Genomic DNA, 120,580 nt, shown 5'->3' on the forward strand with positions numbered 1-120,580 from the left:
TTATTAATATTTGGGTAACACTTTACAATAAGGTTTTATTTGTTAACAATTGTTAATGCATTAGGTATCATGAACAAACAATTAACAATATATACTTTACATCATTTATTAATCTTAAGTTAATATTAGTTAATACAAATAATATTGTTCATTGTTATTTTATGTTAGTTTATAGCGTATATTAACTAATGTTAACAAATACAAAATTTGATTGTAAAAAATGTATTAATATATGTTGAAATTAACATTAAATAAGATTAATAAATGCTTAATAAGTATTGTTAATTGTTAGTTCAATAATGTTGTTCATTAATGTTAACAAATAGAAACTTATTGTAAAGTATTACCAATAGATAAAAACTTTGTCCACCAAATCAAAGTCAGGTGGTGTTACCAACAAACATGTAGCTATTCTGTTTTCATGTGACACACACAAACGCACACAGACACACACACAGACACAGACAACCAAATACACAGACACACACACACACAGACACAGACAACCAAACACACATACACATACACACACAGACACACACACACAAACACACAGACATAAACACACACAGAGATACACACAAGCACACATACACACAAACACACACAGAAACATGCACAAACACAGATACATTATCACATACAGAAATACACACACACACACACACACACACACACAAGCACACATAGAAATACACAAACACACATGTTGGTCTACCCATCATTATGAGGACTTTCCATAGACGTAATGAGTTTTTATACTGTACGATCTATAGATTCTATCCCCTAACACTACCCCTAACCCTCACAAAAAACGTTTACATTTTTAATAAAACATCGTTACTCTAAGTATGTTTTTTTAAGGATTTTAAATTATGGGGACACAAGAAATGTCATAGCATAATATCCTTGTAATTACCAGTCTGTAACCTAACAAAACCAGCCCACACACACACACAAACATAAAAAAGAAAGGACCCCTTAAGACCCTCATGACTGAGTGTGAATTAAAAACATATCAGGTATTTTTATATATTTTTTAAAAGGTGCATTTTGTTGACGTTAAATGTGCCCCAAGAAAAATCTGAAAAATATATATTTTACCTTGGAAAAACATGTTGGAAAACTTAAAATTAACGCTTACATTATGTACTCTGTATTCAAGGTGCAAGGGAAATATATGAATACCTTTTACTTGATGGTTACACGGTCCGTCTAACGTTTTACAATACATTTTTCAGACCAATACAAACCAAATGCAAAAACAGAAAACGTTTTGAAACTTTCATTTGTCATTTTTTCCTGGTTACTTTAAGAATGGATAATTGATCTTTTCTCTAATTTTCTTCCCTTGACTTTTTCTTAATTGTGAATTCAGAAATGAATTTTGGAATAATTTTCTCATAAACTATTTTATATTTGTAAAAAAAAATGTGTGCTTTGGGCTGTACCATTAGCATGTGGGTGACTCTTCATTGGTTAGTGAACGGACTGCATATTACTTGGCTACTGCATTGGCACTGAGGAGTTTAAAAGCCGAGCAGGAGTCACAATCTAATTCATATTATTATTATAAGTAGTAGTAATGATAATAATCTTTTCAAAGAGCATATATTGCAATTTAACAGGTCCATTTCTCCTTGTATGGTATTCACTGCTGCATGGTGGCTGGCAAAGTGAGGAAAATGATTCACAAGTAAATTCCCTATAAAGGTGTTAATATATAAGAATAAAGTTTTTGGAATGATAGCGTAAATTATGTGCTCTTTAACACAATAGCGGCTGGCTGGACTAACCAACGGGTAGGCCTACATAGCAGTTTTCTGCCATTTCAGTAATTTGACAACTCTAATGGCAAGTACATTCCGTAAAAAAGCATTAATGTATAGATCTATAAGAATCTAATAATGTATTCATAGGAATGAATATTGTACAATGATAGATGGAACTGGTAAATATAAATAAATAAAAACTCAGTATAAAGGCCTTAAATAACCCTAAATTTAAAAAAGAAAAAAAAGAAAAGAAATCCAGAGGTCACCATTGTTTTTTGCAAGTATGCTTTGTAAATAAACTTAGAGAAAAAAGTTATATAAGTGGCAGGAGGGCTGACATATCATGTGATCCGTCATTGCCAGTGTTATGTATACCTTGTCTTGTTTCACTGTTGCCCTTTTGTTTGCCATTTTTGTCACTTTTGCATTCCTTAGTTTTCACTTTTGTCCCTTGTGTAACTCCATAGTCTCTTTGTTAGCTTTTGTGTTCACCATTCATTGTTTGCACCTGCCCTCGTTAATTTGCCATTTTGCTTCTGTTAATCACCTTGTTATCTTTTTTTTATTTTTTTTTTTTTTATTGCAAATTAACAAAAGAGTAACACATACAAGGGAGCGAGACACATATACAATACAGAAGAGAGAAAAAGCACAAAAACAAAAACAACGAAATACAAAACAGCCCAACACAGTCATCGATAAAGTGGTGTATGTAGACAGATGAGATCCTTTCTGTGACGCAAGTATAGATAGGGGCAGTCCGGTAGTATCATTGTATTTTTAGTGAGGGTATTAATCACCCCAACAATCACAACAACAACAGCAATATATTAATATTAGTGGTGATAGTATCAATGATAATATTTATAATGATAATTTATGACAATAATAGGAGCATTAGCTCTAGCAATCTATAATAATAATAGTGACAATAGTACTAATAACAATACATTTAGGTCAGTCAATAATGTCACCGTACCTGCTCTAAACTCTAGGTCAGGGGGCTGATCCACAACTGCCAGTGAGCTCCACACAGATACCGACACCTCTCCTCTATTCAATATTCCGATTCCCCCTCACCACCGCCAGCGACACCCAACCCCCATAGTTAAGCTTCTAGGCTCCATTGAGGTGTCCTCTTTAAAAAAAAAAAAAAAGAAAAGCTCCCTTAGTCTGTTTGTGACCTGACGTAACCAAATGTTATGGGTGGTTGGCCCTCTTACCCCCTTCCCTTCCCTTTTTTTTTTTTTTTTTTTTTTCTTTTTTTCCTCTTTTTTTTCCTTCCTTCTCCTTTTCTCTTTTTTTTTCTTCTTCTCCTTTCCCCCCTTTCCTTTCCCCCTTTTTCTTTTTTCCCTTCCATGGCTTTGAGCAAGGTGTGCACTGGTTAGCTCCCCAGCCAGAGACACCACATCCAACCCAGGTATCAAATCAATGATTCTTTAATCATTCTTTTAATCATCTTGTTATCTTGTTTGAGTTCTGTTTGTTCATTGGCCCCCTTGTCCCATGTTTATGTATTTATACCCCAGTTCTTTGTTCAGTCCTTGTCTATCGTTGTATGTTGTTAGCCTGGTATGTATCATCCTGCCCGAGTTCTCTAGTTTATGTTTTGTTTCCCCATTGTGGGCTTTCCTTTGTGTTTTGCCCGTCTACTAGTCAATAAAGATAACTGCGTTTGGATCCTCAACCTTCGTCTGCCTTCGCTGCCTCATTCATTACAGCCAGCTTCTGCCCAGCCAGCAAGAGATGAAACCCCTATCAACCACTGGATGGAGCGAACAACGTAAAGCCAAACCCTTTATGCTTGCACGACCCACTTAAAATGTAGAGATAGCTTGGCACCAAGTTTGTCACCCGAATAGTTTGTCCACTCTCTTGCTATTGCACGTGTGCCAACACTTCCGTGTGGCAAAAGTGGCACGTGTGCCTTCGGTTTTTGATCCCTGGGCAAGCCTTGTAAACTACTCCTCATTGTAGGCCCTATATGCAGTCCATTCCCTATCCCACACCCCCCGCACTAATGGTACAGCCCACAGTGCAAATTGCAAGACAAAAAAACTAAACTAAATTTTATTGGCGACGAGTTAATTATTCCAAAAATAATTTATAATTTAGAAGTAATGCAATTTAAGAAAAGGAGAAAAAAGTGCATTTATTCATTCTTTATTTTTCTTTCCCAATTTGGAATTCCCAATGCGCTCTAAGTCCTTGTGGTGGTGTAGTGACCTCAATCTGGGTGGCGGAGGACGAAGCTCAGTTGCCTCCGCGTCTGAGACCGTCAATCCTCGCATCTTTATCACGTGGCTTGTTGAGGGCATTACCACAGAGACATATGCATGTGGAGGCTCACGCTATTCTCCACGGCATCCACCACAACTCACAACGCGTCCCACCGAGAACGAGAACCACATTATAGCGACCACGAGGAGGTTACCCCATGTGACTCTAGCCTCCCTAGCAACCGGTCCAATTTGGTTGCTTAGTAGACCTGGCCGGAGTCACTCAGCAGACATTTATTCATTATTGAAGGAAATGGTAAAAATTTAAAAATGAAAGTTTCAAACAGTTTTATTTTTACATTTGGATTTGTATGGTCTGAAAAAAAATTCTGTATAGCATTACACAGACCTTACACCACTTTTTCGGTGTATGGTCCGTGTCTGCACATTTTAATAGTTTTTTGTTTGTATGTTTTTTAGAAAATGCAATACATTTTTTTTTATATATATATATATATATATATTAATGTATGAAACAAACATGGACACAAATATAACATTTCTACAAACTTGATACATTTGTTTTGAACTAGATTTTTTTAAAGATTTCTATCATCTAAAACAACCTTATTTGTCAATGATCCATATATTCACTAAATTTCATGACTTATATGATTTTACTCATTTTCATGACTTCTCTAGGCATGTAAAACTCTATTTCAAAACTCCATATATTCAGGTTATTCATGACCTTGGGAACCCTGAAACACACACTCAAGCACACCTTCAGATTGAAGAGAACAAACAAAGAGGCAGTGCTCCCTAACTGCAGATCACTCATTCATTCGTTGGGTTTATTTTTAGTGCACTTCCTCTGTGTTTGATCGGGCTGGAGCATTAGACAAGCTTTGGGAACGTCTCTCTCATTAGTGTTTAACACATGACTCTTGCCTTCAAGGTCAACGGCACTCTCGTGCCTCGGCCTCTGTCGGGACAACCATGACGAGACTAATGATTTGAGCACTGGTGACAGAGAAGAACTTACTAATTGCACCTAAATGGGTTGTACCCCCTTAGACCTGTGGGCAGGGCCATAGTGGGGTGAAAGGTGGTAAAGTCTCTAGGGGCCCAAAGGTCCAGGGGGAGTCAAAACAAATTCTAAACTGTATTTTTTAATAGGCCCAGAGCAATGTACAGACAGTGGGCCCAGATTACCTTGCTATGGCACTGCTGGGGGTACAAGACCAACTTTTCTTCAGCATTTCTTCAACCTTAGCACAATGACCTTAATTCCAAAAGATTTGTTCAAAACACTTATCTAATTGACTTCACAAATTTGAAATAGCTTTATTAGCTAGTGTCATAAATTCATTCAAGTAATGTTGTTCGCCCATAAACCATATCTATTTGTATTTATACGGCATCCTATTGTTAGCATCTCGGACAGTCTAAAGCCAGTGCAATCATTTAAGAGCTAAGGCACCATTCAAATTAATTTCTCAGAAAAAAAAAGAAGCTCTCAGAAAATATATATATTTCTGCTGATGCTAACTGTAGTTGTTCTTTGTTAAATAAATAAACTATTCAAATAATAAATAAAAAAAAAGCAAACCATTCCCTAGCATGGAAATGCAGCTCTATTTCAACGCGTTTTGAAATTGTAACGCACTGCACTACAACTCACAAACAGTGCAATACTGCCCTCTAGAGGAATTCTCTGCATGGTAACCACGTCCTGCACTTGTGCTTATCCTGCTATATCAGTCACATTACATGATACCGATGTCAAATCTTTACTTTTACAAAAACAATAGGTTTTAAACTATTTAAAATAAAAAACAATAAAAAAAAAATCCAATCTAATTTCGTGCAGAAAGAGTCTTGTGAGTTAAAGCACATCAAAGCAGTTGTTGAACACACTTGTTGCATGTGTGAAACAGTTACAGAAGTGTCGGGTCGCGGGCAAACTCCTCCCATGCACCGCCCACAGCTCCTCACATCCGAGCGTTCTTGGTTATTTGTCTCACCAGATGCACACTAAGTTGACAAACAGGGTTGAGGATTGATGTTTTAACATTACGGCTATTGGACGTTAAAGTCGATGTTGTATTGGGCGTTAAAATGCATGAACAGTCTCGGTAGGCTATTACAATGTGGCCAATGCCAAAATAAGTTTAAATTAGGACTGAGAAGAACAATCCGGTAAGTAGCTACACATAACTCAACTGCAGCTTCTCGTCTTGTTGTTTCTCTTGAGGATGGCTTTCCAAACCTATGTAGGCTAATTGGCGTGTAACAATTGTCTGCGTCTCAAAACCTGGTGAGATGCCTTCCTAGGCAGATTTTGGGCTTCATATGCGCTTCTTTGGCTTAGTGGTGAAGATTGACTTATGACTGACTGAGCAGCATGTGTACCGTATGGGGCCGTTCACACCGAACGCGTCTTTCCCACGAACGCAGGTGTCTCGAGACAGTTTGAAGTTCTTTTTTTAATTTGACTCCTGTCTAAAAACGCTCAAATACCTCTGTCTAGCGGATGTTTTACATAAGGAAACCCATTTAATCTGCAATTTTGTGTTTACTTAACCAAGCAAGGCAGTACAAAGCTTTCTTTAAATCTCTTCAGCCTCAACATATTTAGTATGTCACAGAGGGCGAAAATCGGCCGATATTTGTTAATTGTTGAATTATCTGCATCAGCAGATGGGCAATTCGTTTCCCAAAACGGTGTAGAGTTTTACAGTTTGTTTTGATGTTATGTGCCATCCTGTTCCCAAAATAATAGGCATGTTATTTACTATTATATTAAATTATGTGATATTATAGGCTATGAACAGCCTAGGATTGACTTTATGTCGGCCTGTTGGCCACCCTGCTCTTTAGGAGGCTACAGTATAGGCATCGGTATTGGCCATTAAAAACCCATATTGGTCGACCTCTAAACATAAAAATAAATACAAATAAATTAAGACTCACTAAAAAGTTGTTGAGTGTCTGTAATAGGTTGTTGACAAAACATGTCTATGGGCTTTTTTTATCAACAACAAGATTTTTGTTTAAAATATATATTAATTTATAAAAGAAAATATCTAAGGTAAAGTTAATTTGTTTTTCACCATTTAAACAAATTTTGCCTTCCTCCTGTGGTCTGACAAATAAAATATTTTCTCAATTGGTCCCTCTGATGCGTGTATTATTAAATCACGCTGTGAAAAATGTGAATGTTAGTTTTGCTTTATAACAAGAATATAACTTTGTAATCTTTTTTTACCAGAATAATATATTTTGAGAGAGTTACACGTATGTCTATTACAATAGAAGGCAAGGTCAATTTTACAGATTTACTTGAGGATGTACACCACTTTTGTCGCCATGTTGAATTTATGTTGACAGTAAAAAACACTGTATATGGCATTTGTACGCCCTTGAATAGCTCTGCAGGAAGGGAATGCCACTTGAAGGGTAATTCCAAATTAAAGTAAGAAAATGTAACTTTTCAGGTCCCACGAGTCAGATCCATAGTCAATTGGAAGTAACATTACACCTTGAATTGTCAAAAATGGTTTTAGATGTCTGTCCACGATTCCACTGTAGTGAACCCTACCAAACGGTTAGCTATAAAAACTGCATGCACAATAAATATAATATAGTTAAAAATAGTTTTAGATGGAGTTTAGCATGTCACAGCACAGGACATGTTAACTTCCCCAAAGTATTTAATGTCAACTACTGTAATGTACTTAAGCCATGTGATCAGGTCAGCAGGTTGGACACTGATAATGAACAACGGTATTTGCACTCATGCAGTTATACTTTAAGATGCTGCAGTCTTAAATGCATTACCTAACTGGCCTGAGTAGTTGCTCATGTCTGTTATTAGCAGTTCACAAGCCTTCTACAGTCATCTCATTGGACAATCTAAAGCCCTAATTCACCAAAGCACTTTGAAAATAAATTACATGAGCTGAAAGAATTAGATTGTTCTCAAGGAACCAGGGTAGTAGAACTGTGATGTCTTGGTTAGGGTGATTTATGACCAAAGGCATCCTATAATCTCAATTCATGAAAATTATATATGCGAGTCCAGAGGCCCATAAACTGTAAATGAATCAACATGAGTGGGAGTATGCAGTGTGGCTTGTTTTGTCAGGCTTTTTGGCCTCATAATTAGCAGATGGTGAGTAAAGATGTATTCACTTTTTATTCATGTTCACTTAAAGGGATATTTCATGCAAAAATGAGAATTCTGTTATCATTTACTCACCCTCATGTCAATAAAAAGGTAATCTACTACAGTTTACTAATTCTCAAAAAATCATAATCAGATGACTTATTACTACATCTAAAAAAGTAGTCAAATTACTTATTACTTTTACGTTTAAAACTTTAACAAAGTTTTTGTTTTTTTAAGTCAAATTCAAAATTATGTTAATTGTTAATTGTTGCACGCAAGTCATACATTCAGCACCACGCGTTTCTCCCTTAAAATGACTTGTTAGGGGGTGTATGCCCTTCAGTTGTCTCAGACACGCAAACACACATATTACCATATGCCAATCACCTTTTAGATACAGACATCGCCTGTCAATCAAGATGAGAAACCATATACACATTAGCTATAGCCTGGAAAGTTTAGTTTTTTAGCATAATCTGAGGTATAGAAGCGCAATTTATGATTCCAGTGTTGTCAGATTTTACGGCTGATTTGGAATATGTTCTTTGATCGTAATATTGACCAACCGTTTTTGAGATTTCGGTGTTCCTCCATTCAAATAGATAGGAGCTGCACTTTCAGGACTGTAAATAGCTTCCCGAGAGCATTTCAAAGATGGCCGACAGTGATCTGACTTGCTAGAAAGATTTTGGAGGTGGTATAATGTACCTGTAAAGCAGTCCAATGGAAAGGAGGAGGCGAGAACCGGCTTGATAATATAAATAATATTTTAATGATAACTTAAAAAGACAACACAAACACACACACGACGGACATGTCCGTAAACTATCTCTCTCTCGTCGCACCACCGTCTGCCATCGGCCTTTATCCCTCTCGGAGGCTTAATTAACCTGATAAGCCCTGCCACAGTACCATAAACTGGATTGCCAACCGCCAATAAACATCAAAAGTAGAAGAAACTTTCATGCCTGGGTTAATCCATTTCAAGTGGTCCAACAAAGGTTGCTTGACCATTTTTCAATTTCTTAGATTTTGAGTAATTACCTCTATGTATTGGTATTGCAAAACAACCATTTTTTTTTTTTTTTTTTTTAACTTGGTTTAACCACATCTTTGTGTGATGGTGCACAAACATTGTTGGTTTTACAGATGTTTACGGAAACCTCAATATTTCGGCTCGGGATGGTCCTAGCTCCTTGGAATAAAAACTGATCTCTAGAGCTCATACAAGGTACATGTATTAACATTTTGCACATTCTTGTTCCTTAGACTTAGAACTTAAGTCCTAATGTAATGATCAAGGTCACTGAAAGTTCCACATTTAGGGTCAATTTATAAGGGTTTGATTCTCAGTTGTCATTTTTTTTAGGGCGTACCTAGGACATCATAGTGTGCATGCAGAAAATTTCAGGTTTGAGACTTCTCTTATTTAAATTTTTTAAAGAAAGTGCAATTTTTTTACATTTCCCCTCAATTTCAGTTTGATTATCTCTGGTGTGGGACCAGATAGGAACCTGAAATTTTCACAGATTTAAGTCCTCTATGGCATTCTGCTACCAGTTTGATATTCCACTGGTTACAGAGCTATGGCTAGTAGAAATCTGGGGAAAAGCCTACTTCATGCATTTTGAGAAATGAACAGATGTAATGTAAGCGTAACAAATAATAAAAATTAACAGTATTTTACAGTAATTATGTTTATGATTGGCATACCACAATTTCAAAATACATGTTTTATTAGAAGCTGTGAGATTTCCTCACTCAGTTTCTCGTAAATGTTGTGGGAGAGTCCGGTGACAGTAGTCAACTCAGCAGGTGTCAGTTTTCTGAGAACATTGTTCATGGGAACCCACACTTTGTCCTCAGTAGATACCTTGAATGATGTTCTTGGTCCAGGTGGGTGGAAGAATTTTACAAAAACATCACAGTTTTCCTCACTGATGTCCTCAACCAAGCACAACCACTGGTCATCATAGACACAAGCGACACCATTATTCCGTTTTGCAATATCAATACATAGAGGTAATCACACAAAATATTTTGGGAAAAGTAAAAATCAAGCAACCAACTTTACAATTATTGGACCACTTCAGATGGACTGACCCGCCTATGGCAGCACTATGGATCATGAAAAAAACGTTTAATCAAATGGTACATACATAAAGATTAATGGTGCTGTTGTGTTCAGTCGATAACTGTATTGCATTATTAGTGCTGTAACATGACAGTGATTAAACGATTACAGAATTTTCATTCTTGGATGAACTATTCCTTTAAGTATTGCTGTAAATCTTAGACTGTGAATTAACTCATTCACTTTCATTCAATGGCAAGATTTTTGGAACTGATTTGGTGTGGGTGACATGGATTTTTGGAACTGGATTGGTGTGCCATTTCATATGACATCATTGGCATCTTATTACTGGGTGGATAAAATACCAATTTAATGCAAAACAGCCTATAATTTTAGACACTGTTTGCCCTCTCAAGGAAATTTGTTACCATTGTGGATTGCTTTTGTTTATCAGAGTGGGAAGAGAGTTAGCCCAACTGCTTAAAAATAGGTTAAATATGTAATTTTACAGGTGGTATTTGGTATCAGATGTGTGGGGGATCGAGTTGTGATGTCGTCAGGGGTGCAGTCTGTGAGCAAGACAGCTTGAGTCAGAATTCTACAAAGCATCCGCACATAAGAAACCAACTGCCCATCTGTGCGTTCGAGAGGGTTGTAGTCTTCATCTTTGAACATGTCAGCATCTAATATAGACAAATGGTTAACATCATCCTTTTCTTAAAGGTATAGTTCACCCAAAAATGAACTACCCATGAAAATGAACATTTACTCACACTCATATTGTTCCAAACCCTAATTCATACTGGTTTGGAATAACATGGGGGTAAGTAAATGATAACAGAATTCGATTTCTGGATGAACTATCCCTTTAGTTGCTTCCTTTTCTCAAAGCTTGCACAACTGCTTTTTCTTATGCTTATCAGATGCCTCTAATTATGTGCTCTGCGCGACCATAGCACAGTTAGTACTGTACATACGCCTAGTTTACCAGGAAGTCTCAAGTGCACATCAAAGGAAGTGTGCTTGTTTGTATCGTTGATGTTCTGTGTGGCTTTCACTATGACACAGGCAATGATATAAATGAGTCACCATAGGTATCAACTGTAAACAACTTCATGGTTTCATGGTTTAGGTTTCATGCATTCACTTCGTCATTGACATCTCGGTGTACATTGTGGGGAATTTTGTAACTTGACTTCTTTATCTCACACTTTTGTTCTAGACTTGATCTGACATCTACCTGTCCCCACCCCAGCTGAACCATGGGGTCATTCCGAAGGCCCAGGCCCCGTTTTATGAGCTCCCCTGTGCTGTCAGACCTTGCCCGTTTTCATGCTAGCTCACCAACATTGCAGCTGTCCAATGCTAGCGTTTGGAACAGGTGGGTGGTTCCCTCTTCCCATGGATGAGCAGAAAGAAAAGCATACAGGTGAAACTCGAAAAATTAGAATATCGTGCAAAAGTTCATTAATTTCAGTAATTCAACTTAAAAGGTGAAACTAATATATTATATAGACTCATTACAAGCAAAGTAAGATATTTCAAGCCTTTATTTGATATAATTTTGATGATTATGGCTTACAGCTTATGAAAATCCCAAATTCAGAATCTCAGAAAATTAGAATATTACATGAAATCAATAAAAAAAAAGATTTTAAATACAGAAATGTCGGCCCTCTGAAAAGTATAATCATGCATATGTACTCAGTACTTGGTTTGGGCCCCTTTTGCATTAATTACTGCCTCAATGCGGCGTGGCATGGATGCTATCAGCCTGTGGCACTGCTGAGGTGTTATGGATGACCAAGATGCTTCAATAGCGGCCTTCAGCTCTTCTGCATTGTTTGGTCTCATGTCTCTCATCTTTCTCTTGGCAATGCCCCATAGATTCTCTATGGGATTCAGGTCAGGCGAGTTTGCTGGCCAATCAAGCACAGTAATACCATGGTCATTGAACCAGGTTTTGGTACTTTTGGCAGTGTGGGCAGGTGCCAAGTCCTGAAGTCATGTGAAAATGAAGTCAGCATCTCCATAAAGCTTGTCTGCTGAAGGAAGCATGAAGTGCTCTAAAATGTCCCGGTAGACGGCTGCGTTGACTCTGGACTTTATAAAGCACAGTGGACCAACACCAGCCGATGACATGGCTCCCCAAACCAACACAGACTGTGGAAACTTCACACTGGACTTCAAGCATCTTGGATTGTGTGCCTCTCCATTCTTCCTCCAGACTCTGGGACCTTGGTTTCCAAATGAGATGCAAAATTTGCTCTCATCAGAAAAGAGGACTTTGGACCACTGAGCAACAGACCAGTTCTTTTTTTCTTTAGCCCAGGTAAGACGTTTGACATTTGAAGCCCATGTCCAGGACCCGTCTGTGTGTGGTGGCTCTTGATGCAGTAACTCCAGCCTCAGTCCACTCCTTGTGAAGCTCCCCACACATTTGAATGGCCTTTTCCTGACAATCCTCTCCAGGCTACGGTCATCCCTGCTGCTTGTGCACCTTTTTCTTCCACACTTTTCCCTTCCACTTAACTTTCTATTAATGTGCTTTGATACAGCACTTTGAGAACATCCAACTTCTTTTGCAATTACCTTTTGAGGCTTTCCCTCCTTGTGGAGGGTGTCAATGATGGTTTTCTGCACAACTGTCAGGTCAGCAGTCTTCCCCATGATTGTGAATTCAACTGAACCAGACCGAGAGACCATTTAAAGGCTCAGGAACCCTTTGCAGGTGTTTAGCTGATTAGAGTGTGACACTTTGAGCCTACAATACTGAACCTTTTCACAATATTCTAATTTTCTGAGATTCTGAATTTGGGGTTTTCATAAGCTGTAAGCCATAATCATCAAAATTATATCAAATAAAGGCTTGAAATATCTTACTTTGCTTGTAATGAGTCTATATAATATATTAGTTTCACCTTTTAAGTTGAATTACTGAAATTAATGAACTTTTGCACGATATTCTAATTTTTCGAGTTTCACCTGTAATTTCATCAATGGCCATCAGAGTTTTGTGGATCTCCTAAAGAAATAATGCACTATACCTGTCAAATCTACCAGTGAAGTTAAATATGAAAATTACGATTCCATATTTGAGTCAGAGGTGCAGTGATTGTAACCATTGACATTTATGACTCAAGATTTAACGTTTCCTGATAGCAACTTATTTAGAGCCTTCAAATTTCAAAGCTAAGGACCCTTAGGACCTTTTATTAGTTTCCCTAATCTTGAGGAATAGTTTACCCATAGACTAATATTCTGTGATTATTTACTCACCTTCAAATATGGCAAAAGGTCTTGGCAGCTTTAACTTGCCAAGAACTGCCGACTTAGACAGGAAGAGCCGTCTTCATGACATGTAAAGCAATCGCTCACATTTGCTATTTGTTATTACTGTGCCCTTCAAGTGAAGTCAGAAATGTTGTAATTTCGAGTTCCAAGTAAATGAATGACCTAGCGAAGTCAGATTAACGAGTGGGAAAATCTGAATTCTGGAGTATACAAGAGTTTCCAAGATGGGACATTGGAAGGGGCGTGTTTACATGAAAAAACATAATTGTTTTGCAAAATTATTTAAACTTTTTTACTTTATTTCAAGCATATTAATTTGTTATATATGACAGTAAACAAATGAGTCACCCTTAGTGGTTAGTACAGACTATTGCACAGACATAATTAAGTAAACAAAGCAGAATATAAAGTTCTTCTCATGGATACTTGCTTTACTTGCTACTACAGGCCTTAAACGAATGCTGTCTGCCATTAATTATGTTAACGTGTTATTTTTGAGAAACGTGGTCACTAGCTTTTGAAAGTTCATGTACCCTAAAATCAACCCCATTACCCACGAGTGCCATCTCCTTAAGACAATTTTTGTATTAAGTCAAATGTAATACCTTTCCCTCTAGCGCTACTGATAGCGGGTTGCGCAACATCGGTTCTGATCCCATGGAACAGGAAGTTTCACTCTAAGATAACAACTTGTCTCCACTAATGGTCAGGTTTAGAGTTTGGATAGTTAGTATACTATGCATTCCTGTTGATCATTTATAAGTAAATATATAACTCTCTTTTGACACCACTCTGTGGACATTTTTGAAAACTGGGGCTCACACGTGCCTATACGCTCAAGAACACTTCCAGCTTTGGCTACTGGAGGCAGTGCTTTACATTTTGGAAAACACAGACTGATTTCAGCAGCGGAACATTCAACTTACTGTTGCCGAATTCACAGTGAGGTCAGCATGCAAGTTTGGAACAACATGAGGGTGAATCACCGAATTTTCAGTTATGTGTAAACTACTCCTTTAATGTTGAGAAAACAAATATAAAGTCCTTGACTTTGAAATGTGAAGGTTCTTGAGAAGTTGCTGAACTAGTTGCTTTCAGGAAGCCTGAATTTAAATCTTTGAGTCAGAAAGGTCAATGTTTACACTCAGTGAACCGCTGACTCTAAAATGAAATCTCACTTTTTCATGTACAACTTCACAGTTTGCCATATTTAGTCTTTTGGGAAAAGTACCCCATGTTGATAGGTGGTTGATAAGACATTCGAGGAGGAAGCAGACAGCAGCCTTTGCCTTCACCACTTCCTTATGGAAGCAGGACCTCCGTTGCCCCTCTCTCAGGAAGTGTGCGCAGCATGTTATTCAAAAGTAGTTGGTTGACTCACACCTTTGCGGACAGTGAAAGTTTGCTGGCAAGTTGTTTTATCAAAAAGAGACTTGCTGTTTATGTATAACACTGACTGTAAACAAATTAATACAGGGAGAATGTGCAGTGACACAGGTGGTATTACTTGATTCTGTCATGTTTTACAAACAGCAGTTCATTGTATTTAAAGAGATGCTTTGCATAGAATTTTCTTACCTTGCAAAATATTGGTCAGAGCACTTGAATGAAGCCTAGTTTCCTCTTCTTTACAGAAGCTGAGTCTGTTTTTTTTTTCAGTGTTCAAACGGCTGTAATTAAAGTGTTCCAAGGAGGGGGGCTACAGGCCAATGAGCTCTACACCCTGAATGAAAGCATAAGGTTGGAAATCACTTTCACTCTCTTACCTGCTTATCTGTTTAAAATAAAGTATGTTAACCTTACAGATCATTTTATTAGTGGTTCATGAAAAGGCAAACATTACTTTTACTTGATGATTTCAAGTACACAAATGATATTTCAAGTCATGTGGCTTGTTGTGTGCTATTACTTTTAAAAAGTATTTTAAAAATGGCATTATGCAAACAATCATAACACTCTAGCAACCATTTCAAACACCTTAGCAACCACATAGCAACACCCTTGCATTTTTACTAACTGAGATATTGAACTTGCTCAATAGGTGGCTTTTGAGGACAGAGTTGGGATCCTTTATCACAGAGTACTTTCAGGTAAACTCTATATTTCAGTCCTGAAGACATAATGACAGTGAATCCCAAATAACAAGACAGCAACTGCTTATGACAGATGTTAGTCAGGATATTCTTAGGATGCTCACAATAATGTAAGCATAGCTGAATATTCTGCACCAATGATCAGAAAGAAATTGTCCATGCAGATAGCATTCAAGAATACATTTACACTCAAACTCATAATGTGATGTAGGCAGGAATGAGAGTTTAAAATAATAAAGTCCATACATCATTCTATCCAGGATCAACTTTTGAATAAGGGTCTGATGTATATTTTGGAGAAGATTCAGCTTTATAATGGTGAGAAAGTATTTCTACATTAGAAAATTACACACTTCACCTTTGAGGTTTAATAAAGCACTGTACAGATGTGTTCAATTTAGCCACTCCCTGCATTCTACCATCTCTCAAATCCAGGTGAAGATCATCTCCAAGCTCTCGCTGATATGTGGGTGATGTTTTTCACAGAGATCCTGCCAACTCTTCAAGCTATTTTCTACCCCGTACAGGTATTAAAATGATCTCACTTACCATTCAAAGTAGCCAGTCAGTGTCAAATTACTGACACTATGGTGACTGGTCATTTTTGGCTCTGTTTGTAGGGTCAGGAGTTGACTGTGAGGCAAATGGCTCTTCTGGGCTTCAGGGATATGGTTCTGTTAAAGCTTCCTCTGGAGATCATGCTTCATTCCACTTCGTACCCTTCTCCAATCACACAGATGCTCCTTATCCTACAGGTGAGATTTCAGAGAGCTCCACACTGGACTTTACATTACATTATATTACATTGTTACATTACTTTTACTTCACTTCATGTTACTTTATGTTATGCTACATTATGTGAAATTACTTTACATTGTTAGTTTACATTACATAAATTTGCATAATGATGTTGAATAATTATTTAAGTAAATTAAAGGTGAGATCTTGGGGAATTGGGGGGTGGGGCATAAAGTACTTTAGCTTATGCTACATAATGTTACATTACTTTACATAATGTTGCATAATTAGTAAAGTAAAATACAGGTGAGATCTCTGGGGGGCTCCTTACTTGACTAGACTTTACTTTGTTACTTTATGTTATGCTACACTGTTTCGTTACTTTACTGTACATTACTTTGTTACATAATGTTGCATAATGAGCTAATTACATTCAAGGAGAGATCTTGTAAGGGGGGCTTCATACTGAACTTTACATTACTTTACATTGCTTTACATCATGCTATGTTACATTACATTACATTACATAACGTTTCATAATGCCTAAAGTTAAGTAAAGGTGAGATCTTGGGGGACTCCATACCATAATGTACTTTACATTTCAATGTATTTTACATTAATTTATTTTACTTTACGTATGCAACTGTATCTAGTCTCTTTCTGAGTGGTTGTTAAAATTTGAAATATATTTGAGAAATTTAAATAAAAGAATATTGTAAAATGCAGTAGAAGGTAAATGCATTGCAGTAGAAAATTATTTTATGTTTCAAACAGCAATTCAAAGATAGCTGCATGTTACTGTAAATGTATTATTAATTGATCAAAATAATGGACCCATTTTATATTAGGTGGCCTTAACTAATATATACTTGTGCGTTTGATACAATGTACTTATTATGTACATACATGTTGTTGCATTGTAATTACATTAAAAGTACTTGCATTTAATTACATTTGAAGTTACACTACTTTACCCCTAACCCAAACCCAACCCTTACCCTAAAACCTAACTCTAACTCCTAATCGATAGTCAAAATTACACACAGTAGCTATAACATGCAGGTGAGAAACGAAGCAGGCCCACCGAACATTTAGAAAGGGGTGGGAAATTTGAGTGTGGGAACATAAACATGTCTGCTTGACATGTAATTGATGATGATATTTAAAGCGACACTATGAAACCAAGCCCCCTGTCCCAAAATTCATTTTTAAAATATGGCTCTTACAACCACAAAAAAAGAATTGTCAGCTTTGTTCCTGAACAAGCTAATGCTGAGTACCACTGGGGTAGAATGTCTTGCTTGAAGGCATAATGTTGATGAAGCACAATGATGCAACATCCAGTTGCTGGATCACTCCCACTTCTCATCTGTCTCAGGAATGAACCAGATATATCAGCTCCCAGTTTTCCCCCATGTATCCCATATCCCATGCTCCCCATGTAGGGCTCAACAATACTTTTTTTTAAAACTGGTTCTACTTGCCCTGCCAACATTTTCTCTGGCCCCACCACAATAAAATAAGTAAATACAAAAGATATTTTATATGTAGATCAATACATTTTATTAATGTGTAATTTGTTTATATATTTAAGTGCACTGAATTGACCCATTAAATCAATAGCCTCTTTTTACATTTACTGAAACAAAGTACAATCCTTACATCGCGTGGTACATTCAGCTGCAAAAGGTGATTACTCAATCAAAAAAATTTATTGATGTTTCAAATGTAAATAAATCCATCAATCATTGTCATCAAAACAAAAGGTTCCTGTATCATTGCTTAGACCAAGACAGTCAAAATGCAAAGACATCTTGTCAAATGACAGTGTATTCTGAAAGTGTGAGTTACCCACTATGTAATTTTGTCCATTTGCTGACATTGTATATGTGGGCAGCTGAATAGTATTGATGTCAAAAAGTCATGGCACACATAATACTTTCAACAAAATATTATTCAAACATTTCTCATCATTGTATGTACACACTTTACAGCCAACCAAAAATACGTTAAGAAAACTTGTACAGAATAAAATATAAACAACAGCAAAATTCAGGAACTACAATATGTGCAAGAAAAAAGTTCATCAACCTCATGGATCTTCCCATCTCTCCTCTCTGTCTGGCCACAACATTTCATCTACATCCCACCTGATATCCTCCCTTGCAATGCAACGAGGGAAAAATATTTTGGCGTGACGCAGCCACCCCCTACCACAATCTGCTGTGATATCCTCACAACCAGCATGCATTGCACCCACTAAGGACAACTGGACATGAGGACAGTGATCATAGACCTTCCATCTAAATGCAGAAAATAACTCCTCAATGGGATTTAGGAATGGGGTGTATGGAGGGAGTAACTCCATCAAAAACGTGGGTGGGCAACAAACCATTCCCGGACTGTATTTGAACGATGGAAACTTACGTTGATGCAAACTATAACATACGTAGGCAAGTCATTTCTTACCAACCCCCTCTCATTCACAGGAATGGGATCCGTGTAAATAGTTTCCAGGATATTGAGGAGACGTTATGTGTTATAGGGACCAATGATGGGAATGTGGCTGAGTACACCATTCCCACATATGGCAGCACACATTGTAATGTTCCCTCCACTCTTACCTGGCGCATCAACAGTGGCTCGGTGACCAATAATATTATGGCCACGTCTCCTGATTTTGGTCAAGTTGAATCCTGCCTCATCAGCATACACAAAAATGTGTTGATGCATCAGCCTCCAGCTCCATCACTCTCTATAAAAGATAGTAAAGCAATTTAGGAAATAATACAGTAGGTATTGTAAATCATACAGTTACACATATCCCAGATTGTGTAACATAATCTGCATATAAAGGTTGAACTTGTCAATACTGAAAGACAAGAGATTACAGCACTGTGTATTGTACAATGATGAATTCTTTCCTGTACGTACATTGCTTTAAATTGTGAGGAACTTTGTTCCCCTTCTAGCCTAAGTATGTCCATCTGACAACTATTACAAAATACCACATAGCTATTATGTATCAAATATATGTGTGGCAGGTTATTGTTGGTTGTTCTATTTAGCATGTAGGGATTTACAAAATGTACATGTGTATAATTGCATTTGAGAGTAATATCATTCAATAGCAAATTAATGCAAACAATTTTTATCTGCAAGGCTTACTCAATGCAATTTGTGCTAAAGCAATTATAAATGACTATATTCGTGTGAACAAATTACCTATTTGTTCACACGAATATAGAACAAATAACTATATGAACAAATTATGTTCATATAGTTAGGCATATAGTTTGATGAAGTTTAATAGTCATTCGACGATTTTGCCAACGCGATTGAGAACAACTGTAATATTATATACAGTCAGGTCCATAAATATTAGGACATTGACACAATTCTAATCTTTTTGGCTCTATACACCACCACAATGGATTTGAAATGAAATGAACAAGATGTGCAACCAAGTATTAAAAAGTGAAAGTTTGATTTATGATTGTTAATCTGTCCCATTACTTTTGGTCCCTTAAAAAGTGGGAGGTACATATAAAAACTGTTGTAATTCCTACACCGTTCACCAGATTTGGATGTAAATACCCTCAAATTAAAGCTGAAAGTCTGCAGTTAAAGCACATCTTGTTCGTTTCATTTCAAATCCATTGTGGTGGTGTATAGAGCCAAAAAGATTAGAATTGTGTCGATGTCCCAGTATTTATGGACCTGACTGCATATAATTCATTGAAGTTATATACCCCCCAAAAAAGAAAAGATTTACAACAAAACATTTATAAGGTTCTTAATTTGCAATAACAGATGGAAAATACAGGTATAATGTAAATAAACACTAGAGAGGGCTGGCATTTTTATTGTTGTAACTAACTACTTTTTTGTATGTTTATTTTCATGTTTTCTCTGGGCAGGGCATTCATGAGCCTAACGGACCCACAAAAGAGTATTTCCTTCTCGAGAGACTTGTGGAAATGGTTATTTCCCCTACCTTGGTAACTACCTCTACATGAGCCAAAGTAATTCTTCAGCAGGTGGTCATTCATTTTAGACTTTTCCTTGAATCTGTTGGTTTATCTTCTTTAAAAACATTGTAATCAGGGTTTGAATCTAATCACTTTCTAAAATGTTTTCCTCCACAGAAGATAAATTTAAACACGTTAAACTAGTTAACAACACTCAACACTTTAGTCAACCTGAGATTATGGTGACGGATTTTGCCCATGAGTCCTTCCTGGCACCATTAGTCGAACATGAAGGTGAAGCCTATTTGGAGAGGACTGGTGGCCGACGCCACACAGTCGCTAATGTGCACTCCGACATCCAGCTTCTGTCCATGAAAAACAGGATGTGTCCAGGAAAGTTCGAGGTCAGCGAAGAGGCCAGGGTGACCAAGACAGGGAGCTAAATGACACCCAAGCCTTTCTCCAGAGAACCGGCCTTCTTTTATTACTGGCCAGATGGTGTGGTAATCCCAGCAGGGCAAAGCACTGCAGAGATCAAGTGTGGTCTAACCCGTTAAAAAGTTATAAATATTCTAAATGTGATAAGAATAAAATCTCAAAATGCCCACTGCAGCCCTTATGTAATAATACTGTGACAGGTTAGAATGTGTTCATTTAATACAATATGGAGGCAACTCAAAGCTGCTTTCATAGTACTCCACTTTTCATGGAAATATGTGGCTTTTCGTGTCCTGAATTCTGTTTGGACTGTCAATGTTTCTTAAAGTTTAAGCATGAATGTTCTTTCTGTGGCTAAAAAATACTTTGGTCCAGCCCTTTTTTGTACAGCTTGCAAAAAGTCACACTTTTTTTTTGCCATTGAGGTGTCAAGGTTGTGAGAAAATATGCCCTGGTGAGCGAACATATTTACAAAGGTACAGTAAGGTACAAGCAAAAACCATTATGGAGCCTTATAGAGGATTATGATTTTAATTGCCCTGCCTAAAATTCCTCTCTTTGACATTCTCTTTCTTAAGCAATCTTATGGTTTCGATATTTTCTTAGTAGGAGTGGAAACTAAACATGCAGACATGAAGAAAAATGTTATTGTAATTTTATGAATGTTTTATGTTTGGAATTACTATGTTATTGTATTTTTAATGTAAGAAAATGCATTCAATGTGCTTGTAAAATGTTTTTTATATATATTTTTGTAGAATAAACACCACCCATAAAAATTTATTGGATTTCTGTAGAGGTACATTTAATTAAGTCTTGCAGACAGTGTGCTAATCAGAGCTCTTAGAATAGATTAGCTGTTATGTAGCTTGGGTATGTGAGCCCTGCTGAAAATCTTTATACTGAGTGTATTAATCAATTACATTTGACCTCAAGGTGAAGGTAGGAGTGGCCAAAAAAGTATTTGCACCCTTAAGCCACACTTAAAGATGCATGAATGTAATTTTATTAGACATGCTGTTGAAAGCAATAACATACAGTGGCAAGAAAGAAGTATGTGAATCCTTTGTAGTTACCTCATTTATGTATAAATTTGTCTTAAAATCTGGTTTGATCTTCATCTAAGATACAATAATGATCTAACATAATCTGTTTTAAATAATAACACAAATTATTGTATCGTTCAAACATTCACAGTGTAGATTGGAAAAAGTATTTGTACCCCTAGGCTAATGACTTCAACAAAGCTAATTAGAATCAGGAGTTGGCAAACCTGGCATCCAATTCATTAAATGAGACTGAAGGTGTGGGTTAGAGCTACTTTGACTTATAAAAAGCACTCAAACATTTTGAGTTTGCTATTCACGAGAAGCATCTGTTGACGTGGACCTCACCTGGCAAAAAAAAGAGATCTCAGAAGACCTATAATCAGGATAGGGATAAAGCTGGAAAATGTTACAAAGTTATCTCAAAGAACTTAGATATTCATCTGTCCACAGTTAGACAAATTCTCTATAAATATAAATTATTTAGTTCTATGAATACTCTCCCTAGACGTGATATGAGCGTGAAGCGATCATTTGTGTTCCGCACCTGCTTTCGGGTCCTTGAATAACGTATAACGTGCGAGTAAGGGCATGCCGGTGGACATTCAGGTGCCCTCCTAGGGAGATCTCCCCTAGGGAGTTGGTGCCCTATGCAGACTGTGTAGTCAGCTTATAGGGAGTGGCGGTACTGGGTGTGGGTGAGAAACAGATCAATATTAGTATTTTTTTACTAGACAGCGGGGCGATATGCAAAGTATGTAAATCACCAAAAACACAAGAAGAAGAATGTGAATGTTTTTCATCCATACATTCTCATATAACATCCTTTCTGAAGATACTTATTTAACCACTGGAGTCTTATGGATTACTTTAATGCTGATTTATGTGATTTTGTTTAGCTTTAAAATGTTGCCACCCATTTACTTGCATTGTGTGGACCTACAGAGCTGAGAAATTCTTTTAAAAATCTTAATTTGAGGTCAGCAGATGAAAGAAAGGCATACACATCTGGTGTGGCATGAGGGTGAGTAAATAATGAGTATTTACATTTTTGGGTGAACTATCCCTTTAAGGGCACTTGTCAGACCTAGAAACCTTTCTAGTAATTATTACACTGAAAGCATGAAAATGTCCCACAAGGACATTATATATAATGCTGAAATATACCCCAAAGCAAGATCATACTTTATTAATGCCTTCTTTTGCTAATATCATAGCTTTTAAAGCCCTGCGTGTGTTTTATTTCAGTGTAGTTACAGATTTCAGTGTCAAAAGTATTTAGATCATTAGTTCTGTTCAGCAGTACCGCCACTCTCTAAATGCAGAGTATGCAGCCTCGTTCCTTACTTTTGTTCACTCATTCTTATCCACAATGCACTCTAATTTTGTGTAATTTGAGGATGGTTAATTGCCCACAATCCACCATGGGGAAGACATACAAGGAAGTTTACTGCTTCCTTCACTCCTGCAATATTTTCTTTCATGCTAAATGTATTAAATTACTTTTTGACAAATCATTACTTGATTAAAATAACATATAGAGAGGCAAAACATATAGATACTTTAAAATGTAGCCTACTATTTATTTGATCAAATGTGTTTACTCTTTATATGAACACACAGTATATATTAAAAATGACAATCAGAATGAAGATTTAATGTATTAATATATTATTTATTAAGAATAACAAGTTAGGCCCAAGTATTTTAAAAGTTAATATGATGTTGTTTCTGCGACAGCCCCAGAGCTCCGACACTATGTGTATACGTCAGCGTTCGAATTCACTCACTCATTTCGTTCACTCACTGCTGAGATATAGTGCACTAACTGCCATTCACTAAATAGGAAATAGTGAACGAGTTTACGATAGCGGAGGCAGCCACTCTCTTCGCAATACGATCGGCTCGCGCCCCTCGCTGTGCACGCGCAGAAATGTTGTCTGTTGGTGCTCCAGTTGTCAATCACGCGAACAGCAGAGCAAAGGCATTTATTTACACTTAACTGGGACAGTTACATGGATTTATAGTTAATCCGAAAGAAGTAGCTGAGTTTCCGGGATAAAGAGTACTGATATATTAAAAACGGATGTCATAAGAGCCCAGTTACATTATCACCCTAAAAATGACCATCACATTACACAGAAAAGCCAGTGTTATCATTAGGGCCAAAATTACCTCAGAGTGCTGCCTTAAATTGATTTTAATCTTGAAATATTCACTTGTCTTGGTGTTAAATTCATACTAATTATACTTCATACTAAAACAAATACCAGAGACCGCTTAGACAAATGTCTCATGTGCTTAGAATGTGCTAACGTGCTATCCATACAAATATAAATAATAAAAGTTTAAGAACCACTTCATGGTTAGAATGGCGACCTTTTGAATCACGCTCGCGCCAGAGATTTATTGCACCTTGACCTGTAATTGGCCAAAATGCTCCGTTCAACTTTTCCGAGACCCTCTACTCTTCCCTGTGGAACACGACAGGCTTGATCTCTGACCCACTTTCTGTAGGCCTAGTTCTGAGTTTCTGCGGTTTGAATTTTAGAATTTTGAATTTGGTGTTCTGAATTTCTTCTTCATCTTGAAAACTTGAAGCTGTATTTTTTAAAACGGAATATTTACAGTATAATAATTCAGAACCAAAAACGTGCTGTTTGAAAATACATATTTCTAAAATTGTGCCATATATATATATATATATATATATATATATATATATATATATATATATATATATATATATATATATATATATAATTGGGTTAAATATGAAATGTCCAGGATTGGAGTTTTAAACATTCAAATTCAAACCTATTTAAAATACAACGTAATATTACATTTGGCAAAATCACACTTACAATTCAAATTCAATCAGTCTATCATTCAAATGTACACAATTCACATTCAAATTGTTTTGTCATATTTCTGGCTCCATAGTATGATGACTTGAGTGACAGTCTGAGTACACTCCTCTGAGTGAACTTCCGCTGTCATAAAAGTCCTATTCAATAATCTCTCAATTAATTATGTATTATTAAAAATAAATCCAGTAATGTAATGACAGGAATGCTGCCCATTTTAAAGAAGTAAAAGTTTAAAAAAATAAAATAAAAAATCATAAGAAATTTACTTGAGTGAGAGTAAGAAGTACCCACTTTTAAGCCTACTCTAAAAGTATTATCCCCCCAAAAGTTACTCAGTTAAATATAACAGAATAAATGTAGCACGTTACTACCCACCTCTGCAAAGGACACAATGCAGAATGCTCAATGAGGTAATAAAAGAACCCAAGAGTGACAGCTAAAGACTTGGAAGGAATCACTTGAACTGGTTAACATCTCTATTCATAAGAGACTAAAGAAAAAACATTAACCCTTAACTGCATGGTCATTTTCCTAAACACTTATATTTGGATGTTTAGAGACCAGGCATTATATCTATCAAAAATGAATGTACAAAATGCCTAGATGGTGTCAGATGTTTTAAAATATATTTTCAAGACAATAATAACATAATAAAATAAAAAAATTGTTTGATTTATTTATTTTTTATAAATCAAAGAACTAACGCAACAAATCTGGACAAATCTAGAACAGGATTCATTATTTTCACATTGACATTTCATGAGATGAAACTGGCTGTCAAACACATATTAAGATACACAGAGCACATACAGTTACATACATCTACATATAATATACACATCAACAACTCCTAAATTACACATATGTATTTATTGAGTCTAAATAGATGAACAATCTATAACAATAGTCAGGGTTGGGGAGTAACGGAATAAATGTAATAGGATTACATATTTATAATAAAAAATATAAGTAACTGTATTCCACTACAGTTACAATTTAAATCATTTGTATTTAGAATACGGTTACATTTAAAAATAATTTTGATAACTGAAGAGATTACTTTGCATTTCATTGTTGTTTGTTTAATTTAATATTTAGTCCTGTCAGATGGAAAACATTTATACATATAAATGATGTGATCTAAAGTGCATTTGAACAGTGGTGAAACACTTTCTTATGATGTGATGACATTCATACGAGCAGACAGAGAAGTAAATTTGAAGTAAGTTTGGAGCAGAAGAAATAGAAATAAACCTTGTGTAAATTGTCAGCTTTACACTAATCTAAAATATTATTTCTAGCCATTTTATATGCACATGTTACCAGACACAATCATATTTTTTTTTATTAAGAAAATTCACATTGGATCATAAATCTTTTTTTCTAGTAAGACATTTGATATTGGAGCAAAAATATTATTCTTGATAATTTTGAATTGATTTCCTGTAAAAATATCTAAAAAATCCTTAAAACAAGATACATTTGATTGATCTTGTTTTATAAACAACACTGCATAAGATATTTAGGTTTTTCAGAGAATGTATTTTTAACATTTTGTCTTACTGTACTGGCGGTTTTTATATTAAAAACAAGTAATCCAAAGTATTTAGAATATGTTACTGATGTTACAAATTACATTTTACAGCATGTATTCTGTAATCTGTAGTGAAAAACTTTTCAAAAGTAACCCTCCCAATCCTGAAAATAGACATTTCATACTGTTCATGTGTTACACTTGCTATAGTTTACTTCAATGTTGTATCCACGTCAGCTAGCAATGTCAAATGTAAATCAAATCAATCACTGAAACAACAGCGCCACCCTGAGTAAGAAAGAACAAGTAAAATATATATATATACACATCTGGGATAATGATAATTCACCATTGTTAAGAATTCACTGTTACACAGAAAATCATTGTGATATAGTGTTTATTTGTATGAATATAGTACTCATTTCTCTTGTAATAAACAAAGAAATAGAAATCCTGTGATGGTAATCTTAAATAGGTATGAAATACGTATTTGGACACTTAAACCACTTACAGTTTTTCTCAATATCTTTGGCTCAATTTTCAAATGAGAAATCTTTTTTCAAAACAATATAACTTAAAATCTCCAAACAAGTAGATTCTTGTTCACACCAGGTTTGAATTTCTTATTCATTCAGGCAATTTGCACATGTTTTGGCAAATGTGTGCAAAAGAGTAAGTTTGTCTACAGTTTGCACAATAACTAAATGCACATGGCTTTCTGATCAAAACTGACGAGCTGATTCTCAGGGAAATTGTCACTCTTCACAACTTCTAAACAGTCTTTCATTGTGTGAGCCATCACATTTAAAATTATTAATTCAGTTATCAAAACCTTGATATTGAAAGTTTGTGATGTGTGCTAAATCTCTGGCCAGACCAACAAGAGCAACAGGTTGTCCTCCAAGAAGATGGGAACTTGTAGTGTAACGTACTGTGAGGAGGTACAATTATGTATTTTTTTTTTTTTTTTTTTTGTAACAGAACTACCGCAGATTTTTTCGTTGTTGCAGGTTTTATTTTATTATTGTTTTTTTGCATGGATGTCATTTTGTGTCAATTTTCTGTTCATTATATGACTTTACGTGTGTGAAATGTGTAAAAATGGACATGTAAATGTGAATTTTCTGTTTATAAGTAACACATTGCTACAAAAATATATGTACTGTATACATACAAATGTGCATATCCTTTTTCTGTGTTCTACAGTACTGTACATTATTGAATTTTCCCAGTTAACTTTTACCTAATGTTGACATCAGTATCTAAAAAGCTCAGCGTGATACACAATAGCATTCAGCTAGACAAAACTGACATTCTTGTATAGTACAGGAAGCATTCAGTCAACAAAAAAGTAAAAAAAAATATAATAATAACAAATTATATAACAAACATTTCCAGTGTAGACTGCCATGCAGAAAATCATCTAAATATTTTGACCAGAATGGCTCACACTATGACAAAAAACATTTCCTTTTGGTGGCATTAGCCAATTTACTGACACAATAACTAGGTTTTGAAGCATGAATTAAATGTTTTGGGTGAGTTACTACATTTTGCAGACATGCAATAGAGTTGTGATATCCCATAAAACAGTTGTGACAATTGCACTTACAGTTTAGAGAATGTTAAGACTGTTTTAAAAAATGAGCCAAAGCGATTGAGAAAAACTGTAAATGTATTTAGTCAACACATTTTTCACAAAACGAAATTTGTTAGGTTTTAAATGCTAAAAAAAACAATACATACATTGTTTAAAATAAACGATAAATTATTTGGATACTTTTTTTTTGTCCAATGTTTGTGGAACATATAGAGTACAGCACATAGTGCATGTGATCAACTACACCTCTGTTTACTCTGCCATGGAAAAGGTGTAGCATTAATTGATTGCAAATTGTTTATTTTGTATTACTGCAATGAAATTCATACATTTTAAGTGTGGCTTTAGCGTTGAAATACTTTTGGGGGCCAGTTTGCTTGTATTAGTTGCAGATAAATACATTATACTTCAAGGCAACAGGGCAAGCAACACTTAGAAACAAGAATTGTGAGAATAAGGCAGATTTATTAAAGGAGTTCTATCTCAACTATTATTGGAAGGAAGTTTAGCCTAATCTTATTTCAGATGCAGCCAGATTAGTTCAGTCAGGTTATCCTACAATAAGCATATAGGACAAGAGTGTTGCTTTAAGGGCATGATGGCTTGGAAAGTCAAAAAATGCATTACTGGTCTTTGATGCCATCTTCTGGCTATTCTAAGAATTTGTATTTGATTGTTGCCCATCAATAAATATACATGTTTTGTGAGATACAAGTCTACAAAAAAGCCCAATAAAGAGATCTGAATAACAACACCTTTAAGCTATAACAACATTTGTAGGTTAGTCATGCTAGAGAGTTCAGATGTTTATTTTTCTGTTAAACTCAACTTGGGAAGTAAACGAATCATTAATCTTGCGATTTACCTAATTTGGCAATTCTTATATAAGGGCATTTTCTCAAATATATTTCACCCTTACTGTATTAATCAGTTTATTTTGTATTTATTTATTTGAAATTGCCAATATACAGTCAACAATGCATTACAACAAATAAGACATAAAGGCATAACCATTTCATTATAGTGGAGCAGAAAGAAAAGGAAAAATATGTCTAAGGTCTTTAAAAAATACAAATCAAAATATTATCGTTTTTATTTATATAATTATAATTTATTTAAATACTTCGCAGTGTTATTTTTACTCCATTAATCCGTATAATCTAAATAGAACAACTATAACTGTGAGCTTAATTTCCTACCGTCTGTAAGCATAACGACCGTTCCACAGGTGCATGTTCATTAATTGTTTATGGTTCATTGAACAGGCATGGGAAACATTGTTTTAACCCTTTACAAGACCTGTAAAGTTATTTGGATTTGTACAAAAATTATCTTTACAATGCAGTGTCCCGAAAAAGGGACGTTTCTTTTTTGCGGAGTTTAGACAGACAGACAGACAGATAGACAAGCGTAATGCCATTAGACTCCCACTTCAGCAGATGGCGCTATTAACTAGTGACGCTCACAGTCTTGTCACAAAAGCCCGAAGAAGTCTTCATAACCGCCGCACAGAGCAACAAATGCAAGTTGGCGTATTATATGCGAGGCCAACGTTTGCGTCCAATAAATACCACACTGACTGTTTACATCACACATATGCTTTAATAACGAAACGCGTTTGAACACATTTCAAGCGGACGAAGAGGAAGTATCACTAAAAGAGCAGAAGAACTGCCTTTATTCATTGAAATCACCGGTTGAGTCGGACACGCTGATGGCGGCGACAGTGGAGGAGCTCTATCGTAACTATGGCATCCTCGCCGACGCTAAAGAGGATCTCAGCAAGGTATTGGAAGCATACATGCTGTTTGTCCATATGCATAACACTCTTTTTTTTTAATCTTGTTTTAGGTTAGTATGTTTATTTAAACTGATCTGCTTTGTCAAGGAGGCCTCCTGGTGCTGAGTAGCTCGTATTAGCTTTCTAGCTGCCTCTGCATTTTTTTATTTTTCTGGTTAAATATATTAACGAGCATTAAGGTCAGTTGTGCTAGCACAAATTACTTATTTAAAATATTTGTTGGTTGAATTTATTAATTGAGGGAGTGAAAGACGTCACGTTTAGTGGGAGGGTTGTCCTACGATGTGTGCGAAGGGTTTCGTGAATGTGGCGTCACGCTGAACTGCGCACAATACAGATAAAATATTAACATCTTAGGATAAGCATGATAATGAAGGATGAGCGCTTTATCCGTTGCAAATCTGCTATATGTCCAGATTGATTACCAAAGTGAAGTGTTACCATTGAAATGCGTTTCTGATTTGGTGCCTGGTTTATATAATGGCCCTGACACTTGCGGTCTTGGCCACTTGAGTGCGCGTGCACGCGACAGTTAGTAAGTGCTCAAGACTGTCCCATGTCTAAAACATGCCAAAGCTCAGTGCACTTAACCCACGCTAAATCCACTCTAGTTCGTATACCGCTTCGGAGCGGTCTTTCAGGCCAAGTGTATCCCAGATTTCTTTCATCACGATCAGGAGCAACACTCCGCCTACCTGATCGATTGGTGTATTTTAGCCATGATGACGTCAAGGAAAGCTTTTCAATATCAAAGTTATTTATTATGACCAGATAGTGAAACATAAGTGAAGCATATATTTATTTTTGTTTAAATGAATATATTCAACATTATATGACGTGTTGGGGTGACTTAATATCAGCATCATAATTACAAAATATTATTTGTGTATGTTTTTATCCCTCTCTTTTTTTTTTATCCGTCTCACACAATATTCACATTATTTTGGTGGTTCTTGCCTAGTACTGCTGGTCATTTTGGTAATGTATCAGCCAGTGTGGCATTCAATATATGGTCTAGTAAATGCTGTATTAAACTACCACAGGTTCTTTCTCATCTTTATGTAAAGTATACGTTTTAATGCTTTTTATGTTTTGTATGAAACCACATACTGATAAGTTGTGTAAAGCAGCCTTTACTTTAGTCGTTTTATATAAATGGCAAGCAAAAGCATAATTTAAATGTTTTTTATTAGTAGCTATTCTAGAAATGAACACTGAAAAAATAAAGAATAAATAAAAATACAATAAATAGCTAAATAAACATCAGTACTGTTTAGTATCAGTCAATTGCTGACTATTTAAATAAAGAATGCGTTTACAAAAAGTAGCTACATAAGTACTATTTAGTATCAGTCAAATGCTGACTATTTTAATACTGCCAGTCAATTAGGGGCAGGTTGTAAAACTAGAAGAATTTACACCTGTCAAGAGATAAACAGAGGCAGCTGTGTTACACCGTATTCTGCTATACAAGTTCAGGGTACACTTTCAACTGTGGAAAACCAGACTTTTAAATAATACATTTTATAAATGCAATGACTGGAAATGTTCGGTTGAAGGGGGTACCAAACTGAAATCTGAACAAAACAGTTTGGTGAATACATCTTTACACATTAGCTTCCACTCAGCTGACAAGCAATGAAAGTAGCTACATGGTTAGCTAGTTAGCTATAAGCTCGTTTTCATAGAGTAAAAGATGGACTTTATTTACTTTCCAGCATTGCATCTCACCAACTAGGTAACAACATGGTGTGAAATCAACACTCAACAGACACAATCCAAACAACCACACCAATTTGTCTGCTGAGCTGTAAAAAAAAATGCTCTGTTTACCTTTCAGTCTCATACTAGTTAGCAACATACCGAGAAGACACTACTTAACTCTGTACTGTCTGCAGACAGTACAGAGTTAGAGTGTACTCTGCTGGACAAACTGTTATGACACCAACTCTAAATCACCCCAAGCATTGTTTTCTGCATTATATTCTCCAAAAAAAGTTTTTATATCTGTGCATATCGAGAAACGTATACGCTAATACCGATATATCTGTGAAAGGCTAATATCGGCCAACTGATAATCGGTCAGGCACTACTATGTGTGTCCCAACGTGCAATCAAAGGTCATACACACTCACAGACTTCACGTCTACTTGCACACTAGTGTCCAAACACCGGAAATACGTAAGGCAAGTGGCAAGACCAAAGTAGGCAAGACCAAAACTGCAACAATTGGGACAGGGCCAATTTCGTTATATTGTTTGTGAACTGTCATTGATTACTAAATAATTATTGTTTGTTTTTTTTAGCACAAAGATGCCTATCAGGTAATTCTAGATGGAGTTAAAGGAGGCCCTAAAGAGAAACGACTGGCTGCACAGTTCATTCCAAAATTTTTCAGCAGTTTTCCAGAACTTTCTGATGCAGCCATCAATGCACAGCTTGATCTGTGTGAAGATGAGGATGTATCTGTAAGTACATTTACGTCAGGAATTTGTATGCTTCTGATAGTATGCAAAGATATGCCGGACAACAAGTCACTATGTTGTTGTTGCTTTTGTTTTGGGTTCTGAATTATAGATCCGGAGGCAGGCTATCAAAGAACTTCCTCGTTTTGCATCAGGAGAGAATTTGCCAAGAGTCGCAGATATCCTCACACAGCTGTTGCAGACAGGTACTGTACTACTAATTTCTTTTGAATTCTGATCCCATGTTTACTGAGAACTGGCTGAATAAATTGTACATGGTTTTAACTTTGTGTAAACAAGGTTTTTGTACATTTTGTATATGCTTTTGCAGTTATGGCTGAATACGACCTACTTTTTGTCCAGCTATTTGATCAAGTGCATTTTCTTCTCATATTTTCTAGATGATTCTGCTGAATTCAGTCAAGTCAACACAGCGTTGATCTCCATTTTCAAAATTGATTCAAAAGGTATCCATCCATTATGTTCTCATTCTCTCGTATGTAGAAATGCTTATGTTCTGTGATCATGTTTTGGCGATTCTCATGAAACCTTTCAATAAAATGTCCTGGTCATTTTAAAACACAATACGAAATACGAAAAAATTAAATACATTTTTGTATAAAGATTCTGTAATAAACTTTGGATTTCAATCTGCTGTGCTGCGTGTTTGTGTGACCTGTGACTGGCTTCAGTAAATGTTATATCACCCTCTTGTGTTCCCCAATGCTATTACGCCTGACTGTTAAAAAGGTCAATTGAGTGAATTGGAAAGCACTCAAATTAGGCTTCTAATTTAAATGTCAGCTTATTTTAACATATCAATGCCAACAAGTAACATGACGATCACAATAGATATATCAAGATTTTATGAAATCCCTAGAATATCATAATGACCATCTTTTGTCTCATTGTTATAGTAATGACAATTGGGGTCGAAAATGTGCATAACTGTCATGAAAATGTTACAGTGTAGAAAATGTTAATTGTTCTAAAAATAGGCTTCATTTTCTAGATGCAAAATATAATAACTTAATTGTATCCTTTGATTTGAGTAAAATAGGACCAGAACATTTTCTTGACAGGTTTTGTGAGAATCACCCTTTTGTATTAAATTGCATCATGACTAAAAGTTAAATTGTCCTCTCTGACGCTGTGTCTATAAAAGGAACTCTGGGAGGCTTGTTCAGTCAAATCCTACAAGGAGAAGATATTGTTCGAGAAAGGGCAATCAAGTTTCTCTCTACCAAGTTGAAAACGATGCCAGATGATACAATGACCAAGGAGGTGGAGGATTACGTCTTTACGGAGACAAAAAAGGTATCTGCACTCAATTTGTTCCTTTTGTTCCCCCGATATAATATTATTTCTATTTTGCTATTTAGACAAGGATTTTGAGTTGACCTCACTCTTGACCGGTCACCCTGTGATTATCTTAGGTCCTGGAGGATGTGACGGGGGAGGAGTTTGTTCTTCTAATGCGTATCTTGTCAGGACTGAAGAACATGCAGACTGTGAGTGGGAGGCAGCAGCTGGTGGAGCTGGTGGTGGAACAGGCCTTTTTAGAGCAGGCCCTTAACCCAGCAGATACTGACAGTGTTGACCGGCTCTTGCAGTGCACACGCCAGGCCTTACCACTCTTTTCTGTAAGTTAACATACAGTATTAGTCGGCACCACAAATCTCATGTAAAGGCCTGTTCACATGAAGTCGCATCAACAATATGAAAGTATAAAATAGGCTACATAAAAAATTTTTGCTGAAAACTTTAATACCAAATCTGATGCTTTTTCTTTTATTCTCCCATAAAAAATTATCGCTTTTCAATACTTGAAAGAATCAGCATCCCAACAATTAAAAATCGTCCCATCCTATAAAAAAAACAATTGATTATCACAGTACAGTATTTCAGACTCTGTGTCTGATGGCTTATGTTTTACTAGAGATGGACACCAACTTAAGTATTCTCAAAAGCAGCAGTGTAATAACTTTTATTGTTTTTCATTTTTAGTTGTGTGCCTGTATTAGGTTTATTTTGGATGCATGTTTTATTTATCCTTCTGCAAATTATACCAATTTATATTTTTCTCCCCCTTGTGCTCTGCTCTTATCTCCTCCAGAAAAATGTGCATTCTACTCGCTTTGTGACATACTTCTGTGAGTACGTTCTGCCCAACCTCTGTCTGCTCACCAGTCCTGTAGCAGAACTGGACATCCAGCTCGAGGTGTGTACACTGTGCTACAAGTCATGCTGCATCTTTAGTTTCCACTTAATAGCTATGTTTCCATCCAAGTTGCTAAAATATGTTAAGAACCAAAATTCTGCAGAAGTAGTTTGCGAATAAATTACCTTTTCGTCTCATGTGTTGAAGAGAACAAAATTGGTGCGAAATGAAACCGGAAGTTGAAGCCACTTTGGCTCTTTAAATAAATGTAAAAAATTACTTGTTGTTTAGAGTGTGCAAACTTATGTTTTCCTAGTGTTCAGATGCAGATGCCTTTTATGTCTGGGAGTGAAAGCGTGTCAGACAGTTCTGGGTGGTAATAGTAGCCAATTGTTTTGATGATTGGCATTGGCTACAGCATTTCAGAATAACCAGAGTAATATTTGAAATGCTATGCTATGCGATGATCTGTTCTCTGAGTGAATGATCTATTCACATGGCTTGCATTATTTGATGCTTATCTGTATTCCTATATAAATTCTAAAGGAATATATTTGGTGTGTTTCCATCGTAGTTTATTTACATGTCTTACCAAATAAAAGTATAAGCGTTCAAGTTTAAGGGTGATTTTGGAAACTTTATTTGCATCTTGGTGTTTCCATCCAGCGTTTTTTACACAATATTCCAAAATGTGAATTAAAAATATGTGAATGGAAACCCAGCTATTTTGACCCATGTCAAATTACTTAAACTTGACAATTGGTCCGAATTGCCATAGAATGCTAAATCTAGAAAGAATGCAATTCTAGAATCTCTGATTTGAAGAACTGTTTAAAAAATCCTTATAATTTTCCATTTAGGTTCTTAAGTTGATGGCAGAGATGAGTCCATTTTGTGGGGACATGGAGAAACTGGAGGTCAACCTCAAGATGCTTTTTGAAAAGCTACTGGTAAAGACATGCATTCAACTTCTGACCTCATGGAGGGATTTCCTCGTCAGCGTCTTCCCCGCAATATTACCTGCATTCTATCAATCTTTTTTTTTTTTTTTACTTAATGGTGATAGGAGTTCATGCCCTTGCCTCCAGAGGGGGAGAACGGAGAGAATGCAGCAAATGAAGAGCCCAAACTGCAGTTCAGCTATGTGGAGTGCCTACTCTTCAGCTTCCACCAATTGGGCAAAAAGTTACCCGACTTCCTCATTGACAAAATCAGCGGAGACAAGCTAAAGGACTTCAAGATCAGGTCGGAATTTAATTTTAACTATATGGCCAAAGTTTGTGGACACCTTCATTTTTGCTTATTGAACATTTAATTTAAAAACCATAGGGATTAATCCCCCTCTTCTGGAAAGGCTTTCCACTTGATGTTGGAACATAGCTGCATGGATTTGCTTCCATTTAAATAAAAGGGCATCAGTGAGGTCAAACACTGATGTTGGGTGATGGACCCTGGCTCGCACTGACTAATTCATCCCAAAGGTGTTTATTGGGGTTCAGGTCTGGGCTCTGTGCAGGCCAGTCAATTTCTTCCACACCAGGTTTTGTACATTATTTCTTAATGGATCTCACTTTGTGCAGAAAGACATTGTCATGCTGGAACAGAAAAGTGTCCTCCCCATCTGTTCTATAAAGTAGGAAGCACACAATGCTTTAGAATGCCACTGTAGCATTAAAGGGATAGTTCATCCAAAAATTAAAGTTCTCTCATTATTTGCTTATCCCTTATGTATAGGACATTCATTCGTCTGCTGAACACAAAGATTTTTAGAAGAATATCTCTGCTTCGTTTGTCTGGCAATGCAAGTGAATGGTTGCCAGAATTTTGAAGCTCTAAAAAGCACAAAGGCAGCATAAAAGTAATCCATATGACTCGAGTGGTTACATCCATGTTTTCAGAAGTGATATTATAAGTGTTGGTGAGAAACAGATCAATATTTAATATTTTTTTGCTATAAATCTAAATTTTCACTCTCTTAGTTTTAGTTAATCTGTTTCTCACCAACATCACTATCATACCTCTTCTGAAGACATGGATTAAACCACTGAAGACATATGGATTACTTTTATGCTGCCTTTATGTGCTTTTTGGATTTTTCACTTGCATTGTATGGACTTGCAAAGCTGAAATATTCCTCTAAAAATCTTTGTGATCAGTAGAAGACAGTCATGCATATCTGGGGTGGCATGAGGATGAGTAAATGATGATGAGCATTTTCTTTTTTGGGTGGACGATCCTTGTAAGTTTGATTTTCACTGGAATTAATGGAATATCCAAAGACCCATTTGCTGCCAAGCTTTAACTTTCTGGCTGATGTCTTGAGATGTTGCTTCAATATATCCACATAATTTTCCTTTCTCATTATGCCATCTATTTTGTGAAGTGCACCAGTCCCTCTTTCAGCAAAGCACACCCACAACATGATGCTGCCACCGTCATGCTTCACGGTTGAGATGGTGTTCTTCGGCTTGCAAGCCTCACCCTTTTTCCAATCATAACAATGTTAATTATGGCCAAACAGTTATATTTGTTTCATCAGAGACCAGGCTTTTTATGTTTGTTTTGGAGCAGTGGCTTCTTCCTTACTGAGCTGCCTTTTTAAGTTAAGGTATAGGACTCGATATAGGACTCGTTTTACTGTGTATATAGAAACTTGTATACCTGTTTCCTCCAGCATCTTCACAAGGTCCTTTGCTGTTGTTCTGGGATTGATTTGCACTTTTCGCACCAAACTACGTTCTCTAGAAGACAGAATGTGTCTCTTACCTGAGTGGTATGATGGTTGCGTGGTATGATGGTTGCGTGATATGATGGTTGCGTGGTCCCATGATTTTTATACTTGCGTACTGGTGTAATACAGATAAACGTGGTACCTTCAGGCATTTGGAAATTGCTCAAGGATGAAACGGACTTGTGGAGGTCCACTAATTCTTTCTGAGGTTTCCTCCATCTTCAAATCAATTTATTGTCACTCAATCATATACACCAAGTGCAACAGTGGGTGAAAGTCTTGTGTGTGGTTCCAAGCAACATAGCAGTATGACAATTACAATACACATCTGCACATGGAAGGGGCACGGCAATAGGTCCTGCCCTTCAAAGGGAGGAGCTCTATAAATAAACACAGCGACGGGCAGAGAGGGCTCTGTCCAAGGGAGACCGTGCAACAGAAAATACATCACTGGAGGTTACCGGGGTAAACAACACCTGTGGAGCACTTGCCCTATTACAGGGCACGTTAGCACATGTACTGGGTCCGACTACTAATTCCTCCACCGAATTTGCGAGCCAGAGGACTAGGGAAGAAGGACATCCAGGGTTCCCGGTTTGTGAACTCACATGAGTTCACAGGAGAGAGGAGCGCACAGCTTCACTTCCCTGGAGGGGAAAGGCACTATACGCAAGCGGTACACCCGGCTAGAGCAGTGTGTAGTGTAGATGCAATAGCATCATCAGTGGAACTGTTGAAGTGGTATGCAAACTACAGTGGGTCCAGTGAGGTGGGCAGCACAAAGCAGATGTTGTCTCTGATTAGTCTCAAAGCATTTGCTGATGATAGAGGTCAGAGCAACAGGACAACAGTCTTTTAAGCAAGTGATTTTGGATTGCTTTGGTACAGGCACAATGGTGGACGCTTTAAAGCATGTGGGGACTACAGACATGGAGAGGGAAAGGTTAAAAATGTCCATCAAAACACCAGCCAGTTGGTTTGTGCACATTCTGATGACACGTCCCGGAATGCTGTCTGGACCTACGGCTTTACGGATATTTACCCGTCGGAAGGATCTGGTTACATCCGCTACAGAGATGGAGTGAATTAACCTCTGCTTTAGCCGCGAGAGCTCTCTCCTGTAGGGCATTGTTATTTCCCTCGAAATGAGCATAAAAAGTATTTGGCTAAACCGGTAGAGTGGCAGCGGTGTTCACAGCGGAATTTTTATTCCCTTTGAAGTCTGTGATGATATTATTTCCCTGTCACATGCTTTGAGTCGGTGGTGTTGAACTGTCCTTCAATCTTGTCCCTGTACTGGCGTTTGGCTGCTCTGATAGTTTTTTGGAGGGCATAACTGGCTAGATTATGCCTCTCCGCGTTCCTGGAATGAAAAGCGGAGGTCAGTGCATTAAGTGCCACACGAAAACCACTATTAATCCATTGTTTCTGGTTGGCGTAGATCCATATAGTTTTGGTTGGCACTATGTCATCTATGCACTTCCCGACGAAAGACATTACGCTATCAGCGTAGACCTCTGTCGTCATCAGAGGCGTACCGGAACATCTCCCAGTCCGCATGATAAAAACAGTCTTGTAGCATAGAATCTGATTGGTCCAACCAGCACTGGATCCTTCTGTGAGCTGGTGCTTCCTGTTTCTGCCTGTAAGGAGGGAAGAAGCAGAATGGAAGAGTGGTCTGATTTCCCATATGGTGGGCAGGGGAGGGATTTGTAGCCATCCCAGAAGGGAGAGTAGCAATGGTCCAAAACCCGGTCCTCTCGTGTTGAAAGTGATGTGTTGGTAGTATTTTGTTGCATTTGACGAAGTTGGCTTTGTTAAAGTCCCCGGTCACAATGAATGTGGCCTCGGGGTGCGCGGTTTCCTGCTTGCTCCCATAGAGTTCCTTGAGTGCCGGTCTGTGGCGGCATGTACACAGCTGTGATGATGACCTCTGTGAATTCCCTCTTTAGCCAGAATGGTCGACACAAGCATGAAAAATTCCAGATCAGGAGAGCAGAAAGACTTGATAAAATGTACGTTCCTCTGATCACACCAGGATTAACGTAAAACATACACCACCACCACCTCTGCTCTTACCTGAGAGGACTTTCACTCTGTCCGCTCGGTGCATGGAGAACCCCGCAGGTTAGATGACTGCGTCTGGAATCTACGCAGACATTCAAGTTTCTGTAAGGCAGATGATGCAGCAGTCTCTCGTTGGAAAGAGACTGAACATTTGCCAGTAGAATACTGGGTAGCAGGGGTCGATTTGCGCAACGTCTTTGTCTGATGAGAACGCCGGCTCTCCTTTTCCGGCTGCGTTTCCTCAGCCGGGCAGCCCAGACAAAGTGCTCCACTGTTGTGTTTATAAACGGCAAGTTGGCATTGAGGTATTTAAAATCCGGTTTTTGGTGTGCTATTGCTGAAACAATGTCCAAAAGTGTTTGTCTATCATAGACAATAAGGCAGACAACATCCAAGACAAAAAACATAAGAATTGTAGACAAAACAAACAAAAAACTGCAACATTGGATCAGAGCTACCAACGCAGCAGCCATACTATGCGCCATCTTGAGCAAATCTTCACAAGCTGTTGTTCTGGGATTGATTTACACTTTTCGCACCAAACTACATTCATCTCAAGAAGACAGAATGCGTCTCCTTGCTGAGCGGTATGTTGGCTGTGTGGTCCTATGGTGTTTATACTTGCATACTATTGTTTGTACAGATGAACATAGTACCTTCAGGCATTTGGAAATTGCTCCCAAGGATGATCCAGACTTGTAGAGTTCCACAATTTTTTCTGATGTCTTTGCTGATTTTCCCATGATTTCAAGCTAAGAGGCACTGTGTTTGAAGGTAGGCCTTAAAATACATCTACAGGTTCACCATCAATTGACTCCAATTAGCCTAGCAAAAGCTAATTGTCTAAAGGCTTGATATAATTTTCTGGAATTTTCCAAGCTGCTTAAAGGCACAGTGAACTTGGTGTATGTAAACTTCTGATCCACTGGAATTGTGATACAGATTGATTCACTTTTAATTGACTGTTTGTAAACAATTGTTGGAAAAATGACTGTAGATGTCCTAAACGACTTGCCAAAACTATAGTTTACTAATATGAAATCTGTGAAGTGGTTAAATCACTTTACAGTTGAAGTCATTAAACTACACTTAGGTTAAAGACTTGAAATTGCATTGTTGAATTAGTTTGTTAGGGGAGGTCAACAGTGTGCATTACTTTTTTGTTGTTTCACAGGCTACAATACTTTGCAAGGGGACTGCAAGTTTATATCCGTCAACTGCGTGTTGCTTTGCAAGGCAAGACGGGAGATGCATTGAAGACAGAGGAGGTATGATTTCAAACTTTTTGCTGTTATTTATATTTATATATATATATATATATATGTATGTGTGTGTGTGTATATAATAGATATAGATATATCTATCAGTCTTGTAAAAGTCTTGGACACAAAAGATGTTTCACAAAAGCAGTTGTCTTAAGATGGTTATTTATATCTTCATCTTTAGTGGGTCATTAGGAAATATAAATGTTAGACTCCCAAACATTAATTTTGCAAATAGAATAGAAGAATAAGGAGCCCTGCAACAGATGTCATAGCCCCCCAATGAACACAGTGTCAGTCTGAGATTACATAAAGAGACAGAAGCAATTGAGACAGCCTAAATAGATAGATGAACTGTGGTGAATTCTCCAAGAATATTGGAACATCTTATCTGCCAACAACCAAGAAAAACTGTGTCCAGGTGTGCCTAGGAAAATTGGGGTTGTTTTAAATACACACGCGCATACATACCTGTACACACACAGTGCATGCGGCAAGTATTCACATCGCTTCACTTTTTCCACATTTTATGTTACAGCCTTATTCCAAAATGTATTAAATTCATTATTTTCCTCAAAATTCTACAAACAATACCCCATAATGACAATGTGAAAGTTTGTTTGAGATTTTTGCAAATGTATTAATTTAATACATTTAATAAAAATTACAAAAATCACATGTACATAATTATTCACAGCCTTTGCTCAATACTTTGTTGAAGCACCTTTGGCACCAATTACAGCCTCAAGTCTTTTTGTGGATGATGCTACAAGCTTGGCACACCTATTTTTGGGCAGTTTTTCCCATTCCTCTTTGCAGGACCTCTCAAGCTCCATCAGGATGGATGGGGAATGTCGGTGTACAGCCATTTTCAGATCTCTCCAGAGATGTTCAAGTCTGGGCTCTGGCTGGGCCACTCAAGGACATTTACAGAGTTGTCCCGTAGCCACTCCTTTGTTATCTTGGCTGTGTGCTTGGGGTCGTTGTCCTTTTGGAAGATGAACCTTTGCCCCAGTCTGAAGTCCAGAGCTCTCTGGAGCAGGTTTTCATCAAGGATGTCTCTGTACATTGCTGCATTCATCTTTCCCTTGATCCTGACTAGTCTCCCAGTTCCTGCTGCAGAAAAACATCCCCACAGCATGATGCTGCCACCACCATGCTTCACTGTAGGGATGGTGTTGGCCAGGTGATGAGCGGTACCTGGTTTCCTCCAGACATGACCCTTGCCATTCAGGACAAAGTGTTCAATCTTTGTTTCATCAGACCAGAGATTTTTGTGTTTCATGGTCAGAGTCCTTCAGGTGCCTTTTGGCAAACTCCATGCAGGTTGTCATGTGCCTTTTACTGAGGAGTGGCTTCTGTCTGGCCACTCTACCATACAGTCCTGATCAGTGGAGTGCTGCAGAGATGGTTGTTCTTCTGGAAAGTTCTCCTCTCGCCACAGAGAAATGCTGGAGCTCTGTCAGAGTGACCATCGGGTTCTTGGTCACCTCCCTGACTAAGGCCCTTCTCCCCCTATCGCTCAGTTTCGGAGGTCTACAGACAATTCCTTGGACTTCGTGGCTTGGTTTGTGCTCTAACATGCACTGTTAACTGTGGGACCTCATATAGACAGGTGTGTGCCTTTCCAAATTATGTCTAAACAATTTAATTTACCACAGGTGAACTCCATGTTGTAGAAACATCTCAAGGATGATCAGTGGAAACAGGATGCACCTGAGCTCAATTTTGAGTGTCATGGCAAAGGGTGTGAATACTTATGTACATGTGATTTTGTTTTTTTAATTTATTTTGTTTTTATAAATTTGCAAAGATTTCAAGCAAACTTCTTTCACATTGTCATTATGGGGTATTGTTTGTAGAATTGAGGAAAATAATGAATTTAATAAATTTTGGAATAAGGCTGTAACATAACAAAATGTGGAAAAAGTGAAGCGCTGTGAATACTTTCTGGATGCACTGTGTATATATATGTATATGTATATATACACACATATCTGGCTGTCTACCTAATGGATTCTAAAAAACCTGTCGAAATAAAATCATGTTTTTTTTTTGTTTTTTTATTGGAATAATAAATTACTTTCAACCCTTTTTTTTTTTTTTTTTTTTTTTTTTTACAGAATAAAATGAAAGTTGTTGCATTGAAGATCACCAACAACATAAACGTTTTAATAAAGGTAATGTATGAATTCTGATAAACTGTTTTAAACAAAGTATTTTGGGAATGTCTCATTGCAGTTGATTGTATTTAAATCCTTGAAAATGAGGCAAGATCACGTTTGTTTTCTGCTGTTATCTCCAGGATCTGTTTCATAACCCTCCGTCCTATAAAAGCACAGTCACACTGTCCTGGAAACCTGTGCAGAAGACTGAAGCAGCTGCAACAGCAGTTGGGTAGGTCTTTCAAATGCACAATCACACAATATCTTTGTTGTTTTTATGTTACAAACATTCAAAGTACTGGAATAAAAGTTTGAAGTTCATTTGAGCTGACTGTATTGATGCAACAATATTTTTAATGCCAAACAAAGACTGTATTATGTAGCCAATTAGTCCAATCAAACCTTCTCCCAGTTCAGCCGTCACTAATTTTCATCACTTCTGGTGCAACAAGTGGAAGGGTTAGTGTCTCATAACTTTCTTTGCAATGAAATGTTGGATTCATCACAGCAATGAAAACAACATGGCTTAATACTTACCGATAATCACTTGTTAATGATTATCATTTATTATATTGGTATTCAAATAAAATGTTTATCATTGGAATGTCAGATATTTAACAATTTTGTCGATTTTAAAATCTTAAAAAAAAAAAAAAAGAAATCTATTGTTTCATTAGTGTTTTGTCCCCCTAGTGACATCTAGTCCACACTATAGATTTTTTTCAAATCATTTGAGAAGTTTTGAACTAAAAATAAATGTGTAGATTTACTGAACTACTCGCCTACTTTTTGTCCTCCAACACGCCCTCTGCAAAGTGCCATGCTTTAATACAGTGTGCATTAAATAACTTTCACCACAGGAATTAACCGGAACAATTTGAACATGTATGGAAAAAGGTTAGTTTTCCCATGATCTCTTTTGTATCCTAAAGTAAGAAGAGGCTGTCGGGAGAGGACATTGGGGCAACGGCAGCAGCAAAGAAGCTTCCCGTAAATCTACCCAGGAGGGACGCCCGTCAGATCTACAATCCACCTAGCGGGAAGTATAGCGACAGCATTGGGAACTTCTCATATGGTGAGAGTGACTTCTATGTTCAGTTTGTTAAATCAATTTTAACAGTTTAACGAGCCATCGTTAATTTCTGAAACGCATTACTTGGACCTCTAGCATAAGTACAGATGTTCAAGGCCTGTGTGATTGAATGAGATTAAATTGAGTTCTGCACTGTCATCATACAAGTTGCTTTATGTATATAACTGATTCCTTCTGTGCTCGCAGAACAACGAGGAGGCTTCAGGGGTGGCAGGGGGCGGGGCTTTGGAGGAAGAGGAAACAGAAGCAGAGGCCGAATTTATTAAGAGGACTGCATATACTTCTCCACCCATGCAACTGCATAAACACAACATACCAATATCTCTGCCGCCTTTACAGTTTTTGTCCCCCAGTGGTCTTTGCTGTATCATACAGACTTCCACCATCCATTGATTTTCTATCCAAATAGTTTTGTTTTTCTTGAGTATTGAAAATCCATAACAGTTCCTTGTCCTTTTCTTTTTTCTTTTTTTTTTTTTCCTGGATCATATTTGTGAAACAAAAGACTGCCAAGGTGTATTTTTGAAGAGTTTTTGTATGGTGACATTCTTTGTATGTTTTTTTTTTGTTTGTTTTTTTAAACCTTTTTAAGTCTTGAGATTTTGTTGAATCAAAAATAATCAAGAATTTGTAAGATGTTAAAATAGACGACTCTAAATTTTATCATAAACTTGTGTGGTTCAAATCTAATGCTGTCAGTATCTTTTAATCAGGACATAAATACATGTTTAAAATATTAACATAAACATTGTCCTTTGAATTGCCTTGTCTTTTCACTGTTAAAAAAAATATTAAGGAACCAATCTTTTTCAGGTATTTCAAGGATTTGAGAGTTCAGTTTTAATTTTAAACAGTTTGCATGCATAGTTTTTAGGAGATATTTAAATGTTTTGGATTTAAGGACATGTATTACAGCAGTTGTTCTTCATTTTGGAGAGGTTTTCACCAACATTAAAATCTTTTTGCCTTTTTTCAAATATTTTTGCCTGTAGATGGTCTTTGGTTTAACCATTTAATTATAATGAGGTACTTGTGGTTAACAAATCTTTCATTTTCTAACAATGTGGTTCTGAATCAAAGTAGATTGAAGTATTGCTTTCATCCTTTGTTGGTTGTGTGAATCTTATCATAGAATGAGAAGTAAAGAAACTGGTCACAAATCAATTCATATGCAGCCTTTGGTTGGGTTGCAATGTAAAAAGAAGGGGGGGGGGGCAATCATCATTTACTTTTGGCCATTTATTGTCAGATGTCTTCATCAAACTATACGTATATATGTATTACGGTTATGTGGTCTTTATACTTTGATAAATTGGATACGTACGATATATTGACCTTTATGCTCGTTACGGACAAGCTTGCAGTAAAGTGCATGCATCACATTAATGATTATTACCAGGACGGGTAGATGTTAATACAATCAAGTTTCTACATTTAATGCTATTTTAGGCCTCCTTGACTAAAAGCAGCACACAACAATATTTATACATTGACATTTTATGTGCTCTCATTTTATTTTTTATTTACCTTATGGCATAAAGGAACATGAAGCGCATTGTTTTTTGGTTGATTGTTCCTTTTGTGCTGTAAATTTGTTCATGTCCCATCATAAAACCATGTCTTATATTGGATCAAATGTGAGATCATCACAAAGAAATACATGAGGGTAGATTTCAAGAAAGTGCCAGTGAAAACTGGCAAATTAAGAAAAGTTTATTTTACATTCTAGACAAAATGTTTCAAACAAAACATATTTTCTTGGGCGATTGTTTTAATTGATTCATGTATATGGTTTTCCTGTCTTCATCGCTTTCAATAATGTTAGTCATTTGAAAAATCCCTTAAACTAAAAGCCAGTTCCTTAAAGGGATATTTACATTTATGCATTTGGCAGATGCTTTTATCCAAAGCGACTTACAGTGCACTTATTACAGGGACAGTGCCCCCAGAGCAACCTGGAGTTAAGTGCCTTGCTCAAGGGCCCAACATCTTGGTGGTGCTGGGGCTTGAACCCTTGACCTTCTGGTCAGTAACCCTGAGCCTCAACCACTGAGCCACCACTGCCCCAGTTCACCCAAAAATGAAAAATGTATAAAAATCTACACTTTCAGAAAGTGAATGTGGACAATTTATAGTAAAAAAGGACTTAAATATTCATCTGGTTCTCTCACCTATCATATCTCTTCTGAAGATATGGATTATACCACCAGTGTAATTTTTGGATCTTGAAAGGTCTGATCACCATTCAATTGCAGCGTATGGACGTACAGAGCTGAGATATTCTCAAAAGCTTTGTTTTCTCTGAAGAAAGAAAGTCATACACATCTGGGATGGCATGAGCGTGATTAAATTAGAGAATTTTCATTTTGGGGTGAACTAACACTGATGATATTCTCCAGGAAGTAACATCATTTCACAATAACATGAATTTTGTAGTATCAGTCAGGTTGTATTAATCTAAAACATTCCATACAGTTTTATACATTTCAATCAGTATGTTAGTGTCAACATTTTAAAAGATGGTTAAAAAAGATATCAAACAGAACTTCAGGTTGGCCCCCTTATGTAAGCTAACTCTACAACGTTAGATTTGTATTTCGTCCTGCTACGTTCTTACTATTGTGTAAATAATCACGTTATAATTAAAAATATGCCCCTTTATATAAATATCTCCTTAAATTACAACACGTTTAGGCATTAGTTTAAGTTACAAAGTTAAAAATGCACAGCATAGACAGAAATGAACCATATGTGTTTTTCCTAATCACACCACTAGATGGCCATCCAAGTCCACCTTACAACAGAGTGAGCAAATTGCATCCACACACGTAAACTTGGACATTATCAAGGTAAGTTAAATAGGTTTGAGCAGAGGAGTGGTACCACAGGATGTTATGACCATTTTCTGAGCCATTTGTAGGCCTATGTAAAATTAGATCTGGTCAGCGTATTTCACTAAACAGCCCACCATTCTGTATAAAATGTGTTTTAGTTCAATACTGTGTAATTTCCGTGTAATGTCTCATATTATCATTGAATATCTAACAACATACCTTATTCAGAGTAGCGCCATATTTAATATTTGACGGGAATGAAAACGAGGCTGTGACGTATGGACTTAAGTCGAATAAAGGTCTCTAATTTTCACAACTTGGGTTTTCTAAAGTTTTTGTCTACTAACATTTTATGGAGAGATGTTATTTTATGTTTCATTAGCAGAACGATCAATGTAAACAACAGTGCAACTGCAACCGAATGAAGAGACCGTAAGTCTCCCTCAGAGTCTCGTTTTCATTCCCGCCAAAAATGAAATATAGCGCAAAGGTCTGTTGTTTTTCGCTTTCATTTGTGAAGTTGATTCCCGCCACACTCCAACAGGTATGTCCTCGCTTACAAGCGGTAGGTGGTGCTATTGGCCCACTGAAACGTCCAATCGGTCGCTCGTGACTAGGTATTTCCCAAATCAGTCACTCAAGCTCTTTCAGCCTCTCACGCGCCATATCATGCGTTCGAGAAGGGAGCTAAAGTGAATGACTGAAACCCGCTCTCTTCACGATTTAGATCGGGTGGAGGACGTCCTTTAAACACATCAGACGGGATGCAACTGTAGTCGTCTGATAGTGATTGGCTATTTTAAAAAAACAAATCAAAAGAAAAATCAATGGATCAATCAAGAGGTGTGCAAATAGGATGCAACAACAAGCGCACAATATCAAACAATATGTTCGTGGTAGGCCTTCCGAAGTGAGGTGGGCTGTTGTTATTGGATTGAGAAGAGAAGCAAACCGATAAATCGACTAATTAATGTAATTTGCATTAACGCATGTGGCACTTTTATTGACCTCAAACCCCAGGTGACTTGAGTTTTCACTAGGCTTCCTTTCTGTTTTTAAAAATAGCTACACTGTGCATTCGACTAAATGGGAATAATTCGAATGGGCCATTTATTGGTTTATTTATTCACAGTGTGATGCAGTTGAAGCACGAAAATGGTTTGTCGCAGCCTGCAAAGACACGCTAGAGAAGTATGGCTGAAAAACAAGAATGCTATCCTCTTTTTCATGAAAGAGTACCATCCGCCCCCTCATGTACAATGCCTGGAATAGTAACAGCACTGCCAGGCTTACTAAATATAGCAACCAGTGAGTGTTAACATGTCAACTAGGAACCCGAAAGAAGTGGTTTCCAAATGTGGGGCTGTTTATATGACTATAAATAGACTATGCAATATGCCTTCAATAACTTATATAGGCTAACCATATAAATATAGATAAAAGCTTCTTAACTTGGATTGTTGCATCAGTGTCTATTTACATTGCACATGTCACTTGTCCTCAGATGCTCATAAGTTCACTCCTTTGTTTTTGTATTTTTCAGCGTAAAACTGCGGGCAAGGTAAAATAATTCTTAGGTTTTTTTAAGTACTTTCTTCTTTCGTGCAGCGTTGTTATGTAATAGGCCTGTGTATGTGAATGGAGACAAGGGAATGGATGAAACATGAAGGATCATGCAATGTGGGCAATGCAGCGGCTGATAATTGCTAACAAAGAGTAATCCTCTGACCCTTGGCGTTTTGCTTTCGTTTGTTGGATGTTTTTTGGGTTTGCCATTTTCAGTGAATGTGTGACTTTGGGAAGTTAAGGTCCCAACCAACTTTTGGATGAATGAGTTAATTGCTTGAGGGTATAGGAGGTAATGAATGAATAAAAGAATGACAACCAACCAAAAGGGTATGGTTAGAATGTGCATATGAAAGCAGACTCACTTTCTAACACAAGCTTAACATGTTACGCAGAAGGAACATCATGTGATAGCTTGCCCGTTCATAAATATTCACTGTCTTTGTTCATGCAGACTCTTCTCTTGAGGTAGTCAGTCATTGTGCCTTGGCTCTGAACCATGTGATTCTGATGGGAGGGGGAGATTCTATAAATAGCTCTATAGCTCGGCTTCCATTGACATCATTTAGGCAGGAGAGATGGAAAAATAAACAGAGAGAAAGGGCTACAAGGGCAGAGATTCTTAATCTAAGCTTGAAATTCAAACAAATCCTCATCAATTTTGATTCCCCTCTCAACTGTCCAATAGAAACCACTAGGGTAGTGTTCGTTTCCTAGAACATATTTGTGTCTCTCCTTAGTGGAACAGAACCGAGAGAGTAGATAGGGATGGCTCTGGGGATCATCAAACAAAGGAAAAAGAAACATGTGATGAAAACCCAAAGCAAATATTTTGGATTATGTTTTAGTGGAACTAGGAGAAATATGATGGTCAAGACTACCAAAACAGCAGTTTGCAAACTATGTCAATATCTAGCTGGCTTTTAGAAATGATTGATGGTCTGTTTCCATCTCTTCAAACAAACATCTGCACACCCAAGGTTTTGTAAACAATTGAAATACTGAATCATGTACATATGCTTGGCGAAAACATGAGGATAGTAATACTTTTTCAGTTATCACATATCAAGTAAAATTCTGGGTTCAACAAGTTAAGCTCAATCGACAGCATTTGTGGCATAATGTTTATTACCACCAAAAATTATTTAATCTCTCCTTTTCTTAAAAAAAAAATAAGCAGAAATGGAGGTTCCAGTGAGGCACTTACAATAGAAGTGAAGGGACAATTTATTTAGGGTTTGAAGGCAGAAATTTGAAACTTATAATTTTATAAAAGCACTTAAATTCATTCTTCATCGCTTCTGAAGATATGGACTTAACTAATGGAGCCTTATAGATTACTTTTATTCTGCATTTATATGCTTTTTGGAGCTTCAAAGTCACAATTCACTTGCATTGAATGGACCAACAGAGTGCAGATAGTTTTCTACAAATCTTTGTTTGTGTTCTGCACAAGAAAGTGTATTTTCATTTTTATGTGAACTATCTTTTTAATCCTAATGTTTAGGCCTGCTTGTCACCGCCTGCTCATTCATGATCCTCCCATTTGTCTGACGACACTCTGAAACATCCCATTTTTTTTCACCCCACTTTACATTGTATTTTCATCTATTTAGCCAGGTATACACCTAATTTATCCTCCAACCCACAATTAGGCTGCTTTAGTTGTGTCTGCCGGAACCAGAAACATTGATCCTGATTTATAACTCTGTAATAAACTGAATGGCATCTATGCTTATATTATTTTGTTTCCCTGTCTCAACCTCGGGACTCCTATCCTGAGGTCACCAGAACCGGCTGGATCCAGCACCATTCCTGCTTCATGTTGGACTCCACTGCTACATGTCGCAGAATGATGATGACTAAATGCAGCCGGTGCCAGCCAAACATCACTTCAGTCTATTATGATGGACTTCAGAGGATGAACTGATGCCAAATCCAACCATAAGAGATTTGATACTTCATATGCCATTGTCTGAACCTTGGATTTAGGATGGATCACACCGAACCTCACCGAAATTACCGGCCAGGTTGAACTGCATTTCACATCCCTGATCTCTGCCTGCATCACCTCAGTCTACTGATGGACTACGATCTTGAAATGGAATGCTTAGACTAACAATTGCCAATAAAAGCCTTCATCAGCCAATTAACAAGGACAATTGCATCTATCTGAACTTCTGCAGTTGATCCAGGCTGGACTTCAAAGACATTGGTCATTAATCTTACAGTTCAAACAAAATCGATGTTTAATCACTGACCCTTAACACTTATAGTTTAATAATTTTAAACCATGATTTTACCTATACATAAGTAATATTTACATTACATTCATAATGTTAGCCAGAGGGGAACTGGCCCCCACAGTGAGTCTGGTTTCTCCCAAGGTTATTTTTCTCCATTAATCAACATCTTATGGAGTTTTGTGTTCCTTGCCACAGTCGCCTTCAGCTTGCTCACTGGGGTTATTAATACAATTATTAATTAATTACTTATTTTTAAACACGATAAAAAATCGTATTTTATCTAATTACACAATGATGATTCATCAACATTATAGACATTACAGTTTTATCATCTGTTAATGCCTGATCTTCTGTAAAGCTGCTTTGAAATTATGTGTGTTGTGAAAGGCACTATACAAAAATATAACATTGACTTGACATAGTTAAATCCCTGTGAAAATCATTCACCCACTTGTAGCTGATCTGTCAGTGCTATTAAATTATCAATCTACTGCTTGGCTCTTGCATTCTGAACTACGTAATGAATTAAACTTCTGTAGATACAAATATATTTTAAATGCATTTTTTTTTTTTTTTTAAGTTTGAGCCTGTAGAGGAAACAAAACCGGGTAAAAAACGTTCTCGATTCGCCTCTTGTAGTTGACTCCCCTGTTAATCACCATGGACAGCGGCACTCGAGGCTCAGAAACAGTTAACTTCGCGTAACTTGGGCACCTTTGTGTGTGTGTTTGTTGTGCAAATTCAATAGATTTTTGCTACTTATTTAGCAAATGACTGAACAAATACCTTATGTACTATTTTAAGAAGATGTATGGGCTATAGCCGTTTTGAGTGGGCTGCCACTCGTTTAGTTATATCTTGGATGGTGTTTGGCGACACCATGCGGCATGTTGTATACTGAAAGAGGCTATTTCGACATATGCAGTTTAGTGTACATTGTGTGCTGCACACGCGTATTTCAGCTTATTGGTATGCTTTGGTTTTGTGCTGGTAATTTGTTTGATTTTCTATGAGCCAAATTCTCTTCTGGTTTGTAACATTGCACGTTTGCCCAGAAATGCAACACACAGCTTAGAGACACCTAAGTAGGCCTATTATGAATGAGTTGACCACACCAACTTTTTTCGGTTTAGATGTAGGCTATTTCTAATTATCCATACTTAACAAAGAGTTCAATGTATTTTCCATGTAGTAAAAAGCCATCGATGAGATAACTACCAGGTTTTAAACTGTTTGTGTTAGGATACAATATATGCTAGTGGTGTGTCTGCGGCTGAATCCATGGGCAAACGTGACGATGGCAGGCGACTGCATAAGAGGGGGTTTGCTTGGATACCGGGCTGTTGCAACTCGCAATGCGGGCACTGTCTATCTTTCACCCATTTTTGAGTTTCATTTTGCGCGTTTTATCTTGTTCCAAGCCATTTTCATTACCGCGAAGCCGTCTCTGAGCACAACAGCGATGGTTGTAATCAGCAGCCATAAACTGTGAAGTGGGAGAACCTAATCATGACGTCAATGCCTAGTAACTGACGCAGCCCTAAAAAAGAAAAAAGAGAGAGAGATTCTGCAAGCTTTAATAATCAACGTTTGTGTACTGCTCCAAAGACAAAGCAGTTTCTCTACGCAGTACAACTGATTGTGGTTGTTTATGCGCGTGAGTCCATGTAAGTTTCTCTCTCGCGCTCTCCCTCTGTATATGGGTTTGCTTTTTTACGAGCAGCGAATCCGTCCTGAGTTTTCAAGCGAAAGTTGCATGGAGACACACCGCGTGACGCGTATAATAAAGAGGATGGTGAGCGACATAGAGGAAAATGGAGAGAGGGAACAACTCGTGCCAAGACAGACCATGTACCGATCTTAAGCGAACATATAAGACATTTTTAGCCATAAGAGAGTGGGGCATTGAAGCAGTTTGTTTGAATAATAATAATAATAATACTGCAGCGATGCAACGGAGCCAAGTCGGAGCCCTTGCATGGAGTTGGATAGGCAAAATTAATGTGCATTATATGCACTCCAGCATACGCTCCTGAACGATGTCTTTGTGAGTGTTTTTTTTTTTTTTTCTTCTTACTGGGCGCTAAAAATAGCATCAGTGTTTGATCGTGGTCCAGAAATAGGCAGAGGGTATCACTTGTATATAAAGGACTGCGATTCTGAGAAAACTTGGACGTGTTGCTGAGGATAGTTATGAATCAAGGGCAATATGTGATTTGTATATTGTTGTTGTTCTGTAATGTGGTCACGATTGACTGAATGTACACTCATGTATATGTTTTCCCTGCTTTCAGCAAGGGCTTGCGGCACTGGTAAGTACAAATGCACCAAGATTTTGGTTCAAAACATTTTTATTTGATTTTTGCATGGTTTGTTTCATGCATGCTGTTGGGTAATGTGCCATTCCCGCCACTGAAATGTCGTAGATGCAACAATTTAGTTAATGCACGCGCACTTTTCCACTAGGTGCTTGTAATTTTCACCCAGTTTTAGAAATGAAATAAACCAATCTCTTCTCAGAGCAGGAAACTTGCGAATGGTAAATAAGTGAGCTGAAAAGCAAATCTAAACTCCTTTGTCTGACGGCGCTGTTGAGTAATTTTTTTTTGTCGTTTTGCCACTTCGATACAGCTGAAAGTGTGAATGGAAACTGATAACACTTGAAGATTATGAGAGCATATCTCTCAAATATGTGAAAACGACAAAGAAAATAGGCTAATCAAGATACGTGGAAAATACCGCGTTACAATGCTTTCAGTGTGAACACCATCAGCACAGCTAAAGAGGGAAACCCAGTGCCTGCATGCACAGACTGGTGCCGACAATATGTGCTGTGGCGTCAATGGGTTCCGTGCATCCTTTGCCCTGCAACAAAATCACCCATAAATGGTCAGCCCGGTTTAGGACATCACCCGAAAAAAGGGATGACTCTAGGCTACTCGGCACACATACTCAAAATGCAATGTCAAGTTTAATGCTTTTAAGAGAATTTTGCAAGCTTCCCGCCTGCGTTGTTTGAACAGTTCTTTCAGTTGTGCTCGAGACTGGGTAGCTATAGGCGGATTCGTTTGGATTACTCTTCCGCACGTCATTTCCATTATACAGTACTGCAATCGACTGTTTTCTATTTCTGTGAACTATAATGCCGGTCTTGTGCCAAAAACGAATGCGTTAACGTTGCAGTCAACACTATTTGTGCAGTTCCGCCAAAATCACTGATCGGCAGTAATGTTTTGATCAAAGCATCTCTTAATAAATGTATCACTTCAATCTGCTGCGTGCACGTTTCACCGAAAATACATAGCTGTAAAGTGTCTTGTTGCTAAGAAATCGCCATATAAGCTTAGTATATGACATGTTTTCAACAAATCAGTGTCACTACGAGAGTTTAAATATACAGATCCGAACTAATTTTGGAGGATTATTCATATTTACAGATCATTGGTGAGGGGAAATATCCTAAATCAAATTTTACATGTTAACCCGCTCGTTTAAATACTCATCGTATACTTAGAATAGTGCATGCCAGAGTAGTGCACCTTTTTATGTTCAGGAATTATCTACCAGTGGCTGCAAGACGATCTTTACAGAAAACGCATTACCTTGACCTTTTCAAAGACACAGTGTGCTCTCTTTGTAAAACACATCTATCCCAGACATAGTAAGATCTTCCTAATTCAATGCTGGCGTTGTCATTTTAGTGAAAACACGGATTTATCCGAGTCGTGACTGCTATAGTGAGTAATATGTGCGCGTTGGCTGCGTCAGGAGATGCAGTCGCTGTACGGTGCAGACAGAAGTGGGAGAATCGTGACTGAATGGAGACGTCCGCAAATGATGCGACCATCCAATAACATTTTCATAATGGTGGCATCTGGGCTTGATTTGTTTTTACACCTGTTACATCTCAAGCACTTATCTTGTTGCCTTTAGCCACCTCAACCTCCCCTTGCATCACCAAGGCGCAAGAAGAATAGCCTACCAGTGATTAAGGGAAGGGAGGGGGAATCTTGGTTTGGGGTGAATTTAGAATTTAGAGGGGGGTGGGTTACAGATATAGATCGTGACCCTCCCACTTGGTATAGTTTCTAGCATAGAGTTCCAAGAAAGGATGACCAGAGACTGTTGTGAATTTTGCCAAACGATCCTGATATGGCGTGAAAAGAACTTCAAGGGTAAGTAAAATGAAGTCACATTTCACAGCTCGATTAATTGTGGATTAAGACCTCCTTTTGTTGTATTGTTATACCTTTATTAATGTTTAGGCATTGATGCTTTAGGTGCATAGTAAACTATTGTTGTAAAATATATTGCACACTTCTGTAATGGTTATCAACTCACTGTTGTGTCTGCAGTAAGATGTGATGCCACTGTAATGTATAGAATTTGTTATGTTTTGCTGTGAGTTTAGAAACCCCCGTGTCCTCACTGAGTGGTATCCGCCAGGGAACTCTCAGTGTTCATGCAAAGAAATGTTGTTGTCATCTTGTTGGAAATGTGGTGCTTCCTTGCTTAACATGTACATGTAATGTTAGTCTTTGGTCGTTTTGTTCAAATGACCTCTGAACGTCGCCTACAATCTCTGTTTTGAATGGATGTACATGACGATGCACTTGCAGACATGAATGCACGCCAACCCAACATTATAGAGACGTAGCAACCCATTTTGAAACGTTACGTGGCGAGCAAATCCGCTTGGAAAACATTAAGTGTAATGTTATTATCTTACACGGAATATTTCTTGTCACTTGCGCCAACTAGGATACAATTTGGTTTCCCTTTTCTTTCTTTCTTTCTCTTTTTTTTTCAAAAAGGGGGGTCCCTATATGAGCAAGACACCGATTGGTGGATGACGATGTTTTGTTTGCTCCAATAAGATCTCTCGTTGCTCTCTATTTATTGCGAGCAGATTACAGACTGCTCTCTCCTCACCAAGAGCACTTCAGCGGCATATCTGCTCAATTCTCCAATAACCGACATCACGAACGAGAGGATGTATATCATCGAAATTTCAAGTCAATGCTCAATGGTCGTTGTATTATGTTTGTCTGTGTTTTTTGTTTAGATGGGTTTTTTTCTATGCATGTTGGTAGGCAGGAGCGAGGATAAAGTCAGAGAAAATAAACTACTGGGAAGGAGTGAATTCAGCACCGCGGACAGCGCTCGCACGCAGAATATAGGCATTTTGATGCTGGCCGCTCTGAAAGCTTCCCATGCTCGTAGAATGTGAATGAGTTGGATACAGTTCAGCCTCGGGAAAAGGCTTCGGAGTCTCGGTTTCCCGATGTCTGGACACAATAAGTCTTGGAAACGAGAGAGACTCATGCACACAAGCCACCTGGATGTCACTGTTTGATGTCACGGACTTTGCTGCAAGCAGACTGCGATTTGTCTTTCGCGAATCTTTTTGCGGTCTGGGCTTGCTGTTCATAAGTATCTAGCTGGGAAGCCCTTACCCCAAAAAGCATTTGCGGAAGGCGCATTCACCGAATTTTCAGCGTCTGATACTCCATACACTCCGTGGATTCAAATACTTGCTTGAATGTATTCATTATTATTATTGCTGTTGTTGTTATTTTTAGGCCTATTATTATTAATATTATCATTATTATTGTATTTATTTTTTCTACTTATACTTTGTTGTCACCTTAATTTTGTTTCTGAAATATGTCATCGCTGTGCATTGCGGCTCAAATCAAATGTAAAGCCGAACTTCTCTCCCAGTTACGTCCCCAAAGTCTGAGATCACTCCTGTCGAGAGTTATCTGGCGTCTCCATTGCCAGAATATTTGCTCTCGATAATACGAATGCAAAAGTCACCCAAACAAAACCCAAAACACAGTGGTCCATTCGGAAGAGAGAGCATCTCGTTAGTTTGCTATTCACTTAAATCCAAACAATGTTGAAATGACCCCACCCTGTTTGCAATAATATAGAAGCTGTGCACCCTGTTGGACGCATTTATAATTCTGAAAAGGTTTATTATTATATTAATTATTTAATAAATTAAATATCAGCCCTATTGACCGTGTGTGTGCGTGTGTGTGTGTGCGTGTGTGTGCGTGTGTGTGCGTGTGTGTGTGTGTGTGTGTGTGTGTGTGTGTGTGTGTGTGTGTGTGAACACGTCACCGTGCCCAAAGACAACAAGGTTTCACCCGACCTCTTAGCTTTATTTTTTCCCTCTCTTCCTCTTACACACACTATTTCTTTCGCTCTCTGTCTTTCACACACACACACACACACACAACCACACACAGTATTTTGGAATTATGACACCTCGATGAAATATGACACACCTACGCATGCCCAGGAAACATGTAGACACGTTGGGTGATAAAGTTTGTTTATGCCATGCAGATATAGTCTCAGCAACGTGATCTGTGTCACTACAATCAAGATGTTATATTGTGCCACTCACCAACAGAATACAGACCTGTTCCTGGTCCTATAAGTGAGAGTTAGAAAATACAAACGCCCCTACTATGTGCTACAGTATTTGGAAAAGGTTCTCGAGTTCCTTAGTGACGACAACTAATTCCTTCTGGTCAGACTAACGTTAATTCCGACTCAACCGTATCTGTTCCCTCACACATTATTCAATTATAACAGAAGGGCATTACCTTTCGATTATGTGGCTATAGAGATGAGATCAATTAAAGTATAACAAAAACAGGCAGAACTCCCTAAATGACGTGGAGACCAAATGAGGCCCTCCAGAAATTGGTTGGCAGCAATATTAAGAAACTCCATCAGCACGCCAGCTGAAAGAATTGGTGACGTTGACTAAACAACACCTGGAAAAGTTGTCCATACATGAAGAAAATGATAACGACGCCTTGGCAAAACCTTCTAAATTGTTGTTGTTTTTTTTTTTTGCTGATGAAATCAAGAAAGTGTTACTTGACGTAATACATTTGATGCTCGGACGAAAGTGTCGAGGCGGGCACCGGAGAAATAAGGTAGATTTACAGGTGGAATTTTGAATTTGCTTGACGTTTATTGACCCATTGTTAGGAATAATTTTACTGTGTAAATGCATTTAAATTAACTTATAGCGAAATTTTGACATTGCTTTTAGTGTCGTAGACTAAGAATTGTATTCTCTTGTTGGGTATAGCCTATATAAAAACCCAATCATAAAACTCATGAAACGTGTTTCTGTGTCCATTGAATGGCATGATGTACCTAAAAATGGCTTTTCCATCCATAGGCTACTCTTTATTTTCCCATTTAGTTCGACCCTTTCCCGCCAAAACAGGTCTATTAAGGACCCGTTAAGCTCACAAAAGAAGCCACTGTGATTCATGTAAAACTTTGTGTTCTTGTGTTTGTACAAAGTCAAGGGCGAACAAACCTGAGGGATCCATCGCCTAACGGACGGAAGTCGAAACGAATGACTGAAGTTGTCGGTCCATCTTGACCGTGACGTCACTGCCTTTGTAAGTCTGTCTCTTCTTTGTAATCGAGAGATTTCCCATTCATTCGTTATTTCTTTCCACCTCGGCCCTTGCAAGGTGTCAAAGGAGTGTTCTCTGTTGTTCTGTCGTTGTCAGAAACGGTTGGAAACTGCAGTAGAAACACGCTTTTTAGAAGATTTCTCAACATTACAAGGTTTCGACTGCTGGAGATGATTTCTTTGTTATCAAACTCGATGTTCAGAGCGTGATTTTACAGTCACGGGCCTGTTAAGAACTCCAGTAGCTCACAGTTAAACAGCCTGTAAGCAACACATTTGGGTGTGACGCCTTTAGTGTGTATGGAGAATTTTCCACGACTTTCTTTGTTTAAAGTGTAAGAAAGTTCTTGATAGAATTTGAGGTGACGTAGAGTTTTATTTGTCATGCTTTTAAAAAGACAGAGAGTATGTTTTTTTTTCTTCCTATTTTGAATTGGGATAGTGTTCTAAATGTGGTCGCTTGTGTAAATAGTAGGCCTACAACAATTAATTACAATGTAAACACACTTTCACAAGTATGAATACATGCGATGTGTTTAGACACTTACACATGCACTGATTTCATAAACTGCCTTTTTCTGAAGCTGGGTTTGAAAAGAAAGAAAATGCTTTTAAGTAAGTTTTTGTCTTTTTACCAATTCAGTCAGAAAAAGTATAGTGCTTTTCAAGTATGTTTTTGAGTAGGTCTCACTTCATGCCTTTCCTTTTAAATGGTTGTAGCTTCTGAATAAGTTGTAATAACATTGATAACTTTTTTTGCTCCAAAATTTAAAAAATTAAGCTGTGGCAAATTTGATATAATCTTTGTCAACAATTTCAGAGTTCATCTTGGTGTGTTACTCTAAACAGTATTTTGTCAGTATTGTTCATTTCAGTTTAGTTTAGGTTAAAGGGATAATTATAGTCCTTGGGTTTTAAACAGATAAAAAGACAGATGTATTTCAAGGGTATTTACAGATCACCCGCAGCGTGAGAGACAATATTAAGCATACTGGAAGTTACGTGAGACCCTAGAAAACATAAAATAAGTCAAGCTTTACTTTCCTTTTTAAGAATTAGGCTACTGCCACACCTAAAGACTATTGTCTGATTTAGTCATTAAATGTTGTTTAAACTTTTTAACCTTAAATAGTATTATGAATACTATTTTGTATGTCTCCAATATGCAGAAGGCATATTTGATTGGTATTATATCATATTTGCAGTGAGGATAGAGGTATACTGTAAGCCTAGGTACAATGTGCACTTTTTACCCCCTTAAAAATAAATTCTAGAAATGTTTTTTGTCTTTATTGTCATAATTTCCAGCAGGCAGATCTCACGGTGTGAATTGCTTTTCTTACCTGTGCTGCACATTCAGATCTCATGAGTACTACGTGAATTGAAAAGGTAGTTTTTATCTTGGAGAGAGACCTCATTCATGTGGCTCTCCCATAAAAAAAAAAATCATGCCATAACACACATTCGTTAATAACATTTGTAGTTTGATGAATTGGTTATAGGTTTATTAACCGATTAACCGGATGAGCAAGTGATGTCACCCATCTCCTCACCCTGTTAAATTGAGCTGTTTAAAGATGCACGTCTCTAGAAAAGACCTGATAGTTTTAGTGTTAGTTTTGCAGTGAGTTTAAACTTCTGTTTGTATTTTATATTTCTAAATATAATTTTGACGTTTTCTTATTTGCTCTACCTTTAATTGTTATTTATTTTGGTTATTTACTTTCCTAATTTTATATTATGAAAAATAATCTGCTCTTGCAGTGTTTGAACAAGCTCAGTTTCATGTCATAACAATTTGAACTTCTTCAAGGTATTTTACACTCCAAGCACACTGTTTTTTGTGTTCACTCTTGCTTTTTCATGTTCCTTTCTGGTGTCTCTCAATGTATTTACTCACTGGCTTTAGAAGAAACTGTTGTGTATTGTGTATTCATCAAAAATCTTATAATAATATGATGACACATAAAAAAATTCTGCGACTTTACCTAAATTGTTTTTATTGCACATCTGAAATCTTTAAACTGCCACTCTAAACAGTCCACATGAACATGATTCCAATTTAAGAATTTAATCAAAAATAATTATGATTTAATAATGTGTGCAGGAAAGATGGACTGTGCATGGAAAATTAGCATATGCTGTCCCCTGTTGTTTCTTTTTTCAATTTTCATCTATCTATACATAGATGAGTCAGTGAAGGTGCGAGGGATGAGTCAGTTCTGGGCGGAAGTTATAGGGGAGGGGAGTGTCCTTTTGTACCTAAGAGGGTGGTCCCGTCATGAGAATAAGTCACGACCTCACTGCCGCAGTACTACTCATTCAGGCATTAATTTAGCACCAATGTGCCCTCTACACAAACAGTGCAAAAGTGCTTGATATTCTGCAAACTATTTTAGTCAATTATCTGAAAACTTTTCCAATAGTATGTCCACTTCCATGCCTAGCTTACTTACTAAATTCCATCCACTATGTTTCTGGGCAACATAGTGAAAACCAGATGTCAAATTGATTTATTTTACTAAAAGAATAATATTTGTTTTAGTTATTAATTATTCTGTCCAGAATAAACATCACTAAAAGGGATATACAAATGAGTTTTTGTTGAAGAAGGTTACATCCATTCAAATGGTCCTCCATAAAACAAATTTCTCTGTGCTGGAATTGCTGTCATTATATTACAGTTGCACAGTAAGAAATAATTTTATGAAATATAAATATTGTAATATGGACTATATGGTTTGAGAGATTAACATCAGTGTGCATTCAGAGCAATATGAAATATAATACAGTAGTACAATAACATCAACTATAACCATACAAAAACAAAAAATGTATAGGTATTAAATGCCATTACTAATAATGTTTGTTTTTTAAATGAAAAATTTTAGCATGAATAAAGGTCAGTAAAACACTTCAAAACAATAGTATATACACGATGAGCCAAAATATTATGACCACTCACAGGTGAAGTGAATAACATTGATCATCTAATAACAAGGCCACATGTCAAGGTCTGGGTTGATTAGATGGTAAATGAACAATCGGCAGGAGTAAAGACTTGAGTGACTTTGACAAGGGCCAAATTGTTATGGCCATATGACTGGGTCAGAGCATCTCTGAAACAGTAAGGCTTGTGATAGTGGTCTACCGATAGTGGTCCGAGGAGGGACATACCACAAAACGGCGACAGGGCGTTGGGTGCCCAAGGCTTATCAATGCACAAGGGCAACAAAGGCTATCACGTCTGGTCTGAACTGACAGAAAAGTTTAATGATGGTTATGGGTGGAATGTGTCACAAAACACAATGCATTACACCCTGCTGCGTATGGGGCTGCGTAGTCGCAGACCGGTCAGAGTGCCCATAATGATCCCTGTCCACCATCGGGCACACAAGCGTCTGAACTGTACCTTGGAGCAGTGGAAGAAGGTCACCTGGTCCGATGAGTCCCGTTTCTTTTAGATCATGTGGCAGCCATGTATGTGTGTGCTGTTTACCTGGGGAAGTGATGGCACCAGGATGCACTGTGGGAAGACAAGCCGGTGGAGGGTGTATGATGCGCTGAGCAATGTTCTGCTAGGAAACCCTGGGTCCGGACATTCATGTGAACATCAATTTGACACATGCCACCTACCTAAACATCGTTGCAAACTACGCACACACTTTCATGGCAATTGTATTCTCTGATGACAGTGGCCTGAGCAACATTACACACATTGTTCAGGAATTGTTTGAGGAACATGATGAAGAGTTTAAAGTGTTGCCCTGGCCTCCAAATTCCCCAGATCACAATCCGACTGAGCATGGGATGTGCTGGACCAATAAGTCTGATCTACAGCGGCTCCACCTCGCAACTTATAGGACTTAAAGGATCTGCTGCTAATGTCTTGGTGCCAGATACCACAGGACACCTTCGGGGGTCTTTTAGAGTTCATGCCTTGGCGGGTCAGCGCTGGTTTGGTGGCAAGCAGAGGACCAACAGCATATTAGGCAGGTGGTCATAATGTTTTGGCTCATCAGTGTATGTGTGTGTCTGAGTGTGTGGGTGTGTGTTTGTCACTGTAAGCAAGATTCACATATTTTATCAAGTTTCTTGATCATTGTTTATGTATTTGTAGAAAATCTTCAGATGACAGGACTTCAAGGCAAAAGAGAGAGATGAGGGGCTCAACTGAGTCCTCAAGGATTGAGCCAGACATTTAAAAGGAATCGAAACTGGCAGAAAGGAAAAGGATGCGATGAGTCGACCAACACAAGAGGTATCAACCATCACCTATTCAGGGCAGCATGGGTGTGGCCCACACCCAAATTACTTGTGATGCAAAACAAACTTTCTATATAATTTCATCTTTTTACACCTTTGGGTTATCTTGTCTTGATTGGTGAAACTAAGTGCCCCCAAATCTGGACTGATCAAACATGTAATACAAGATCAAATCCAAAAATGTTTTCATAAATGGATCAGTTAAAGTAAGCGTTAAAACAACATAAAACTGAGAAGACTAAAGAGAATTAAAAGAATAGAAATAACAGTATGTTTGTTATTTCATAAAATCACATTTAAAAATATAAATAGCTCTCATTTCATCAAAATAATGAATGAGCAACAGTTCGGAACACAATTCTGTCTTTGTGTGTTTGCACAACAGTCTACTCCCTCTGAAATGTGCTCTGTAAAACTGTATTATCTATGAGTTGATGATAAATTATGTGAATGCCTGGCTGAAAAGATGAATCTTTAGTTTTAGACTTAAACTGAGAGAGTGTGTCTGAGTCCCGGACAATTACTACATGTAATGTGTTTAAAGAAGACAAGAAGGTTTTTAGGTTGTCGCTAATATGTAAAGAACAATTTAGATGTGACAGGTAAGATTTTATATACTGTATACTGTGTGTATATATGTATATATATATATATATATATATACATATATACACACACACCGATAAGCCACAACATTAAAACCACCTGCCTAATATTGTGTAGGTCCCCCTTATGCTGCCAAAATTGCGCCAAGCCGCATCTCAGAAAAGCATTCTGAGATTATATTCTTTTCACTACAATTGTACAGAGTGGTTATCTGTACAATGTATTACTGTAGACTTTGTCAAATCAAACCAGTCTGACCATTTTCTGTTGACCTCTCTCATTAACAAGGCATTTCCATCTGCAGAACTTCTGCTCACTGGATGTTTTTTGTTTTTGGCAACATTCGGAGTAAACTGTAGAGACTGTTGTGTGTGAAAATGGCAGGAGATCAGCAGTTACAGAAATACTCAAACCAGCCTGTCTGGCACCAACAATCATCAATATGATTATCTAATCAGCAGTGCAGTGCATAAAATCATGCAGATACGGGTTAGGAGCTTCAGTTAATGTTCACATCAACCATCAGAATGGGGACAAATGTGATCTCAGTGATTTGGACTGTGGCATGATTGTTGGTGACAAACGGGCTGGTTTGAATATTTCTGGTACTGTATATAAATATCAAATTTATATTTTTTTAATCAGTTTAATCAAACTGTTCTAAGAAGCACACAGGGGTGTATCAAAAACAGAATCACAATATAGAAAAAAAATGTATATGGTTTTTAGTGGATGAATTAAATTACCTTCATCTATAATGTGTTATTTTTAGTTTTAATGAAACATCAACTGTACTGAAAGTGAGAAGATAATTAAAAGGCTTAGAATGTATTTAGCTTGTGTTAAAGTGTGTATATTTAGCACTGAAACTCAAGTGATATTGCCATCTAATAAAACAAGAGTAGTTGAAACTTGTTTTAAAATACTAATTATATGTTAAGATCTATGTTAAGCCAATGAACTAATCTTCACCTGGGTCTTTGAGTAAGTACGTGAATTTTTAAGCCATCACGCAAGTTTTCAAGGTGATGGGGTGTTGCACGAGTTACGTTCAGTGTTTCTTGTCCTTGTTTGTGTGTTTCCGTATTATTCGTATGAAATCTAAAACCAGCAATCCTAAAAGCAGAAAACTGAAGTGTAACCACATACAAGACAATGTAATGTGACAGAGAATGTTAGGCAAAATGAGACTCTAGAATAGCAAAATATAAAAATAAATATATAGTATTATAATTCTTGCTGCGTATCAACTTTCAGCTTTCCATTGACAAAACTAACTGACAAATTGTCACCATTCTGTGTTTGATTTTACATTGATAACTTAAGATACTATATCCAGTAAATCCTTAAAGAGGGTCAGGGAAGAGTTCAGTACAGGCATCAGTAAACTTTAAGAGAACTAAGGTAGTTTAAGGACACTCTCAAGACGTAGTTATCAAGACCATTGTGAGCAGCTGTTTCAATGTGCAGGAAAAACGTGTGTGTGTGTGTGTGTGTGTGTGTGTGTGTGTGTGTGTGTATGCTGCACTCACATACAAATGTGAATGGAGGTGTGTTGTACAGACTGCATATGTTTGCATAACAGCACAATGAGTGTGTGTGTGTGTGTGTGTGTGTGTGTGTGTGTGTGTGTGTGTATCAGAGTGATTATTTTAAGGTTTGTCTGAATGTAGAAAATGTAGTGTGTTAGTGTATGCCTGAATGCTTTATAGCGTTATATTAAAGTGTCTGTGTGTCCCAAATATCTTTGTGTATAAATGTGTGCACAAATATGTGAGTGAATCTTCAGGAATACTAGTGCGAAAGGAATTGTGTTTGTTTTTTCAGTGGTACAAACAGTATGTGTGTGTGAAGTGTATGCACATTTATATAATTAAAAGAATGCATAGGGGGTGTGTATGTGTGTAAGTGTTAGTGTATATCAGAATGCTTTGTATAATTATTTGTAAGGTCTCTGTGTGTTTGCAAAACCTCTTATGTACAAATATATGCACATATATATTTAGGTGTGTGTGTGTGTGTATAAATAATCAAGAATATAAATTTGTTTTTGTCAATTGTACAGACAGTGTGTGTGTGTGTGTGTGTGTGTGTGTGTGTGTGTGCGTTTTAGGTTATAAACTGGTAATTAAAAGGGTATTATGCTATACCCTATATAATGTGGTTTATGAGGACATTTCATGTGTCCCCCATAATTTAAATCACATAAAAAACATACTAAATTATGTTTTATTGAAAATTTAAAAATGGAGAAAGTTTTTTGTGAGGGTTAGGGGTAGTGTTAGGGGATAGAATCTATAGTTTGGACAGTATAAAAATCATTATGCCTACGGAGAGTCCTCATAAGGGTAGCTGTGTGAGCGTGTGGCGTGTGTGCACATTTACTTACCAAAAAGAATGCTTAGGGTATGTGCATGACAGTATGTTTGTGTTAGTACATGTTTGTATAATTATTGCAAGGTCTGTGTGTGTGAGTTTGTAACGTCTTGTGTGCGATGCTACATACTGTATGTGCATGTATGGGTAAGTGTGTACGTAAATGTTTCCGGATATTACTATGAAGGAACATTTGAGTGTTTTTGTCAATTGTACAGACAGTATGAATGTAGATTTGTCTGCGTAAGTGTTACAGAATGTTGGAAGAATGTTTATGGTTATTTTGTGACCTGTGTGTGCAACTTTGTGTGTACAGAGGAGTATGTCGGTGTGAGTGTGTGTGTGTGTGTGTGTGTGTGTGTGTGTGTGTGTGTGTGCGTGTAAATGAGCCCAGAATTTGTGTGTATGATTGTACATGTACATGTAAAGGGGTGTATGTGCATATGTGTGTGTGTGTGTATGGTTGAGTGTATGGCTAAATGGCTGTAAAATCATACGTATTAGCTTTGAGAGAGAGAGACGACAGAAAAGATGAGCCAAATAATGTCACACGCAACATGCAATTACAATGTCAACATGAAGTGTTAGGTATAGAAAGCAGTTTAGTTCAATTTAGATTTTTTTAAATGTTAAAATGCATTTTTGGTCCAAATTTATAACAATGCAGATATTATAATTTCCATCATATTTCAGTGCTAAGTGTTCGGGAACTGATGACTTAGTAAAGAAATACAGAACATATATGGAGGCTTCTCTGATTCTACAAAATAACCCTGAATAATTTTAAGAGGTTTTGTTTTAATACAAAATACAGTATGATGTACGTTTATGAGTTTACTATACTTTTACTCCAAAATATACTGATTTAGACTAAATATACTGGTTTTACATGTGGTAGAATTTAAGTAGACTTGCATCCAAAGACTAATAATGAAATCAGAATATTGAGGAAGGATTTGAATTATCTCTGTTTTGTATTAATTGGCTTATAAGTAATGTGAAAAAGGTTGTTGTAAATTTTAAGAGACGGGTACAAATACACATGATACACAAAAAAAACATGATGTTTGGTTGACTATGTGTTAGTGCATGTGTGTGCACATGTGCAGTCATATGTGATGCTTCTCAGTCTCCGAAAATATATATTTTCTTAAAAAAACACCCGACAAAAAATGTATATGTCTCTAAATGTTCTAATATCCCTGCTGTTGTATGATATCATAAATCTGTTTTTGCATCTTTTGTCTTTTGAAATATGTCTAGCATTAAAAAGGCCTCTTCTGATCCAGGACATTCACATGAGTGAGGAAATAATAAGAAGGTATGTGTTATTCTTGCATATTGTGTATGTATTTATTGTATATATTCTTGTTTTCTTGTGTATATGTTTTTTATCATGTACTGTGGCCATTTTCCTGCATCAGCCTTTTCAGTATACTGACATATCTCTCCATAAATGTTATAACAGGAGAATGTTAGACTTTAGTAGTGTTGCTAAAAGCCTGAAATATATCATTTAAACGCATATGCTTAGTGCTATATTGTCACTAACCAATTTTAGATTATACATAAATTATGCATTACACAGAGGATATGTTTTAAAAAAAATACTCTTACTTTTTGTGATTTACAGGATCAAAATCTGGGAAACGAGTATCTTGAAGGTGCACAAGATCAAGGTCATATCGGCACCTTTAATTCTGCTTTACACCTATTCATGGATATTCAGCTATTTGATTACATTGTAGGAGCACAATAACACCTTCAGGTATTTAAAATCTCTCTTTGTTAAGGACTTTGGGTATCTTGTATTGGCCAGATATTGCTAACATTGTCAATTCCAGATGTATTACATTTTCTGTTGTGAAAAATGTAGAGCTAAGGCATTTTTTCTTAGGAACAGAAAAGTGATAACGTAGTTTTTAAGGTAAAATAAATAAATAAAAGTAAAATTGTGAACATTGAATTGTGTTGAACAGAGGATCAAGTGATCGCTTATGTTGGTTTGATGAGTTGAAATTTGAAAGTCATGGTAGGAAAAGTAGTCTGATTTAAACAAATTTTCTTTTCAGTATTACTTGTACCTTTGTAATTAATACTCTGTGTGTAAGTCTTAAAATGTTTTGTTGTGCGCATGTTATGAACTGCTCATGAGTACAGAGTGGGAAAGGAACCGTCTGCTTCTTTAGAAATGTAATTAGGGACACACCACAAATGACATTTTTAACCTTGTGGAGCTTTATAATTGTAAGGATGGCACATTTCTGGAATCTTAAAGAGTTTGCTAAAAGTTGTTTGAAGGCTGTTGTAGCAAGCTGAAGATGGCAGACATAGATTATGTCGCTGTCCACTGTGTGTGGGGTGCTGAAATGTGCACAAAAAAAAGCTTATAACAACTTCTATTGAACAAAGCTGATCTATACATTCTCTCAATGTATATGTATGGTGTACTCTATAAGTATAATAAAGTTTGAATTAGCTAAGTGTTCAAGTACGATGTTAAGCTGTGGTCTTACAAAAATAATGACATGGTATTAAAATAACTGGGTGGTTATTTAAATTATCATAGGGTCATAGTGGGCTGAGTAATGCAGAGAAAGGGGGAAGCCATTTTTTTTATATGAAACAATAAAGATCGGAGGTGTCAAGCTCGTTTTAAGAGATTGTCTGAGAAAAGTCAGTCAGTGTCGAGGATGTTAAACAGGAATATATAATAGGACGAGTGTGTTAAAAGTGAGAGTGACACAGAAGGTGTATTTATTTGTGAATAAGAAAGAGTGTGTGTCTGTGAAGGAAATAATGTTGAAAATTGTATGTATTATGATTTGTTAGCACAAAGATAGTACAATTAAATATAATTTCATCAAAGTATTATAATTGCATAATATAGCCTACTGTGGTTTAAACATTGTTATTTGTAGCGCTCTGTATATATCGGATAAATTTAACTCCATGTGTTTTTTTTATTTTTATGACATACTCTTTTTTTTTCTGCTTTGATGTTTTTGTACTTCATGATATACTAAATAAAATTAGGTGTAATAATTTGTGGTGTACTGAGCAAATTAAATCAGGGCTGATTTAAATCATGCAGTGTGTATGACATACTGTGAGAATGTTCTGCACTTTTATGTAGTTCTGTGTATTTTCTGTATTGTGCAAGGCAGGGGCACCAAGAAAAAAATATACTGAATTAACTGTTTAAATCTGACAAATTGTCTCGTTATTCAAAACATGAAATATGTAACTATATGATATCTGTGGCAAAGTGAATGTACATTGCAAAATCTGAATGCTGGAAGTTTGTTGTTCTTGTGTTTTCTTGACTGAACTCTGAACTCTTTCTTTCTTTCCTGACCTATGTTAGTGCAAATAAAATGTTTGGCATTATTTGAGAGTCTTGCTTGCTTTTGTTTTGTATTTGTCTTTTTTTAATAAATGTATTAAGTGTGAAATAATTCTATAAAATTAAAATAACATTTGACACATTATTAACCTTCGTGTGTTTAGTGCCTTTTACATTATATAAACAAGACAAGCATGAGGGAAATGTATAGCTGGATTGACAGGCATCTACAGCCAGGTCATCTTACAATTCAAAATACTGACATTAAAATACTCTTCTCGACGAAACCAATGCTTTTTTGAACTTAGCACTCTGTGCTCCGTATGTTATGTACGTTACTTCAATTGAATACATCTCGGTTGGCTTGTATTTTAAGTTAAGTTTCGGGTCGTAAGCAGACCCGAATGGCGACAGTACACATCGATGTGTTGGAGTGTTGTAGTCTGACTGACTGTGTAGTCTTGACTGACTGTGCATGCCTGACTTAGCTCTGCTTGAACAAATCATCCGAATAACACGAGTTTAATTGCTTTCAACACTCGCGTTTTCCGGACGTTATTCATGCGCTTACGAGTCAATTAAAAAAGGGTTTGAAAACCATAGCCGCTGAATATCCAGCATATCTTACTGTGTGCCAATGTGTTTACGAATCCAGTCTCTCTTCCCCGTTACTTGCGCGAGGAAATCTCGCGATGTTTTCGAACAGAGCTGTCTGGTAATTGTAGTTTTTTTGGTAGTTGGTCTTATCCACAAGGATGCTCGTCGTTTTATTTGTTATAAAGGTAAAGACAAGTATTTAGTTTAATATCAGATCTTATTTAGAGTAGAGCTAAATTCATTTTTTTAAAGGAATGAAAAAGAGGCTATGAGGGATTGACTTACAGTCTATTCAATGGGTTGTAGTCTACTGTTGTTTACATTGGTGTTGACCGTTCAGCTGATGTAATACAGAAAAAAAAACTTTCTAAAACATTTCAGTTGACAAAAGGCAACTGGTAAACTGGTAAAAGGCACTTTTATTTTCTCACAAAGCACTAAACAGCAATAAAAACCACCACAGAACTTTCCTTAACGATTTTACCTATATGTACATGAATATACCATGATGCCATCATCCCACACACACATCACCGCCTCGTTTTTATTGTCGACAAAAAATAGCTATGTTGTTATTCTGAATAAGTTCTGTCGACCTATAAGGCACCAAACAAACATGCCTGACTTTTTTCAGCGAATGACTCATTGGTATGACATCTCTAGTGAATGAATCTAACTGACGTTCCTGTCGACAAATACAATCTTACCGACATCACAAAATGGGCGGGACAGCACGAGTCACTTTAACCAATAGACAACCAGCTTCATTCATAAATTGTGTGGAGGGTGATTGTTGGAAGCGTGGGTTTGCAGGTTTCGTAACTCTAACTGAAACAGAAAAACCAGTTCTGAATCACAACCAATGGTACTCTTTGAATGGATGTTACTGGAATGTTTGTCCAATCTCTTCTCACTCAGAACAGCTTTCGGTCCGCCCCATTGAAACGGAGAACCGAATGAATGAGAATGGACTTTTTGTGATTGACGCACGCAAGAACCAAAGAACGCTAAGGTGCCATTGGCAGACAGGGGTATCGTCCAATCCACAATGGCCGTGGGTTTGAATGGGCGGCGACGGAGTAGGTGGGAGGTGTGCACTTAAATCTGGATAGACTAGTATGTTGGAGGAGTTGTAGGGGTGTGATGCCACAACCTGCTTATAAAGGGGCGCACACATTGAAGCTTTAAAGCAGTGCTTAACGCCTAATTTTGCAGGTCATTCACCACGCACAGCCAGCCGTAGACATGGAGTCGTTTAACGTGGTGGAGACGCTTCAACCTGCCGAAAGAGCGCTCTTCTGGGTCGGTGCATTTACCACGGCCTCGCTGGCGCTGTGGCTGTTGTACATGATTGTCACTGGCTTTAGGATATGGGTGCTGGGAAACGGGGATTTACTCTCTCCCAAATTGGGAAAATGGGCAGGTAAGTTCAAAGACATCATTTGGAACTGCAAGCGTGTATTGACAGGACATGAGTGGCATAAATATAGTGCGTATTTGAAGACTTCAATTAAATGATGAACTTTTGGATTTGTGGAAAGTATAATAGCTAATTGTAACTTTTGTCCGTTTCGCCGCATTAGATGCAATTTAACACCTCATCATCGTTAAAAAAAGATGAATGTTTAAGCCTCTCAGTTTAATGTATAACCATTAGGGAAAGATTAAATCACCAGACTAATTGAGGCATTATAATTTTATGCGTATGGTCAATAGAGGCGACGTGTCTCAGGTTGACTGATTGCGCCATACATTCATATATTATGCGCAAATACAACATACTCCCAGTCAGTCAGGTTTTGATGCCTAATTCAACTGACATTTTTAGATAGCATTGCTTTTAATATATTAGGTTAAACATTTTACTAATTAGATTTAAGTTTGCTTTTACCTAAATGGTTTGTCATTTTAGCACATTTAAAATCAGAACCATTTTTAAAAGGGTCATGTCGGTAAACGTATCATTTTCCGCAATTGTAGTTTTTCCTTAATCTAATGTGTCTGGCCTAGCCTGACCCAGTCATCCAGTTTCCCGGCCGCGCTGTGCCAATGTGTGTCCCGACAAATGCGCTTTTTCAGATCGCTTTGACAGATTTGTGGGCAAATTGCGGCTTAACCTCTCGATTGATGTATTTTCGACTGGTATCCATCCCCTCACTGGGGCACAGAGGTTGGTTCTGGCAACATGACGCAGTTTAAAACGCCAATCTTAATTATAATGCGGGTCCATACCACGTGCGGCATGTGAGAGGAGACTGCGTGTGATGCACAGATTTTAAAATGCCATGAAGTACAAAGCAACGTTTTCCTCGGAAGCTTAATCTGACTCGAGCACGGTAACTTCACTCATCTCCCTGTTAAAGATTTTGAAATGGCTCATCATGCCATATTTTACTTGTAGGGGGATGTTGCCTAGGCAGCAGGTGCAACAGCATTCAAAGCCCCCAGCGGTCGACTTGGTCATTGCACATATGAAGCGTTTTCAAGCTCTGATGAATAACGAGTCTTTTGAAGAAATAAATGATCTAGTTTGTGTTTTCGCTGATATTTTATCCAAAGAGACCGATTACAGGGACAGGGCCCCTGTGGTTCAGAGCCTCAGAACTCAAGGTCACTGTCGTCCTTATTCAGAGTAGCGCCATGTTTTATTTTTGACGGGAATGAAAACGAGGCTGAGGAATGGACTCTCATACTTGTGTTTTTTGTCTAGTGAAATTTTCTGGAAAGACTTTTTTCAAACTTTTGACAACTTAACCCAATAAAGAGATGGTCCCTGCATCCAAAATCGCATGGGCTACTGACGAGTATGTACATTATTTAATGAAGGACGCACTTCTTGGCTGGTAAAACAGGACACTCTTTAGGTATGCATGCATGCGTGCAAGTAGTATGAAAAGATTGCGGACATACTTCATCCAGGAATGTGGGCAATGTACTGTTGCAAATATATCATGTAATCTAAACAACTGCAAAACTCTACTCTGGTTTTGTTAAACAAGCACCATTTAGGGAACAACTTTGTTGGTATATAGGCTATATATAATTTACATTTACATTTATGCATTTGGCAGACGCTTTTATCCAAAGTGACTTACAGAGCCCTTCTTACAGGGACAATCCCCCTGGAGCAACCTGGAGTTAAGTGACTTGCTCAAGGACACAATGGTGGTGGCTGTGGGGCTCGAACCAATGACCTTCTGATTACCAGTTTACCAGTACTGTGGTTTAGACCACTACACCACCACCTCTCCATACACCTCTCCTTTTACAGTTGAAAAGAGTCGTGATTCACCGCTGTTCTTTTAAATCCAACGTTGACAAGGTCTCTGTTTCCAAGGGATTATGGGATCTGAATGTATCCGCACTTCAGAATGTCGCCTGGAATTGTAGATCATCTTGGAATTTCTCACTTACTATTTTATGAATACGGAGGATTCTGATATACTACTGCATTACATACTATATAGTAAGGAAGAATGGATATTCAGAAGCAGCTTGTGTTTCTTATCGCTCACAGCCGTGTTTTTATTCCAGCCAATGATTAAAAATGGCGCAGCATTAAATGAGGTCCATAGTGTCCATTTAATAGTGATAATACATGTATCAGGTTTCGAACCCACACCCATTTAGTTTTCAGCTACAAGGCCACAATGCCACCATTTCAGAGTGACATTTTTAAACCATGCTTGAAATATTTCCTTCGTACATTCTGTAAGTGTGATGTCAAATACTGAGGTGATGAAAGCCACTCCTTGAAACTAGACAAGCCGGGTACCAGTCTGACTCGTTCAGTTTTAATGTGCGTTTAGCTAAGGCAGCTTGCGCACAGGTAAGGTGGAGGTGATTAAGTGGGGGAGGAGGAGGAGGAGGAGGAGGAGGAGGAGGGAGGGAGGGAGGAGGGAGGAGGGGGGCGACTTGTCCCTTTTCCTGCCAATCCAGAAGCACAGGTCTTGTCAGGTTGAGCAACAGTCCATTTCCCAATCTCAACTCTTAAGTTGTGTGAAAACTGATGGTTCCTTGAAATGTTCACACACAGTCCCTGTCTCCCTCAGTGCACCATCTTATAAACTCATTTACAGGCATGTTGAGGGTCTGAAGTCACTGATGTCATAAAACTCTGCATTTCTCAAGGTACAATGTGCTGAGTTTGCAGTAACTTGAAGGTGAGTCACATTAGAGATTCATACTTCTAGTTATGAGGAAGAAGCTCCTCAACTGAGACGGTAACATTTTAAGGGAGACCCCTGGTGATATTTTTGGGTACTGCACTGCCTTGGCATATAAGCCTCTGGTTTAGCCATTGTCCATGATCTGCTTGCAGCATTAGAAGCACAGTGTTTTTATAAGACCATTATTATTAGTCAGGTGTGGCTTCTCTCTCTCTCTCAACATTATTCAATTATACATTTAACAAGAATCCCATGCAGCATTCTTTAAAAAGGATTTACAGATGCATACATGGACAATAGAACTGTTAATGCCTTGCAGAATAAATAATAAGAAAAAAAAGAAAAAAAAAAACGTATGAGGCAATAAGCATTCACACAGGTTAGTTGCATCATCCAATCTGAATATGTTATTTGTTGAATCGCACAGAAACGTGTCCAGGTAACTTTTCACCCGTGTGTGTTTTTTACACATGCTTTTACTTTAGTATTTTTACTTTGAATATAGAATTATTTTTTTTTTAACCTTGTTTTTACCTCATGTTGCGTGACATGCTTTTCACGACCATTAAGCATATTTTTCCCCCAGTTCCAGATGTACTTTATATATTCCTGTTAATGTTAATTCTAATCACTGTATTGCAATGACTTTTATTTTGATAAATTAAAATGCATTACCAGGGTGTAGATTCATGAGACTAATTTCACAATAACAAACATCTCCGTATCGTCATTTGTGAGTTTTAAACCTCAAAAGGCTGCAATTAAATTCAATGAATAGCCTACATGGTCTGTGTGTGATTCAGCATGATATGAACAGGTTACGTGTTGTGTGATGAAGCGCTGTCAGAGCGGTTTGCGTGCGTTGTGAAAACAGCGCTAATGTCCGGAGTATCATTCCATAGCAGATCCACACAGTAGTGCAATTTCAAACATTTTCAAGCGTTACAAGTTATTATACAAATCTAAAAATGGACACGGTATTTACGGGAAAGGGGGGCGTTTTAACAGATTTTTAATTAGCAACATCGCAATCTGGAAAAATACATACACCCGCTGTGTCCGGATAGGCTACTTCGCTACTAAATAGTATGCCAATGGAGTAGTATGTCCAAATCCTCAGTATTCAGAAAACATCAAGCGAGAAATACCCAAATTACCTACTATTTCTGTTGAGATTTTAAGGTGTGGATCGTTTGAACACTTTACGAACCCATAACCCCTCGGGAGGCGACATCATGTTCAAAACGCTGGATTTAAAAGAACTGCGATGAACCATCAGCTAGGTGACTCTTTCAACTGCAAGTACTACCAAGAAAGCTGTTCCTCGTGCTTGTTTAACAAAAGTTGTAACCAGAGTAGACCCTTTTCGCGGTTATTACATCATACAAATGAGTTTCAGGTCAATACCCACTTCCCCATAGTATGTCCAGAATAGCAGAGTAACTTTACTCCGCTGTCCAGAATCATGTCCAGAATCTATTCATACTACTGACCTGCATACCTAAAGAACATAGGCCTACTGTTTTACAAGCAGACAATTGCATCCATCGAATACCTATTCTGACATTATTTCAGGCGCTGGGACTGTGTTCCGCCATAATAAAAGCTCCAGGTAAAAGTAAAGGAAATGCTACAAATGTACTTTTATTGTAAAAAAAATAATGCAATCCTCATATTTTTATATATTCAGTATTTGCATATAATATTAATTAGGCCATCCAAAAAGTGAGTGAACAATGCTGTGGTACAAATAGGCCTAAAATGTAAGTAAATATTGCCTATTACTGTATTGGTGCATCTAAATGAAAATGTGTTGATATCGTTCTTATGTTAATTAAGTAAAGAATTGTGGAAAACCTGCCTTCATTATTTTTAGATTTTTATTTTGAATCTACTACTGTACAGTGTTCCTCTGAAGAATTGTATATGCTATTTCAGAGCAATTACATCATTTTCTAGATATAAATCCAATATCGTCAATAAGCTAAAAAGATATAGAGAATTCTGCAGCTATATTGCCGAGCCCTACGTGAAACAGAGATTACGTTAGAGTGCTACAGTGCACACCCAATACTGTATGTATGGGTAGTTATTCTTAAATTAGACTGCCAGGTTTAGTGTTCATGGTGATTTGTTTATTTGACTGGTGCAGTGAACTGCAAGCATGAGATCGGTTGGCCTTTCTCTTAGCCAGGTTGTTCTGCTGACTGAGTAGCCAGAATTAGAGCTTCATCAACCCCTCACCCTTCCCCATCTCACTTCATGAGTCCCCACTTCATCCTTTTTTAGAACACTAAATGTGTTTAAGAATCACACAGTTATGTAATAGAGCTGCAGTCATTCATAGGGATGGGGGTGATTGTGTCATACAGACTTGGTTTGACATTAAAATGGTGGGAGTTTTGTGTTTCAAAACTGCTTCTGGCCAACATTTCTAGGCACAGGTGAGGTTTATTAGAATGCACCATTTAGTTTTGTTCTGAAAGCGTTTGTGTTCAAGCTTTGTTTTCTCACTGATTGTGGATGCACAGGTTTGAGGATAGCAACATTATCCCATTCATGCTAGGTAAAAGGTACAAAGTGAATGAGATTGCGCAACTTGTGAATGTGTGAGCCCTTGTGCACTGTGAATGATGACAGTGTGACTGCTGGCTCTTGAAGAGGCACGGGTGGTGGGGTCTTCAAAGAGAACGCTGCCGTTCATGTGACTAACACTGTTGCCACGTGCCGAAATCCGAGGATGCTATGTACCCCTTGAATATTCTCAGCCCCCTCTGTCTAAGCCTATCTCCATCCTCCCATCTCTTGCTCATCCCCTTCGTCTCAATCACTAAGAACCCCCCCACCACACCACCCCCTCCCGAATCTGTTTGTTCGCTCTCTGCGAGCCCCCACCCTCCCTTTTCTCTTCTGTCACGACTCTGCTCCATTTATTTATTTATATATCCAGAAAAAGGAAATCTTCCATCTGGCGTTTAACATTACAGTTACAATTCACATCCCATTCCGACCAGCTATTGTGTGGAATTATAGCATACGTTTAATTGGATCTCCTTGGCCTGAGTTGTTTAATTTAGATTCAGAAAGCTAGCGCCTACCATAAACGCAGTATTTCCACTCATTTTAAACTGCTCTAGTGTTTCCAAGTCTGTTTTCATCTGCTTAGAATGTGTCATTTTCTGCTACAGCAATTCATTCTGCTCCAAGAACTGAAAATGTATGTGAAAGGTCTCTAGAGTCCTAGAGGCGTTTATTTTAATGCCTTTTTATACAGTATTTTACTTTGGGCATGCATGATGGGTGCTACTTTTGCACACATTCAATGGCAAGTTCTACTGCCTTTTTGTTTTCCAGTCTCCCTTTTTTACTGCTCAGGCAGACCAAAATATACCTAGTCTATTTTTCGATGTTTTGAATTATTTCTGCCCTTTTTCTGTTCTAATTTTTTGCAAGAAGACCATTGCAGAGAGAACTATTGATTTTCACCTTTTTTTTTTTTTTTTTGGTAGCAAGCTTTTGCTGCCATTTCTGGTTGCACCTTCTCCCCCCCACCATTTTTTTTTTTTTTTTTTTTCCAATCCAACTTTATCGGAGTATAGATTCTATTTTGGGTGCTGAACTGCTCTGGTGTGTAGTTTTCGTGCTGGCCATGTGACTGGGTTGTTCTATTTAAAGCATGATGCTGCTGCTTTGAGGGGAGTGGGCGGAGGTGTAAGCATTCTGCAGTGCTACCGAGCCAAGAATGCAACTGTTCATTCATGGATGGGGAGATAGATGGAGAAGTGATGCGACCGATTGCATACAGTAGAAGCTGGTCTAAAGATGAACGCAGAGACTGCATCGCACCCCCATTTTAATTACACTAAACTGGCCTCGGATATTTTGAATATTAGGCCTATTAGAATAACTGCAAGCATAAATTTCCTGTTCAATAATCATCCGTCAGCTTTTTTTCCCTTGTACCAAGGGCTCTACAATGATGTGTGTTGCTGGGGGATGCAGAGAAAGAGAGCGAGAGGTTGAGCGGGCAGCATCTTGTTGGTATTCAAGTGCTGCGGCTGTTCCAGACGAGGCAGCTATTTTTACTCACCCAGCTGCTTTTTATTTAGTGCTGGAATACGGAGTCTGATCAGGGCCAGTGCGCCTGTGCAGCTCGATATTTCTGAACGCGCTGTTCCTGAATGTACCAAAGCACGAATGTTCACTTCAAGAGGGGCGAGTAGCTCCTCCTGGGTCTATTCATTCTTATTTTTATTTAATTGGAAGGTTTGATGGACCATTTAGATATCTCGTGACTGTTTCTGAAAGGTGTAGCGGCATCTAGATAAACTGATCTATTTCATGCTTCCATCTCACCGTCGTCTAAATAAACGCATATATAATTTGTACACAAAATCTGTAAGCATCTCCGGTCAAGCATCAATGCTTCTGGTAATGTTCATGTGGCTTCTTGCGTGCATCTTTGTGGTTTGTCACAGACGTATGGCTCACGTAAGGTGAATTAAGTCCTGCTCGGAGCTGTGGGTGTTTCTGTGGGACAGACTTTGATTTTGATGGTTGGCAGTCCATTTTATGATATCTTGTGTATCCATCACAATGTCAAGGTTATGGTAGAGTGGAATCGTAATATATGGGACTAGATGGTGAAAAGGATGTAGCAAAGGATGAGTTGCCAAAAGTGTCCGCTGCCTTTCTATGTCTATTCTCACTTGTAATTCTGTGAATTGCCCCAAAGCCCTTTTTGCTTTGGTTTGAGCCATTCTGATGTATGTGCACATGCACAATTGTCTTAAGTGTGGAATTCTCAACATGATGTCATAACGTTGTAGTTATTTGTACAAGATGGCGCAATTGTAAGGTATTGTAGGAATTGGCTTGTACAAAAAGTTATGACTTTAATTCCCATAGACACTAAACCAGTCTACAAATAAACAGAATTTTAAATCGATACAAAATGGCAATTAAATTTTAGCTAGCCTCCTAACCAACAATTTAAGGGGAAACATCTGAACAAATTCGGTCACCTTTTCCATATTTATGTGATGCAAATGACTGATTATATGTGAATAACCTGTAACGCACGTCCCTCGTCTCTTTCCAAACTCCTTGTTATTGTATCAAAATAACATTGTTGGGTTTGGGTAAGGGGTCAGCTTCCTTCACCTGTTAGGTGTAGGTTTGGCATTTGGGTTAGAGTTTAAAAAGGAAAAGTAGTAGAAATCATTTTTCTATGGGAGTAAAAGTGTTCTAAATCTCGTACTATTGCCACCCTTGTTATGAGACTGGAATGGAATTCCTGAAGGTTTGGGGAAAATATGAAGCACCTGCCTAAACTTCTCCGTAATGAAGTCCATGGTCATGTCATGACCTGATATTCATTTATTTTAATGATGTTTGCCTAAAACGCTCAAGTATTACAAGAATGTTTCTTAAAGCACATGTCTGCTGAATTTACTGTTAATTTCAACGGATCAAGTTGCGTTACTATTTATTAAATAAAGCAACTGTAGACTTTGGTTATGAGCTCTATGCTGTTATAAGTTTAATTTATGGATTGCAGAGCTTTTTGATGACCTACAGAATGTTAAAACTTAGGTTCTCCACCTCATTTTCTACTTCTGCATTCTCTAATGATATCCTGAAAATTATTTCCCAATCCCTCTTGCTACAAGTGTGCTGGTGTAATGTTCATAAACAATTGCCTGAAGCATGGAATTCTCTGACCATGTATCTTTATACTATCAAATGAAGGATGTGAACATTAACTTGAGTTGAGATCTTTCTGATCATAAACCTACAGCTTCTAAGGTATGGTAGTTTAACGCCCATTTGAGGCTTTTATGATGAAGCGCTTCATTCTTTGGATGTTAGAAAACTGCTTGTGAATCACATCAGCCTCTTTGTCCCTTCTCTCCTTCGATCTCGTATTCTCTCTCACTCTCTACCCACATCTGACATTGCGCAGTCTCCCATTTACCCCCCCCCCTTTCCAGTTTCTATTTTTAGCAGCCCCCAGGATCCCTCCTCGCCCCTCCTGTGCTGTCGTGCTCTACAGACGTCATACCCCCCTATTCTTCTCTCCCCCACAGCCCTGTTCTTGCAAATGACCACTGCCCATGCCTCACTTTGATCAGCCATCACCAAATGTGTCTTCATGCTTATTTTTTTTATTTATTTCTATGCCTGCATATACATTTTATAAAACTGAAGCATCTTGGGAAATGGAGATGGGCTGCTTATTGTTGCTTATTTGTAAAAAAATTTTTTTATAATAGATGTCTTAGGAACCTCACTCAAATTCAGATCATTTTCGTCTTGGTGGAATCTCCTGTTTAGCTTTTGTCTCTCCCAAAAAACTGAGATTATGTGACTGGTTTATTTAGTCTTAACACAGACGTTGATTGCTGTTCAGCAAACTCGTGGCCTTTTTAGATGGCAGTTTCGCAGGTGTGGGGTTTCTTTCATACCTGTTTGCCCAGTTTATTTAGAGTGTGTGTGTGTGTGTGTGTGTGTGTGAGTGAGTGAATTTTGATGCCGCAAACACTGATCCCGTCTCTTTCTCGTTTTTCCAGTTGTGACTGGAGCCACGGATGGGATTGGGAAATCCTATGCGGAGGAGGTAAGGGTTTCACTTATTTATCTCTTCGCTCCATGGAAAGCACGGTGACTCATCACAAGACAGAGGTTTTACTCTGAGGCCAAGAGAAGGAGGGTGACTAGAAGACTTCTGATGGAAAAAAGAGTTGTTACATCACGTAACTTGTACATTTAAAAGCAGCAGATCTTCTAGGCCACTTTACTTTTTCTAAATTAATATCAAGCTGAAGTGTAATTTCGGTGCCACTTCCATCAACAAATGGTATTGCAAAAATCAAAACTGCTTTTAAACAAGTTTCCCAAACACTCCCCCTGTATACCATTGGTTGCACAAGCCCCAAACACATGCTATTGATGAATTCAATGTTGTTGCCTCATGCCGGGCAAGAGTGTTTACACATTTAGGGTAGTCTATGTATAAATGGCTTACTTGCAGTTCTTTCCATATTAAGCTGGGAAAGGAATACTTTCTCCTTTCCCATTTTACATTGAATAATTTTAGGCCATAAATATCCATAGTAAGTTTTTGCACCAATTTTGGGAAGTCTTCATCGGAAATGTTCCTACAGATGCTTTGCATTTCTGTTATGCAGTAATTCTAATTTTTCCCTTTTCAGCTTGCTCATCGAGGATTCTCCATGATGCTCATCAGCCGCTCCCAAGAGAAGCTTGACGACGTGGCAAAGTTTCTTGGTCAGTGTTTGTGTGTGTTTTCAAACCGCAAACTTTCTGTGAATGACAGACAGTTCTCCTGGTGTTAATGAAACTGGGTTTATTTTTAGCCCTGTCCTGAGAGGCGGGGGGAGAGGGGGGGTCTGATTCACTTCTTGGGTGGAGAGTTGATGCAGCCTGGCAGGGGTACACAGTCAAAGGTGCATGCATAACATTTCTCAGAATAAGGCTGAAACACTGTTTACCTTTTAATGTTCCTATAAGTGACGAGTATTTACAGAGAGCCAATCCTAGAGCAATATTCTTAAACATTTAGATAGCAACTTAAAGGTCCTACAGTCATTGGTCCATAAGTCCCCCTGTGTGATATTTGGGCGTCAACAACAAATCAACCCTTTTGATCAGTTAGATGGGTTAAAAATGACTTCTGATGCATTTCACATACTATTAATCACAAAATTATACTTCTGTGGCCATTTATTTTTTAGGTATCCTTGAGGCTGTGTTCATATTTCCTCAGACTGCTTCCAATTCTTTATTTGCATTGCCAAGCCAGACCAAATGTGCTGTTTTAAACCAGCCTGTGCTTAATGTAAATTATAAAATGCCACCAACTATATAACCATGCATTAGGGATGGCTAAATGGACTACTAAACTTTTAAAAGGGAAGAAAAATGCTTTAATATAAATGTTTATATATATATATATATATATATATATATATATATGCATACACTCAAAGTACTTTTATTAGGAACATTATGGTCCTAATAAAGTGCCCAACATGGTCTTCTGCTGTTGTAGACCATCCACCTCAAGGTGCAACGTGTTGTGCATTCTGAGATGCTATATTCTGATCACTATAATTGTACAGAGTTGTTACCATAGCCTTTCTGGCAGCCATTTTCTGATGCCCTCTCATGATCAAGGCATTTTCATCCACATAACTGCTGCTCCCTGGATGTTTTTTGTTTTTGGCATTCTGAGTAAACTCTAGATACTGTTGTGTGTGAAAATTCCAGGAGATCAGCAGTTACAGAAATACTCAAACAGCCCTTCTTGCACCAACAATCATGCCACTCCCAAAATCACGGAGATCACATTTTTTCCCCCATTATGATGGTTGATGTGAACATTAACTGACTCTCCTGTCCTGTATCTGCATGATTTGATCCATTGCACTGCAGCCACACAATTGACTGATTAGATGATAACTGTGTGAATAAGTAGGTGTATGGGTATTTACTGTATAAGTGCGTCCAGTCAAACTCTAAGGTATTTTGGTGTCAATTCATCTGTCACTTGGTAAAAGCTAGCCAAATTTGTCAGACGCCAAAATGGGCAGGTTGTATGACATGCCTTCATCCTCAAACAATAAACAAAACTGTGAAAGAAAATGTGACCGACTACTTTAAAATATGTGTAACCGGTTTGGTATTACATTTAGGGTTATTCATGTATCTTAGTTTGTGTGAATGGAGCAGGAATAGCTAAAAGAATGTGAAGGGTCTTTTTTCCCTTTCCCACATTGTCACTGAGGAAAGCAGTAGTACAGCCTCATGGTGTTTACTGAATAATTAAGTAACAATGTCTTGATTTGTCTCTTAACTCATTCGCTAACATTAGCTCCTGATTAGCTCCAGCACAGTAACTAACTCGATTCTTCTGAAATGCTAGTGCACCTTGTCAGTAATCTGTTAAGCTTTTCTTGGACATTCATTGTATTTGTGCCATCACATGCTGCTATCACAATCACTTTTGCGGCATATATTTTTGGCTGTTAGATATAGAGACAACACTCGTTGTTGAACCTGGAAAGGGGCTTAATTGTCCGCCAGCGTAATGGTCATGCCGGAAACCCACATAAAGGAGGGGGGTTTGGCTAGTCAGGAGCCTGGGTGTTATTTGCCAAACATGGCTCTCATAACTCATATTTGCACTGACTGACCTTCATCCAGAGGGTTAGCAGGCACCAAGACCATTATCCCCCCAAAAAACTCCTGTTTATACAGCATTCTGAGGCACAAGAAGGAAAGGAAAAACTGTGTATTCAATATGCCTCTGTTCTGAAGCATATTTTTGTTAAGATACTTTGAACAACCACTCCTCACTGCAAGACTTGAGAGGAAATTTCCTCTCATAACTCACTGACTGGAACAGTGTTTAGACAAATGAGCCTTTGGACAATAAATTCTAATTGCTGCTGGCACCTCAAAGCGGCAGCGGAGGGGAGGGAAGTCTAGGAAGTTCTGCAGAAAGTATTTTTATTGGTACGCAGCACCCCCTGCTGTCCAGAAGGTACAGTGTTTTGATGCATGGCGAAGTCCCAGCGAAGCTATTTTTAGATCATCGGCAATAGCTGGGATGCCTGATCTTGGACCGATTTCCCGAATGGCAATGTTGGGCTCTGCAGCTGGTTTGTTTCAGCATTTTTTCTGAGAGAATGGATTTAAAGGAGTCATGACATTTTTATTTATTATAATTTTTTTAGGTTCCTTGACGTTCACTTATAATATTGTTAAAGTTGTTTGCACAAAAAGACTGTCATATATTTGTAAAACACGATCATTTTCCACTCTTATTCTGACCCCCTGTCAGAAACGCTCGGCTTTGGTGCTGCCTCCATTAATACTTGACCGTAAACAACAAATGTGCTGTTGTGGAGGCGGTCAGATGCAATTGTGTACCACAGGGGGACCTCACAATGTGGATTAAGTAGAGAACGAGACATTTTGGCAGCTTGGTTTTTATAGTAAAGTTACATTTTATGTCAAAATATCAAGGACAATTTTGATTCTTTATGTAATGACCCCTTCAAATGGATTGTTGAATATGTTAACACTATCAAATGTGTGGTGTTTTTTTATTTTTATTTTTATTATTTTATGTCCCAATCTACAGAAAGCACGTATAAAGTGGAAACAAAGACCATTGCAGTGGACTTTGGTCAGATTGACATCTATCCTAAAATTGAAAAGGGTCTTTCTGGACTGGAAATTGGAGTTCTTGGTGAGTTTCTTCCTCCTCTTTATATTTACAAGCCTCATGTTGTTCCTAACCAGTATGACCGACTGACATTTGTGGAACACAAAAGATGATTAAAGGGCAAAAGGATGGCCTCAGGCACCAATCACTTTCATTGTATGTAAAAAGCAATGAAAGTGATTGGTGACTGAGGCTGTCAGTCACTAATATTCTGTCTTGCATCTCCTTTTGCGTTAATCATTTTGTGGTAAAACATGGAAATTCATGATTTCCTGTCAGTGTTACTTTGGTCTGATCTTTTAGACGGGCTTGTGTTTTCTCCTGAAATCGTGATGGTTTTCATTTGTTTATCACTCCCATTCTCTTGTGAGGCTCTGTCTCCTCCTAGTGGTGATTTCTGGAACATGCTTGCATTACACTTGTAAATTTGATCATAATAAAAACATTTTTTGTTTCTAATAGTTAATAATGTGGGCATCTCTTATCCCTACCCTGAGTTCTTCCTGCACATCCCTGATCTGGAAAATGTAAGTAACTTTGTTTAAAACTTACTGACTTTGTATTACTAGCTATGCAGCTGTTTAGGAATATTCACTAATTATGTTTTCCTTCCCTCTTTCCCAGTTCATCAACACCATGATTAATGTCAACATTACCTCAGTGTGCCAAGTAAGTCATGATTGATTTACAATCGAAGAGCTTGGGTTGCTAAATGGTTTCGGATTGACTAATTTAGATTTGTTTTAAATTTTGAAATTTTTACGTTTAAAAGTGCTGTAATGTGACTGCTTTGATCTACTGCTGTTGTACCTGTTCACTTTCCCTGTTTTGCTGATCTCCACCAACGCTGCCTGTGCTTGCCACCCACGCATTTCTCGCTCTCTCTCTCTCGTATACAGGAATGATGTTATTGTAGCATGTCTGATTTTAATGTTGTCTCAAGTCAGTTTTTTGCCCTTGAGTCTTTGACTTGTTCCCTTTTTTCCATTATCTTTTATTAGATGACTCGTCTGGTGCTGCCTAGAATGGAGGCAAGGTGAGTCCTTGGATTAAACTCTAACTTGCATGTTTAAGTAACACAAACAGCTAACATGTCAGGAATTCCAAACCCAAGTCCTGTCATTAAAAGAGAATTCAATGCAGCTTTTAAACTATTTTTGAGTGCTGCTACCCACCCCGTTTATACCCACTCTGTGTGAAATTAAAAAGCATCAGTTCCCTGATCTGATTGGATGCTGCAAAGTCATGTGACACTCTAAAGCCAGTAACAGAGCTGGGCAAATTTTGTACAAATAGGTTCAACCCTCTGCACTCGCCAGCACTCTACTGTGGCTGCAGTGGTACTGCATGAGAAAGCTGGTGCCATGGCAACACACATGGCTACCATCATTAGACATGTGTTAAAGTGAAGTACAGGGTGACGGTCTTTTGTTGGAATCACTTTATTTTATTTTATTTTTGTTTCAATCAAGTTAAGGAAATATGACAAATCAATGTAATGTATTTCAGAGCAAAAGGTGTTATCCTCAACATCTCTTCTGCCAGTGGCATGTTCCCTCTTCCACTGCTGACCATCTACTCCTCCACTAAGGCAAGTATTTTAACCCAAGTTGATTTACAACAAAACCGTTTTAAAAAGTTTGTTTTCTAGTAATTGTAGTTAAAGCAGGTCAAAAGTTGTCTGAGGTTGATTTATTATTTTACACTGGTTCTCTTTCTACAGGCTTTTATGGACTTTTTCTCACAAGGGCTTCAAGCGGAGTACAAGTGTAAAGGAATCATCATCCAGGTGAGTTTTTTTTTTTTTTTTAAAGTCAACATGAAACTGCGTTCACAACCCAAAATTTCCAAAGTAAATGTATGCAAGGCTGTTTCTGCCACGTCAAATAAAAGTCTTTTGTGACTTTTCCACTTAAGCGTGGAGCAAGTCGTTCTGTTTTTGATGAAAGATTACGAAAAGTTTTGTCTTTGAAATAAAATGCACCGTATGAACTTGTACTTAAGTCAATTGATCACTTTTGATTCCTTGAAGTTGTTAACTTCAAGATTTCTTTGCTTAGAGATCTTGTAAAGTTGAAATCTGTGAGGCCAAATCCAAAGGCCTAAGTATGCATTTTGTCATCAAATGTCTTTGTTCCTTTTGTAGAGCGTGCTACCTTTCTTTGTGGCTACTAAGATGACGAAGATCAGGAAGCCAACTCTGGACAAGCCCACACCTGAACGCTACGTAGCTGCTGAACTGACCACTGTGGGACTGCAGGACCGAACCAATGGCTATTTCCCTCACGCCGTCATGGTAAGACATTCATCTTCAACCTAACATTTTATTTCTATAAAACAAGGCCTTTTACCCCTTAGATGTCCCTTTAATGGTAGTTGCATTGTTCTCTACCAACCATGTTCTTGTCCCATGTGTTCTGCAGGGCTGGGTGATAACTGTCTTGGCTCCCATAAAGCTGGTCCTCTACTTGGGTCTGTGCCTGAACAAGTCCCAGCGCGGTGGCTATCTCAGGAGGAGAAAGCTGCGATAGTTTTGAGGACATTGTGTGACAGAGATTAAATGGAAATAAAATGCGACCAAATGTTTTACAGAACGTATGTGCTGAGATTTGAGATTCAGTAGTGATTCTTAATGGTGAATCTTTGAAGTGCATCCTCTTACAATATTTTTTTTTTTTATGTTGTTTGTATATCATGTTTTTGAATGAATGTCTAGACACTGCCGGCGTTCCACAATGACCCACTGAGAATGAAATGTTGCTGAAAATAATGACTCTTGACTTGTTAGTTGCCTGGAATGGGGACGTATAGTTTTCTGTATTGGGTGAAAAGTGTTACATTGTTGCAGGGAGGGCTTTGTTGCCACTGCTGTTGTAAGCAGAGGGATATTGATGAGGTGGTAGTGTTTTATATTTATTTAAAAAAAAATTTTACCTGGACTGTTTACTTGCACTCTTAACTGCGAATAACTATTTTGCAATTGTGCCTTTTTTCCTTCTAATAAGTGATAAATGGGGGTTGGCCTTTTATAATTTAGCATATTTAAAAAAATCTATGGTGGCTATTTCTGAATCTTGCACTGTTGTACTGTATCCATATGAAACCAGAGGTCTGAATAAGGTGTTTTTTTTGTACATTGGCCTTTTCAGGCTTAAAGTTTACCTGTCAGCCTTGGTTTATATAAAACCTGTGTGCCTTTTTTTTATACTGTAGGATTTGAAGTTGTTCACGTTTATTGAAAGGAGATCTTTGCTATCTGTTTGTATGCAGACCTAACGCACATTTATATGCTAACCATGTAGATTAATATCGCTAATTGTCTGATTCGTTCATGGACTTATTTGAGGAATACCTCCACATTTTAGATCTCTGTATGATTATTTTCGGAGCAATGTCAGTCAAGTTGAAATGTCCAGGTGGTTGAACCTCATTGGTCGCCTCTGGTTTAAAACCTGGAATGTGCTCATTCCAGACATATCGAAGAGTGGAACACGATGTACTGCTTACTCGGGTGCAATAATCTGAAATATTTGTTTGTTAATAAAATTACTTTTCTGTAATATTGTATTTTGTCTTTTTTTTTGTAATACATTTTATTATACTGCAAGTTTTAGTGCCATTTAGTTCATTTCAAATGTAACATTTTTATATTTCAGTTTGTTTGACTTGAATGAAATGCAGTACTTGATTTTAAAAAGGCAATCACGAAGGATCCAAAATGGATTTGAATCAGTTTAAGAATATTGGCTGGTTGAATTTTACCTGCAATCGAGAAGCACGTTCACAAACATAAATGCCGTAATGGTAAATAAATTGGTGTAGTGGAATGAAAAGATACTTTTAGAAATAATACATGCAATACGATTTGAATGGTTGTGTAAGGCACTTTTCATCTTATTTCTCCCAAAACACTAAACTGCAACAACCACCACCATTACTTTTGTCCCTATACTTAATTTAATTTCTTAAAGGGACAATACATATATTCACAAATGTAAATATGTCAGATTATAGCCTTAGGCTAATTTCCATCTGCAGACCCTCTGGCAGGTTGATGTTACACAGAAATTAATAAATACATACCTATACACAGACTTTATACAGAAAAACAAGGACAAGAGGAGTGATCACAGCATGTTAGAACAGACAGTAACAACAAGAGTGGACAACAAAAGACATATAGAAAATTGGAAAGCATCGACTATATTGCACATATATTAACATGATCTCACTTTAACCCTCCTTTATGGCCTTTTACCACAAGTGCTCCCCAGCCACCTTTCCAAAAATTATTTATAAAAATAAAAACCAATATAAAAAAAAACAACCCTCCGTTATTTTTCATACACATTGTTGCTTCATTAATGTTTAATAGTATATATTTTTTTAAATATTGATACTTTGTTAGCAGACAAAGCTAATTTTCCTTTAAGTTGTTTAACCTTGTTGTACCCAACTATTTAGTAATACTATTAATTTCTAAAATCAACTATTTAATGAAACGAGATTCTAAAACCGAGGCAGTTCATTTTATTTATCAGTTGAACAAAAATACAGTTAGCTGCATGTTCTCCTGTCTCTCTCACCCCAACCACCCATATTACCCTGAGGAAAAGAGGTGGGAAATGTTCAACTTAACTCATTCACCTACCAGAATATTTCACATTTTGTTCCTGTTACACCCACCCATCATAACACCTTGAACATTGAACATGCATATCTTTTAAATTATGAAATTCACTCATTTAATTTCTTTACATTGAAGAACTAATTTCCTCCCCTATAAACTTATCTTTAGTCTCATCTTATTATTATTACTATTCAGTTTTGCTCTCAAGATGGAACGTTCAAACTTTTTCAAACGGTTTTACAGCGTTTCCAACTTTTTGTCCTCCTAAACAACTTCAACTTGAAGCAACAAGTAGGTGATTTTCGAATGTGTACTTATGTTAAAGGGATAATTCACCCAAAAATGAAAATTACCTCACTTTTTTCACGTTTTGAATGAGAGAGATTTATGGTTAAATAAATATTGAACGACGAGGGTGAGAAAATTATGGCAGAAAAGGTTAGTTTATATTACGTTTGTTATTAAAATTTGTCAGTATCATTAAGTGTAAATTATTGTCTAGAGGTCCTGACAGCGTGTAGACGTCACGTCACTGTCTTGTGATACTTGTTACTTTTCTCAGTGCTGGCCAGGATGGGCCAATCACAGGCGTTGTTATTCTCTATTGTTATTATAAAAAATACTGTTATAGCGACTGCTGAGGCTTATTTTCATTCACATGTTTGAATCCTCGATATTATCCGTTTTTATTAAAAACAACTATCTAGTGTAAAATGTCTACATTAAGATATTAAACGTTCTGATAGTTAAATGCAGATGAATTGAGGATTCGGTTTTCTGTGCGGCCATGCGCCCCCTGTCTCATGTAATACAGTTGACAACATTTGCAATTTGCAATGTGTTCACGCTCAATGGTTGCCCCTGCAGCAGTATCACTTTTTTTTATTAATTATTATTATTATTTATTTATTTAATTGGTGTTTCGATATACACTGGCAGACAAAAGTTTGGAATAATGTACAGATTTTGTTTTTTCAGAAGGAAATAAGTCATGTAATTCCCCAAAGTGGCATTCAACTGATCACAAAGTATAGTCAGGACATTACTGATGTAAAAAATGCAGCACCATCAATATTTAAAAACAGTCATTTTGTATCTACACAGGCCTCATTTCCAGCAGACATAACTCCAAATAATCATGCTAAATTGATAAGTCAATCATTGTTTTGAGGAATGAAGGCTATAAAATGCTTGAAACTGCCAAAAAAAAAAAAAAAAAAACAGAAGATTTCACACGAAGTTGTGCAATACAGTCTTCAAAGACAAAGGACAACTGGCAAGGACAGAAAGAGACGTGGAAGGCCAGATGTACAACTAAACAAGAGGATAAATACATCAGAGTCTCTAGTTTGAGAAATAGATGCCTCACATGTCCTCAGCTGACAGCTTCATTGAATTCTTCCCGCTCAACACCAGTTTCATGTACAACAGTAAAGAGAAGACTCAGGGGTGCAGGACTTATGGGAAGAACTGCAAAGAAAAGCCCACTTTTGAAACTCTTTAGAGTGGACAAAGAAACAGACATTGGACAACAGATATTTGGAAAAGAATGTTATGGATCTTAAACCCATTGAGTTTTTGTGGGATCAGCTAGACTGTAAGGTGCGTGAGAAGTTATTCACAAAATAACAGAACAACCTAGTGACACAAGTTCATTTAGATCCTTTTATATTGAAGATTGTAACTTATTAAGTTTTCATTTTATTTTTAAATAAAATTTTGTCAAAACTTAAAGATGAAAGAATGTGGTAAAAAAAATTATAAGCAGTTATTTTCAGTAAAGAAGTGAAACATTTATTTTATTTGTAACAGTTTTCCATTAGATTATTGGAGGGGTTGTTTCAAAGTGGTGTGTGAACCGAAACAATTGAGAACCACTGAATTATTGAAAAACCTTAAGATGGCAGCAAAATCCTTCAAAGTAGTTATTGTGAGCATAACAAGATCTCTTTTTTTCTTTCAAAGTTTGTAAAGCCCACTAGCATTGTTTTTAGATTTTGTTTTTTGTTTGTTTGTTTTTTGTCTTGTTCAGGTAAGTTTTGAACTTTATGATTGATTATGACTGATAAAAGACAGCGAGCGAGGGTCCAGAGCTCTTGGGCCAAACCTCTTCAAAAACCACAATACCCAACTGGTAGGACTTTCCCTATTTTACAACTGTACAGCTAAATATATTTAATACATTAAAGAGGTAATATTATGGTAAAGAGATTTACAGTCTTTTTCATACAGAACTCCCAAAGGCACAGTAACATTCTGTTTACATTTATGCATTTGGCAGATGCTTTTATCCAAAGCGACTTACAGTGCACTTATTACAGGGACAATCCCCCCAGAGCAACCTGGAGTTAAGTGCCTTGCTCAAGGACACAGTGGTGGTGGCCGTGGGGATCAAACCAATGACCTTCTGATTAACTGTTGTGTGCATTAGCCCACTACGCCACCACCACTCATGTTTAACTGTAAAGGTTAGAAAAGGGTCATGTTAAACTAAATCATGACTGTTTTTGTTGCAAGAAACCTCTGCTATTATAAGTTGACTTCATGGGGGGGAATTACATGCTACATAAGTGTAAACTATATTATGGAATGGTCCTGACAATGTATCAATGTATGGTTTTCTTCTTCTGTAAATGTAATTAAAATTAATTTAAGGTTGTTTTATCTTTTAGCTCAAGATGTCCAATCAGCACCAGGGTCAACCATGATCATTTTGAGTTCCATAAGCCAGCTACTGTAAGAAAAGTTCTGGAGCTTTTGTAAGTAGTTTGTTGAGGCTGTGGTGAAATCTGATTAATCCTGTCTGTATTTCAGCCTATCAGAGTGATACCTGCAGAGAAAGTGATCGAGTGAGTGACTCAGTTCACAGCACCACAGGCAATCAAACCTGTTGATTGACACACCATGTACTGTATATCCAATATTTTTTGTCTCTTTCTCAGAAATGCCAGTGAATATGACATAAGTCAGGGTCCTGCTGGATATAAATTGTTAGTTGTACATTATATGGTTTAAATTCCACAAATGACCCACTTTATGGAAATGCTTTTGGAAGGCTGTATGCAGTCAGAATGGCAGGTTAAAGGGATACTCTGGTTCAATACAGGTTTGCTCAGTAAACAGCATTTGTTGCATAATGTTGATTACCACAAAAAATTATTTCGACTCGTCCATCCTTTTCTTCAGGTTTGAGGTTACAGTGAGGCACTTATAATGGAAGTGAATAGGAACCAATATTGGAGGGTTTAAAGGCAGAAATGTGAAGCTCATTGTTTTTTAAAAGCACTTACATTAAATTCTCTGTAGAAACTCATGTATTAGTTTAGCTGTAAATTGTTTACATCGTAATTTTTAATGTAATTTTAGGGTTTGTTGACATTATATCATGGCAAAAAATTGTAAAATTGGCTATAACTTTACAAAGAAAAGGTTAGTTAGTGATTTTATCACACTGAAATCATGTTAACACACATTGTTTATGTATTTTGGATATACTTTTGAAACCATGAGTTTCAGTGTTTACGGATTAATCCCATTCACTTCCATTGTCAGTGCCTCCCTGGAACCCAGATTTTGTATTTTTTTTAAAGGAAGGACTACTGTATTTTTTTGTGGTAACTTAACTTGTATTAAACCCAGAATATTCCCTTTGTCTCCCCATTCCACCCAGAAAATTTATGATTATGAAATCACATTAACATATGACTTCCTACATTTACTCTACCGGTCAAACGTTTTGAAACTCTTACTCACTCTTTATTATAAAAAATTTTTCTTCACATTTTAGAATAATAGTAAAGTCATCAAAACTATGGAATAACATAAATGGAACTATGGGAATTATGTTGTGACACAACAAAATCCCAAATAAATAAAAACTGTGTTATATTTTCCTTCCTATCCATCTACGTTGGACACTTATTGGCTGCGTTTCTTTATTATTTGGTCCAAGTCATCAATTTCAAAAACTTTTTTTTTTTTTTATTACATTTTAGTTTTATAATTAAATAAATTAATATGGTGGCACAATTATATTTTTTACTTCAAAACTAATTTCAAACATTTAATCATACGCCTTCAGATCAAAAGATTTGTAAGGTCATGAGAAACATTTCAGTCAAGTGTTTCCAAAAGTTTGACCAGCTGTGTGTATCCATCATCAATTTTGTAGTATTAAGTATCATCTTGTCCAATCATGATACATGACAGCATGAAAAATTTGTGGTACAACAAGGCATAAGTTAAATCATAAGAAATGAAAATGATGCATTTAGTTCTTTCTTAGGTAGACTGATTCTTCAGCACTTTTACAGTTGTACCACATCATTTGCTTATATCAGCCGAACATCAGTTTTTCATATATAGAGTTGTACAATATTTTAAAAGTTGTTGAAGCATAAATGTTAATGTAGAAATACCAACTGAAGGAAGAACATTAGTAATAGAAATAGAATGCTAGATATATTCTAACAGTATATCTAATATTATAATATAATAATGTATTAACTAATGTTAACATATACAACCTTTAAATAAACATGCAGAAGTATACGTAGAAAATAACATTAACCACTGGTGTAAAAGTAAATATTGTGTTAACTAATGTTGACATATACCTTATAAAGTACCACTGAGTTTGAATTTGTTTAGTTATTTCGAACAAATGCTAACTTAAAATTAACCTGTTTGGTTTTGGTTTTCGGCCCAGTGTTTCCAGAATTTTTGATTTTGGCCAAACATTTTCATTTTGGTTAATCATTATTTTTTTTAAGATTCAGATGCATGGGCAGTAGAAGATGGTCATGTGGTCACGTTTTTATCCTCAACACTAACTGCTTTGATTTAAGCGCAGCTCTCATCAGTTTTTCTGTGTTTACTGTGACTGTCCAGACTGAGACTCATACCAGGGTTCCTGCACCAAGAAGAGGCAGACTGGATGTTTAGTAAGCTGCTCGCTGAACTGCCCTGGTCACAAAAGACCAATTACAGGATGGGTCATGATGATGTCCACGATCAAGATAAGAGATCTAATATAAAATGAGGCAAACAGTAAAATCAAATCACTTTATTGTCACTCAACCAGATACACAATTGCAACAGTGGGTGAAAGTCTTGGGTGCAGTTCCAAGCAACATAGCAGTATGACAATTACTATAAACATCTGATTTACACACAACACATCTGTTACACAACACATTATACAATATACACCTAATACTATACAATATACAGTATACAGAAAATAAGAAGACTGTATACAATACAAATATTGTTTTGCATGTAATCAGTGGAAATAAATATGAAGTGTTGTGTTGAAATTCAGCTGTCAGTTGATAGTTAGTTGCCAGTGTGTTATTAAGAGAAGTATATAATGTGAGTCCAGTCTGAGGCTAATAAAGTGCTGATATGTGAATCATGATTAATCAAGAGTTCAAAAGTCTGATTGCTTGGGGGAAGAAGCTGTCATGGAGTCGGCTGGTGCGGGTCCTGATGCTGTGATACCGCCTGCCTGATGGTAGCAGTGAGAGCAGCCCATGGTTTGGCTGGCTGGAGTCTATGATGATCCTCCAAACTTTTTTCACACACCGCCTGGTATAGATGTGATGGAGGACAGAGCTGTACGTGGTCCAGTAAAACATGAGTAAACATTGAGCTGTGGTGCTAATGCAGGAGAAACAAGTTTGAATATGGCTCAAGACCAAAAAAGAGATGAATGAATGCAAAACGTGTGTGCGTTTGAGTGTCTATCTGTGCACGTGCATCATGCACACACATGTTATGTTTGTGTCTGTCACACTCACACATGCTCACAGAGTCCTCTTTTTATGGTGACTCACATTTTCCAGCCCTTCTTCATCTTTCAATTGGCAGTACAGCCACATCCTCCATCTCCCTCGTCTGTTTACCTTTTCCAGAACCAAAATTATCTGATAAAGTCTCAAGTATACCATATTGTGGAGCGGAGGGGGGCGGGGCCGGGTCGGAATATCGCGCGCCCGGTCCCCAATCGGCCTGATCGGGCGCGCGAGGGATAAAGGCGGCCGGTGACAATTGTTCGAGAGAGAGAGAATTACGGGCATGTCCGCATGTGTGTTTGTTTATGTTGTGTTTTAAGTTCTTATTAAATTATTATTTATGTTGACAAGCCGGTTCTCGCCTCCTCCTCTCGCGGACGGCGGTCTTCCCTCAAGCGCCTCATCAGGCCGATTGGGGACCGGGCGCGCGATATTCCGACCCGGCCCCGCCCCCGCCCCCCTCCGCTCCACACATATGTTTAAACATTTGCTTTGGACCAGGGGTAGCTCACATATGACTGTGACTAATCGAGGCTCATTTTGGCAAATACAGTATGTTCTGGTTCCACAACTAGTAGAGGTGTATTTTGTATCTTATTTGGTCCACAGAAGATCATTGTTTTCTTTTTCAAGCACTTATCTTGAGATCCATTATATCTTGGTGCCTTGTATGTAACTGTGTCCTGAGCTTCCTGTTAGCAATCGTGTGTTCAAGAGGGAGTATTCTGAAATAATGTTGCACAAAATACAGTGTAGCACGTTTGTGACCACAGATTTGGTTTGTAAATGCAAATATGTCTATCATTATTGTTGCTTGCATATTGTTGCTCATATATTGGGTTTGTTAATGTTTCTTCTAAACCCTAAGCATAAAAATTTGAATATATCAATTTGTTTTATGGACATGCCCTGGCAACCACCCACGACTCCTTTGTTTCATGCTGGTGAGATTTGCATCTGCAAGACCCCCTAAAATTTTCATTGGAATTTGTAATTATTAAGCAGTATTAAAACTAGCAAGTGCTGAACATACTTCATATTACATGTGTTTTACATTTTAGGTGATGCATATGAAGAACCCAGACTCATCTGATGGTATGGAGAACTGCCATATTCACACTCCACTATGGACGCTAACCATGAGGTATATCTACCGTAATTTCTTACGAAATGTTACTTCAATTACATTTGATCTAATGTCTTCATATTAGCAAGTGATGTGTTTCATCAGCATACAGATGGAATCATACATTTAATTTCTGGTCAGTGTGTTAAAGGGATAGTTCACCCAAAAATTTTAATTAATTTACTCACCTTCATGGCATACTAGGTGTGAATGACTCTCTTTCTTCTAATGAAATCAAACTAAATATAGAAATATATATTTACAGAAAAATAATTCAGCTCTGTAGCTCCTCACAATCTTTTGTTTTTAGTGATTCGCATTATTTGTGTATATCACCACCTACTGGGTAGGGAAGAGAATTTATAATTAAAAAAGACATACATTATCACCCACATCATATCACTTCTGAAGATATAGATTTAACTCCTGGAGTCGTGTGGATTACCTTTATGCTCCCTTTATATGCTATTTGGACCTTCAAATTTCTGGTCACCATTCACTTGGATTGTATGGACCTTCAGAGCTGAAATATTCTTCTAAAAATCTTCGTTTGTGTAGAGAATTAAAATTTTTGGGTGAACTATCCTTTTAAATGTGTTAAATCTCTGTTAGTATATCTCTCATGTTACAGTGGATCCAGTCCTCACAACACTGCGTTGGGCCATTGATGACATTGAGCCTTCATTAGGACCGAAGTCCAACATCACCTCTCTCAGTCTGGGGGACACAAGAGTGTTCAGCCTTCGTAAGTAGCCACTTCCTGTGAGTCTGCTAAGGTTGATATTGATATACCTGTCATAGCCCTGCTATTCTTTATATGAAAAATGGTATCAAGGTGTTGTAAAAATTCAATCGTACTGTCTTAAAGAGACTGTGTGCTCCATTATAGTATAACTTTGTTTTCCAGATGTCCACTTATAATGTTAGTGAAGGTTTCTTGGATCAAAAACAGTTTTACATGTTACAACAGTTTTTTTTTGTTTTTTTTTTGTTACTGTACCTTATAAGACTTCCATATGTAAATGACCTTTGCTATGATTGGCTAACTTCTGCTTGGTGATTTATGTTTTCATTATATATATATATATATAAAAACTTTTATAGTTTAAAGAAAAATGTTTTTGTATCTGATGTGATCATAGACTAACCTACGTAAACACCTATGTAGAGTGTCTTCGAATCCCGCTGACCCATGGGTACAGCTGCGGCATCCTTTTTAAGTGCTCTTAAAGTATTTCCAGTGAATGTGACTGACCATTGACGTTCAAATACATAACAGTATCAACAAACCAGCATCAGCTAACAATGCGTCATCACAAGTTCACAGAGAAGGCAGCAAAGATGACTATGTTTTGTTATATATACAATTTTAAATGTTGCTGTTAGGACAAATGGAAGATTTCGCTAGTATTTAGGCCTGTGTGAAGTGAAAAATAATGTCTCAAAAAAGCTGGAAATTATTTTAACAGATTCTTGGGAACTGAGTATACAACATAAAGATGTTTAAAGTGATGCTTAGAGAACTGGCAGGAAGTCTTGTTTAGTCTAATATTAATTTACTATTAATAAACCAGTTAATAACAGAAATGTTGATAAACCAGAGACTAAGAAGAAACGAATATGGCAAAAACGATGTGGAGGGTAGAAGGTAATGTTCCTATGCTTTTTGGCTATTATTCATTCGACAGTATGTTCTGGAAATGTGATCACGTTTGATAAGGGTGACCTGGAATGGTCACAGAGTTTGTTTGTTTTTGGAGTGCAGGCACTCTTTTGGCTGATGTTTAATAGTGTGAAGGGGGAAAGTGAAAATGTGTCTTCAAAACATTCTGAACTGCACATTGTTTCTTATGAAGACTTAAGGGTATTGTTTGAAAGCTTAGAATCTGAACTTATCATTGATAACCATCACTTCTTTTATGTTACATAAATAACAAAATAAGGCCTGAAATCATTCTCATCGCAAATCAGTGCCACCATGAGGTCATGTTGTAGAAATATTAATAGGAATAAAAAAGTCTTTAAAATATCACCTAATTACACTGATTAGCCACACCATTAAAACCACTGACAGGTGAAGTGAATAGCATTTATTATCTCATTACAATGGCACCTGTCATGGCATGGGATATGTTATACAGCAAAAGAACACTCAGTTCTTGAATTTCAGGTGTTGGAAGCAGGAAAATAGGCAAGCGTAAGGATCTGAGCGACTTTGACAAGGGCCACATAGGCATGTCTAGTGGGGTGTTCCTGATATGCAGTGGTTAGTACCTACAAAAATTGGTCCAAGGAAGGACAACCGGTGAACTGGCAGTGGGCACGTGAGCATCAGAACGGGACCATGGAGCAATGGAAGAAGGTGGCCTGGTCTGATGAATCATGTTTTATTGTAGATCATGTGGACGTGCTTATGTGTCATTTACCTGGGGAAGATATGGCAGCAGGATGCACCATGGGAAGAAGGCAGACCGGCGGAGTCAGTGTGATGCTCTGGGCAATGTTCTGTTGGGAAACCTTGGGTCAATTAGGGTTAGAGTTAGTGACAAACAAGTCAGAGTCCGGGATGTGATGGACCAACAAATCCAATCCATGGAGGCCCCATCTCGCAACTTACAGGACTTAACATCATTGTGCCAGATACCACAGGACACCTTCAGAGGTCCTGTGGAGTCCATGCCTAGATGGGTCAGAGCTGTTTTTGCAGCACGAGGGGGACCTACACAATATTAGGCAGGTGGTTTTAATGTTGTGGCTGATTGGTGTAGACAAGTCATATATCAAATGAAAGTTCTCAATCTCAGGAATGCGACTTCACAGTTTATAATGTTTCCCATATGCCATAGTTTAAAAGGTTTTCAAAAGAATCACAAAGTGAAATATGATATTTGTAAAACATTAAATACAAATATCTCTTTTATGTGTTGATCACTGTTGCTGTTAGCCCCAAATAGCTAAAAACTTTACATCTGCTTTTACCATAGGCAGTTTTCTAAAATAAAATTGAAATTTATTTACTTGTCTGTGAGCTTGTCTGTGAGCTTGCCTGTGTGAATAATCCAATGTTATCTTTGATGTCCTGAACAAAATATACAGTCTAGCAGGAAAAGCATGCAACAAATTAAACAAATTGACTATTGATGATAAAATACACATCACAAAGGAGAGTATCTCCTCTTTCTAATGACACCTAGTTTAAGCTAGTAGTCCACTCAGAAGCCGAGATATTTGATGAAACAATGGGGGTGGTGCATGAACTGAAAATAAGACTGAATGTTTATGGACAAGTATATCTGCAAGGGGTAAAATGCATTAGAGCACCATCTATATTTCCTCATAATAGAGATCTTGTCCATAATAGAAATCTTGTTTCTAGTACTTTCTGCCATCTAGTGGAATAAAATAAGACTTTTTGGAGGGAGATGGAGTGAACAGAACCAAAATTACATGCTTACAAACTTAGGACAACAATAAAATAAATAATTAGGGGTTGGGATGGTCTGAAAAAATTAGCTTTTTTTATTGTGAATTAGTCCACAGTATGTTTAATTGGTGAGCTTTTAAAATTGAATGTGAAAAATCGCAGGCGACAATCCAAAAATGCCCAGGGTTTAAGAGGTTATGAAAAATTGCATAATATATAAGACTTGTTTTCAGAGAATATGTATGTTCTTTTTCTCTCCTTTTTCTCCCCAATTTGAAATGCCTGATTCCCAATATGCTCTAAATCCTCGTGGTGGCGTAGTGACTCGCCTCAATCCGGGTGGCGGAGGATGAATCTCAGTTGCCTCTGCATCTGAGACCATCAATCCGTGCATTTTATCACATGGCTGCTTGAGTGCATTACCGCAGAGACATGTGGAGAGTGCATGTGGAGGCTTCACGCTATTCTCCGCATCACCATGCGCCCTACCGAGAGCGAACCACATATAGCGATCACGAGGAGGTTAACCCATGTGACTTTACCCTCCCTAGCAACCGAGCCAATTTTTTTTTTTTTTAGAAGACCTGGCTGGAGTCATTCAGCACACCCTGGATTCAAAGTCATGACTCCAGGGGTAGTAGTCAGCATCTTTACTCGCTGAGCTACCTAGGCCCCTCAGAGAATATATTGATTTAGTTTTAGAAGTTTATTTTTCTTAGCTCATTGTTTTTATCTAGGTTTGCAAATTGGACAGACTTTTAATGCTAAATCTGCTGGAGGTTATTTTTGTCCCAAGACAAACCGGAGACCTTTGGTTAGGCACAAAGAACAGAGAAAGGTCAAGAACATTTTATGCCGACAACTGGAAACTGTTTAAGAAAGGTCACTCGCAAATTGAGCCGAAAAGCTTTAAGAGGGTCTTATTAGGTAGACATAATTCACATTGATCTGACAAAATAAAACTAAGGCCACATTTAAAAACCGTGCAAAATAGTTTTCCATCTTAAACTAATCAGATGACTACATTGTCTACATTGGCAGCTTTTCATGTTATTAATGTACTTTTGAATAGCACCATGTGGCAAAGGATCACCATGACCGGAGGCCTCAGATAAACCTCAACTTCTGAACCATATACCCAGAGCCAAAGCATCCTTGTAGGAAATCATTCAGATGATTGCTGAGAGGTGAAACAAAAGGTTGAGGTCTATCTCATATTTGCAGAACATCAACTAGAGAAGATGACCTTAAATTGTGCACTTATATTTGTGGCTGTATTTTTGAGTATAATTATGGTTTATATATTTATTTTAAGGAGTGGAGGTTCTCTTTTCAATCCAAGACCCTAAAGAATGATAAACATATCTGGTTCTATTGACATTGTTGTATTTTTGTTTACATAAATTACCATATTTTCACCAAGCAATTGTTCTAAGCTTTTGTTTTTAAAATTATATGTCGGTATTACTGATTTACAATGTTTGTGGAATATACGTCAAATAAACATTGAAGAGTGCCAAATGGCCCATATTTCAGTTATAGCCCCCAAAGGGACTTTGAAATATTGCTAATTGCAAATTGCTGTTGAAGTATTATATGTTCTGCCATTGTTTATTTACATCTTGTGGGTGGAAAAAGGTTGTTGTTCAGGTTGGTTGTTGTGAATGCAGCAAAGAAAAGATCCTTTTACTATCACCATGTGCGTGATATTTTCAACAGTGCCACAACTTTTATTCATAATCTCCTTGGGGCAATTTTATTGCCAAATAAACAAACAACTCACAAATGCCCTTTTACACACAGCACTGGCCAATGTTGAAAAATGTTTTTAGCTATGTGATCATTAACAATGTATGGTTTATTTTATCTTAAAGGTCTGCCAACTCTTTCGAAGACTGTCTTGTTTTTAAAACTTGTCGCAGTTATTTGCCCACAGTCTGTTTTCAATTTTCAGATGCTTGGTAATCCATGCACTTGACTTCTGGCCTTTTTCTTGTTATTGTTGAGTCATGGTTGAGCCCATATGTGGTTGGTTAAGAGCTGAATGGTTGTCTCTGTGTCCATGCACGTCACAAGCAACCTCGGGAGACGATTGCACAAGGACGACGTTAGCTTTCAGCATGCTTTACATTGAGAGCTGAGCAATCGCTAGTAGTGCGATCATTTTAGATAAATTGCTTCTTTAAGGAATATTCCTGGTTCAATTCAAGTTTAGCTCAATCGACAGCTTTTGTGGTATAATATTGATTACCCACAAAAATGTATTTTGACTTCCCTCCTATTCTTTAAAAAAGCACAAATCTAGGTTACAGTGAGGCACTTACAATGGAAATGAATGGGGCCAATCTTAAATGTTAAAATGCACTCGGTCTCAAAAGTATAGCCACAGGACTTAAACAATATGTGTGTTAACATGATTTTAGTGTTATAAAATTGGTTCTAACCTTTTCTGCGTAAAGTTATTGCCAACTTTACAACTTCATTGCCAAGATGATGTAATGATGTAGAATGTCACTCTTATAGAGTAAATATCCCTAAATATGGGAGGCACAGAGTAAGAGCGCTTTCGGACGAAAGCAGCCATTTGGCAGCACATCTCAAAGGCAACCTTATTGCCAGAGAACTATCAAAATGTTTAGAAACTGTGGAGCATAAATCTCACAATGTTGCTTGAGGCTTTCAGTGATTTGTTGGAGCATTTTAATTTGAGTTACATGGTGTTCCATTATGCTCAGTTGGCAATGCCTTTCAGAGCTTTCAATAAAAGACTGCCCTGTGCATGGAAATGGTGCTTCGGTTCTGGAATGCAGGGACCCTTGCTGTGTAATGGGATCACTGGCCATTATTTTTCCGCCACAATTAACTTTGCAATGTTTTTCTTTTTCTCTGTATGTGCTTATGTGTATCTGTTGGGTTAGGAAGAGGAAGGGTCCACAGTAGTAGTAGTGTTTGCAAAGACAAACATCACTATTACAGTTGCTCTTACATAGGGTTTTTAAGAGGAGAAGTGTTCCATTACCTAATCTAAGCAATCTGACTTAAACCTAAAGACATTGAAGGGGTTGAAGGAGGGACCCAATCCATATCTAGGGATCAGGGGGTGCACAGAAACATCCTAATGCTGGAGTCCTATCTTGTTAACTTGGGGGTGTGCTCTTTTGACTTGGTATAATATACAACCACCTAGAAAACCCTAGAAACAGGGACAGCATAGCAAAACAATGGCATTATGACAGCAAGTTTTGCATGGGTAAGCAAGTTTTCCTAAAAAAAAAAAAAAGCATGTATGCACAATTAGATATGATTATAGCAGGTATAGACAATGGAGCTGGGGAAGAGGAGGGTTTCAGAGGGAAAACTTGTAGCATACTGTAGTGAACCCAGCTTACCAGCAAACAACTGAGGTAATTGAAATGTTAGAGAGAGCATGCAAGTTGATTGGCTAAAAGATTACATGTTTAAAGGACCTATCGGCTTGTGCCATGAGTTTCATGGCTGAACTTAAAATAATTTATGTACATGAACAGATGAGCAAGTGCGCCCTTTCATCGTGTACTTGCATTTAAGAAGCATTAACTGATTTTCAAGCTGATTTTCTTACCACACTGTGGATCTTCCATTGTTTCACTGGCCAGAGCACCTTAAAATAAACTTAAACTCTGGCATGACATCCAGTATGCTTTAAATATTTTGCTTTCAATTGTTTTTTGGGAAGTCATATGACCCACATGCTGCCAGTACCCTTCCTCCCAGTAGCCCTTTTGTTAGCAAGACCACAGATATTTGTTGTCACCACCTGTCTACAAGTGTTGGGAACAGTCCCCTGTGTCCAAATGCAAGTGTCTGCTTTCATTTTACATCAGAGTCATTTAAACCATGCCTTACTTTTATCCTGATACGGATGTAAGTCTACAAGGGTTTCATGAACTCCAAAATCCATGATTTTCTATTGTGCCTTTGAGCAAGGCACAGTTGCTGTTTTAATAGTCGTGCAGGAATTATCTTAGTTATGAAATGAGTACACATTAAAGGATCAGATTTATTTTAGGAGAAGGTCTTTTTCGTTCTTTGTTCAGGGGTAAAATTAAGTTTGAAACAGCCGAGCAAAGGTAAACTGTTTGCGAAAAATCAGACACCCGCCACACCTTTTTGGGAGGCGTTTAGAAGTAGTTACACTTAGAAGTCTATTTTGCTCTTATGGAAAGAAATTGGTACTTTAATTCACCAAAATGAATAATTCCAAAGTGAAATTACAGAAACTGTGCTTGACTGGTTTAACTCCTATCTCTCAGGTAGGTCCTTCAAGGTAGCCTGGAGAGGTGAGGTATCCAAGCCACATCAATTACTTACTGGGGTACCTCAGGGATCTGTGCTTGGGCCACTTCTCTTCTCTATATACACAACATCACTGGGACACATCATTCAGGCACATGGTTTCTCATACCACTGCTACGCCGATGACACATAACTCTACTTGTCTTTCCAGCCCAACGACACCACTGTGACTGCTCGAATCTATGCCTGCCTGGCAGACATCTCGGCCTGGGTGAAAGAGCACAACCTGCAACTCAATCCAGCCAAAACCGAACTCCTGATCTTTCCAGCCAACCCTGTTGTTGAACACAACATCACTGTGCAGCTGGTTTCGACTACAGTAACACCTTCAAAAACCGGTCAGAAATCTAGGGGTAACCATTGATAACAATCTAAATTTCACAGACCACATCTCAAAGACCGCAAGATCATGTAGATTTACACTCTACAACATCAGGAAGATAAGACCCTTCCTCTCTGAACATGCCACACAGCTGCTTGTTCAGTCACTTGTCATAACTAGACTGGAATACTGTAACGCTCTCATTGCAGGCCTCCCTGCATGTACAATTAGACCTCTGCAAATGATCCAGAAAGTAGCAGCATGTCTGGTCTTTAATGAACCAAAGAGAGCACATGTTACACCACTTCTTGTGTCTCTCCACTGGCTACCGGTTGATGCTGGCATACAGAACAGTCACTGGGTCTGCTTCAACAAACCTAAAATCATTTCTGCATAGCTACACACCCACTAGAAGCCTGCGGTCGGCTAAGGAATGTTGCCTTGTTGTACCAACACAAAGAGGCACCAAAACACTTTCTCTGACTTTCAGCTTCATCATACCACACTGGTGGAAAGAACTTTCCAACTCCATTCGTGAAGCAGACTCACTCTCTGTCTTCAAAAATTGACGTAAAACGCATCTTTTCCAAGAGCACTTAACTAGTCACTAACAAAAAAATAAATAAATAAATACTTTTGCACTTGTATATGTTTTGAATACTATTCTGATGCTAGTGAAACTTTGTAATATGGCACTTTTGTACCACTGTCTCCTTAAGATGATTCGCTTATGTTTTCCTCTTTTGTAAGTCGCTTTGGATAAAAGCGTCTGCCAAATGAATAAATGTAAATATAAAGTGGCATTCAACTGATCACAATGTATAGTCAGGACATTAATATTGTGAAAAATTACTATTACAATTTGAAAAACTTTTTTAACTACTTCGAAGAGTTCTCAAGTGCAGCAATGACAGCTTTAGAGATTCCTGGCATTCTAGCTGTCAGTTTGTCCAGATACTCACGTGACATTTCACCCCACACTTCCTGGAGCACTTGCCATAGATGTGGCTGTCTTAAAGAGCACTTCTCACGCACCTTAAAGTCTAGCTGATCCCACAAAAGCTCAGTGGAGTTAAGATCCATGACACTCTTTTCCAATTATCTGTTGTCCAATGTCTGTTTCTTTGCCCACTCTAACATTGTCTTTTTGTTTTTCTGTTTCAAAGGTGGGTTTTTATTTGAAATTCTTTCATAAGTCCTGCATTCCTGAGTCTTCTCTTTACTGTTGTATATGAAACTGGTGTTGAGCAGGTAGAATTCAATGAAGCTGTCAGCTGAGGACATGTGAGGCATCTATTTCTCAAACTGACTCTGATGTACTTATCCTCTTGTTTATTTGTACATCTGGCCTTCCACATCTCTTTCTGTCCTTGCCAGTTGTCCTTTGTCTTTGAAGACTGTACACCTTTGTATGAAATTGTCTTTTTTTTTTGCAATTCCAAGCATTGTATAGTGTTCATTCCTCAAAACAATGATCGACTGACGAGTTTATAGAGAAAGCTGTTTCTTTCTTGCCATTTTTGACCTAATATTGACCTGAAGACATGCCAGTCTATTGCATACTGTGGCAACTCAAAGACAAAGAAAATGTTTCATTTAATGAATCAAACAGCTTTCAACTGTGTTTGATATAATGGCAAGTGATTTTCTAGTACCAAATTAGCAATTTACATGATTACTCAAGGATAAGATGTTGGAGTGATGGCTGCTGGAAATGGGGTCTGTCCAGATTTTATAAAAAATTACTTTTTTCAAATAGTGATGGGGCTGTTTTTTACATCAGTAATGTCCTGACTATATTTTGTGACCAGTTGAATGCTACTTTGGTGAAATATATGACCAAATTCTTTGCATAAGAGCAAAATTTGTATAATATTCCAAACTTTTGGCCACCAGAGTGAGTATGAGGACCCTTAGTAAAACCTTAACTAATGTGATATTGTGATATGAATTACTTTATGCCTCATTCGATGAGTAGAATTTACATGAGGTCAGTAGAAGAAGCTGTTTTAACCACTCAATGATGACTTAAAGTCAAAATAAATGCTTAATGTGTCTTGTTTACATTCTGTATTCACGATGCTAATGCGTGTTCATGTTGACTGATCTTGACTGACTGAACGCTGTGAACGGGAATTAGCTGCTGGCCTCAATAGGTGGAGCTTCAGGTCACACCTACCAATGACATGGTCCAATGACAGTTATAAGGTGTTTAGCAGCAGATAAGAAGTTTTCTTGAAAGTTCACCCAGGCAGGCTGTTATGAACCACCGAAATAAACTCAAACACATTCTTTTTGGCCAGATTTTGTTCTATATTACGCCACACCTGTTCGTTCTTCGATTTTGTATGCAGTATATCGGGGCCTTAACTTGTAAGTATGGGTGGATTTTCTTTTAGACTTGATTTTCAGAGTTTTGGGATTCAATTTAAAAATCATGGTGAATGCAAATTGGGATTGACCATAATAACATGTAATTGTGAATGCTGACAGAATTTCATTTGTACATGTTTTATGGTCTTTTTTTGAAGAATAGCAATTAAGCCTGTCAGAAAATACTAATACTATACTGTTTAACCAGTTTGAGCAGGGCTACACTCTGACAAAACATTTTGACAATACATTTCCTATCGTTTTTCTGTGATAGCATGAGAAATCTAAAATAAATATATACATTATATGCCTATTGCACGTGTTTTGCTCTGTATTTTGGTGTTTCTCTCAAAAAAAAAGAAGCTTCCTGTATTTAAATTTTTTGAAAATAAATATTAAAACTCCAAACATGGGTATTCTAAACATAATCTCTTGAACGCACTCCGTAATTACGATTTACGTGACTCTTAAGTAGGATCTTACAAGGACAGATCTGCGAAATGGTTAGGTTACACAGTTTTCTCTCTGTTGGCTGACCTTTGTTTAAATTTCATGAAGACAAGTTCTCCCTCCTCCTAATTCCCAGATCAAAGAGCTGCGTCAAGAGTCCAGACAAATAAGACTAACAGCAACATGCATGCTGCCAGCACAAATCCATTAGACGTGCAGTGCTGTGTTTGTTGAAGTCTAGGCCTGTGTTCCATCTCTGCTCTTTTCATTCCCACTGATATTAAGACCAAGATCTCTGTTAGGGGAAAACTCCTCCTTTTCCCAGCAGAACTTTGGAACAAAAACAACATCTCCACAGAGTACATTGCACTCAACACTACACTGAAATCAAGACCCAGATTGTGGTTTAACTCCCAAAACACAGCTTGTTACAGAACTAATTCATTTTATCTTGTTTTTCTTTCATTCCTTCAAGGAATGGATGGACTACAGCTTTGTAGGAGCATATCAAGCAATCCATGTTGGGCTCTGATATGTTCTTGTTTTAGAAGATACAAAGTTATGAAATTAAATTGTACACAGTGCCTAAAAGTTGATTACTTGTAATTGGATTACATTCCAATCAGCCAAAGGCAACAAATAGTGCATAATGTACTAATTATGCTGTTAAATTTTAAAATGAGCAGTCTGTATTATAAGTGTTTTCTGTAACATCTAGCAATGTGTGCATGCACTCAAAAAATATTTTAGCCTATTTTTATGATGTATCCATTTCAATTGAATAACAAATTTCCTTCTAATTGAATTGTACATTTTATTTTGTTAAAGATTAGGCAATTCAATTAGATGGAAATTTGTTATTCAATTGAAATGTATACATCTTGAAAATAGGCTAAAATATTTGATAATAATTGATGCACTGCATTGAAAGTACTTCATACAATCTACAAATACACACAGGGAATTTGGTTTCTCTTTTTAAATTTAGTTTTTAAATGAATGCACAAATAAATGCCAAACTGTTTGTTTTGGCACCCTGCATCGAAAATAATGTATTTCAAACAAGCCCTTGTCCACCTGCTCATTATTTTAGACACTCTTCCTTAAAACCACATGTTGCAAGCAAACATTTCAGAGTTATCGGTCACATGCAACTTTGTGCTTTTGCACCATGCTTTAGGATGAAAGCTTCTGTCTTAAGGCCCAGATATACCTCATATGAAATTGAAGAATGAACGGGTATGACGATGTGTCCTTTAGAACAAAATCTGTTAAAAAAGGTGTTTTTTGCGTTCATTTCGCTGGTTCAGAACAGCTGGCCTAGGTGAACTTTTAGGAAAACTTCCACGTCATCAGTAGGTGTGACCTGAGGCTCCCCCTACTACTTTAAGTTTTTCAGTCAGTATTCAACGTGAGCACACCGCGTGCAAGACCATGTCATGTGATTTTTTTTTAAATTAGTCTACCAAAGGAATCAAACCTACTAAAATACTCTCAAGTGCCCATTCCCTCATGTACCATCTGCAGCAAAAGCCATTCACACATCTGCCCAAAGTAAGCCTATCATCGTTTTTTCTTTATTCTGCACATTAACACTTTTATACATAAATATTTGCAGTTTTATACATGTCATCATAAATTACAGTAACAGAGTGTAATCGGTGCATATTATGGCCACGTATAGCTTGTTAGTGCATTAGCGTCATGAACTTATTTTACTAACCTCATGTTAATTCTGCTCATATAATGAGGTAACACATTTTAATATCACATTAGTTTTTGGTTTTACTTGTAGCCTCCTTATATTTAAATGTACTTCTAAACACCTTCCACAGTGGTGTGGCGGGTGTCTGAATGTTCTGGAACAGTATACCGTTGCTCGACTGTTTAGAACTTCTTTTAACCCTGAATGAATAACTTCTCCAGAAGTATATTGGGCCTTTAGGTTAAGGCCACCCCTTCTCTTGAATAGTTATGAGGAGGTAAAAATCGTACATCTCTACATAATATCTAGAGAGATTCTCTCATTATTGATTTCAGAGCTGGATAATAACAAGTTCAATCCCTATTCTTAATTTCTTAAATAACAATTATTTTAAGATTAAACATGCAAGCATGTTCTTATTGTCTTTTATCATGAGTAATGTTAATTTTATGACCCTTCAAGCACTTATTTTTAATCAGCAACTGAAAAATAACAAGTTTCCATTAAGAATTTTTAATAAAAGCAGTGTTAATTGTTACTCAATATATTTAAAATTAATAAATAGATTTTCATCAAAATATGAAAATGGCAATCCAAAAGTAATCAGATTATTTTACCTAAAAAGGTAATTGAAAAGATTACAAAACGGATTACAATTTAAATGGTGTCATTTGAATTTAGTACCGATTACATTTCAGAAGTAATGTACCCATTGCATTCTGACATTTATGTACAGTGCTACTTATACATAAGCTAGTTATAAAAAAATAAATATCCTGTCGAAGTAATACGAGCAGCTTCTGTTTATGTGTTATCCATTACTGGACTGGCATGTTTTGGGCCGTGAGGGAGAAGTCAGGATGTTGCCTCTGCTAATTTTGGCTGTTATGCAGCGCAAGTGGCCTTCATGGGAATGTGTCTATGTAGTACTATAAATATATGGCTTCTTGGCCCCTTTAGTGTATTCCAGGTCAAGTCCAAGCAAAATACAGGGCCTCCAAATGGTATTTTCACCTGTTTCTATCACATAATAACAGACATGCATACACCTCTTAATTTGAAAATAAATTAATTTGTTCCCCATATAACTACAAGATAATCAACTCAAGCAATAATAATTTAATAGTTAATGTAGGTTACTAGTCATCATGTCCTAAATATTTGGCCATTGTGGTGAAGCATATGACTTTGGTATGTATAACATAACAAATCCATCTCTGTGGATTCTGTCCCCTCTGATTCGCTGTGTTTCTCTACTCTGTAACTCATGTGCTTTGTCACTGTACATTCATCCCTGGCTGGCCTCCCAGCTATCACAATTAAGCCACTGCAGATGGTCCAGAATGCAGCAGCGCATCAGCCAAAAAGGGCTCATGTCACACCACACTTGATTTCACGTCACTGGCTACCTGAACGAGCAACGCCTGGTGGTCTCATCACAAAGAGGCTCAAAGTCTGTTTCATGATCTTTCACTTTCTCTGTTCCACTGTGGTGGATTGAGATTCCAACCTTCACACGATCTGCTGATACCATCTCAACATTCAAGATCCAGCTGAAAACACATCTGTTCTGCGAGCACTTATCCAATACACACTAATTACACTTACTGTACACATAATATATATATATATATTGAGAGCTTGGCAATACACTGTAGATTTTGTTGAAATGTGTATGACGACTTGTTTGCTATGATTCTCATTTGTAAGTCACTTTGGATAAAATTGTCTGCTAAATGTAAATGTAAATCCCAAGACAATGGAAAAAAGTAACCAAGTCATACTTATTATTTATCAGAGAATTTGGAGAAATGTTCATGGGGCTTTTTTGGAAATACTGGCAGCTGCTACTGATTGGTAAAAGTCCAAATAAAATCAAAATTGACTCATATTTACTCTCTCAATTAATGTTCCTGGTCTTATTATGCATGATTCATTGGTGTAAATTATTACAAGGAAAACAAAGTTTGTCTACAAATCTTTCAAAATATTATAACTTGTTCCGCATCTAAAGTGATTGAAGTCACCAAGCAATTTTCAATCCCTACCCTCCAACCACATCATATAGAGACCACTTTTCACAATCCAGTCAATTCCATATGGATAGAATAAAGTCCTGTCCTACATTAATTTTTCTTTTTGAATCCTGTTAAACTTCGAAGAAACTGCAAACTTGCTTGCAAGCTGTGATGTCAGATTTGTGAGCCAGTCATTCTTTTGAGTCGGTTGTTTTCAGTTAACTGTTCAAAATGGTTCACAAATCAGTCTGAAAGAAGCATCAATAAAAAATTAGTCTGAATCAAAACAATTTCAAACATTTGTTTTGTTTTGACTTGAAAATACTGATAATAGAATTGGAGGTTTATTAAGAGGGTAGTTTGTTACTGTTTCGTGCACATCATGTGACAACAGCAGATGTATGGTACGAGCATTGGTGTAGAATTGGTGGTGGTGGTGGTGGTGGGGGGGGGGGGGGTGACATGCTGTGAAGGGTGTGATTTCTGCCTTTGGATATGTGTGATTACTCTCCTCTTACCCTTGAGTACATCCATTCTGCATTTCATTCTGCTCAGTCTAGAAACAAGTCATTAATCAGACTTGCAATTCCTCCTTGCAACATGTGGTTCACAAAGCTATACCTGACTGATAATACCTTGCAAGTGGGTGGATGAACGTGTATGTCTGCAGGTGTCTAAGATCAGACTATCAACTAAAATAGACTAAAACAGATGAAATGTTACTTAGAGCAGACTTTATATGACCCCTTTGCATTTGAAATATGGGAAAAATTGAAATAATACAAGGGTTTATGGTTTCCTCTTTGCTTTAATGGGTCATACTTAGGGGCTTTGAAAAAAGTTTCACTCACTGTGTCTAATACTGTATGTCTCCAAGCTCATTGAACATGTCTGACGTGATTCTTTGGAGGGTGACTCTAGTCATAATGACAAATCTGAATGGCACATGAAGAAAAGAGAAAAAATAAAAGTGAGAGGGTGATGAGAGCTACTCTCATTATAGTGGTGAGATCATGGTCATGGCACTTTGGGGGTGTGATTCTTCCCATGTACATGTTGCAGAGCTGACTACACCTCTAGTAAAAGAAAAATTAGATCAGAAACCAAGTGGCCCACTTCGATGAAAAGCATTGTGACAGGGCGGAGGGCGGGGCCGGGTCGTGATTATACACACCCGGGCCCTTATCAGGCTAATGAAGCCTCCGAAAGGGATGAAGGCAGACTGAAGAAAACATGGTGCGAAGAGAGAGAGATCGTTTATGGTCAGCTGACTGTCATGTGTGTTTGTGTCTTTTGTTAAAGTTTTCAATTAAACTATTATTTATATTGTCAAGCAGGTTCTCGCCGCCTCCTTTCCCATTTGTATCCCTTTATACATGATGGTCAGCTGACCGTAAACAATCTCTCTCTCTTCGCACCACCTTCTGCAGTCAGCCTTTATCGCTCTCGGAGGCTTCATTAGCCTGATAAGGGACCGGGTGTGTATAATCACGACCCGGCCCCGCCCTCCGCCCTGTCACAAGTGTGTATCATCATTAGAAGTGTTCCAATATACACTCACTGAGCACTTTATTAGGTACACTTGTACACCTACATTTTCATCCGATTATCTAATCAGCCAATCATGTCGCAGCAATGCAGTGCATAACATCATGCAGATACAGGTCAGGAGCTTCAGTTAATGTTCACATCAATCATCATAATGGGGAAAAATGTGATCTCAGTGATTTCGGATTTACTCAAAATGGTGTCAAAAAAAAAAAAAAAAAACCACCTTGTGAGTGGCAGTTCTCGAGGCAGAAACACCTTGTTGATGAGAGAGGTCAATGGAGAATGGCCAGACTGTTTCGAGCTGACAGAAAGTCTACGGTAACTCAGGTAACCACTATGTACAATTGTAGAATAGCATCTCAGAATGCAAACATTGAGGCGGATGGGCTTACAACAGCAGAAGACCACGTCAGGCACTTTATTAGGACCAAAGTGTTCCTAATAAAGTGCTCAGTGAGTGTATATCCTTACAGTATATACACACGTTACACATGTTTGTTCTTTGAGTTCTTATTAAGTATATCTGGGCTGTTAGGGTTTGGGGTTAGGGTTAGGAGTACATAAATGGAATTTCTATGCAAATGTTTGGAGACATTTGCATAGAAATTCACAGTTTGTTGACACTTGATATGTGGTTTATGCACTTAACTTACCCATGAGTACATCCATTCTGCATATTGAGATGGTCAATGTCACAAATGTGCTTTCATTTGATTAGTGACCTAGAAATGGTGCAAAATTGTAAATATTTCTTCTTTATTTTACATCCTACTTTTTGTTTTTTGGTGTGTTTCAAAATTAGAAAACTTTGCTTGTTTCCAGGTTTGAATGGAACAAAAATATCCCAGATTTCAGCGTGAACTCTGGTCCTCATTCACTGTACATAATATATTCTCTCATCAGGTGGCAATTCTATTTCTTTCACCACACATTTGTTCACACCTAATATGTGTTTATTTATGTGGTTTACAATCTAGATGATCATCTTAAATCATCTTTTGTTTATTTCTCTTGTATATAACCTCTATCCATCCATTTTTCTCTCCCTGCCTATTTGTTTATTACTCCATTGTAGATTTTTTTTTATTCTCTCTTTTGATACTGCATGTATCCTGTTCCCTCCTCCCTCACTGGCTGGCATTTATTTCAAGGATCTGATTCAGAGGAACTGGTATGGCAGCCAGAACCATGACTGTTCACAGTTGGTGGGTGGAGCCAGAGGGAAGTGGGGAGATTTTGGGGGAGTGAAGCACTATAAAAGCCTGAGCAGGTTTATCTCTGTCAGTAGTACACTGAGAAACGGCAAAGAGACAGCACAAACAATACTCCAGTAAGTGGTACAAACAAAGTCTGAAGGCGTTCATTCTCCCCTGTTATCACCTGGACATTGTCATCTGGAGCTGAATTTCAAATGTTCAAAGTTTGCTTTGCCATCCAAATATAGGCAAGAGGAAGCGCTCTTGAAACAAGAACCGAGAAAATTACTTTAAAACCTTTTGTAAACTGGAGAATCGCAAGGATCTCTCATCACAAACATCTCAGAAGAGAAACGTCCAGCCCTTGCCATCCAGATCCATGGCTGCACGTCCAATGGAGACTGTGGGCTTCCCGGTTCTACCTGCACACATCTTGGCATCAGCAATGGAGGAGTTTCCCCAGCAGCTGCCTGTGCCCAAGTGTCTAGCTAGGTGCCGAAACCGTCCACGGCGGCCCCGAGATGCCCGGTTCAAGACCCAGCCGGTGACTTTTGCAGAGATTGCAGAAGTGGAGGAGGAAGGGGCTTCACCTCTGGAAGAAGAAAGGGCAAGAAGGTCCTTCCTGCAGTCGCTGGAGAGTCTAAGAAAAAGCACACAGACTTTGCACCACGCGGGATCCACGCAAAGCTGCCGTACCACGTCCACTCAGGCTAGTCTGGACTCCAGTGACTCAGACTCGGCACAGTGAAAGGTGACAGGAGGAGGAGGAGGAAGAGACTGAGAGATACAAAGTGAGAGTTTAAGTAAGGAGAAGGAAGGAAAGTCAGACGGCTGAAGGGACTGTGTTTTGCACATATCTTCCTTTGAAATTCCTGATTTACGTTTGTTAAAGGGATAGTTCACGAAAGAATGACACTTACATGTTATTTCAAACCTGTATGACTCTTTCTTTCTCAAAATGAGATGTTAAGCAGAATGTTAGGGACTGGCAGCCTCAGTCACCATTCACTTTCATTGCAAATTCACTGTCTTTTGATATGGACTGAGCCTGTGTTCTTCCTAACATCTCATTTAATGTTTCCCAGAGGAAAGAAATTCGTATGGGTTTGGAACAACATTTGGGGGAGTAAATAATGCCAAAAGTACTGGTATGCATATAAATGCATTTTCAATGTGCAAATTCCTGTCAAGTAGCGCTGGCAAACTGTTTAACTGTTTAAGCTTCCCTGCAAAAGCTCAGCTGTAGTATTTTGGAAGATTTCAGAAACCACTTAAATTCCATGCAAATTCCTTTTTTTGCCACATGAGACTTAAGGACCTGCGAGGTTTCATGTGTAATGAACTTGTACGACAGAAGAGGTACTATGTGCTATTCCATTGAGACTAATGTTGTTGTTTATATCCCTTGTGCCTGCTTGAAGATTGTACAGTCAAATGGGTTCTCCACTGCTGAACAGGATGTAGACTGTCTTATTTTATTATAAATAATTGGTTATCTGTCAAACAAACTGAAATAGGTAATGACAGATAATGTACTGTATTTTTACAGAAAATAAACAGTGTTCAGGCAATGGTGAACTTACTAATGAACTCAATAATGAACAAATAATTTACTTTTTAAATGTGTTATATTTATTCAGCGATTATTTTGTTCTAACATAGTGAAATAAGACATTTGTTTTGATGACACTGTGGACATGATAGTGAAGTCACTATCACTTTATGTAAGAGAAAAGAAGCCTTTATACTTCAATTTGACTTTTATTATATTTGTGAATTTGTTTCATACTTTCTTTAATATACAAATAAACTTTATAGCATTGCATTTAATTTCTTTTGAATTTGAAAATGTTTTAATGAAATAATGAGAAATCATACAAAAATAATTGCAAAAATTGTAAAGTCACAATCATTGTATTTGAAGTAATTAAAGAAAATAATCCTTTATATTTGACCTTTATTATGTTTATTTGTTTCATACTTTCTTTAATAGATATACAAATACACTTTATAGCATTGCATTTGCCATTTAATTTGTTCTTTATTTTTAATGGTGAGTGGTAAGCAAACCAGTTTAGCAAAACTTTTTTATGAAATAATACATAATGATACAAAATAGTTGCTAAAAGAGAGTTTAGTATAACTTTAAATTGAAATTAAGTCATTACCAGAATATTTAAATTGGACCATTTGACCTTTATTGTCTTTGTTAATTTATTTAATACTTTCTATTAAATATAAATAAACTTTATAAAGTTGAATTTGTCCTCTAATTTGTCCTTTTACATTAATTGTTTTGTTTCAACATTGAAGGTTCAGCAAACCTGTTTAACAAAGTGTTTACGAAATGATACATAATAATACAAATGCTGAAAAAAAGTGTTCAAGTGAGAGCACAAGAAGGTTAAACAACAAATGACAGACATATCATAATGAACTCCTCCTATGGCCCCTTGGAATAACGATCACCCATATTCTCAGAAAATAGCATGTGTTTACAAAGTGCTTAATCCACAACACAAAAACACATTTCATCAGCCCCTGCCTGGACACCCTCCTCAACATCTGATTTGTTTCCACCAGTAGACATCTTAAAATAGAATCTCTCTGACTTGCCTTCTGATCTAGTTACATTATGGGAAAACATGCCTCTCCATCCAATTGGGGATTCTGTGGTGTTGTGAAAGATTATGCTCAACATAAAAATGAAGTGTGTGTGTGTAAGTGTTTTAGGGAATACCCTTTGTCCCAATGAGTCTTTATAACCCTGACTTAAATAATTATGGGTTCAATAGAAGTTAAGCTCAATCGACAGCATTTGCGGCATAATGTTTATTACCTAAAAAATAAATTTCGACTCGTCCGTCCTTTTCTTGAAAAAAGCAAAAATCTGGTATACAGTGAGGCACTTACAATGGGAGTCAATGGGGCCAATCAGTAAATGTTAAAAATACTCACTGTTTCAAAAGTATAGCCACAAGACATAAACAAAATGTGTGTTCACATGATTTTAGTGTGATAAAATCACTTACAAACCTTTTCTGTGTGAAGTTATAGCCAATTTTACAACTTAGTTGTTATGACAGTGTAATGTCTAAAAAAAACCCTAAAACAAAGGGAACCCTAAAGCTCAAATAAAATGCAAGTTTTAACAGAAGAATTAATGTACATGCTTTTATGAAATAATAAGCTTCACATTTCTGCATTTAAACCCTTAAAAACATCGGCCCCATTCACTTCCATTGTAAGTACCTCACTATAAATTGTTGCTTTTTTAAAGAAACGGAGGGACCAAATGAATTTCAGTGGTAATAAACATTATTCCACAAATGCTGTTGATTTAGCTAAACTTGTATTGAACCGGAATATTCCTTTAAAGATCTATTTCAATGACAGTTGCCGTTTTAGCTGAATATTAAAAAAATAAATATAATAATTAATGCGGTTGTTTACTGCTGGGCATGCAGTCCACTCATGTTTCCCAACACCTAAAAGAATATTTATTTCAAGAACCTTGAAAATCTCCAAGTTATCTCCCTTCTCTGCACCAAAGTCCCTCAGCAACCTACTTTGAATGTGGTTGCCGTGGCGATAGTGAGTGAGGTCAGTGAAGTACAGTGTTTTTTCAAACTGCTGTGAAAATAAACTTTATGTTCCATTTTCACCAGACTGCCTTATCTACAGAATTCATTTTATCTGTCTCCCTCCCTCACTCTCTTTCTGTCTGTTTACATTTACATTTTGGTCTAGCTTTATCTAATCAAATCTAAAAACACAACAGCATGTCCAAGCCCTTTTCAGACCTTTATTGCTACTTTATATACTTTAAAATAGAGACACTGCGCATTTTTCAGAATGTACGGGAGCATTGTCGAGTACATAAACAGCCATCAATTAAAAACATTGTGTTCCCAGCTGGCATTTAGACAGGTCCCACTGTTTTCCTCTTTTGTAAGTCGCTTTGGATAAAAGCGTCTGCCAAATGAATAAATGTAAATGTTCTTGGTTATGTAACAAATAGTTCTTTATCACTTATTGCTTGCCAAGAGAGGATTTGATGAAAATCTTCCTGAAAAAGGAAAGTGTCAAGGAAAATGTGCAGCATTGCATTTGAAATCCATCCTCTTAGTGTTTGTAATTGGCTCTATTGTATATCCTCGCCCATATTCTTTGAACTACAGACCTATGAATCAACCACAAGGCTGTTTAATTCACAACTGACCTGGGAAAAGTAGTTCAAGTGAGTGGGCTTGAAACGTGACTGAATCAGTAGACAAACACTGTGACTCATGTTTACAGGCCAGTGTTTATTAAATGGATCAGTAATGACAACGTACAGTATGCCGAGAAGCAAGGAAGATTAAGTGATTTTCTTCAACTGGAAACACGTAGATCCATCTTCATGACGTAGCATTTCGAAGATCATGAGCCAGATTTGGGGAACGGTACAAATATGAGGTCTTTTGTAACAGCCCTGTGCACATTGCAACATAAGTGGTAAAAATGTATAGTAAGAGTTTAATTATACATAGATACATTTTATATAATATAGCTTGTACACAAATACATTTAAAATATCAAAGCCCATTCAGTTTTGCTAATTTACCTTATGTTGTCTGTTCTGGGTGCTGTCTGAAAAGGCATTTTTTTTTTTTTTTTTTGCTGAATCTCTGACCTACATTCTCAAATACACCTCAAAGCAGAACCCTCCCGGGTTTTGAGTCAGAACCAAGAGACGCATAACTGGAAGTGCCATGCTGCCCTTCTTCTGCTACTGTCTTGATCTAATGAGATTAATCTTAAAATTGTCAAGAATATGCTAGAACTGCTTAATGAGCAGAAGGTAACCTACTTTCTTTCACTCTCATTTCCTCAAACCATTGATGAGGGCAGTTGCCAAGGGATGACTGGTGAAAAGTTATTAGTATATGTGTCAGGGGAAATCAGTTGATCAATACTGCAAGCAGGATATATGGTGTTGCATTTAATTTTTACCATCTATGTAAATAAAGCCATGCAAATTCTTTATTTAAAGTGTGGAATGTTATGCTACTAGCATTGTCTATTGGAATTGAATACATAAATGGTTTCAAATAAGTATCCAGAAACACCCCTCCCATCTTTAATTGGTCAACAAACAGATAGTCCTGCCCCAAACTGAAGCCAATGGTTGAGCCAATGGTGTCTGACTTGTCTTGATGCTCTAACAAACAGAGCAATGTTTTGATAATGTCACAAAGCCACATTGCTTACTTGTTTAAATAGCATAAATTGCTTACTTATTGGCTTAGTTGCCTCTGCATATTAGTCGGGATAGGAGAGAGCATTGTAAAAAATAACAAAATGACACCACCTATGATGGAGGATGATGCTGGGAGGTTTAGTTTCTGACATTTGTAAGACTCTTGAAAATTAAATTGTGCAATTTTGATGTTTATGTATCTTGTGTCTGTGATTATGACTGGGAACATATCTGAGTGCTGACGTTTCTATTCTGTGTACTGACACAAAGTTAGCCTTTTCTGGGTGTTCACACAGTCTCTCTTTCTATGTGCCAGAACAAACAGTCTATTCCTGCCAGGTTATCAGATATTTCCCTTTTTATCCTACCCTGTAACCTTTTGGTTATACTCTTTTGGCAACATAAAAATGCATGAAAATTACCAAATTTGACATGGCTGTGTTTACAGGATGAACTCAAAATGAAGGACCCTTACAGAGCTGTTAATTAACATTGTTCCAAAATGTCTTAAATTAACTTTAACTTTTATTTAGACCCAGCTATTCTGCTATTCTAATTACAGGTTGAGTTTTATTCCAGGGGTGATTTTAGGATTTCAATCTTAGTGGGGCTAAGCCCACAATGACACTTTAAAGATATACACATTTAATGTATTCCAACCTGTTGCATAGATAGTGTTTACATCATTCAAGGTAGCCAGCAGATATAATTCAGAATTTCATCATTTTCAATAATAACCATTTCTAAAGTTATAAAAATAACCTGCTTGAAGAATATAGACAAAACCATATATTATTGTAACTGTCTATTTATTGGCAACACGTTTCATCTGCCCTAATCATTCCTTTGTTTGTTCATTATTTATTATAAAAAAATGGTAACACTTTACAATACATTTGTAATTGTTAACAGTCAATACATTAGGTATCATTAACTTACAATGAATCATATAATGTTACAGTACTTATTAATCTAGGCATAATGTAAATTCATGAAAATACAATTATTAATTTTTATATCATATTAGTTCATAATGCATTACCTTATGTTAACATTTCCAATTTATTATAAAAAAAAATGTTTTAGTATATGCTGCAGTTAACATTACCCAAGAATAATAAGTTCTGAAAAGTATTGTTCATTGTTGGTTTACTAATGTCGTTAACTAATGTTAACAAATACAACCTTATTGTAAAGTGTTGTCACCAATATTATGGAACATGAATCAATCATTTTGCAACTTTTGTAGTTTAAAGTTAAATCAAACACCGTTATAAACTATTACTACAATAAATGACACATTTATTTAGTGGAGTGTAGTAACTCCAGATTGTGTATCTCTGTCTGTCATTAACTTGTGACTTGAGCCATTGGAATTCGTTCACCAAAAAGATTCATCCAGATATGTTCACTGATCCGTTCTGTAACATTTCTTGTAAATCACATGTCTTTTATATGTTTTGAGTGTGTCATTAAACTTTTGATAAAACACTGATTTGTTCACAACTGAAACAGGTCTAGTTTTACTTGTAAAGCACGTTTTCTAGTAAAACGTGCGTGTCAACAAATCTATTTAGATTTGGAGTGTTTAAGCGAAATAAGCATTTTCCTCAAAAATGACAACAAAGCATATCTATCATTTTATGAAAGGCTGTGCATGACTATACAAAAAGACAACAATATTAGCCTAAAAAGAATTATTAGTTCAGTTACATCCTGAAGTCATAGTTATGTAATCAGTCACTTTTACTCATAATTCTTCCAGTCCCATTCTCTCCTTATTCAACAAGATTAACGAAGTTAGCGACCAAACTGAACTCCTCTCCTTCAGTCAGTCAACAGGTCCTGATCCTCGCTCGTTCATTGTTTGAGTTCAGTGGTTCAGTGAAGGAGCGTATTCGTTCATTGAGTCAACCCAATAATATGCTCCTTTACAGCCCGCACTCGAATGCCATTGGCTCGTGCTATAGTCATGCTTTCTTCACGGTCATCGAAAACCTGCAAATATCAGGGAATTTTTTTATTGTTATTCATATGCTTAGAAAAGTCAGGAAAATTTGTAAAAATCTTAAAAGGTCAAGGAAATTTGTAAAATCTCTAGTAATGCTCAGCTCTAAAATATTTCATCAGCTAGAAATGGCTCTTTGTGAGTGTAATCTCAATATATATATATTATCTTTTTCCAATAATATCAAATTATTGCAACAAATGTGAATTCATTGGTCAAAATTTGTGAGAAGGCTAAATACAATGGCTTTATGGTTTATCAAGCCGTCCCTCTCCACGTTTGGTTATAAAGGAGATACAATTTCAGCACCGACAGCACCTTTAACTTGTGTTCTGAGCAAAAATAATCACTATGACCAAACATACAGGCAAAGAAATTATATTTACTATTTTTAACAGTTCGTTTAAGTGAATTTCTCTGCTCTTTGCTGCTTATCTTAAGCAATGTTGACATTTATTTTGGATTTTGTAGTAGGCAGCAACGTGTTCTTATTGACATTCTGACTCCTGACCAATAGATGCCAGTAAAACATAAGCAATGCTCTGTACACTACGTACGAGAAGAACGGAAGCACTGGTTTTTATTGACATGACTGTGGACCAATCACAGAGCGAGATAGGGATGACGTCTTTGGATTTTTTTATTGTACAGCCCTGTGGTCCTATCAAACGAAGAGAAACGAATGACGTTTTTAAAGTTCGTTTTATGACTTCAGGTGTGTTCGACTTCATGCAGCTCTGCGCAGACCGATCGGCGGCTGACTTGAAGCAGTGCATGCCGGTTAGAAATTTTGTCCGACTTGATACAGCGCCGACGCCATGTGACTGTGACGTATGCCATCAAAGTACCGCGAGAGCGATTCGAGAGTAGCCGGAGGACTCAGCCAGCGCAGCTTCTTAAGAGCAGCTGCACAGGTTCTGATGACGACACAACTGATCCACGATTGGCCGGATTCACTGACAACACCGATGACGTGCGTTTCAAGTTTATTGCGACTCTTAAAACAGTTCAATACCTTTTTATGTCGTCTTTATCTTAAAAATCATATTTATTAGATATTGTTTTACTGTATTTACTTTATTGTTAATAAAGGGTTTGTGTATGTTTATTTTGCATG

The 120,580-nt window shown here is 37.3% G+C and overlaps 4 protein-coding genes, 1 long non-coding RNA gene and 1 pseudogene across 10 annotated transcripts; all 6 read left to right on the forward strand.

Annotated features, from left to right (window-relative positions):
- Positions 1–6,041: 6,041 nt before the first annotated feature.
- Positions 6,042–21,542, forward strand: LOC127638427 (proline-rich protein 5-like). Its single transcript, XM_052119951.1, is given in 10 exon segments — positions 6,042–6,196; positions 11,465–11,623; positions 15,196–15,276; positions 15,578–15,626; positions 15,890–15,947; positions 16,065–16,156; positions 16,250–16,384; positions 20,288–20,354; positions 20,357–20,407; positions 20,516–21,542. Coding segments are annotated over 9 exon segments (918 nt in total). The 5' UTR covers positions 6,042–6,196; positions 11,465–11,504; the 3' UTR covers positions 20,782–21,542.
- A 7,783-nt stretch (positions 21,543–29,325) lies between these two features.
- LOC127638256 (apoptosis inhibitor 5-B-like) lies at positions 29,326–44,528 on the forward strand. Its single transcript, XM_052119699.1, has 14 exons — positions 29,326–29,612; positions 31,934–32,095; positions 32,205–32,298; positions 32,494–32,559; positions 33,258–33,409; positions 33,529–33,735; positions 34,209–34,313; positions 35,114–35,203; positions 35,320–35,498; positions 40,226–40,319; positions 42,437–42,493; positions 42,619–42,710; positions 43,411–43,553; positions 43,758–44,528. Exons 1-14 carry the CDS (start codon positions 29,541–29,543, stop codon positions 43,835–43,837), a joined length of 1,593 nt encoding a protein of 530 aa, XP_051975659.1. The 5' UTR covers positions 29,326–29,540; the 3' UTR covers positions 43,838–44,528.
- A 7,253-nt stretch (positions 44,529–51,781) lies between these two features.
- LOC127638381 (uncharacterized) lies at positions 51,782–68,301 on the forward strand. 6 transcript variants are annotated; one of them, XR_007969861.1, is made up of 6 exons: positions 51,782–51,884; positions 52,512–52,529; positions 57,556–57,656; positions 61,794–61,934; positions 66,185–66,242; positions 66,555–68,301. It is a non-coding gene; the product is annotated as an uncharacterized LOC127638381 (long non-coding RNA). The 6 variants fall into 6 exon arrangements; XR_007969863.1 differs by lacking the exon at positions 51,782–51,884 and adding an exon at positions 51,965–52,264; XR_007969859.1 differs by lacking the exon at positions 51,782–51,884 and having other exon boundaries at positions 52,387–52,529.
- Positions 68,302–69,971: 1,670 nt separating this feature from the next.
- LOC127638380 (very-long-chain 3-oxoacyl-CoA reductase-A) lies at positions 69,972–86,838 on the forward strand. The gene is made up of 11 exons (XM_052119876.1): positions 69,972–70,287; positions 79,606–79,652; positions 80,248–80,323; positions 83,205–83,312; positions 83,751–83,815; positions 83,913–83,957; positions 84,290–84,324; positions 84,798–84,879; positions 85,012–85,077; positions 85,435–85,584; positions 85,712–86,838. The coding sequence occupies exons 1-11, from the start codon at positions 70,110–70,112 to the stop codon at positions 85,817–85,819; spliced, it is 960 nt and encodes a 319-aa protein (XP_051975836.1). The 5' UTR covers positions 69,972–70,109; the 3' UTR covers positions 85,820–86,838.
- Positions 86,839–89,976: 3,138 nt separating this feature from the next.
- Positions 89,977–95,592, forward strand: LOC127638035 (alpha-ketoglutarate-dependent dioxygenase alkB homolog 3-like; annotated as a pseudogene).
- Positions 95,593–112,306: 16,714 nt separating this feature from the next.
- On the forward strand, positions 112,307–114,393 carry LOC127638359 (uncharacterized protein C11orf96 homolog). Its single transcript, XM_052119845.1, has one exon. It carries the CDS (start codon positions 112,593–112,595, stop codon positions 112,959–112,961), a length of 369 nt encoding a protein of 122 aa, XP_051975805.1. The 5' UTR covers positions 112,307–112,592; the 3' UTR covers positions 112,962–114,393.
- Positions 114,394–120,580: the final 6,187 nt, after the last annotated feature.

The sequence above is a fragment of the Xyrauchen texanus genome, chromosome 46 (assembly GCF_025860055.1).
Source record: "Xyrauchen texanus isolate HMW12.3.18 chromosome 46, RBS_HiC_50CHRs, whole genome shotgun sequence".
In the NCBI taxonomy this organism is placed as follows: domain Eukaryota; kingdom Metazoa; phylum Chordata; class Actinopteri; order Cypriniformes; family Catostomidae; genus Xyrauchen; species Xyrauchen texanus.

Excerpts from the sequence above, each read along its gene's own strand:
- LOC127638359 (XM_052119845.1), top strand. The coding sequence starts at position 112,593 with ATGGCTGCACGTCCAATGGAGACTGTGGGCTTCCCGGTTCTACCTGCA.
- LOC127638380 (XM_052119876.1), top strand. The coding sequence starts at position 70,110 with ATGGAGTCGTTTAACGTGGTGGAGACGCTTCAACCTGCCGAAAGAGCG. Across the intron at positions 83,958-84,289 it reads ACATTACCTCAGTGTGCCAA|ATGACTCGTCTGGTGCTGCC; the intron begins GTAAGTCATGAT and ends ATCTTTTATTAG. Across the intron at positions 85,585-85,711 it reads ATTTCCCTCACGCCGTCATG|GGCTGGGTGATAACTGTCTT; the intron begins GTAAGACATTCA and ends TGTGTTCTGCAG.
- LOC127638256 (XM_052119699.1), top strand. The coding sequence starts at position 29,541 with ATGGCGGCGACAGTGGAGGAGCTCTATCGTAACTATGGCATCCTCGCC. Across the intron at positions 32,299-32,493 it reads CACACAGCTGTTGCAGACAG|ATGATTCTGCTGAATTCAGT; the intron begins GTACTGTACTAC and ends CATATTTTCTAG. Across the intron at positions 42,711-43,410 it reads GCAGCTGCAACAGCAGTTGG|TAAGAAGAGGCTGTCGGGAG; the intron begins GTAGGTCTTTCA and ends TGTATCCTAAAG.